This window comes from Prosopis cineraria, unplaced genomic scaffold, assembly GCF_029017545.1.
Source record: "Prosopis cineraria cultivar Desert tree isolate PC_DT_omini unplaced genomic scaffold, ASM2901754v1 PC1, whole genome shotgun sequence".
In the NCBI taxonomy this organism is placed as follows: Eukaryota; Viridiplantae; Streptophyta; class Magnoliopsida; order Fabales; family Fabaceae; genus Prosopis; species Prosopis cineraria.
The window spans coordinates 52,560,002-52,681,897 of NW_026555332.1; the positions used below are offsets into that span (position 1 = coordinate 52,560,002).

The 121,896-nt window shown below is 35.1% G+C and overlaps 11 protein-coding genes and 2 pseudogenes across 14 annotated transcripts; 10 read left to right on the forward strand and 3 right to left on the reverse strand.

Annotated features, from left to right (window-relative positions):
• Nucleotides 1-2,596, reverse strand: part of LOC129302370 (protein RRP6-like 2) — an 11,876-nt pseudogene extending 9,280 nt beyond the window's left edge.
• A 10,839-nt stretch (nucleotides 2,597-13,435) lies between these two features.
• On the forward strand, nucleotides 13,436-16,951 carry LOC129284471 (co-chaperone protein p23-2-like). 2 transcript variants are annotated; one of them, XM_054919967.1, is made up of 6 exons: nucleotides 13,436-13,584; nucleotides 13,975-14,158; nucleotides 14,941-15,100; nucleotides 16,056-16,084; nucleotides 16,183-16,228; nucleotides 16,524-16,951. In XM_054919967.1, exons 1-6 carry the CDS (start codon nucleotides 13,580-13,582, stop codon nucleotides 16,553-16,555), a joined length of 456 nt encoding a protein of 151 aa, XP_054775942.1. In that variant the 5' UTR covers nucleotides 13,436-13,579; the 3' UTR covers nucleotides 16,556-16,951. The 2 variants fall into 2 exon arrangements, with proteins under 2 accessions (XP_054775942.1, XP_054775950.1); XM_054919975.1 differs by lacking the exons at nucleotides 16,183-16,228; nucleotides 16,524-16,951 and having other exon boundaries at nucleotides 15,934-16,073.
• A 5,507-nt stretch (nucleotides 16,952-22,458) lies between these two features.
• On the reverse strand, nucleotides 22,459-27,557 carry LOC129293267 (uncharacterized). The gene is made up of 10 exons (XM_054931139.1): nucleotides 27,448-27,557; nucleotides 26,914-27,145; nucleotides 26,551-26,655; nucleotides 26,147-26,316; nucleotides 25,641-25,774; nucleotides 25,335-25,512; nucleotides 24,197-24,761; nucleotides 23,719-23,831; nucleotides 23,339-23,582; nucleotides 22,459-23,212 (listed from the first exon to the last, which is right to left on the reverse strand). The coding sequence occupies exons 1-10, from the start codon at nucleotides 27,528-27,530 to the stop codon at nucleotides 22,988-22,990; spliced, it is 2,049 nt and encodes a 682-aa protein (XP_054787114.1). The 5' UTR covers nucleotides 27,531-27,557; the 3' UTR covers nucleotides 22,459-22,987.
• A 986-nt stretch (nucleotides 27,558-28,543) lies between these two features.
• LOC129305323 (FH protein interacting protein FIP2) lies at nucleotides 28,544-34,232 on the forward strand. Its single transcript, XM_054945380.1, has 11 exons — nucleotides 28,544-28,745; nucleotides 29,213-29,322; nucleotides 29,577-29,711; nucleotides 30,003-30,158; nucleotides 30,473-30,556; nucleotides 30,976-31,022; nucleotides 31,120-31,193; nucleotides 31,938-31,996; nucleotides 32,488-32,547; nucleotides 32,737-32,817; nucleotides 33,866-34,232. The coding sequence occupies exons 1-11, from the start codon at nucleotides 28,697-28,699 to the stop codon at nucleotides 33,917-33,919; spliced, it is 909 nt and encodes a 302-aa protein (XP_054801355.1). The 5' UTR covers nucleotides 28,544-28,696; the 3' UTR covers nucleotides 33,920-34,232.
• Nucleotides 34,233-38,375: 4,143 nt separating this feature from the next.
• LOC129292698 (protein SRC1-like) lies at nucleotides 38,376-39,312 on the forward strand. The gene is made up of 2 exons (XM_054930305.1): nucleotides 38,376-38,831; nucleotides 39,069-39,312. Exon 1 carries the CDS (start codon nucleotides 38,457-38,459, stop codon nucleotides 38,790-38,792), a length of 336 nt encoding a protein of 111 aa, XP_054786280.1. The 5' UTR covers nucleotides 38,376-38,456; the 3' UTR covers nucleotides 38,793-38,831; nucleotides 39,069-39,312.
• Nucleotides 39,313-47,156: 7,844 nt separating this feature from the next.
• LOC129309515 (protein VAPYRIN-like) lies at nucleotides 47,157-49,150 on the forward strand. Its single transcript, XM_054951122.1, has one exon. It carries the CDS (start codon nucleotides 47,358-47,360, stop codon nucleotides 48,951-48,953), a length of 1,596 nt encoding a protein of 531 aa, XP_054807097.1. The 5' UTR covers nucleotides 47,157-47,357; the 3' UTR covers nucleotides 48,954-49,150.
• An 18,766-nt stretch (nucleotides 49,151-67,916) lies between these two features.
• On the forward strand, nucleotides 67,917-73,023 carry LOC129317770 (5-methyltetrahydropteroyltriglutamate--homocysteine methyltransferase). The gene is made up of 12 exons (XM_054962145.1): nucleotides 67,917-68,072; nucleotides 69,061-69,414; nucleotides 69,523-69,610; nucleotides 69,970-70,097; nucleotides 70,187-70,578; nucleotides 70,663-70,826; nucleotides 71,078-71,158; nucleotides 71,252-71,418; nucleotides 71,525-71,630; nucleotides 71,725-71,975; nucleotides 72,092-72,293; nucleotides 72,392-73,023. Exons 2-12 carry the CDS (start codon nucleotides 69,065-69,067, stop codon nucleotides 72,758-72,760), a joined length of 2,298 nt encoding a protein of 765 aa, XP_054818120.1. The 5' UTR covers nucleotides 67,917-68,072; nucleotides 69,061-69,064; the 3' UTR covers nucleotides 72,761-73,023.
• A 1,794-nt stretch (nucleotides 73,024-74,817) lies between these two features.
• LOC129317776 (blue copper protein 1a-like) lies at nucleotides 74,818-75,845 on the forward strand. Its single transcript, XM_054962154.1, has 2 exons — nucleotides 74,818-75,215; nucleotides 75,325-75,845. Exons 1-2 carry the CDS (start codon nucleotides 75,050-75,052, stop codon nucleotides 75,687-75,689), a joined length of 531 nt encoding a protein of 176 aa, XP_054818129.1. The 5' UTR covers nucleotides 74,818-75,049; the 3' UTR covers nucleotides 75,690-75,845.
• A 1,510-nt stretch (nucleotides 75,846-77,355) lies between these two features.
• Nucleotides 77,356-78,143, forward strand: LOC129304699 (blue copper protein 1a-like). The gene is made up of 2 exons (XM_054944456.1): nucleotides 77,356-77,566; nucleotides 77,656-78,143. The coding sequence occupies exons 1-2, from the start codon at nucleotides 77,401-77,403 to the stop codon at nucleotides 78,030-78,032; spliced, it is 543 nt and encodes a 180-aa protein (XP_054800431.1). The 5' UTR covers nucleotides 77,356-77,400; the 3' UTR covers nucleotides 78,033-78,143.
• Nucleotides 78,144-85,827: 7,684 nt separating this feature from the next.
• On the forward strand, nucleotides 85,828-87,197 carry LOC129302390 (blue copper protein 1a-like). The gene is made up of 3 exons (XM_054941241.1): nucleotides 85,828-85,847; nucleotides 86,422-86,630; nucleotides 86,727-87,197. The coding sequence occupies exons 1-3, from the start codon at nucleotides 85,828-85,830 to the stop codon at nucleotides 87,167-87,169; spliced, it is 672 nt and encodes a 223-aa protein (XP_054797216.1). The 3' UTR covers nucleotides 87,170-87,197.
• A 1,047-nt stretch (nucleotides 87,198-88,244) lies between these two features.
• Nucleotides 88,245-90,080, reverse strand: LOC129287906 (uncharacterized). Its single transcript, XM_054924190.1, is given in 5 exon segments — nucleotides 88,245-88,682; nucleotides 88,684-88,718; nucleotides 88,813-88,902; nucleotides 89,027-89,245; nucleotides 89,364-90,080. Coding segments are annotated over 5 exon segments (1,056 nt in total). The 5' UTR covers nucleotides 89,853-90,080; the 3' UTR covers nucleotides 88,245-88,459.
• Nucleotides 90,081-93,677: 3,597 nt separating this feature from the next.
• LOC129314941 (binding partner of ACD11 1) lies at nucleotides 93,678-103,371 on the forward strand. Of its 3 annotated transcripts, XM_054958438.1 has the most exons (9): nucleotides 93,678-93,917; nucleotides 94,029-94,132; nucleotides 94,600-94,675; nucleotides 95,428-95,499; nucleotides 100,883-100,948; nucleotides 101,259-101,337; nucleotides 101,455-101,599; nucleotides 102,562-102,685; nucleotides 102,879-103,371. In XM_054958438.1, exons 1-9 carry the CDS (start codon nucleotides 93,912-93,914, stop codon nucleotides 102,897-102,899), a joined length of 693 nt encoding a protein of 230 aa, XP_054814413.1. In that variant the 5' UTR covers nucleotides 93,678-93,911; the 3' UTR covers nucleotides 102,900-103,371. The 3 variants fall into 3 exon arrangements, with proteins under 3 accessions (XP_054814413.1, XP_054814406.1, XP_054814399.1); XM_054958424.1 differs by having other exon boundaries at nucleotides 93,680-93,917; nucleotides 101,259-101,599; XM_054958431.1 differs by lacking the exon at nucleotides 95,428-95,499 and having other exon boundaries at nucleotides 101,259-101,599.
• A 5,520-nt stretch (nucleotides 103,372-108,891) lies between these two features.
• On the forward strand, nucleotides 108,892-117,712 carry LOC129288362 (uncharacterized; annotated as a pseudogene).
• Nucleotides 117,713-121,896: the final 4,184 nt, after the last annotated feature.

The window sequence follows — 121,896 nt, forward strand, 5'->3', positions numbered from 1 at the left end:
CAAACTAGCAAATAATTATACTAAATTTATAGATATAAAATTAGTTGAATCTTGCTGATTGAAGAAAATTGTGATTTTTTAAATTGTTTTAGTCATTAATAAAACTAAACTTGAAAATGCATATATCAAATTTGTCAATAATATGAAATTAATTATAGAATAGTAACAAAGTCATCTCACACATAAATTTAATATCAGGAAGGTTTCTAGGACCTCATTATCATTATCACATTTTGCAAGATAGAATTATTATTTTTCTATTTTAGAGGGATTTATTTGTCATTTTGTCCTGAATATATTGGTAGTGTATATATTTAATTATTATAAAATTAATATTAATTTAAATAAAATAGTATAATTCTAAATATTTTTAGTAATATATTTTTTAAATTCCAATAAAAAATCATTTTTAAGTATACTTTTTTCTCCAAATTTTTTAAGTAACTTTAAAACTTGTTAATACAAAAATTTTAAATCTATAGTGGTCTAATGGATGAAACTATGGAGAACTTCATTGTAGAATTGGGGATAAGACTTTATTTCACATCAATCTCAAAACAATTATGAAATTACACTACATGACTAAGGCAATAAATTGATATTATGCTTTGTAAATGATCAAAATGCCCTTTAATTCTTTTAATTCTTAAACGTTGTTAAGCTTTAACGTGCCCAATTCTCATCCTAACCTGGATAAGCTCAACAATGGAACATATCATTCGCCATTGAGAATCACCTCTCTCTTTTTCCACTTCCTAGCCTTCCAAGACGTTAATCTTTTGAATCAGTTTTGAAATGAAGCCTTCCGTTTTTTCCTACTTGCCACCACTAGTATTCTTATGAGTTTGCTGAATCGGCCAACATTCTTCACATTTTATGAGAATGTCTTCCATGGTTTTTCTACCCATGTTGTTGTCGACACTGGCAGAAATGCGAACGGCGAGTACGAATTGCTTGAGTTGTGCTCAGAAGGACACTGTCCTTAAGAATTATTCCGGTACACCTTTTGACGACCCCAAGATTAAATAAGCACTTCCTTAGCGGAACGAGAGAACAGAACAACAGAGACTAAAAGTAAACACAGACGAATAGATAGAGGAAGGAGAGAACCCCAAAAACTCGAGAGGCTTATTTCGCTCTATCTGCACCTATGACTATATATAACCTGAAGGTGGAGACATGAATGTTGGGGGGTTACCACCGAATTAAAGGCTCGATTACACTGTCATAAAAATCATTTAAACACTTGTCAGGAAATGTTGGGGTTACGCAAACATAAAATGCATTTAACCTCTTGTCTAGAAATGTTGGGAAGACAAAATGTTTAGAAAATTAATTTGGTTAATGATCAAAAAACATTCTTGGTTTGATTTCAAACTTTAGATAGCTAAAAATTGAGTTTCTCTGACAAGCCAAAAATAATTATTTATTTTGTAAAAATAATCCTGTAAAAGGAACCCATTACCTCTTGAACTCGCGTGCGGGGGGGCGAATCGGCTGATTTAAACTGCGATTGCCCTGAGTTGGCCTGTCTCATGTGCGCGAGGCCACTTCTCCTCCAAGCCCATTTTACTAGCCCACTTCATTCCTTAGTGTATATACACTAGGAGAGTCTTTCTTTTAGTCAATGTAGGACTTTGACACACACACACACACTTTTGACACATATACAACAATCCCCCACATGTGTCAAAAGGATCTATGTTCGTCTAATTTATTCACACGGAGGATAATCACTTTGAATTTGGTGTCTGTCGACTTGAACCAAACCTAAACTAATAAAACTTAGCACATAGAAAAGTCAGTGTAACTTCGTTATTAAACCAATAGATCTTGAGCGTGTGTTAGAGGTCTTATTAATCAGATTATACCCCCACAGTCTCTGCTATTAATGACGATTTTGCATGTTATCGGCCATGCACACACCTAGTTTTAACAAATGCTCTAGAGATTTCACCACGATCTCATAGGAGTGGCCCCACTCCATATTTATATAGGTGTTTTTATCAAGTGTATTTGCAATGAATACACCATCCGTGAGGACTATGAAAACATTAAAAGCTTTCTATCACGTTTCGTCATTTTTCACAAGGTTAAAGAGGTCCGGAATGCTCCAAAACCCTCTAGAAGGCTCCCAGCTAACCTTAAGAGTGCTAGAGAGTGCAAGAACATTCTAGAGAAGCCTACACAACTCTAGCCTCAATATTTTAATATTGTCTCTAGATTCCTCCATTTAAGTATCTAGATATTTGTTAAGAGAATTCTAGAGAATCAATTGTAACCGTAGGATAGATTTAATCTCCACCGTCCATTAAGGAGGTGGGAACATTCTAGATCCAAGGGGAGGCTTATAAATACCTCACCCCTCCTCGTTTGTAAATCATCCTTGAGTTCTCAAAGCTATAGAACTCTCACATTCTCCAAACTCTCTCTACTCTCCTTTGCCTTCAAGCTTTCCCTTTCCTTTACTTAGCCAAGCATCCTCCTTTCATACGAGTTAGGCTTACTTAGCAACTTCCAGTGAAGGTTGTCTAAGTGCTGCACGGGTTGAAAGACTAGCCCCGTAACAGTTGGTATCAGAGCTCGGTTCTACCATTGTGCTTAAAGGAAGGTATTGTACGATGGCAGCTGAGGAAGGAAACGTCATTGGCACGGAAGCACAGGAGCAAGCTCATGCACAACAGGAGCAAGCTCACCCCAGGTCCAAGCGAGAGTGAGGCCGGAGCAGGGCACCCGCAGGTGAGTCCCTTGAACCTCGTGTTGTTAGCTTGGAATCTAACATGGAGGAAGTGAGAACTACTATAAGGGGACTCAACGATTAACTCAACAATCTCATCCAAGAGAATGCTGAGATAACGCGGGCTGCCAAGTTAATGATTGTAGACCTTAACGATGATTTAGGGGAAGACATTCATTCCCTCAGACGTGATCTCACCGATCTCTGCAAATATGTAAGAGATGAGGTGCGAGATCTACGCTCTCAAATGGATGAGATTCATCATGAATGGGAATCTCATCACTGTGTGAGCAGCCCTATTAGTGGCAGTACTTCAAATGCCACTTCTCAGGGTCTGAAAGTGCCCAAGCCGGCCATGTACAATGGGGCTCGTAGTGCCACAATTGTGGAGAACTTTCTCTTTGGCCTAGAATAGTACTTCGAGGCCATGGAAGTCTCTAATGACTCGATCAGAATCAACAATGCTTCAACTTTTCTCCGAGATGTAGCCCAACTATGGTGGCGCAGAAAGCATGCTGAGCGAGAGAAAGGCACCTGCACTCTCAACACATGGGAGCTGTTCAAGTCAGAACTCCGCAAGTACTTTGTTCCCCACAATACTGAGACAGAGGCTTGAGGTAAGCTTCGTAGATTGAGACAAACTAGTAGTATTCCTGACTACATCAAAGAGTTTACTACCATCATGCTCGAGATCGAGGACCTGTCCGACAAGGAGGCTCTTTTCTGCTTCATGGACGGACTTAAAGACTGGGCGAGAGTAGAACTCGATAGACGCAAAGTGTAAATTCTAGATGAGGCAATTGCTGCTGCTGAGTGCATAATTGACTACTCCACCAAGTCCAAAAAGCCTAATCCTGGTAACAGTGGAGGAGACAAAGGAGGACAAAAGAAGAACTCTGATCGTAAGGATGGTGGTAGATTCTTTGGTGGGAGTTCTAGACAGGATAAACCACTCTCAATCAAGCGTGATGCCTCAAAGCCACCGAGGCCATGCTTCATGTGCGATGGTCCACACTGGACTCGTGACTGCCCCAACCGCAAGGCTATGAATGCCTTGGTTACTGAGATGAAGGATAACCGGGACAAGGAGCAACAGATCGACCTTGGTTCCCTCCAACATTTGAATTCCTTGACTGGACTCTTTTCTCCATCTAAGAAGGAAGAGAAGGGTCTACTTTATACTGATCTTGCTATTCAAGGCAAGTTCGCCTCTGCCATGCTCGACACAGGAGCATCCCACAACTTCATAGAGGCTGAAGAAGCCAAGAGATTAGGTATCCAACTCAACAAAGGAGAAGGCACCATCAAGGCAGTGAACTCCCCAGCCAAACAAGTCCTTGGGATTGCCAAGGATGTGAAGGTGAAGATCGGGGATTGGCAAGGTACGTTAGACTTTACTATTATCCCTATGGATGATTTCAAAGTTGTATTGGGACTTGCTTTCTTTTGCAAAGCACATGCCTTCCCTATTCCCGAAGCCAAGTCTACGGTGGTCATTGACTCCAACATGATCCGAGTAATCCCCTTGAAATGCTTGGAGAAATCCAACCCTATGATTTCTGCCTTGCAATTCAAGAGGGGTCTCAAGAACTCAGAAGGGTATATTGCTACTGTACGTTCATTGGCCGAGGAAGAGGATGGCCCAACCATGCCACAGGAAACCTTACCACCTTGCATCCAAGAGGTGCTACAGGAGTACAAGCACGTCATGCCTGATGAGTTGCCCAAAAAACTACCCCCCAGAAGAGAGGTAGACTATCAGATCGAGTTGGAGCCTGGTGCCAAACCATCTGCCTTGGCACCTTATCGCATGTCACTTCTAAAACTTGCAGAGTTAAGGAGACAATTGCAAGATCTCCTTGATTCAGGATATATTCAACCATCTAAGGCTCCATATGGTGCTCCAGTCCTTTTCCAGAAGAAGAAGGATGGATCGTTGCGAATGTGCATCGACTACAGGGCCTTGAACAAGATTACTATCAAGAATAAGTACCCGATACCTTTGATCGCCAACTTGTTCGATCAGCTTGGAAAAGCCAGGTACTTCTCTAAGCTTGATCTCTGATCCGGGTACTATCAAGTACGCATCGCCGCAGGTGATGAACTGAAGACAACCTGCGTGACGAGATATGGAGCATTTAAGTTCCTTGTCATGCCCTTTGGACTGACGAACGCCCCGGCAACATTCTGCACACTCATGAACAAGTTATTCCACCCTTACTTAGACCAGTTCGTGGTGGTATACTTGGATGACATTGTGGTGTACAGCAAGACTCTTGAAGAGCATGCTCAACACTTGAAGAAAGTCTTCCAGGTACTCTCTGATCACAAACTCTATATTAAGTTGGAAAAATGCTCTTTTGCCAAACAAGAGGTGGACTTCTTGGGCCATAAGATTAAGGATGGGGAGCTCATGATGGACCCAACTAAGGTGCAAGCCATTCAAGAATGGCAACCGCCTACCAAGGTCCCAGAGTTAAGATCATTTCTTGGTCTGGTAAACTACTATCGACGGTTCATAAAGGGATATTCAAAAATCATTGCTCCATTGACAGATTTACTCAAGAAGAACAAATCTTGGCATTGGTCACAAGATTGCCAGGATGCCTTCAACAAGCTGAAGCAGATGGTCGCGCAAGAGCCTGTTATGTCCTTGCCCAACTACTCCAAGCCATTTGAGGTACACACCGATACCTCAGACTTTGCAATAGGCGGCGTGTTAATGCAAGAAAGACACCCTATTGCGTACGAGAGCCGCAAGCTCAATGACACAGAGAGGCGCTACACGATGCAAGAGAAAGAGATGTCTGCCATCATCCATTGTCTACGGACCTGGCATCATTACTTACTTGGGAGCAAGTTCACTATTATGACAGACAATGTTGCTACGAGCTACTTCCAAACACAAAAGAAGCTCAGCCCGAAGCAAGCTCGCTGGCAAGATTTTCTTGCTGAGTTTGATTATCGATTGGAGTACAAGCCAGGCAAAGCAAACGTGGTGGCGGATGCCTTAAGCAGGAAAGCCGAGTTAGCCACTCTTTCAGCAAGCATGCCCCAGAATGACTTCCTTGAACGAATCAAGGAAGGTATGTCTCAGGACTCATCCGCAAGCGACTTAGTAAAGCTTGCTATCGAAGGCAAGACTCGAAGATTTTGGGTGAATGATGGAATACTCTATACCATTGGGAACCGAGTCTATGTGCCGAAATGGGGCAACCTTCGAAGGGATGTCCTAAAAGAGTGCCATGATTCCATGTGGGCCGGACATCCAGGTATGACCAGAACACTTGCTCTCATACAAAATCATTTCTATTGGCCACATATGCAAGATGATGTCGAAGCATATGTGAGAACTTGCTTAGTGTGCCAGCAAGATAAGGTTGAACAATAACATCCTGCTGGTCTACTCGAACCTTTGCCGGTGGCTGAGAGACCATGGGAGAGTGTCTCCATGGACTTCATAGTTGCTCTCCCTAAGTCTGAAGGATGTAGGAGTATCATGGCGGTGGTTGATAGATTCAGCAAATATACCACCTTTATACCAGCCCCAGCAGATTGCAAGGTCGATGAAGCGGCACGCTTATTTTTCAAGCATGTCGTAAAGCTATGGGGGATCCCTCGCAACATCATCAGTGATCGAGATCCCCGATTCACCAGGAAATTCTGGAGAGAACTTTTTAAGCTCTTGGGGACAGACTTGAATTTCTCAACAAGCTTTCATCACCAGAGCGACGGACAAACAGAGCTGATCAATGCTTTGTTAGAGCTCTACCTTCGGCACTATGTGAGCGCACATCAACGAGATTGGGCTAAGTTGCTTGATGTGGCCCAATTCTCTTACAACTTGCAGCGAAGCGAGTCGACAGGTAAGAGCCCTTTTGAGATAGTTACCGGACAACAACCTCTAACCCCCAACGCACTTGCCACACCATACAAGGGAGACAATCCAACTGCCTATAAGTTTACCAAGGAATGGCAAGAAGAAGCCGACATTACTCGTGCATGCCTAGATAAAGCTTCCCGAAAAATGAAGAAGTGGGCAGACAAGAAGCGACGCCCCATTGAGTTTCAAGTAGGTGACTTGGTCATGACCAAGTTATTGCCGAATCAATTCAAGTCACTACGCAAAGTCCACAAAGGCTTGGTCAGGAGATATGAAGGCCCTTTCCCTATCATCAAACGTGTGGGAAAGGTTACGTACCAGGTACAACTCCCTCCTAAGCTTAAGATTCATCCTGTCGTCCATGTTAGTCTCTTGAAGAAATATTACAGAGATGAAGAAGATCCATCTTGAGGTATCTCTAAGAGAGCACCGACAGCGATCGTCACTGAGTACAACAAGGAGATAGAAGAAATCCTTGCCGACAGGGTGATCAGAAAGAGAGGAGTTCCCAACTATACTGAGTACTTAATCAAGTGGAAGGGTCAACCAGACTTTAAAGCTAGTTGGGAACGTGAAGACCTCCTGTGGCAGTTCACTGACCAAATCGAACGCTACAAGGAGGAAGGCGCGACGAGGGCGTCGCGAAATCAAGTGGGGGAGAATGTCACGTTTTGTCATTTTTTACAAGGTTAAAGAGGTCCGGAATGCTCCAAAACCCTCCAGAAGGCTCCCAGCTAACCTTAAGAGTGCTAGAGAGTGCAAGAACATTCTAGAGAAGCCTACACAACTCTAGCCTCAATATTTTAATATTGTCTCTAGATTCCTCCATTTAAATATCTAGATATTTGTTAAGAGAATTCTAGAGAATTAATTGTAACCGTAGGATAGATTTAATCTCCACCGTCCATTAAGGAGGTGGGAACATTCTAGATCCAAGGGGAGGCTTATAAATACCTCACCCCTCCTCGTTTGTAAATCATCCTTGAGTTCTCAAAGCTATAGAACTCTCACATTCTCCAAACTCTCTCTACTCTCCTTTGCCTTCAAGCTTTCCCTTTCCTTTACTTAGCCAAGCATCCTCCTTTCATACGAGTTAGGCTTACTTAGCAACTTCTAGTGAAGGTTGTCTAAGCGCCGCACGGGTTGAAAGACTAGCCCCGTGACATTTCGCTCAGCCTCCATTCAATGCATTCTAGCACTTTCTCAAGCCATAGGAAGAGATAAAATTCAGTGCTAGCAGAACTAACAAGTGACTTGTTCTTACCTATTGAACCTTCTTCATAAGATCTCTAATCACAAAGGTTGGGTTGCCATCACCGTTAATTTCAAACAAGCTTAAGTCCTATTCCCCTCGATGTTTCAATAATAAATTTCTTCCCTAAGGGTTTAGTTAATGGATCCACCAGATTTAACTTTGATCTCACATAATTGATTGAGATGACCCCATCTTTGAGCAGCTGCCTCATAATACTATGTTTCATTTGAATATGTCTACTTTTGCCATTGAATGTCTTATTTTTAGCATTGTTATTGCAGACTGGCTATCATAATGTAAAGACACTAATGGTGTGGGCTTTTCACCTATTTGAATACTTGCTAAGAAGTTTTTCAACCACTCAGCCTCAGTCCCAGCCAGCTCCATGGCAATGAACTCAGAATCCCTTGAGGATTTTGTGTTGATTGTCTGTTTTGCAGACTTTTAGGTTATTGCACCACCACCAAGAGTGAATATATAACCACTAGTAGATTTTGTCTCTTCTAAATTCGAAATCCAGTTAGCATCACTGTATCCTTCCAATACAATGGGAAATCTACTATACAATATACTATAATTCATGGTACCTCTTAAATATCTCAAGACTCTCACCAGAGCTTTCCAATATTTATTGCCTGGACAGTGGGTATATCTACTCAATCTGCCTACAACATAAGCTATATCAGGCCTTGTAAAGTTCATCAAATGCAACAGATTCTCAATAATTTGTGCATACTTAGATTGAGCAACTGGGTCACCCTTGTGCTTTTTTAATTGCACACTCGAATCATAAGGAGTACTCAGAGGAGCATCTTTAAGATGTTCAAACTTTCTAAGAATTTTCTCAACATAATGTTCTTGGGAAAGCAAGATTCCATTTTCATTCCTTATGATTTTTACACCCAAGATTACCTTGACTTCACCCATATCTTTCATGTCAAAATTTGAAGAAAGAAAATTTTTTATTTCATTAACAACACACATACTAGAGCAAAAAATTAGTATATCATCAACATATAAGCATATAATCATACCATCATTATTCACAAGCTTTGTATAAACACACCTTTCTACTTCAACAGTAGAAAATTCACTAGTTGTCAAAACTTGATCAAGTTTCTCATGCCATTGCTTAGGCGCTTGTTTTAAGCCATACAAAGACTTTACAAGTTTACAAACTTTATTTTCTTGCCCAGGAATCACACATCCCTCAAGCTATAACATGTAAATTTCTTCTTCCAAATCATCATTTAAAAAAGCAGTTTTAACATCCATTTGGTGAACAAAAAGTTTGTAAATTGAAGCCAAAACAATAAGAACTCTTATAGAAGAGATTCCAGTCACAGGAGAAAATGTGTCTAAATAATTTATATTTTTTTTTTGAGTAAAACCCTTAGCCACAAGCCTTACTTTATACTTATCAATTGAACTGTCTGAAAAATATTTGTTCTTAAAAATCTATTTACACCTAATAGCCTTAGCTCCTTGGGGAAAATCTGATAAAACCCAAGTTTTATTTTTCCTTAAAGAATCAATTTCAATTTATATTACTTCTTTCTAAAATTTGGCATCAGAAGAAAAAATAGCTTCATAGAAATTTTACGGTTCATCTTGTACTAAATAAGTGTAAAAATCATCTCCAAAACTTGTTTCTTTCCTTTGCCTTTTACTTCTTCTTAAAACCAAATCCTCATTTAAATTTTGTTCAAACTCTGAATTCTCAACAGGTTTAGAAACATGCTTAATTTTCAAGGGAAAATGTGTTCAAAAAATTTAGCATACTTAGTCTCTATAATTGTGTTTTGGTCTAAAACATCACTTTTTAAAACTAAAAAATGATACACTGCACTTTGTTCAGCATACCTAATAAACATACAATTAGAAGTTTTAGAGCCAATTTTTTTCTTTTTAGGATCAGGCAATAAAAATTTTGCAAGACACCCCCACACTTTCAAATATTTTAAGTTTGGGGTAAACCCTTTCCATAACTCATAAGATGTTTTCTTTGTTTTCTTATGAGGTATCCTATTTTATAAAAAACATGTAGACAAAATAGCTTCATCTCACAAGTTATTAGGTGCAGAAGAACTCACAAGCAAAGAATTCATTGTTTCTTTTAATATTCTATTTTTTCTTTCTGCAACACCATTAGACTCGGGAGAATAAGGAGGTGTTATCTCATGTATAATTCCTTCTTTTTCACAAAAATCATTTAACAAAATATATTCTCCACCTCTATTTGATCTAACCCTTTTAATTCTTTTGTTTAACTGATTCTCAACCTTTGCTTTATATAAAAGAAATTTTTCAAAAGCCTCATCTTTATTTCTTAACAAGTATACTTTAGTATATCTTGAAAAATTATCAATAAAAGTGATATAATATTTTTTACCACCTCTAGTCATGATTTGTTTTAAATCACCTAAATCTGTATAAATTAAAGATAGTAATTCAGATTCTCTTTGACTAGAAAAGTGAGATTTTTTACTTTGTTTAGTTTCTGCACATACTTCACATTTTCCAAAATCATTGTTTTTAATTTCAGAAAGTAGTCCAAGTTGTTGCATCCTATTTATATAACCTTTACTAGCGTGACCTAGTCTAACATGCCACAAATCAAATGAATCAACCATATAAATAGGCATATATTCAGAAGATTCAGTCTTATTCATTTCATCAACATTTAAAACAAACAGTCCCTGATTACAATACCCTTTGCCTACAAACACATTATTTTTTGTCATTACAATCTTGTCAGATTCAAATGACACTTTAACCCCAGCTTTCCCTAAAAAAGCAACTGGCACTAAGTTAGCTCTAACTTCAGGCACATGCAGAACATCGTTTAGAGCTAGAGTCTTTCCTAATGTGAGCTTTAAGACCACTTTTCCTTTTCCTTAAACTTTAGCAGTTCGGGAATCAGCAAGGTAAACATGGTCTTCCCCTTCCTTTACAAGATTATAGGCGGTAAACATCTCTTGGCTAGCATATATGTGCCTGGTAGCCCTGGAGTCTCCCACCTATTTCTTCACATCAAAAATCAAGAGAGCTTGTGACACCACTGTAGCAATGATGTCATCATCACTGTCACCATCTCGTTGTACTAAATTTACATTTGGCTTTCGAGGCTTATCACGATTTGCTCTCTTCCTACACTGTGCTGCATAGTGTTCTGGTTTACCACAGGCAAAACAGTCTCCTTTCTTTTTGAAAGAGGGGTTAGAAGCATTGGGTTTGTAATCAGATTTTCTATTTTTCTTGTCTTTAGTTTTAGAATCACACCTCTTGTTGTAAGGCTTTATCTCCACCGGGTTGGCTTTGGATATCATTTCTCTGGTTCGAGCTGCACATATTGTATTACGGTTGGTGTCTTCAATGATGATGTGAGTGATCAAATCAGTCAAGGATAGCTGCTTCTGTTTGTGTTTCAGTTGCTGTTTGTAGTCAGACTATGATTCTGGCAGCTTCTCAATTAGCATCCCAGCAACGAACTTGTCTGAAAGGTTGATGTTTTTAGCACAAAGCTCCTCCAGCAGCTTATGATATTTGTTGATTTGCTCCTTTACATCCTTGTTCTTGGTCATCTCCTATTTGTAGTAGTTGCCCGCAACGAACTTTTGTTTGCCGGCATCCTCAGCAATGTACTTTGTCACCAAGGACTCCCATATCTTACAAGCTTCCTTATAGACACAGTAGACATCGAACAAATCATTAGATAAAGTGCTAATGATAGTGTGTCAGCATACCTTGTTTGCATGAGTCCATGTAACTCTCTGGGCTTGATCAGTATCAGCAGGAGGCTCGGATTGAGCAAGAGCAGCAGCCACACCATGCATGTCAAGAACAGTGAAGACTCATTCCTACTAGCGTTTGAAGTTTCGGTCGTCAAAGACTTTTATCTTCGATATGTCTAGGAACGACCTCGGTAGGGGAACGACAACAGTGGCAGGGACATACTAACCTTCAACTGAACCACTGTGCACACCTTCAGGAGTGACATTTTCAGTACTATTCGTCGCCATTGGGCTGAATAGTTCTTAAAATTGTTGGCGACATCGGCAGAAATGCAAACGATGAGTACGAATTACTTGAGTTGTGCCCGAAAGGACACTGTCCTTAAGGACTATTCCGGCACGCCTTCCGATGACCGACAGTTCCCCAAGATTAAACAAGCACTTCCTCAGCAGAACGAGGGAATAGAACAATAGAGACTCAAAGTAAACAAAAACTTATAGACAGAGGGAGGAGAGAACCCCGAAAACTCAAGAGGCTTATTTCGCTCTATCAGCACCCATGGCTATATATAGCCTGAAGGTGGAGACATGAACGTTGGGGGGTTACCACCGGATTAAAGGCTTGGTTACACTGTCATAAAAATCGTTTAAATACTTGTCTGGAAACATTGGGATTGTGCAAACGTAAAATGCATTTAACCTCTTGTCTGGAAACGTTGGGAAAATAAAACGTTTAGAAAATTCATTTGGTTAATGATCAAAAAACGTTCTTGGTTTGATTTTAAACTTTAGATAGCCAAAAATTGAGTTTCTCCGGCAAGCCAAAAATAATTATTTATTTTGTAAAAATAATCCAGTAAAAGGAACCCATTACCTCTTGAACTCGCTCGCAGGGGGGCGAATCGACTGATTTCAACTGCGATTGCCCTGAGTTGGCCTGTTTTATGTGCGCGAGGCCACTTCTTCACTAAGCCCATTTTACTAGCCCACTTCATTTCTTAGTATATATACATCAAGAGAGTCTTTCTTTTAATCAATGTGGTACTTTAACACACATACAACACATGTTACGCAGGATCAAAGTTTCTTCCATTGCCAACCACCCCTTTATACTCTCAGTCTTTGAGAATTGTCGCCATCCACTTGACACCGCTCACTTCTTGTAGTTCCCCGACCCTCAAACCCAACAAGGTCTCTGGTAAGAATTTGACCATAATTTTGATGTTATCATCTATATCCACAACATAAGAACTTGGCTGAAGTGCCATAACTTCTCTAGTTTGAATTCGAGCAAAGTTATGGGACACTGGAAAGGGCTTTGCAAGGTTGGAGTTAAATTCATGACAAGAAATTGCAACAAGTTCACGACATTTCTCCAAAGGTAGCAAAGTTGGTGCAAGCTCTTTAAGCTCCATGGACCGAGACAATGACAACCCTGAATTTTGGCCGCTAAAATGTGTCGATGGTCATGAAACCCACATGGCTTCTACGGTAGCAGTAAAGAATAAGAAATTATAGGAAATAGAGAAAGGGAGAAAGGCAACCATTGATTGATTTTTTTAAAAAAAATTATTTGAATGGCATTTTGATTATTTTTCATATAAAACATAATTTTAATTTAATCTTTTGATTATGGAGTGTAATTTCAAAATTGATTGGGGACTGAGTTGAAATCAAGTCCCATGCCTAATCCTATAAACAAATTCTCTCATGGAACTTGGGGAAAAAAAAAAAAAAAACTCAACGCATGATAGTATGACACTATATTTGTTGATGTTCCCCTGTCTCTTTTCATTTTATTTTATTTTATCGTATTATTCGTCAAATCCTTCCATGCTCCAAAAGAAAGCATCCAAAATGTTGCTCGGCGGAGGTGGCTTTCACTTTCAGTGGATCTCCTTCCTATACTCTTCGCTTGGCTCATCGTCTCTGGATTCTCTCGCCGTTGTTCTTTCCCAATCCACTACCTAATGAGGTATTGCTTCTTTTACACTATTTTCGTCTATATCCTTTCTCAACGGAGTTTTGCTTTGCTTCGGACTGTGCACCAGCCCCGGCTTAAAGCTTTTCTAGCCCCCCCCTTTTGGGGGGGCGGGGGTGGGAGTATTTGTGAAATTTCTTGACGGGCATTCGAGGGTTCATGAGTATCCTGTTTGCCGAAACTCATTTGGGCTGAAATGCAGCAAATCTTGGCTCATTCTTCCTGCCCGATCAAATCAAGACTCCTTTTCTCCTTTTCTTGTAGAATCACATTTTACAGCCCCACTTGTTTGTAAAAGGATTGAGTGTTATGAGCCCTTTTTATTTATTTATTTATTTTTTTCAAGTTCGGCGTTTGATAATTTTTTTCCTCCTGTGTAAGCAGTCGTCAACCTGAAGTTCTCTGGGCTCAGCGTTCTGATAAGGTTTATCTTACTGTTGCTCTACCTGATGCCAATGATGTTTCCGTTAAGTGTGAGCCTCAGGGTTTATTTAGCTTCTCTGCTAATGGAGTTCAAGGTGAATCCTACAAATTCAGCTTAGAACTTTATGGACCAATCGTAGCTGAGGTGAGCTGTTAACTTGCACTCTAGTATTAATCACTGGCTACACATCTGCAAAAAAGAAAAAAAAAATTACTGGATGCATTAGTATACCGCGTGTAATTCTGTGCGTTTTTCACGTGGACTCCTTTTTTATGGTTACGTGATGATAACTACTGCAACACCGATAACTAGATTAGAATCTCGAGGTTTGGAGTTGGCTACATGCATTACTAATCACAACTATTTGAGACCTCCATATGGATTTTCTTTTTCCATTCATTTGGCGTTACAGACACTTTCACCCTTGGATCGATGTAACTGCAGCTCTCCTCCTTTTTCATTTTCAACTTTTGGATATTTTTCTACTCTTTCAATCCGGAAACTTTGTTCATGTTGGGGTTCCTAGGCCAAGGGTGATTCTTCCTGATCTTATCCCTGTTCCATTACACAACCTCTGAGTGAATAACACAACTGTTCACTAAATCAGCACAAGTTAACCTAATTCTTACTGACACTATGAGGCACGAACAAGCCCTTGCCGATTTGCCACCTCTCATTTTCCTCTCTCCATAAGTTAGTTCTCTGCCTTATGGGGTTGTTGCTCTTGTTGCTGTCACCTTATCTTTCTGTAGTGTGTAATGTCCATAGCTCTAATAACCGTTGCTATACCTATTTACTATCAAGTCTTCATTGCTCTCACAAGTAAATACTCTGTTGTTCTGTCCTGTTTTTTAAAATTTCGTTTACCATGCCAATTTTTTTTAAGGTTGAAAGGTTGTGTCTTTAAATTTTTAACTGTTGTATAGGGTTGTAAAACTAAATCTGGCTTGAGAAACATACTGTGCTCAATTCAAAAGGAACAGAAAGGATGGTGGAAAAGGCTGCTAAAGTCTGAAGAGAAACCTGCACCATACCTGAAGGTTGATTGGAACAGATGGTGCGACGAAGATGATGAAGAATCAGCTTGTAAGTTTTTTTAACTATTCTTTGATGCCTGATTTTTATTGATGAGCATCTCCAAAAATTTTCATGGACGTGAACTCGACAATCCATACATATACAATGAGTAATTTATGTATATATAGTGAGTTATGCTAGTTGTGCAGCTTTAAGGTGGAAAACAAGAAATATTGAGTACGAGCCACTAAATCTATACAGGTCATACATGCTTAGCGAGTAATGCCAGTTGCACTACTCTCAGGTGGATAACCAGAATTATTGACCACCTGCAACTTAATCTATCGTGTAACTGGCTTAGTAACTTCAAATTGGAGTGCTTTAAGATTATGGGCCATCTTACACATACTATCCGTCGTTCTTCTGCTTGGTAATTTACAGTTACACATTGCTTTGGAAAGGGATAACTATGCATCTTTTGTCTCTCTTTTGCTAATGAAAAGACTGTGTATATGGAATGGTTCTGGCAGCATGGAAGTAGGTTTCCGCAAATGCATCTACTGGGGAAGAGATTGTTTGCTGTTTTTCATTTGCAATTATTGAGCTTGTTTGAGGCCCCAAACCCTATGGGTTTGCATTAAACTGTAGTTAACTGACTTAACTCTCTTGTTGAATTTAACTTTTGAAAAAAATGGTATGTGACTGAAGAAAATGGTCTGTGACTGTAATTGAGTCTATGTTAATGGTTTATGAGATTAGAAATTATTACAAGAACTGGAAACTGTTTGCTCAAATGCTGATTTTGTGCATTATCGATTATTAGGCCATCCTTGGCTTGATAGATCTCTAAAATTAGATTATCAGGATCCTTACCCTTGTAAATTATCTTCAATTTCATGAAGGTTGCACTACCATGTTCTGAAATTCTTATCTGGGAGTTGACAACAAAAAATACTAGAATGACTTCTCTTTGGGAGTATTTTAATTTTAGTGCTCTGATTGAGCTTTGTGTGGATTTATGCAGCTGACGAGGAATCTGATGATGATGCACGGGTGAGTTGATTCCTTCTACTCGTCACACATAATTTAAAACTTTTCACTTTGACTCACTTTCTGGTTTCTAATATTGTCAAACGCATTTTTCTTTACAGTTTGTGGGACAAGATGATGGGAGCAGTGACGAGGAAGGGATGTTGTGTGAGTGACCCTCTTGTTTCCCTGGTTTAGAATTTGTTTTACATTGTTTAGTGGAAGCATATTTGTCACACAAATTTTTTTCTTATTATGTCAAAAAACGCATACTATAGAACTGTAAGATCTGTTGGTGGTTCCTATTTTTGGCACTAACTTATCATGCGAACACGAGCAATCTGCTGAATTATATTGTGTTAGCATAGGCGTCTCCCATTTTCTTATTCATACAATTGGAATTGAGGTCTGCAGCACTCATTCATCCTCCCTTAAACCTGACATACATTATTATTATTTGCAGATCTCCCTGATTTGGAAAAGGCAAGAGGATAGGAACCCCTGTGATAGATTTTATGGAATTGCTACCTTAGATTGGACTCGGGTATCATGGGGGAAAGAAGCTTTTGGGAGATGGGTATTATGGAATTGCTGCTTAGATTGGACACACTACGGTAGCCTACTCGGTAGGTATCCACTGTGATAGATTTTATCTTGTACATAGAATCTGGTAGGTGGTTAGACATCGTTGGTGTGCGAGGGCTTGGTACAATTCTGGCATCTGGTCATGATTTCTTTTATTTTGCGGATTATATGCTCATGTGAGTCTCCTAATCATTTCAACAATTTACTTCGTTGTGATCTGTCCTAGACTTTTGACCTTTTTGGTTCCTTTTTCCGCTGGTGTCATTGATGCATTAAAAAAAGAGAAAGAAAACAAGATTTCTTCTATTCCAGAGACCAGAGTTGAGCTTCTAGGAGCTGAATTATGGCCCCATATTTTGGGAGTCACAATAGGCGACACATGTCCTGGTTAATCCATTTTCTAATTTATGAGACACGAAGGCCAATATAGAAAAAATAATCTTAATCCTACGGTAAAAAATCCTGATTACAAGGCCATTTTATGTTAGATCTGAGGAGGAAAGTATGCTAATGTGCGAGTGTTTTTTCCCCCTCCCAAAATCATATATTCTTTACACTTCTTTTTTTTTTTTTTAAGAGAAAAATAGAGACGCAAAGTTGTATTTTGCTTTCTTGCAGGCCCGAATGTTTTAGGTCTTTTTCCGGTGCGCCCATTGACATTGAGAGAGATCAGATATGCCTTGAATTCCGAGATTCGTGTTATAACACGTGTAGCTAGGCCGAAAGTGCGTGTGTCAAAATTCAGGGTTTGTTTCTTTTACCCAAGAAAAAAATCAGGATTTGTATGCGGTATTTTTCTTTAAAAAAAACAAAGAAAGAAAGAAAGGAGAGAAGAAAAAGATTCATAAATACTGCAGACTAAGCAATGCATGTCTTGTGTTTGTGGGATTAAGCTACTGAATCGATCATTGAAATGATTAAGTCAATAAGTTATGAGTTAGTAGTTTAATTAGGGGTAAATTTGGAAGACAATTCGGTTATGATTAAAATAATACAATTAAATAAAAATACATCAATTATAAAAGTATTTAACTAAATTTAAGATCAATCTCTAATATTAGGTACAAATATAATAATAATTATAAAAATATAACCACTCAAAAGTTGAATAATAATAAAATACAACATTTTAAATATTTTTTTTTACAATTACAACCCTTCAATAAATAAAAATTTTAAAATTAATAATCACCAACACTAAGATAATTATTAACTTTATTTAAATCTCTAGGCACTAAGACATTAGGAGTTGAATGAGAAAAATTAGAACCATTAGCAATAATATCAAGCAAAGATGAGGCTTTGAAACATTCATATATTCATCACCTACAACAAACAATAATTAATACTAATGAATATGTAAAAAAATTGATGGTATTATAATGTTATATACTTGTATTAGAAACTTGATAGTAGATTTAATCCTTCATAATTCGTCTAAAGAATTGATAAAGCATTCATAGTTTCATCCACTAGGGATTTAGGACTCAGAGGACCCTCTATTCTTCAAAGGCCAAGATTCAAAGACTGAATTCATTTTTTGAATTATTTTTTTAGTTTTTTTAATTTTAGAGTTAAGTTAAAAAAAATTAAAATCCCCCAAATTTTTTAAGTTTAAAAAAAAATTAGCTTTTTTGGAGAGTTTTGGCAAAAAAAGGGGATAAATGAGAAAAAATATCCACAAAGTAATTAGATTGTTAACTTTGACTTAATGCCATTAATTTTGATTGTTAAATGCTAACTGTACATGCCACGTGTTAATCTTTACTGACGTAGACTAAAAAGGGGTAAAAATATTCACGGGCACCCAATATCTTAAAGTGACGAAAAGGGTAAAAATACCCATAACGTTACATGAATGAGTGTAAAAGTAATTAGACTATTAACTTTGACTTAACGCCATTAATTTTGATTGTTAAATGCTAACTGTACATGCCACGTGTTAATCTTTACTGATGTAGACTAAAAAGGGGTAAAAATATTCACAAAGTCGTTGGTCAAGAGCAAAAATATTCATAACATTATTAGAGTTGGTGCATAAGTGACCAATACATCTAATTACTTAAATGTTGACCGTTTAGTTGACACCTAAATAGAAATTGATTATTTTTTCACTAATGTAGACAAAATATTTTAAGATGAATTTTTGCGGATGTTGATCGATCATTGTATAAGTACCTATAATGTTACTTTAATAGGTGCAATAGTGATCAATTTTGTCAAAATTAATGTCATATGGTTTATTTCTATCACAATGTATCTTGCCCCCTTCCTTTCTCCCTCTCGACTTATTTTTCTTGTTTGCAAAACTTGAAATTTAACATAGTGAGATAGGTTGTTCAAAATCGAAGATTGAGATTGAGCACATCTAGTTTAAGAATATTGTCACAACCTTAAGCAATTACATTCACGATAGATTCAAAATTTTTAAATAATTTTTGTCACTGTTGCTGTAACATCCCAATTTAAATTTTAATAGTTAATTTGGGTTAATAAAAATTTTAAAAAAAATTTAGAGGTAAGCAAATTAGTAGGAGATGATTATTAAATCTAACTTAGGATATAATTCTAAATTAAAATTAAAAAAATTAATTAAAAAAATAATAAAAAATATTATTAAATTATTACTATAATTAAAAAAAGAAAAGGTATTAAAAAAAGGGAAGAATAAGAAGAACAAGTTTGCTTTCGGTGGCCGCGTAATGATTACATATAAAACAATAAAAAAAGAAAGAAGAGAGAGGAAAGAAGAAATAATAAAAAAATGTGGGACCCACTGAATTTTTATAAAAACTCACCTATTTCCTTCTTTTCTTCATTCTTCTCTGTGCGCGAGCTGAGGTCGAGAGAGCGTCTAGTTTCGCCGATGCGGGAGATCTGAGTTTTTAAGGTAAGAGTTTTTAATAAGATATTTAGGGTGTGATTTTAAACTTTTTAAGACTAAATAAGTGTTCTAAAAAATTTTTTTAGTCATCTTTCTTTGGTTTCTGATTTTATGGTGGTAGAAAATTTAGGATTTGAAAGAGGGATGAATTTATGTTGAATAAATATAATTTTTGAGGTTGTTAGTAGTATAATAAATGTTCTAGAGTATAAATTTATTGATGATCTTTGAATTTGTGGCTTATGGATCAAATTCTAAACTAGATTTAAAAATATATGTTGATTTATTGAGGTTTAGATGATTATTTGGGATGAGAAATGAATTATTATGGCTATAGGATTATAATTCTAAGCTAGAGACTCAATTTTTAATTTTTAAATATTTTAGGTGCAAATTTTTAAAATAAAAAAGAAAATGTTGATAATAGAAATTAGTTTAAAATTTGATTTTTAGATTATTAATGTTTATTGATGAGTAAAAGAGGAGTTAAAAATTTTACTTAATAGTATTAACTCTAAATTTGTATTAAGATTGAGATTAAAAATTACATTATATTTTTTAATTCTATTATTAGAATTATTTTATTAGTTTCAATAATTGAAACTAATATTTACAAATAATATGTTATTTGTAGATTGTGTTATTGGTGAAGATTGTGGTGGGAGAGAAATTGTAAGGAATAATTTATTGAAAAAGCCACGAGGTAACCATGCTTTTAATTTGTGATTAGTGTTACTTCATGTTAATTGGGTGATTATTGAGAAAATTATGAATTTTTTAATATTGTATATTGTGCAATATTATTATGAATTTGTTTGGTTATTGTGGGAGGTGTTAGGAGACTTGCTATTGTTGTATTTTTGTGCCGCGTGGTACGTCCCTATTGGAGCTCAATAGGTGGCTTATAAAGGCTCGTGCTAATCTATCTTTGGCCGGGTAATTTAGCACCGAGTGAGGGCTACGGCTCAAGGTTAATGGAGGGATATAAGGATGGTTGTTTGTGTGTATTGTAATATTTCTTATATTTGTTGGAATTATATTATTTTTAATTCTCACTTAATAAGTACACACTTAACTGTTGATATATACTATCATAAATTGGTATTGGTTACTGGGACTTTTAAGTCTCATTATGTGGTTAACAATTTTCAAGAGAAGAGCCACGAGTGACACGTTACGGCTTCGTTTGGTTCGGGGGGAGGGGAGGGGAAATTTTTAAAATTTTCCCTCCCCTCCCCTCCAAAGCCTCCCCTCCAAATTAGGGGGGAGCTCCCCTCCCCTCCCTTCCCCCTCCTCCTCCTCCTCCCCTTCCTTTCCCTTCCCTCCTCTTCCCTCACCTCCCCTCCCCTCCCCTTCCCTCCCCTCGAACCAAACAGACCCGTAGAGGAGTCCCAGAGGCTTAGTGGCATAGATCCACTGTCTCTTTTGGATATTTGATTTATGATTTATAATATTTTATATTGCCAATATTAGAGCTTTTTGTTTATTGACAATTATATGAATATATAAATGTAATTATGCCTTTCAAATTATTTATATTTTTGGTACACTTTGGATGACTGTAATTTTAATATTTGATTTACTTTGGATTTGTTAAAATGGCATGATTATGAGGCCAAATAACTGGCTTGTTTTGAAAATTGACTAAATTATTTATTTTACTTGTTAGAAGTATAAGGATGGACAAATGTGATTTAGTTTACTTGTTGAAAGTATAAGGATGGATAAATGTGATTTAGCCTAATGGCATGTGGGAGGTAAAAATTTATCTAAAATATTATATTGTGTGAGTTGAAGCCAATTATAAAATATTTTATATTAAAATTATTGATATAAAAAAATATGTTGGGTGGCTGTAACCCAACTATGGTTGAGTTAAATTATTTAAAAAAAATTGGTGTGTTATAGTTGCAAAGAAACAAGCAATTTAATTTGATATTCAGTCAAAATGACATTTTCTCACATGATGTTCATACAACAATCGATTAACTTTCAGAGAATTTCATCTAAAAATATTTTTTATCAACATCAGTGAAAAAATAGTTAATTCTTGTTTAAGTGTCATTGAAGAATTGGATGAATTGATCACTTTTGCATTAACTTTGATAACAGTATGGGTATTTTTTCTCCTGGCCTATGATTTTATGGATATTTTTGCCTTTTTTAATCTACGTTAGCAAAGACTGACATGTGACATATATAGTCAGCATTTAACGATCAAAGTTAACAGTATTATGTTAAAGTTAAAAGTCTAGTTACTTTTGTAACCATCCATGTAACGTTATGGGTATTTTTGCCATTTTCATCACTTTAAGATAATGGATATCCGTGGCTGATTACTTTTTAAGTATTTTTGCTACTTTACCAAAAAAAAAAATGACCTAGCAACTTGTTGGGTTACCGAGGGGGTTATTGTTAGACTGGATTAACTAAAAACCTGGACCGATGGAGAGGCCGATTAATTGGTCAACCCGACTGATCCGATTTGGGTTTCCATTTCATATGTGGGATAGGTAATAAAACTTAATTTTTCAAATTTCTCTATTATCGATTTAATGGTTTAAATTATCACGTTAATTTATTGAATTTTAAAATATAAATCAACTCTCAAATTAATCTAACATAATATAAATAAATTCTCAAATTAATCTAATATATTCTCACATTTATGTATAATTTTAATTTCTTTTCACTATTTTTACCTCACAAGGGAAAGGATCATCAAAGAGAAAGGAAGAGGAAGGAGTTGTGGAATTTTATGTTCTTGGACATCAGCTTTGTGTGCATGCAGGATAAATACTGGTATGCATCAAGTTGACGCGCTCGGTCAATAAAAATAACTTTTATCATATTATTAAAAATAAATATGAATTAATTCTATTACAAATAATGATAAAAAAATGCAAAAAAATAAGATAAAAAGGACACTTTATTCTTAAAATAAAATTATTAAAAATAATTATACATTTATATATTTTTATTGGACAAAACATATATAACACGACAATAAATGTAAAACTTTTTCACAGCAGAGAATGCCTATCAAAGTGAACAGGTTCTGATGATGGAGATAACAGTGAGGAAGCTAGAACGGTATTTGACTGTTGCTACACCATACGTCTTCCTTGTTCGGTATATCAAAGTCTCTTCTCCCTCTGGTAAGGACGTGGAGAACACAGTGTATTTCTTAGCTGAATTTAGCCTTGTTCACCATGCGGCCGTGATATTGTATTGCCCCTCTCTTATTGCTGCTTCTGCTGTATATGCGGCTCGCTCTGCCCTAATAAGTTTCACACGTTACACATCTTGCATCGGAAGCCTTTAATCTTCAATCATTCCAAAATATATCTAACATTTTATGGGACAGTAGAAACGTGAATTTTTACATGAATTCTTCAATGTCTTCCGTTAGGTACACTTTACATGATATGCTGGATATAGGGCAATCTCACAAACAGCTAATAATTAGCAGTGTCAGGATTCTTGGCGTCTACAAGGCGAACAGGGATGACTGGAATTGAATCCCACCATTCCTTGAGTCGTCTGTTCCCTGTTCCCGAAGGCTTGCCTCCTTTTGATGCTATGAAGCTTTGCAATATAATTCCCATAATCACCAGCTTCAACGGAACTATTGCCAGTAATATTGCCAAACCCGCCAATGCCACCATCACTGTATTTGAATGCTGCCCCAGTAACAACAATTATCACCATCAATAACAGAAAGCATTCCCTCGCAATGAAATTTTAAACCCATAATTAAACTGAATTACCGTATGGAAGTGCTGAGTGTGGCAAGTTACAGGGAATACCTTATGAGCCTTAGAAATAAATATTGACCATATCTTTAATATGGTTACATTTGCTATCTGCATCACCTCACGAGCAGTGTTCAATCCCTGTTGGGCAGACACGATGCTCTCCATCGTAGACTGTTCAGAGGCTGTACTAATTACTAACTCGTCGCACTTTTCATTCAATCTTTTGTGTCTTGCCTCCATCATTTTCGTTATTACCCATATCAGAAAAATTGCCAATGCCTTGCCAATCCATTCCCTGTGTTATATAAGTGATGTTAAGTAGCTTCTCGTCTAGCTAGGCCGACACTTGACATTTTAGAGTCTCACACACAATATGACAAATATGTAAGCTAAAAGATTACAAGGGAAAAAACGGAAAGAAAAGAACTTACATATAGGTGAATATCAGGGATGCAGCAAGCACAGTAAGAGTAACCATTGGTTTTTGCCATGTGAAGATATCTTGAAACCAAGGGACTACACGTTGAAGTGGCTTTAGTAGCTCCTATAAATAAATTCCAAGTCAATCATGATTAAGTCTCAATTCCAAACACAAGTCATGTTTTATCTCCACCTTAGAAAGCCTATAATTTCTCATCGGCAAACAGGAGGGGTTAAAGCATCTTAAAACGCTTGCTCGACATAACGTGAGTTTAAACTACAATCCTTGTCATCTCTAATGTTGACCTTAACCCCTGCCCTCATTTGAAGTGAACAGAGAATCCGACTCCCTAACTTTCCTGGGAAAATAATTTTAAACAAAATTATAATGATCCATATTTTCTGACACAGTCAACTACAGTTTGCAAGCGATATATATCATGAATTGAGTTAAAAATATGATTCTTCTTACACGAGTTAAATGCTTACCATAAGAACCATAACGCTGTCAGTGATTCCTTCCTCTTTTAACTCTTCAGTGGTGGCTTTAGCAATGAGAGTTTCCTTTTCTTCCTCCATAGCTTGTTTAATAGCTGTCTCCAGCGAGAAGGCACTTTCTTCTGGACCGTTAACACTTTTACATGCTTGTATAGCCTCTTTAACTTCCAGTTCTGCACCAGAAATGATGGGCCTAGAAATGTCCATACTTCTAAGGATTGAACTCGCACTGCATGGGTGTGCACTATTACCCTTCTTGAGGCTCTCAGCAAGTTCGTCTAGCACATAATCTCCCTTTGGTATCTCATCATATAAAGAAAATATTAAGAACTTTGTTGGAGCAGGAGGTGAAACTCTTAGCATTTCTCTTGCAGCATGGAGCCTTATAATCCCTAGAATTGTCCTGGCATGCATCTCCCATGATCGTACGGGGCATTCTATTTTGTATTTTGATAAAAATTGATGTAGCAACATAATTTCCTTTGTCAGCGCAAGCCAATGATCCCTTCTTGTGGAACTTGTCACTTCTGGAAACTCCAGGACAATGCCCTCTGATCTACAAAATTCAGAAGAAAAAAAACCTGGTAATTCGTATCAGCTCGTGTGATTATTTTCTACGCCAATAAAGAGATGCGAACGTGTTATACATACATATATATATATATAAGAGGTGGGAACAAATATTGCATCAAAATAAAATGTCCCCACCCTTGAAGCCATAAGAGAGAAAAAATTACACTCAGTAAGCTATAAAGCGATATATAGAGAGCCAAAGGTTCCAAATTTCAGAATCATTAAAGATCATGTTGATACATAATGGGGGCATAATTCGACAACTTTGTAGTGCTTCTAAAACCAAGATCATTTAAAAGATTGTGACGACAGAGGTCTAGCATTAGAGAGTGAATGAGAAAACTGAAGAGTTTCCACCAAAATTACACACAGGTTTTTCTGAAATTCAATAGTGTAAATGAAAGTCAAATATTCAATATGCATAGTTTTTCTTCTGTGGAACTTTTATATACACGTTGAACAAAATAACTCCAAAATCGTGATGGTGATGGATTAATGGCAACAAGTCAATAACTGCTAGAATCCTTATAAGGCCTTTGTTTAGGGATCTACTTACAGCTCAGGTGAATCATAGATTATAGCCTTGTCAAAAAGCGGAGCTCCCCAGGGCCCTGTAGCAGCCGGTTTCAGGGTGTGCTCCGTGTCCCCAGAAAGGTCTATTTTTAGAGCATCTTCATATTTAATCACTCCTGAGGCCTCAAAGTAAAGAGCATAGTTGCTCAGTGTAAGCCTACCTGGAAAGAAAGAATGAATGAGTAAGAGAGGTGGAAAAAAGCAGCATTACACCCTTGAATAATTAAAAATACCGGCGACGTTCCAACATGTCATAAACTTGACTAGTCAGACTGATCAAATTACAGACCTGCCCAACTTGTTGCTCCAATGTGTCGAACTACTCTCTGAGAGTTTGCTGTTCCCTCCACGTGTAATATAAATTCGTCATCAGCCATCTCTATGCCATTTGGTGTTGCTTGCTTTTGCAGATGTCTTATGCACCTGTAGAAACATTAATTAAAAAGGATGGGAAGTTGATGATATGAATCTGAAACACTTCCCAATACTATGAATTTTTGTTAAGGCATAAAACAGTTGGAGGTCCGCCGAAGCGTTTCTAAATTGCACTTATCCCACATGAATTCTTTTTAGAATAGGTAAGCCTAATTTGCTTTCTCCACTAAAGATGATGATGATTCTCTAAATTTCATTTTAACCTATCCTATTCCCCTAAAAAAGAAAAGAAAAGAAAAGAAAAATCATGCATTCCAGAATAGCATGTCCCTGCTGAGAATGGAGGGGCTTCCTGGCATTATGTACTTTTAAACCATTAAAAAGCGTGAGAAAAATTATATTTGGAATCAGATGTATTACTTGTCCATTTCTTTTAAGAAGAAGTCGTATGCGGGAAAATGTAGTCGGTGGCCTGTTGGTGCTGTTAAAGTTTCAAAAGTAAACCTTCCATTTGCAACATCTGCTATTAATGGAAGCAAAGATGCCAGCCACACAAATGCATCTTCTCCAACGTTGGGCTCATTACTCACCTGCCAAAAATCATGCATGAAATGCATTACACAAAATGTATGAATTAAGTAGCCAGTAACCAGGAATAATAACTCCAATATTTTTTTTTTAGAAAAAAATCCTATGTTTACCAGATTGTCAAAGTGGAGTGATTATTAAATGCAAAGAAAATACTGCAGCCTGCATTAAATATTAAACAATGTGCAAAATCTCAAAGATTTCGAAGCCTAGATAACGAGGGGCAAAGTTCTTACAAGGAGAGGCATGATGTCTGAGTAAAACAGAGGGATTTCATCTCGTTCTTCATGGATAACATTAAGAGGCATCTTCCTCTCTTCTTTCTCCTTTGCAACAGACTCCTGTAGACCTCAAAAAGTAAATTAAATAAATAAACTGTAGCATGTGTATTTGGTCATTTCAAATCAAGATTGAACTTTGGAAAATATGAGTTCTTGTTTCTAGCAATTAATATGATTGAAGATAAACTCCTCCTGTCCCCCAAAAGATTTTCAGATCTCAGAGGCATATAAATGTCCCAGTCACAGATATAAATACAAGTTTACTCTGCCACAAAGATACAATTTAGAAAGACACAGGAATAATTGTGTTACGCGGACCGTGTGCTCGTCTTCATCGTAGTAGCTTGGCCTCTCCCAAGCAAGCATCAAGTCATATGTGAACCTGCTAAAAGACCCATCACTAATCTTTTCCTGTATGTCGTTGCACATGTCACTAATAAGCGCCCTCTCGCTGCAAAATTCCACTAATTTCTGGCAATAATTTCCCGGTTCAGCTTTCCATCCGGCTTCAAACTCTCCGACTACTTTCTCTAAAGGAGTGCCCAGTTTCCTGACAAAATCCAGATTATTCGTTCACAATTTGTTAAAAATTAAATACGTTCGTGCTTTAATCGAGTTTCTATAGCGACCATAAGAGAAGGCAAGTATTCGTATATTACTTTATTTGATTTCGCTCTGTTTTTTTGTGATTCTGGTGGATGATAGTGAAGTATATCATAAACAATGGGAAAAGAATATATATATAAATTTAAAATAAAAGAAGAAGCTGTATTTTCTAAATGTCTCCATATGATTACGTAGCCATTTTCATAGCAAATGTGGGAAGTGAGAGGGAGAGAGAGAGAGTAATACTGGGAGCATCTTCGGACGACGTCCTCAGCAATGGAGGACAGGTACTTAAGCTTCGTCGTTTCCATCACCGTCGAGGTTTCCATAACTGCTCTGAGCTCTCTCTATCTGGGGCGTGGGGAGGAACCGAAAACCCAAAAAACGTCGTTTAATAGGAGAGAGTCTGAAACGTGTAGGGGTTTAATGTCTTCCACGTCGGAACGGTAAGGAGGCACCATGCAACACTTGGTTCTTGCCCCTCGTTTCCTGCATGATTAGCCATGTGGATGATCCGTCTTCTAATGCTTTGGGCCATGGGCCGACAACCACTTGGGCCCATCGTAACTAACAGCATCGACCATTTTTTGTTTTTGAGCAAAAAGGGCATAGACCATTTACCAGACTTTTATACAGAGACATACTTATACTTAATATCCGATTATATCTTCAATAAAATTATTTATAATAAAAAAATATTCATGAGTAACTAAAAAGAAAAAAAGTTACATGAGTATGCTTAAAACAGTGTTTTCTCCTATAAGATACATGTAAGCCATGAAAAAAAGTTACATGAGTATATATAATATAATTATGCTTTTTTAATTAATTAAAGAATTAAAGAAAGTATGGCGATTTTTTTTAGGCCAGCAAAGAAAATATGGTGATTATAAACCGTTAGCTGTGCGGAACGCTGGTTTTTATTTTGAGACATGGCATCGTTGTTTGATTTTCGAGACGGCTGTAATTGAATTTAAGTAATTATTGTCCACTACTAATCTGATAACTTTTTTATAAAACTAAATTGATGAGTGATAACTACAAGGTAGTGAATTCAAAGAAAACATGTTACCCATTTATACTCAAATTCTTTGTACTCTTTGTACATGTGATCAATTTTCTGGGCCCTTTTTTAAATTTAGAAGCTGTACATATTGCAAAGATATTGGATAACCAATGTGATTTGAACTAATAAAGTCTCATTTTTTATCAATTAAATATTTTCGCACTTTTTTAGCTTAAAAAAAAAATTACGCTTTTTCGAGGATTGATTCCATCAAGGTGCAAATAAATAATGCAAGTCTCATTGATATGGAACGAGAATGTGTGTGTGAAACCAAAATTCGGAGGGAATATTATTTATATTTATACCTGTTGAAATTTGAGGTAAATAGTTCTTCCCTATAAACTTCTGAAATGCGCCTGTTAGTTGCCTAGCGGAGTCATCAACCTCCTTCTCTTGGCCTTGCTTTCTTTCCCTCCCCGATTCGGCAAAATGGAGAACTCCGAATCTGACGTTCCTTCTCTGGTTTGGCTCAATATAGGTATTTTTTTTCTCTTTCATCTTCGTCATCTCAGTATCAGATTCGTTAAGGGTGACCGTATCAGTAAATAATGTTAATTCACAAGTAATTTGTTTGGTTACTGAGAAAACTGGTGGAAATGCTCAAATCCGATCATGCATTCTGTATCTTTCTGGGACTGTTGTTATTGTTGAAAAGGGAATAAGCATACTTGGGCTTAGGATAGTTGATGGCGCCATTCTTGGTTATAGTGAATCTGTAGCCCTTAGATGTCTTTTCCATTTACAGTACGATATCATGCTTGTTCCTGCACTTTCGAGTCACACAATGCTGAACTCTTCCCGACCTCCCCCTACCCCCGGAAAATATATATATACACTGACAGTTTGTATAATTATTGAGACTTGGAGCGTGATATGTTGGATCTCAAGTCCTTGACAAGCAAGAAATTGAGCTGAATTTTGTTTGTTCTTTGTTTCACATGTCAGGAGGGAAGAAATATTGCACCACAGTCAATACTTTGACAGAGCGGGAGCCTGATTCAATGCTGGCTGCTATGTTCAGTGGTCGCCATACTTTGTGCCAAGACCCTGAGAAGGTAAGAGTCTTCTCGTAATCTCGTTACTCTTATTTTGCATTGGTATGTTTCTTGCATATATTACAAAATTAAATCCTGCTACATTTGTTGAACTCGATGACTGATTGACCTTCCTATCACTGTTTTACCCTATATTTAGACGCATGTTTGTTGGTGGCTATGCGGTATGTTTGGTCATAGAATTGTTGAGTTATATACGTTTGCTCGATTAGACAACTCAGTTTAATTTTTTGGTTCACGATGGGTTATCACAGGGATATGTCTTTATTGATAGGGATGGAAAACACTTTCGGCACATCCTCAATTGGTTGAGAGATGGTGCGGTGCCTGTACTAAAGGATTCTGAATATACAGAATTGTTGCGGGAGGCAGAATACTATCAGCTACTTGTAAGTTATACTCCTTTTAATTGTTCTAAATTGCTATCAGATGCTTTTAAAGTTGTCTTCTACTTTCTTAGATTAACTTCTGCTGGGTTTTGTTACTACTAGCATTCTCAATGTTTTCTTAAATCGAGTTTAATGAGAAAATGTTAATGCCATTCCACTTATAAGGCATATCACAACTAGAAAATATACCATTGTTTTTGTCCTTTTGCCCCACTTCTTTCATGTGGTTTTTACTTTTTGGCTTCCCTCACTTTCCTATGCTGTAAACTGTAAGTAGTTGCAAATGTTCAGGGGCTAATAGATGGAATAAATGCTGTCATTAATAAGAGGAAGGAAGATGATGAATTACATACAGAGTTGACACGGACTGATATCATCAAGTGTATACAATCAGAGAGAGTCAGGTTTCGGGGGGTAAATCTCTCTGGCCTTGACCTATCTAAACTGGTAATTTCTCGAGCTTTGTTATCTAAGCAGTATCTTAATTTGATTAAAAAAGAAAATTTTTGCTTTGGAGAAACTTTTGCATATTACATTAGGCACGAAATAGGTGTAAAATGTTGATGATAAACAATTGTATTTTAGTTGCTATCTGGGGAGATAAAATTTTGGCAATAAGTCCATAACCACTGCCAGGATATTTTAACATAAGATCTGACAATAATTTAAGCCATGTTGACTTGAACCCCAGCATGATGAAATATGATAAATAGCATTTTTCCTGACATCATCCCCTGATAGTCTTGATTATGAATTTTCAGGATTTATCAAATGTGGATTTCAGCTATGCTTGTCTTAAAAATGTCTTCTTTTCACGTGCAAACCTTCAATCTGCAAAATTCCGGGTAAGTATAGTTCTAAAAATACCTAGTGCTTGGACATTAATCTGGAAAGATGATCAAGATGGATACATGCCTATGTGGCGGCCTAGGATTGAGATCTGGAGCTTCGACTGAATCTAAACTGGGATGTTTTTAAGTTCAGGTTTCCAAGAGTTTCAGTATGACTATAACAACTTTATCGTCTAACCCAAGGACATCTGGCTACCCTTTGTTGCAAAAGGAACAAAAATATGTAAAATGTAGTATTTGGAAACAAATTTATTTGCTAATTTGAACTTTTGATTTCCTACTTTTTAAAACATGAATTCCACATGCTTGTCTTGTTCAAGTTGGTAAAGATGTACAGTTAGTTGGTATTATCCACTGAATCATCTGCAATTAATTAATTTACAAGTATTCCTGAAACCCACCTTATTTGACAGGATGTTGATGCCGAGTCCTCCATCTTTCACAATGCAACTTTGCGTGAGTAAGTCACTCATAAAAATATACTTATTCCCCCTTTGTACTGTTGCATCACGCTCGCAGGCCTCTTACTTACTTATTTCATCTTTTGCCTAGGGAAGATGTGAATTTATCGGGGCAAATCTTCGTGGAGCTTTGTTAGCTGGTGCTTTCCTTCAGAGTGCAAATCTACAAGGCACCTTATCTTTCTGCTTGTCTTCTTTAATTCATTTTAATTTTAAGAAACCAATTGATAATTTTTACTCCTTAATTGTACGCCATTACTCTGATGGTTCCATCATACATGAGTTGTTGCCACATAATTCGTTGTTTGGACTGTTCATAACCAGCTGTTAAAATTACCCATATAAGGACAAAATATTTGGTGCATTTGGTTTTCAGTGGCTTATTATCAACCTTTTTGCATTACCAACATTACATCTGATAATTCTTCTTTTCCTTTATTTCATTTGAGGATATACACGCCCTTTCAAAAATGCTGGCTGAACTAATATGTCTCTTTTCTTCTCAACTGATGAATGAGCCAGAGAGGGGGATGTTTTCCTTTGTGAACAAGAATAGAAAGTGAGAATCATGCATGATAATTTAATAAATGGCATTTGGAATGCTGAACTTAATTAAAAGATGATAAAAGTATTCATTATTGCTTGAGTCACATGGTTTTCTGCATGCATAGTTCCTTGTGTTTATGTGAACAAATAGAAAACAGATCTAGTGCATACCCAAGTCCAAATTATGAGGCTTCTTTCTATACTTTAGGCCTCCAGCATAGTATTATAATCTGTCTTCCTTTTTTGTTTTGATGTTTGTCTCACTGATACAATATGAGAAACACAATATATTGCCTTGATTGTTTCAGTTTAATAAACATTGTTCTTGGAGACAAAGTTCATTTGTGTGATACTTTGCAATTCTGCAGATGCTTGTCTAGTAGATTGTAGCTTCTGTGGAGCTGACCTGCGTTCTGCACATCTACAGGTTTGCCACCAAACATGACACTTGCACTTGTATAATTAATTTGCAGCTTCGAGACATTGAGAGTAGCATGGATGGGTTCTGGTCTCAAAACCCAATAGGCGTTGTGATGTGCCAGTAAAAGGGATGGGGTGTCCTCTATAGTCATAGCAGGTTTTTATGCATCATAAATAAATTAGTATTAGAACTTAGACATAAGAATACATTATTGTATATGTTTCCCTTTTTTGGCAGTGAAATGAAATGGGAGTTTTCTTTATTTATTTAAGGCAGTTTCTGTTTGGTCCCCGTGTTTTACTTCCTTCAGGATTTGACCACTGGGTTGTTTCTGTACTCACGCCTTCCCTGTATTTCATGGATAATGATAGCGATAATAACTCAAGGGAGCCATAAGATATGGGGTGAAGCTGTACTCATCCCTGTCAGTTGATCTATCGCGTCTTGAAAAATGGTCTTTTATGATCCGTTAATTTGTACCTTTATGATCATCTCAGAATGCAGATCTTACTAACGCCAATCTAGAGGGAGCTGTCCTGGAAGGAGCTAATTTAAAGGTAAAAGATTTTGAGAATTGATGTTTCTTTGCTTTACGACATATTTGGAAGCATGCAACTGTGGTTATTTTTAGTTGGTTTAGGTTTAATTGGTCGAATGCCAAGGTTTTGCAAGATTTTTTCTTTCGGCCCCCACCCTGGCTTTTAAATTAGTTTGCTTAAAATTTGAAGTGCATCCTTGTGTCTCAGGGTGCAAAGTTGAATAATGCAAATTTGAAGGGCGCAAACCTTCAACGAGCTTATCTACGTCATGTTGACCTTCGAGACACAGTAAGTAGATTAGTTGATGACTTTTCAATTTGCTTTGAGAATTCTTTTCCCTTTGTTTTCAGTGATAGCTAGGTCTTCTTCTTCTTCTTGTTTTTTTCCCCTTGGAATAGCTGGTTAACATTTGGTATATAGTTAAGATGGGATTGTTATGGTACTGAAAACTTTGAAAATTCTGATGGCCACAAGAAATGGTTTGGATCTTGGCATATAAATTTCTTTCTCAAACAGTAATTTATCCTTGCAATTTTTTTTTTTTAAAGTTCTATGTTGCCATTGTTTGTCTATGGCATGAATGAGATCTTACAAATGATTTCTGTAGTGCTTTTTCATAAGGTGCAGGTGCTTGTGTCTCGATCAAACTGCTTCTTCAATTTTGCCACTAGTTAAGTATTAATTAATAATGATGATGATGATGCCACCAACTAAAGGCTGCCAATGCAGTTTGAAACTGTTGAGTTTGGTTCTGTTGAATATTTAATCTTATCCAGAATCAACCATATTTAGTTGTTTTCCTTTTGGTTAAGAGAAAAAAATGACAACTTATGGGGTGAAAAATTGGTCAATGAAATCGTGTTCTGCTGCAGCATGCTCCACTTATTGTTAGTTTGTAATTAGTGCAAACACGAGAATCCTGTATCGTCAAATGCAATAAACTGTTGTAAATTGCAGCATGAAAGATTGGTTCATAATTTATACTTCAAGTAGGGATCCTAAACAACATGAAATTCGGATTATCAAAGAAAAAAGTAATTAGTCATTTAGATCATTGCTGCAGAATGGAGAAATGAGCCCAAAAGTTACTATTCAGATGGAGGTTAATATGTTGGAATATATTTGAAGTTTTCTTCTTCAAATTGTTGATATTCTGGTTGTCTGTTTCTGATTCTTTTCTTTTTTTTTTTTTTTTTTGGTGCCATTTAAAATACTGGTGTATATATGCCAACAGAAGGATAAAAAGACTGAGAGTAGAAAAGACTGAGAATGATTTCGCCGTTCCAAGCATCATAACCTAACATATAAGTATTCATTTTTATAACGTTTTTGCCAGCAATTGGAAGGTGCAAAGCTTGATGGTGCCAATTTGCTCGGAGCAATCAGATAACACTTGGCCTGAAGCTGAGTAAAGTTTGGAAGTTGAGCCAAGGATTTACCATGTCATTGTTACATTTTATGCCCGAACCATCTTGTCTTTATCCTCCCTTTATCTTCCAACGCAAAACGCTGTACTCCTATGTCAATAAAGAATGGCTATTGATATTGATTGTTAACTACCGTTATAATCTATACTAGCGTATGGCATGTTGGTGCTTGATTGTACTGGTAATTTTCTTTTGGGAAATCATGTAAGATTTGTACCTGTTGTCAAAGCTTATTGATATTTGCATAAAATGTAATAAATGTCGTTTTTCTTTTTTCTTGTCGGGACCGAATGTAAGTTATACATATAGTTTGATTTGGAGTTGAAACTCACGTCATCTTGATGAGTGTCGATTCCCTTTCGCATTCTTGCTCGGATTGTGCATGAAATTTTATTTTGTGATGAAGGTAAAAGTTGACATGTCATGATCGGACAAAAGATCACTTGGTATTTGATATCATCTTGTACAATGCAGGACGATGAGTTAACGAACATCAAATTTAGACAATCATTCTAAGTGGGAGCAAATGATCGAGAATGTGTGTTGAGAGGTAACGCAGGAACTTGCTGGAAAAATGTGTTAAACTGGAAGAGCACGAAACTTTGGCATTTGGGGAGCGCAATTGGCTATAATACAATTCATGTTCTTAATTTCTAAACATAGATATTATTTTTTTTCATTCATAAAATATTGGACAAAGGGAAAAAAATACTCATCAAGTGAATGACCAAGAGCATCTAATAACTTAAAGGAAAAAAAAAGAGCAAAAATAATCATAATATTATTTAAGTTTGTGCAAGAATGACTAAACCATTAATTTGCTCAAACTCCCTTAATTGCTATTGTTAAATGTTGAGTGTAATTGGCTCGTGTCAATTGTGATTTCTCTGATTTGTTGATGTGAGCTAAAAAAGAAGGAAAAAATATTAATAAAGTCATCAACTAGAAATACTCATTAGTTCAAAGTCAAACAAAAAGAGTAGAATTACCTATAATATTACTTTAATAGATGCAACAATGATCCACCCATCAAATTTCTTAAATATTAACTATTTAGTTGATACTTAAATAAAAGTTGACTATTTTTTTTTTACTAATGTGAACAAAAAAAAAATTTCTTAGGTGAAATTCTTTAAAGGCAAATCGGCCATCGTATGATAATCAGTCTTCACTTGAGGCTTTGGTTTTGATGGTTAAGACGTCATAGGAGGGCAATTTGCCTTTTTTCATCATCTCCTTAGTCCTACTTCTACTATGCCTTTATTTATACAATTAAGAAATTAAAATGAAATTTTATACAAACTTAAAGGACTAAATGTGGTAGTGAGTATAATAGAAGTGGGACCAATGAGAAGAAAGGCAGATTCCTTCGCAGAATTCCACATAAAATTTGAGCAAGTTAATAGTTGATTATTTTTGCATTCATTTGAATTAATTATGGATTTTTTATCTTTTATTTCTCACTTTAAACTGATAAATACTTGTGGCCCACCACTTATTTTTGGTCCTTTATTTTAAAATATTTATTTATTTTATTTTATTAGTCTCGCCATGCGCTCATCACTCATCAGGCAAGGAACAAGGTCAAAAAAGAGAAAACAAAAGAAACCAAGGCGAAAGGGAAGGTGCGGTGCTTCTTGGTATCACATGTCGGCAAGTTTATCTCCGTCCACGCGTCGCTCACACGAGCCACGAAGATTTTTCTTTCTTTTATTAATAGTATAATACAATCTTCTTGAGACGGGAACAGGATCCGAGACAGTGCAGGTAGGGAAGTGGGGTTGAAATGGGTTGAGATTCCGTAGCAAGTGTTTGGTTGAATGTAAAATTTGGGCATTTCATTCGAACTTTTCATCTCAGCAGCATCAGGACTTAGGAGCGAGCATTCCTGCCTCAAACACGATCCCAAATGCCGATGGGATGAGATGAGCCATCATCATTCCTGTAATGACTAGATTAAAAGACGAAACTACCCATATATCTCTAAATGACAGCAAAACCCTTAGGGTCTGTTTGGTTCGAGGGGAGGGAAGGGGAGGGGAGGGGAGGGGAGGTGAGGGGAGAGGAGGGAAGGGAAGGGGAGGGGGAGGAGGGGGAAGGGAGGGGAGGGGAGCTCCCCCCAATTTGGAGGGAAGGCTTTGGAGGGGAGGGGAGGGAAAATTTTAAAAATTTCCCCTCCCCTCCTCCTAACCAAATGAGGGGAGGGAAGAGGAGCCCCTCCCCTCCCCTCCCCCCGAACCAAACGGAGCCTTAGGCACTTTTTGGTACAGGGAATTGAATTTTAAGGGATGGACAATGAAAGTGGGATTGAAAGTTGGAGTGAGTTTTTTTTTAATACAATAACACAAAAAACATGTATAAAAGTTGAACAAAATCAGGCCATATCAAAATCCATAAGGGATTTGTATCTTGAAGGCGAATGATTATGAATAATAAGATCAAGATTTTTTTGAGAGGCTTGGTGAGCAAGAATGTCCGCATATCTATTTGCTTCCCTAAACGTGTGTTCGAAGGTAATGATTCAATCTTTCATAATTAATTTCCTAACTTTGTTGATAATATCAGAGAGAGGATGATTATCAAAGAAATTATGTTGGATCAGCGAGAGTGTTTTTGCATAATTAAAGTATATGTTGATTTTATTGATCGAGCATGAGTTGGAATAAGCTTTAAAATCATGTTTGATATATGATGGGATTAAATAAAATTCAAATCAAACCAAAAAGTTAAATTAAAAGACACAATTATCCTTATCTTCTTCCTTTCCTCCCTCCATTCTCCCTTGCCTGTCCCTTTGAGCTTTACATATCTCATTCGCTTCTTCTTCCTCCTTCAATTTCCCTCTTTCAACACTATTTTTTCTCATGCAAGCATGAGCTGTATGATTTTAATGCCTCCCCACATGAAATGAAATAACTTGTGTGATTATTTTAATGCCTCTAGAATAATATTTGGAACAAGAAAAGCAAATGAGATCCATGGTGAACAATCCATTGTTGTAATGCCTTTGGAATAATCCATCCATGATTTTAATGCCTCTCATCCTTTGACTTTAATTTTTCAACTGAAATTTGAATCTATTTTACTAGTCACTAAATCTAAAATAAGAAAAGCCGATTTCTATGTCAATCTCACTGTCTCTACCTTTCTTCTTGCTCGTGTCAAGGTTAACTGTTATCGCAGGTCTACATCATTCATTGCTTGTTCAATGTTGCTTTCTTCAAAGTTGTCTTTGAAATGGGAGGAAATTGTTGTCAAAATCAGCATGGTAAACATGCGATGAGGTGAAGAAGAAGGAAATAGAGTCAAATTCAATGAAGAAGGAAATAGAGTCAAATTCAATATATTTTTAGGAGGACATTTTGGTCATGAAAATTTTAATCTCAAAATTAATTTTGCAATACTATAGGAGCGGTGAGTTTCAGCATTCCCACCTAATTGAGATTGAGTAATTATAAGTACTAGTAAATGCTTCATGCCAAATATGTTAAAAGTAATATTACTCTAATCTAATCTCAGTCCTTGCCCACTAATATTACATACCAAACATGGCATTTTATCTTCCACCAAGATTTTGACCCTTTGCACCTGATGGCGTGGGTAGAGTAAAAGTAATATTTCTCTAATCTAATCTCAATCCTTGCCCACTAATATTACATACCAAACATGGCATTTTATCTTCCACCAAGATTTTGACCCTTTGCACCTGATGGCGTGGGTAAGTAAATAAGAAATATTCTTATAATATTTTTAGAGACATTAAATAAGAGACAAATTTATTAAAGTTTTTACATATTTATTATTTTTTAATATATTTACAATAACAAATGTTATAACACCAAGGGTAACTAAAATTGTAAAAAATGCAAGTCTCATCCTCTATTTGACGTAAATTAATACACCATATTTCTTGTTATGAAGAGAGAAAGTTTTTTTAATCTCATTTATTAATTATATCATCAAATTTTTATAATAAATTTTTATTTTTATCCTTTATTAAATATTGAAGAGAGAGCATATAATCTTAAATTATATATATATATTTAATAAAAATAAATTTATTAATTTATTAATTTTTCTATACAAAGTTAATAAAATATAAAAAAATTTAATATCTGCAAAATATGTTAAAAATAATTTATAAATAAAATTAAAAAATAATTTATAAAGTTAAAAAAATATCTTTTATTTTAGGTTAACATCTGAGGAAAAAAAAGTTTCTTATCTCACAACCCAATCAAATCTTATGAGCTGTTGCAATCTGGACCCCATCACCATAGCTCTTGCTTGTAATAGATATCCTTCCCATATTTGTAATTGTGATTTTCCTTTACATGATGCCGCGTACACCCTTCCTTCACACGTCTTGAGGGTTACTTTCGTAATTCCATTTTCCTCCTCGTCCTTCCCCTCTCGTCCTTCCCTCCTCTGCCTATAAGTACAGTCGATTCCTAGCGATTCACTTACATCCGTACCTGAAAAGAAGGAGAAGGAGAAACAATGTCCGGAATCATCCACAAGATTGAGGAGACCTTTGGAGGTCACAAGAAGGACGAGCACAAGGGCGAACACCAAGGCGAACACAAGGGTGAGGGCGATCACCACCACGGGCACGGCGAACACAAGGGTGAGGGCGATCACCACCACGGGCACGGCGACCACAAGGGGGAGGGCGAGCACCATGGCGGAGAACACAAGGAGGGCCTTGTGGACAAGATCAAGGACAAGATCCATGGCGATCATGACCATGAAAAGGGGGAGAAGAAGAAGAAGAAGGACAAGAAGAAGCACGAACATGGCCACGACCATGACAGCAGCAGCAGCGACAGCGATTAGATCGCCTTCTTCTATTCCTACTACACCGTCTTTGTTAAGGTAGTCCGATCACTCTGTTCTCTGGTTGCTTGTTAGATCTAGATTTTTCGATGTTAAGGCAGGTCGCCTATTTCTGTTCATTAACTGCTTGCTTCTATTTCCCCATCTTAGAATTTGGGGATCTGAGAATTCTAAATTTGGCCCGTAATTATCTGCTTTACCCTCTCCTTTTTTGGGGGGGGGGGATTTCAAAAAGATATACTAACATTTGGTTTCTTTTTCCTCTCGCCGGTGCAGGTCTGCGTAACTGAACTGGCTTGGGTTTGTCTTACTTTTGTTTCTTTGGAATGTACTGGATTTAAGTCTGGCTTCGGTTGTATTATTGAAAAAAAAAAAAACACACACACACACACAGGCAGAGGGATGTGTTTGAGTATATGTTTCTAGTTACTGATATAGTTGTGTGAGATGCTGAATGTAAACCCTACTGCCTTGGTGTTGATGTGGATGACACAATAAATAAACATTATGGTTTATGTTATGTTTGTTCTTATATCTCCGTAGAGCATTTCTGGTGGATATCACTTGGTTAAATCGATGAATTAGATAGATGTAAGCTTTGAAAGGATCATGGGATAATGGGTATGAGCAATGAAAGGAGGATTAAATTTTCTTATTTGTCGGAATAAATTTGAGAAGAACCATCCATTTGGTAAAATAGTTCACTTCAATTTTTAACAAGCAGATACAACTTAGGCCCATCTTTATTCTTCTTCTTGTGAACTCACTGGAAAAGTTCCAACCGTAATGTGAGAGGAAAACCACGCAAGCTCTTTCCTTTCTGCCGCCTCAGAAAAAGTCAATTGTTGAATCGATCGCTGAGGAGTTAGCTGCTGCATCATTCATCAGTGACCGACTCTGCATGTTCCTTGCTCAGGTGCTTCTCTTCTCTGTACAGTGTTTGCCCTTCAGGAAACTTATTATTATTAAAAATTAAAAGCCATCTTTCATAATTAAAACTCTTAATATACAATATTATCAATTATCGGGGGGGGGGGGGGGATGGGGATCAGCAGGGCTCCCAAATTTTTTAATTTTTTTTTAGTTTCATATAAATGTTGTGTACTTGTGGCTTCCCAAGATTTATGAAAGCGAAGTGTACATATATATATATATATATGTATGTTTTAAATCTCAGTTCTTACTCTTAAATCTTGGCTCGGCCATCAAACTGTTAATTTTGAATCCCTACTGTCTAACCGCACACATGGACTTCTTTTTTGTTTTCCTGACCTTGAGAATATCGAAAGTATCTCAATTAATTAAATTAAATAATTAGCATTTTAATAAACGTTCTTGTAGATTCCATTGCTGTAGAGAAATAAACAGTCTCTTGAGGAGGTCGGTAGGTTTCCAAGCTACTAATTCCCTTAGCTTTCGAAAATTACAGAGAAAATATGGAAGAGTGTGGAAGACGTAAGATGTGTAGTTGTTAAAATTAAGGTCATCTACGTTTTTGTGTGTGTGTGACTGATTAATTAATTAATTTGAACTTTTTCAAATCATCTTGACCCAACAAGATAAAGAAAATAATTGATAATTAAGGGGTTGTAGGTTAAGCATTTGTTTTTTTTTTTTTTTTTTACCAGCAAGGTTAGGCATTTGTTCAAATGGGTTCACTTTTAAGATTCACTTATCACAACCCACGTAAAATTATGATTCACTTATCACACAACCCAGGTAAAATTATGAAGTGTCAATTTGTTATGGGATAAATAATTAATCAATACAAATTCACAATGTATAAATATTTTAAAAATGTTCCGACAGAGAATTCATGATCCACCTAGCATTCTGCTCAACACTGGTTGTGGTTGGTCATGCCGTTTAATTGGGTAATTGGGTAATTGCAAGGTTGCAAACGGTAAGGAGGAACATGCACCAAGCCAGTTCTGGAATATGAACCAAAACGTGAATAACTTCCAGAAAAACGACAAGGATCATTCATACTACGAATCTATGACATAAAACTAGAACCGACGTCGTGTTATTCGCAGGGTGTAAACTGTAAAGCAAATTGTGGCTTAATATTCTGCCGCCAGCGTATAGCCGGAGCCCGGAGATTCTTAACTCTGGAGCTCAGTGTCATAACCTCTATTTAAAAAGAAAAGAAACCATGAGGTTACAGTATTTTTAAATGCTTTTAAAGATGTCCAAGACAATGTAAAGATTTTCGTGAGAGAATTCTAGAATATCCAAGAAAGATCCAGTATATTTTAGAATGTTTTAAAAGTATCTAAAACAATTTAGAATTATTTAAAGAAGTCTAGAAAGATCTAAAAATTTATAGAATATTCTAGAAACTTATGAAAAAAGAACATGAATATATCTAAAATATTTTAAGATATTTTAAGATGTTCTAGAATATTTTACATATTTTAAAAGTTTGTCTTTAAAAATACTCTTATAAATATTTAGATATTTATTGTAAATATTTTTATAAAACACTCTAGATAATGAATGTAAAATATAAAATTAAATTGATCTCTATTGTTCATTAAAGAAGTGAGAAAACTTTAAATAAAGATGAAGTATATAAATACCTCCTCATGCCTCATTTGTAAGAAACAACAAAAGCAAGCAAAGTTTCAAGTTTTCTCATCTAAACTCTCTTCCCTCTTGTATTTAAGTTTCTTAATTTCTTTTCTTACATTCTGAAGATTCAGCTGATTTAGTTAGAATTAAAAGATTAATCACGCTAAAGCCGACGTGATTTAAGGACAGAAAAGTGCCAAGGTCATAACATCAGTGACCGGGTGCAATGGAATTCCAGGCATCAGAAAACGGGAAACACAGTATAGTCGATGGGGCGATCGGTTTTCTTTGTTATTTTTCATGCCCAGTGAAAATAAAATTTTAAACGCACATAATGATATATCATTCAAATTTTTGTTCGGAACGGGAAGATGATTTTGTCTGGACCTGAGCAAGCGGCCCTGTGCTGGGTGCTTCTTTTTTTTTCATGTTGCAACCAAATATGTCAGTGGCGCCATTAGAAAAATAAGGAAAAATTATCAAGGAGGATGCTAGAGAAAATTTATATCAATCAAGTTTGCTTATTAAAATTTAAATGAATACTTTTTAATTTGGATAGTGTTTTATCAATAAAAATTCATTCAAGTTTTAACATCTCATTCTAAATTAATAACAGTTTATTCAAGTTTTTTTCATTCAAATTTTGACAATAACTAATTTTTTATTAATATAAATTTACTCTGGCATGTCCTTCATCACTAATTTCCCTTAAAAATACATCAATAAACTATAATCGGACGCAAATAAAACACAACGTCGTTGCCTGAAAAAAAAAATGGGAAAATTGATCATTTAATCCCTATAGTTTTGATCCAATTGTAACTCAATCCTTAAACTTTAATTCTTTATAACTTAGTCTTTGAAATTTTGATTCGATTATAAATTAGCCTCTAAATTTTTCCTCTTATAATTTAATTGCCGAAGTTTCAATATCTTAAATATTGATCCTTATATTTTAAAAAATAAAATTAAAAATATTTTAAAATTTTAATATTTATAAATATTGAAAAATTTTAGTAATTTAAAATACTAGTAATAAATTTTAAAATATTTTTAATTTTTATAATTTTATTTTTTAAAATATAGAAACCAATATTTAAAAGGTTAAAACTTCAGGGACTAATTTACAGCTGAGTTAAAATTTTAAAGACTAAATTATAATGAGTTAAAATTCAGAGACTGGGTTACAGCTGATTTAAAATTATAAGAATTAAATAATTAATTTTTTCAAAAACGTATTGTATGGAAGCTGGAGCAGTTTGTGAAAGCATGTGGACTATGGTTTGATTGGAAATTTTTTATTTTGGTGACTGAAGAAGGGCCCAGTGTGCAATTGTACAAAACATTGGGCCCAACTACGTCTTGATTAACAGAGACCTCCGGGCTTGGGTTTGAGCCTCACTATGCCACCTTAGTGTTTACAGTTGTCTTCGGTTTATTAGCATTTGCAATTTACACTTCACATCGCTGCTTAGACCCAAAACAGAAGGCCCACCTCTGTAATTTCCTCACAAATAAAGGAGGGAAATTGATTTTACCCCTGAAGGTTTTAAAAGTATGTCATGTATTAAGTATTTCATGATCTTTCTAATATTATTTTTTAATAAGACTAAAAATATTGTACTTAATAGTTTACAAGGGGTGGTTTGAAAACATTAAAAGGAATTGAATAGGGTGACAAAACTAAAATATCCACATTATTTATAGGTTATAGCTTAGGTGGATGCGGAAGGTGGAAGATACGGTTGGTTTTCGGTTTCTCTCATGTTTCTCCGCCTTCATAGTTCATACCTTCAAAAGTCAAAAGACTGCTCCTTTTATTTTTAAATATAAGTAAAACTTTTATATGGTTTTTTTAATAAGCAGAACAATATTTTTTTTTAGTAGCATTAATGACATCTTGTTTTAGTTGTCCTTAAATTAGGGGAAAAAATAATGATTCATCACAGGGTTATTTTAGTTCAATTTTTTAATTTCAATATTTAATTAATTAATTTTCTTAAATTATATTAATTAATTAAATTTTGCTTACACTTTAAAAGCCAGGGATTTATTTGAAAATGAGGGCGGTTTGTTTCCACCCTCCCAATGGACTCTGCATAAATCAAAGCTCATGGCAGCAGCAAAAACGCCAATAGCTAAACCAGCGGAAAAGCCCACATGGCCCCCAGTTTAGATGCTGCCTCTTTGACGAGAAAAGCACGGTTGGATTGAAGTACGGGTATTTCTCCCAAACATGATTTTATTTTATTTTCTTGGCCAAACCAAACATGATTTTATTGGAATATTAAAATCTTGCCTTATCAGAATCCACTTCTTTCCCCTGTTTCCTGAAAGCAGAACAACAGGCCACAGCTGCCAGAAACTCTTTCAAATCAGCGGCTTCTTCTTTTTCTTCATCACGAGTCATCATCCCAATCCTTTCACTTTTTCACTCCATTTATCTGTGTTTCTTCTATAAAAATGTCAATCCGTTTTCATGAGCTTCCCCAACGGAATCTTATTTCAACATAATCTGGATGCTAGAATTTGTATGGCTTCACTGATACTGCTATTCTCGGAACTTGTTGGGAATCGCGAGTGGGATTCCGCAGCTCTCATAGCTTCCTATTTTTCCTCTCCTCGCTGTTCCTCAACATCTCCTCCTCCGTCTGCTTCGACTGGGTCGTCTGCTTCCGTCCAATCCTTCAAAAACCAGAACCACGCCACTGAGGAGGTCGTCATGGATCGAAATCCTTTGGAGTCCAGGGTCTGTGTTGATTTTGTCTGGCCTTGATCTTTGATTACTCTTGTCTTGTTGTTGCAAAATTATATGCTTTTTTTTGTATTCATGTATATACTGTTAGTGATTAATCTCGATCACTTCCAACTTCCTGAATATGATGGATCCCAGATTTGCTCCTCTTACCACTTCCGTGTTCAAGTTTGCTGAGAGGATGCGACCGTTCTTAATTGTAATAAATAGAACCCACCAAGTTCAATTTGTAATGAGAATATTCATGGATTTGTAATTAGGACTTGGTTGAACTCCTTTCCGATCATATCAAGTCATTAATTCCTCTTTTTTATTTTTTCTCTGAAATTTAGTAAAAAAAAAATTATAATTGATTTTTAAATGAATTAAATTTTCAAATAAATCCTAACATTGTAATAAAATTAAGGCAAACTGGGGTTTAGGTAATATTTGGAGTTTTTTTTTTTAAATGAAATCGGATGGTTACAAGTTTAATACATTATTTGAAAGAATTTTTTTAAAAAAAAGAGTAAAATGATTTGGGGTGGTCTTTTAAATTATCTTTTACCATATTAAATTCATTGAGAGCCAATGACAAAATGAAATGATATAAATAATATTATTATAAAATTATTCTCATCCTTTTCATCCTCCCTCATTCTTTCACCCCAATTTAATGTAAAATTGAAAAATATAATTATATTTAGTTCAAATCTGTTAATTTTATAATTATTTTTAAATAATGATTAAATAAAATCATTTACTTTTTAATAAAAATTTTAAATAATGAAATATTTCGTTCTATTTTATTGCATTAATTATTGTTGCTTTCCATTTGGGTTTGGTTGAAAGCGATTTATTTGTCCTCGTCTGGGAGAGGGAGCATACAATGACCTCAAAATATTCTTATTCGACTCCTCAACAAGAAACAATAGTTTTCTCATTTTGCCCGTTGAACTATGATCTTGCTCGGTAAAGTATGCAAAGACAAATGACATAATTGGCCAAAATAAAAACTACTGCATAGTATTATTGGCCTCACAACAATATGAAAAGGACATTGCACATAGAAACAGAGTGTGACTCTGTTGGTAAATGGTAAACATAACGTACCTAGAAATATAATGAAGACGATTTGTGGAACGGTAATTCATTGGTAACACCTTCACATACCATACGCTTTTAATTGATACGCCATGGAAACCTGCACAAATTTTTGCTCCGTTGACTTCATTCATTGATAAATATTCAGTTGTCGAGTGGAATGCCATCAACTTCTGGGCATTTCAAGAGTGCAAATATGACTTGCGACTCTTGAGGGGTTTGATCTGTCTCAACCCTTTCCGAAAGATGAAAGGGGAGTTCCATGCTTGCCTCTTGCTAGCGGAGTTGGGATCAATACCTTCAATAATTCTTAACAGAATATTAATATTGCCTCCAAAATTTAAGATAATGGTTCTCTGAATTTATGTTTCAATTAAATATGCAGTTGTATTTCAGATTACAATGCATTATAGAGACCTTTTAACAATAAATGTGGACAGAGTTAAGCGTGCGCGTATAATATTCTAAGCTTGCAAAACCCAAATCATGTCATAGAACAGCAATCAACATAGATTTTTCAACTTTACAGAGTTCTTGTGCATCTCGATCTCCCATTTGAAACGTGAAGTATGACCCTTCTTTCTATCGTGTTGTTAATGTAAAAGTATATTATATTCTATGTACTATATGACAATAATAGCTATACATATTAAATTGGTGGATTGGATTTGAAGAACAGGCAAGAAATTCGTTGGGTGTCTCGTCCCATGCCACAGGATTGAAATGGAATTTTTAAGGGATCCTCGTGTTTCTCAGCATCGCGAGCAGACGTTCTATCACTCTGCCAAAGAGTTGCTTTTCAAAGTCACTTCAGACAATTTCCATCAACCGATAACCTCTTGTTCTCCATTTAAGACAAATCGAATCCCTCACATTGTACCACAACTTTTTTGCTATACTCTGTAGTTTAACTCCTCAGTGCTTGCAAGTAGAAGTTAAAAACTAAAATAAATGGAACTAAACATTTGTGATATCTTTTCAGGAGAATTTTAATTATAACCACCTACTTCAATCAATTTCCATTAGAACTAACAAAAACAATAGTGGTGACTCCTAAGTTCTGGAATGTTATTATATGCTTCACATTAACAAAGCTCACGAGATAAATAAGATTTATAAAATTTATAAGTTTAAAGAACTTTTTACTTAACATATTAATCTTTTAGGATGAGCTATTTTTTTGTTTTGTATCTTTATTACAATTGAATTATTATTGTCTATACCGATCTTTGATATACAACATCTCTGGTATGTGCAGTTAATCACACAGGGACGAAGAATAACGTTATTGGTGGGTGACTAAGACACGCACAATGAAATCCCCTGTATACTTTTGAAGAACCTGCATAGAAGGCAATTGAACCGATCAGAGTTTACAAGTGAAGGAATGTGCAGAGCAGTGCCAAATGCCAAAGTGAAATTTTGATTTTCTGGCTGGTCGGTCTAAGTCTAACCCTTACAAAGTAACAGACAAAAGCAACTTCAAAATAATCTTATTACCATATACTGTCACTATAGTTGGCCTGGTAAAAGAATGTACCGGCAAGCCTTTCTGCATTGCTCACTCAGACTTGGTATATGCTTATATAAAATGATAATGTTTCGTGTTGCTCCTAACAGAATGTTTTCCCAAATGGCCAAACCCGTACATTTTTGTGCTATTTCACACTCAAGCTATGAAGACACAAATAGAAAAGAGCATCTTAGCTGCACATAGATTTTTTATACATGGGAATGGCCCCATTAGCCTATATTATACTATGATCGAAAACAATGTTCCATTAAAAGTCAAACGAGCATCGAACAGCAAGTTTGGCGTTTTAGGGGTAAAATATTATAAACCTTTAGACAACAGTGAAAGTGATGTGTAGCTACTGGTGACACCAAGATTGGGTTCTGAACCTTTAAACTAAACTGTATTTTTGGAGTAATACAGTTCAGACGCTGAATAGAACAAGTCACATAGTTTTTTACACCACCACTTGGCACGCTCTTACGTACAGCCGGCACCTCTCGCTTCGTTAAAAATTTTTCCGTCCAAGCATTGTCCTTCTCAGTATTCTCTTCCTACAACTTAACTTAGCCATTTCATGGCTTTTGCTTCCGAACCATAATCGAAGAGCTGACTCTGAAGCGCAGAATTGATCAGAGATATGGACAGACTCATAAGATTAGATCCATCAAACATCGTTCCCGTCAGGGTCGAAGCGGGGCAGAAATGCGTTGGCCATATCACGTTACGCAACGTGATGTACACCATGCCAGTGGCCTTCAGGCTTCAGCCACTGATCAAGACTCGTTACACAGTGAAGCCTCAGTCTGGAATTATATCTCCTTTGGCCACACTCACGGTGGAGATCATCTATCACCTCCCACCAGGAGCTAGTCTCCCTCACTCGTATCCTCATTCCGATGATTCTTTCCTTCTGCACAGTGTGGTTGTTCCTGGTGCGGCAATTAAAGAGCCATCCTCTATGTTTGATTCTGTTCCGAGCGACTGGTTCACCACTAAGAAGAAGCAGGTCTTCATAGACAGTGGCATCAAGATCATGTTTGTGGGTTCGCCGATCTTAGCTCAACTCGTTGCAGATGGTTCCATGGATGACATCAGAGAGGCGCTGGAACGAAGTAACCCGTCATGGAAGGCTGAGAACTCAATGGACTCGCAAGGTCAGACGTTGCTTCACTTGGCCATTTCACGGAGCAGACCGGACCTTGTTCAATTACTCCTCGAATTCAAGCCCGATATCGAAGCTCCAAATCGTGCTGGTTCAACCCCACTTGAGGCTGCATCTTCCTCCGGAGAATCCTTAATTGTTGAGCTTCTATTAGCCCACAAGGCCAACACAGAACGATCAGAATCATCCGTTTGGGGGCCACTTCATCACGCAGCTAAAGGAGGACACTTGGAGGTCCTAAGGCTTCTTTTACTGAAAGGGGCTAAAGTAGATTCTCAAGCAAAAGATGGTAGCACGGCCTTGCACCTCGCAGTTGAAGAACGAAGACGAGATTGCGCTAGACTTCTGTTGGCTAACGGTGCCAGAACCGACGTTCGCAACACCAGAGAAGGCGACACGCCTTTGCACATAGCCGCATTCACGGGCGACGAGAACATGGTGAAGCTATTGCTGCAAAAGGGTGCGAATAAGGATGTGAGAAATGGGTTGGGGAAAACCGCATACGACGTCGCCGCCGAGAATGGATATAACCGCCTCTTCGACGCGCTTAAATTGGGAGACGAACTCTGCGTGGCGGCTAGAAAAGGGGAGGTGAGGACTATACAGAGGCTGATCGAGAACGGAGCGTCCATTAATGGAAGGGACCAGCACGGCTGGACCGCGCTTCACAGAGCCGCCTTCAAAGGGGGAACTGATGCGGTTCGGGCTCTGCTAGAGAAAGGGGTGGATGTGGATGCTAAAGACGAGGATGGGTACACGGCGTTGCATTGCGCCGCGGAGTCGGGTCATGCCGATGTGACGGAGCTGCTGGTGAAGAAGGGAGGAGATGTGGAAGCGAGGACCAATAAGGGCGTGACCGCGTTGCAAATAGCAGAGTCGCTGCACTATGTGGGGATCACGAGGATACTCGTCAGCGGCGGGGCTAGTAGGGAGAACAACTGTCAGATTCCAGCACCGCCGGCGAATATTCCGTTTGGGAAACAAATGGACGGTGGGGAGAAGAAGAAGATCATCAGAAACAGAGGGCTTCGGGGTAGCTTCGATCGCTCGGCGGCTCTAGCTGTGATGTAGTGGCCAGTATCAGTATGGCTGGTTCTCTCTCACATTTTTTGGATTCCCCGTTTCGTGGTTGATTTTGGAATCATAGCTTGTGGATGGTATTGTAGATTCATGATACATGTTCTTTCTACGCTGCTTACAATACATAAAAAGTTGTTTCAAGTTCATTGACAATGTTCACTGAGATTCAAGAAGGCGAATTGCATGTAGATGATGAGCCAGTTCTTAACATGAAAACTTTTGGCCTTTACTCTCAAAATTACGTTCAAACACTTCCAAATAGAATTTTGCTAAATATAAATTGAAGTCTAGACAAGCGCGTCATCTACTGTTCTGAATTCTGGTCGATGAAACCCCTTCAAATTCCTTTTCAAGGGGGAAAAACTGAACACCCTATTTTTTTTTTTTTTCCCGTTTCGAGTGTCGTTTTGCAAGAGTCTCAAATGTATTGCTTGTCACAGGAGCTGCCTCAAAATTCTCAAAAAAGATAAAGAAAATAAAAGTTGCAAATAGTATCTTGAAAGACGGAATTAAGTATCTTGAAAAACTTGACATGTGGATGCGCGCAGGTGATACATTGCCCATATATATTACTGAAAAGGTACTAATTTGGAAACGCATCTGGTTCTCCCCCTCAAGTAAACAGTTTTAACCAGCACCACAGCAACAAGCATGGTTCCAAAACATGAAAGTAGTAAAAAAAAAAAAAAAACCCACTCTAAAATATGAATATTTTTTTTACAGTAATTCACATATTAATAAAGCTATTATTTTTATCAAAATATACATTGTTTTCTTTTTTTTTTCCTTATTCTAATTAATGATAATAAGAAGAAGTTCATAAATTCACAGATCAAATAATTTAGGTTAACAAATAAAGGAATAAAATGAGGAAAAAAATTGTGAATACTAAATTAATTATATTTTAAACAAAGATTAATTAAAAGAAGAGCAGTATAAGCATATGGATGTGGTCACTTATTCCACTACTCTCATGCTAATGACAAAACCTCGTGGAATTGAATTTCCTTAGGGTTGTATAGTAGTAACAAACTAGCAATGTTTTAAGATGTTTATTAGAGAGTAATACATCATATATATAGATAGATGTTTAGTAATTGTTTGTTGGCAAAAGATGTTTAGTAATGATTTAGTAATGAATGGAAAGGCCAATGTAATTGTCACATGGGGAACATGGTGGTGGCTTTTGTATTAAACTAATATTATTGAATCCTTGTTGGGCATGGGCTCTCCATTTGTGGGCTTAACGGCCTTTCATGCGTAGAACCCAAAAGACAACAATAGATGCATTTTATTGTTTGCTTGTAAGGAACCCAGACACTTGGAAATCAAGCTCCAATGGCGGATGGTGGCGGGTCGTTAGTTAACTTGCAATGAGACCAAATGGTTGAAATAGTAAAGCGTCAGCATCAATGGTTGGTATGTTGGATTACACCGACCCATCACCAACCCCGAAAAGCAGGTTTTAGTCAATGTGCCCTGGCGATGGGCGATGGCTTCAAGTCACTATACTTGCAATCTTCACCTACTCACTCCTCTATTTTTTCCCCTTCCGGCCACCATCTTCACCAACTCACTATACATACATACATACATACATACATATATAATAATTACCTAGAAGTCCCAGCCACGTATAAATATTAAAGTTTGACTTGTAAATAAATTAAAAAAATAATTACTCTCTTTATTTAGGATTAGATTGTAATTTTCTCTCCCTGTGTATATATATATATGGGGTATGTGTGAAATGGAACGCCGTCTTGTTTTTGAAATGGAGACCTAAAATAATATTGAGTCATGTTGTTGAATATTTTAAATATATATTTTTATGTGTAGTCAAGAAGTGGATAAAAAGTATGAAATAAAACGATGATCTGACAATGTGATTATAAGAAGGAGGTAGATATAAGTAATGGTCACGCAAGCAAGACACATTGGATTGGAGGATTTTATGGCAGTTGAAAATATTTGTTTGTCACAACGGTACCGGATGCTCAACGCAGGCAGGCCGTGGCTGTGCACGTCAGCAATTGATGCTGTGTGATGGAGAGAGGACCATAAAAATTCATCATTCCAGTCTTAACTATAGAAGCAAGTTGGGTGATTAATTTTGGTTTTAAAGGTTAGGTCAAAGTTTGTGAATCAGAATTTCTGACTGCGAAGAAAGGGGACGGACATAATTGTAATATAAATATTAAATAAACAACAGCGAAAATAACCGTGTTCTGATTCTCATCTGAATATCAAAGGTTATGCGCAAGAATTGTGGGAATTGATTCCAAACTGAACTCTGACGCACGACTTATGGAATAGAAATTTAATTTAATCCCAGGTGTATGGAATTTTCACTTATTTGTTTGAAATATGTCATTTAAAAAGGGGGGAAAACTCATGCTAGACATGCTTCATGGTCGTCTCCAGGAGAGTTTTAAAATATTACTCCCTTTATTTAAAAATATAAAATATTTTTAATCGAATCTTACTTTTTAATAAAGTAATTATTTACTTTTAAATTAATCCTATATTTTTATATTTATTTCTATTAAACACTCAATAATAAATATAAAATCACTGTCAATAGAGATATTTAAAAAAAATAATAATTACATTTTAAAAGATTAAAAATATTTTACATTTTTAAACGTTTAACTCTTTAAAAAATATTTTATATTTTTAAATAAAGGAAGTATGAATCTTGCAGTCTCGAAGTGAATGCTCAGTTTCTGCTGTAACCGGGCAAAAATAATTTAACTGAGGCACGATACCATTTAAAGATAACAGAAGGATTAAAAAGGAGCATGTACACATCACTAAAAAAAATCTTAGATACTACTGCTACAGTTCCTCAAGTTTTATACATAAATCATCTGTAGAAAAAATTTTGTGATATTAAATATAAGTCACTTCATAAAAGCTTGGGTAATAATAATTGTTTTATTTTAAATTTGTTCTTCTTCGCAATTTTGAACGAGAAGATAAAGAATACTTGTTTTTAAATTTATTATATTTACCAGGAGTGAAAATGATAATTAAAGTGGCTTTAAGACATTTAATTTTAATGATATAAATAATTTGTACTGTTTTAAATTTCCACGAGTATCAGCTACGACTTGTTTCTAATGACACGTTCTGATAAAATAAAATTTCATATCACATTTTCAATTTGCCCCCTATTAGTAAATGTTGCGATATTGAATGAGGTGCCAAAATAAAAGAAAAATGAAAAATGAGGGAAAAACATGACTATTAGTCTATATTTTTACCGTGCTTTGTTATTAGTCATCGTAGCTTTTTTTTTTTTACTCCAAGTCCATACAATCTTTTCTATGTATAATGTTAATCCCTTTATTTTTTCAATGTCTTAGTAGGACGACAATGCAGCACTAACAATATTGAATTATATATCATATCATCAACCTTATTTCACTTTACGTCAAACAAATTGTCATTTTCGGGTTCCTTCACAACACCAGCAAACTCTATTCTATTGTCTTTGATCTTGAAGTGTTTGATTGTTATTATTGTTAACGTTGATTTTAGATTCATTTCGTCATTACATGCCTATTTGGATTTGCGTGTATAATCAATTATTGAAACTCAAACCATAGTTTGGGTTAAAAATGCCCAAACACCTCCAAATGGCCATAACCAATTAATTGAAGTATGAACTGGAAAGAGTGGCTTCTCCAATTCAATTTTCCCGTTGCAGCATTTTTTATTTGAGAGAAATTTCTAGCTGCCCAAATATACCAACATGTCCTTAAACCACGTGTCAGGTATATAATTTAAATTAATTGATTTTAACCAAACATAGCCAACATTTATGATCCCCTGGACACTTGATCGGCGCCATAGTATGAACAAATTTATATAATTTAAATTCCTATACATATTAAATAATATATTTCATTTGTCAAAAAGAGTTCAAAAAATTTAATAATATTATACACTACTTTATTAATATTTACATTTTTATGAGCAATATTCTTTATGATAATTTGTATATTTAAAATTAATTTTATCTAAATCATCTAAACATTTTTAATCTTATCACAATCAATTTCAAAAAATAATATTTAAACAAAGTCAATATTGTAACGTAATTAATCACATTAGTTAATTTTTTTACAGTCAATTATATCTAATTAAAATACAAACACACCTATCTATAGTGTTGGGCATATTCTCTGTTTTCTCTAGTCGGTCTCTCTTCCTTGATACTCCCTCCGTCCTAAATTATAGGACTTTTAAAGTAGTTTATTCGTTCAAAAATATAAAATATTTTGGGTAGATTAAGGTTTCATAAAATGCTCAAATTTTAATATTATCCTTTCTCTCTTTATAATTAATTTTTGTTCCTTCTCTTTTTAATATATTAGATGATGAATATTTTTAAAAGTTTATATTTTTATTTTGAAAAGATAAGGTTGTTAAGCATACTTAATGAGGTTGATTGGTATGTAAGATTTTGTCTATAAATATCTTATAATTTGAGATGAAAGTAGCATTTTATACATGTCATGTCTCTTTCTTTCTTCCTTTAATATTTAACACAAGATTTAAGACAGTTAATTATAAGTCAGACTATTTATGGCGCTATTAATGCCATGTCATAATCTCTTCGAACATGTTTAAAAATAAAAGTATCAACACTGCGGACAAGAGATACAGGGACTTGAAGGGAGGGGGGGAGGGGAATCCAATAACAAAACATGATAAATTTGTAAAAATATAAGAAATACACACACACACTCAGTTATGAAACGTGTTCACTTGCATCAAGGAGTTCTCGCGGAAGCGCGAGTGTTAAAGAGGATAAAATAAGCGAATGCGGTGACCAGCTCACCATTGGCACCGCCACTTGTAATAGGGCGGTGATCTCCAGGTCCATAAACCAGTCAACCCACCGACGCCTCCACTCGAGGACTTGAAGAATTACTTGCTGGATGAGATTTTTTGTCTTTATTTTATTTTATTTTAATTTCAAACAGGTAAAAGCTTACAACGTAGATCTAGACTGTTAGACATTTCCAATCACATTTTACATACCAAAAATGGTTATTGTCTTTTATTAAAAAAATGATAAGTAATTTTTTTTTTTAATTCTCGACCCTTTCTTATGAAGAGTGTGAATAAATATTTAGTTATATCATGTTTTTTCATGCTACATTAAATAATACAAGGATAAATTCAAACAAGATATTTTTTGAAAAAAAATTACGAGTTGTTCTAACAAAATAATTTTGACAAGTATTAAATGTTTTAATTCTAAATTCAGGTTATTATAGACATTTTACTAAAAATATTAATGTCAAAAAGATTATAAAAAACTTAAAATGAATTATCATATTTTGCCGAATTTTGCGATCATTCATATATTTTAATAGTTTTTTCTATCATTTCCTTTTTAAAAATAAGTTCATGGATCTTTCATTATTCGCCTGGGGAAACGCGAAAATCGGTCCTCTTGATTGGTTATTCATATAACATTCGTGACAACTTTACTGCTTTGTGTGTGTGTTTATAGGCATTATAAAGTTCGAAGAATAATTATGTACTATTAAAAATGACTAATACACAGAGACTGAAAAAATATATATTTACTTTATTTAAAAATATAAAATATTTTTAATTAAATTTTATCTTTCAATAGAATATTTATTTATTTTTAAACTAATATATCTTTTTATATTTTCTCTTATTTAATAATATATTTTATCTTAAAATAAATATAAATTAATTTATTAATTAGAAGCACTAAAAAAAATCACTACACTTTAAAATAATAAAAATAATTTATATTTTTAAACATTTAATCTGTTAAAAAAAATTATTTAAGGGAGTACATGTAAAAAAAAGAGAGAGAAAAAAGGCGTTGAATGTAACCTCAATTGCGGGCTGCATTCAATGGAAGTTGGAATGGGGTGCGTGGCAGACGCACGGCCATCAATATGGTGCTGGGACCTGCTCGCAAAACCCAAAAAAAAAAAAAACAATAGTATTTAGAATTAAAATATTTTATTTATAGTTAAAAAATTTAAATTTATAATCATTTATATAAATATTTGTAACTTATCAATTTTTAGAGGATACATGAGCATGTACAAGCAGAACAAAAGAAAAGCTCGGCCAAAAAAATAAAAAGAACAAAAGAAAAGCAGGGAAAAAAAGGGCATCCTGCAAAAATAGAAAAGAAGGAAGTTGGAATGAAGGCGCGTGACCGGCGCGGCGCCTTCAATTCAGTAACAGACCTCTGGGGAAACAGAGAAGGAAGTAAAGTAATTCATAACGGTTAGTTTATAAGCAAAATTTTAAAAAAACATTATTATCACCATTTCATAATAATACATGACATAGCTTATAAATTTTACTCGATTGGAAGTATAGAATATTAGAAAATTTTATGGTTGTTTTTTTGACTACATCCTAATTCATTTATAATAAAATATTATGTTAAAATTTCAATTGTCACTAACCAAACACTTATGTAGATTATTTAACAAAATACTTATGTTTCACCCAACTTTGTCACTTGTTGTTTGAATCATAGGGCCATGATCCCCCTTGACTTTTTATTTTTTTTCAAATAAAATATCAGAGTATATTTTCAGTCTCTCTAAATTATTATGTACACTGTTTATCTCAATTATATATAACTTTTATTGTTGCAAGTGAATAAGTAGTTGGTATATATTTATTATTTCAAAGTTTGAACATTTGTAAATGTTGTGTATATATTTATTCTTTGTCGGCACAATACTGATTACAAAATATTTTTGCATTTTAAATTGCCAGTCCGATGGAAACTAATAAAATTCAGACAAGTGACAAAGTGAGTGCATTACAATGGTTTGGAGACACCAAATGATTTTTAATTTCATATGAAGTTTTTTTATTCAAGCACGATGCAACTATTTCGGTTCTTGAAGATGCAGCTGCGACTTGTTTATTCTTATCGTGGTGATGCACACATGCTCAAAAGGTAATGATATCATTTGATTTTATTTTTATTTCGTAATTGATAAAGAAATTATAAGGATTACTAGTGAGCTTTATCAAGTGTTGCAACAAATTAAAATATGAAGACACCTTGAATGATTTGTGTTTAATATCTATCACAAAATTATTTATGCAAAAGACAAGAGATTATACTTAAGAATGCTTTCTGTAAAAAGTTACTTTTTTTTTTGTAATAGTCACGTTTTTAAAATTTCACATATAAATGTTTTTATTTTATACCCTCAAAATTCCTGGCCACGCACTTGCTTGAAGTAGTTACCTCTTACCAGTGACTCATATGACAGTCTAGAGGAAGTAAGTAATAAACAATGATCCAATCAATTGCAAACAGTAACTTCAATTGTAATTTGAGAGTCACGTTAAGAATTAAAAATGTCCTGATTTTAATTGAAAATCTTAAATTCATATTCGTTTGAGTTTGTACTTGTAATTTATTTTTTTGAAAAAATCCCCAAGAACCTAATTATCTTTATTTTTTTTTCCTGTTAGAACTTAACTGCCCTTGCAGAAATGAATGAAGGGGGCTGGGGGAAGTGGTGAAACTATATAGGGTTCTGATTCTAAATACTCCAAAACATAAAAATAGTGCACTTAAAACGTCTCTGTACCGTAAAAAATAAATAGAAATGACAAGATAATAAATTTTTATAATTTGTAAATAATGTGAATGAAAATTCAGATTTCATATCAGTACATATAAAAACGTGTTTGCGGTAAAATTCATACGAAGTCACGTTATTTATCGAAAAAATGTCTAATTACTCAATAAAAGAGCGATGTGCGATGGTCCAGCATACTACTGTAAAATGCAAGCCTAGACACGCTCAATTTAGATGCGAATGCATAATGCAGACAATAGATCCTTTAATACTTCAGACTGTTGCTTCACGAATTTTGGGCCTGTTTATTTAAAATTTAAAAAATAAATAATTTTTAGGTCGTTTAGAAATTTTATAAAAAGAGATTTATTTTGTAAAGATTTTATAAAAAGCAGACATTATTTTATATTTGGTTACAATAATAAAAAAAGTAATCATTAATTAGTTATTTTTAAATTTCATGATATCTTCATTGATTTTTATAAACATTATTTATTATTATATTATTTTAAAATTTTATGATATTATTTACTGCATTAGATTATTTTTAGAAGGAACTCAAAGTAACTTATTAAAATAATCAGATATCTATTTTTTAAAATTTTGATTATTTTTAAAAATTTAAAAAAATATCATAAAAGCTTACAAAATAATTTTTTTACAAAAAATGAGTAATTTTTTTTCAAATAAACTAAAATAAAAGAGCCCTTTGTTCTCTTAAATTAAACACACCTCTCGCAGTTGCAAGCGAGCGCATTGTAAAAGGCGTCACCTACTGACTCCATCGTCTCCGTTGCAAAAATCAATTGGCAAGTGATTCTTCCAATCTTTCTTTTTCCATGAGACCATGACCTCCGCCTTTATCAAAGAAGACAGCTCAAAAATACGCCACGGTCTCGTTCAGGCATCGACCCAACATGGACACCTCGACTTCAATGGATCGTTTTTTTTTAAATACTTTATTAAAATTATAAGTAAAGGTATAGCACGTAACAATTTTTAAAATATGATTTGCATTTTAAAATGGAGAGAGTGGCTTATTTTTTCTATTTTATATTTTTATTGGGTTAGTGAGTACAAGATTCTTCAAATAACAAAAGATTACTCCATGCATTTAACACTATAAACACTATTTTCAAAGTATTGTAATTTTAACCTTTAGAGATTAACAGATCTAACGAATCAACTTGTAAGAACTTAAATAAAACAAAATAAATTATATGTGCCTAATGTAAAATTAAGAGAAATTATAAAGATATGCATATTAATTTGTTCATTTTTAAATCTTGAAATATTTTCATTCAAGATTTGGTTTACTAATTACTCCCTCTGTTTAAAAATATAAGACATTTTTTAAGGAGTTTGGTGTAACAGCCCTCCTAGGTCACCACTGCCTCTCCAGGGTCTTTTTCCAGGCGTTGGACAACACACATGTCACCACATGATTGCCGGCTTTCCCACTGGTGGTACAGTGGTTATTCCTCACCCCACCCTCACGGGGTCTTTTGGAACCTCCCCAGACTCGAACCTCCAACCTCTACCACCTTAACGAAGTTGAGGTGAAGTCTGGTACCATTGAGTCAACGTGGTTCAATGGTACCAGGTTCAGCCTCAACTTTGTTATGTAGGAGAGGTTGGAGGATCGAACCTGGGGAGGCTCTCCGCAAGGGGAATAATCCGCACACTACTGCGGGGAAGCCTTTGTCTCCTGATGCTCACCGTAAGGGATGGGGTCGCCCTGTTGTGGGGCCTGGGGGGAGAGTGTCCAGCGCCGCAAAAGACCTCTGGTAGGCGGGGTGAGCGGAGGGCTGTTACATAAAAGGCGCCTTTTATATAACAGCCCTCCTGAGTCACCACATGATTGCCGGCTTTCCCACTGGTGGTACAGTGGTTATTCCTCACCCCACCCTCACGGGGGTCTTTTGGAACCTCCCAGACTCGAACCTGGCTCAATGGTACCAGACTTCGCCTCAACTTCGTTAAGGTGGTAGAGGTTGGAGGTTCGAGTCTGGGGAGGTTCCAAAAGACCCCCGTGAGGGTGGGGTGAGGAATACGCTCAGTACCACCTGGGCTAAAGCCGGCATTACCTTGTGAGAGGGAAGTGTCCAGCGCCTGGGAAAAGACCCTGGAGAGGCAGTGGTGACCCAGGAGGGCTGTTATATTTGGTGTTAAAAAATGTAAGGCATTTTTAATCTTTCGAGGAGTAATCATTGCTTTTTTTAAAAAAGTGTCCCTATTAATTATGTTTATTATATGGTGTTTAATAGAGGTAAATATGAAAAGATAAGGTTAGTTTGAAAGTAGGTAATTACTTTATTGAGGAGTAAAATTTAATTAAAAATACCTTACATTTTTAAATGGAGGGAATAATATTTTCATTATTAGTTGGTTAGTTCATTACTGCGGTTTTATTCATCATGTTTTTTTTAGTGGATTATTAATGTTATTTTATGCACTCCCTTAGGATGGGAGGAAGTACCATGCTTCAAAATTTGAAGCGTGTGAGACGAGCATATTTGAGATTAAGACACGCCAGACAAATATGAGATGTTTATGATTAAAAATATTGCTCATTTTTAATTTAAGTAAGAGGACAAAAATGTCATGGAACTTTTACTCCAAGACATCGTACAAAGTCGAGACTCAATCCAACTTACAACTAAAAAAATCAGCATCTCAGACTAGTACAACAACAAGGCAAGACTTAAGAAGAAGCAATGAACTAGAATGGAGAACCCTTTCTCGATCTCTCGTCTAGGACTTGACATAGGACCCATGAAAACTCAAAATCATCCCAATGTGACCATCAAAGTAGGCCCAAGGATTTGGAAGCCATGAATTGTAGAGAAGCTTGATTAGTAATGGTGATGGTGGCAAGAGGAACTTTGTTGAGGTGAAGATCTGTGTGGTTCAACCCCATTCTACATTTGTTCCTTCACAAGGAGCCCTCCATCTTCAACATCACCGGCACAAATAGTTCATTCATCGTGGTTCAATCCCATTCCCTATTTCTCACTTCCTGAATCTCAATCAAGCAAAATTGTCACTCTTTCATCATGGCTCATTGTTGCACAAGAGGATGAAGCTCCGGCTCAAGGGTGGGTAGTGAAATAGCAGAGAGAGGAGGGGAAGAGGAAGAGTGATTCAGAAGAGTGGCTCAACATATGACAATGTAAAGTTGGTCAAAATATCATATTTAACGGCCAATTATGAGTCTAGCTTAATGATAAGACAACATTGTATCATTTTTTAAAGTTATGAGACTATATTATTCTTAAAGAAAACTTAAGATATCAGACGTCTCTGGAGAAAAAGTTTTAAAATATTTTTGCCCTTCTACTTTTTTTATTCTAAAGGTAAAAATTAGATGACTAATTTATAAAAAATTAATTAGACTAATTATTTATAAAAATATGTGTTGATTTTCTGAAATATATATTTTAATTACTTACAATATGAAAATTTTTATATCAATAAAAACTTATTTTAATACGTGCAGCGAATAGATAGCTTGAGAACTTTGGCAGGAAAAAAAAGAGGGAGATAGGTTGAGAAAAATTATAAATTTGGTAGACACGAATTTAAGTTACTGCATCAGGACCCTCAGCTAGCTGTTACATCTGTGACAAGATGAGAGAGCAGAGGATTCACTGCATAATTTATCTCATGAAGCTGGCTTGCTGATTGAAAAAGACGAGGAATAATAATTAAAAGGAAGAATTTCAACACAGGACCCTTGACCAATTTTTTTTACATGCAAAGCCTTTAAATTTTTAAAATTTTACTGTTATACAAGGATACTGATTTGATAATAAACTTTTTGAGAAGAAGTGACAAAATTACCCCTCTTTTAAATTAACATTAGAACTTCCCAACTTCACTGATTTATCTACTCACCGAATGTTGTCAATTATCCTACCTAACTTATTTTTATTTCAGGCGTTTAAATCATATTAACATAACATGTTGATTATTATATTATATACTGTTCATTTATTCACGAATTATTGTTTATTATTTTACGTCACTTGTTCATTATTAGACTTTTACTTGATTGCATTTTGAGAAAATAAATAAATAAAGTAAAGTAATTAACAACATTTAGTGAGTAAATGAATAAGTAAAGTAGAGAAGTTTATAAATTAATGAGAGATAATTTTATCATTTCTCTTAAAAATTTATCATCAAATCAATACTTCTATATTACAGTGAAATTCTAAAATTTTAAATATTTTAAATGTAATTAAATATAATAAAAGAGTTTTTATTGAAATTATTTCAAATTAAAAAGCCTCAATGGCCTTGGGCCTAGCTCAAGTTAGTCTTTTTCCTTCAGGAATTGCAAACAAAAAGGGTGGGGGGAGGGAGAGATAGAGAGTGGATGATCTTTCTAATAATCTTTTTTCAAGTTAAGTATGCACGTTTTTTAAACCAAATTGATGGATGCAATTAGTCATTGATAAAAATCTATTTAATATTCCTTTACGTTTCAAATAAGATTGTCTTAAAAAAATGCTTATGAACAATAAAAAGGGTAATCCTTCCATTAAAAACATAAATCATTTTTTTAAGATTTAATACTTAAAAATGTAAGGTATTTTATTATTTCAGATACAAATAAGATATTTTTTAAAATTTTAAGTGAAATACTTTATTAAAAAAGTGTAAACATAGAAACATGATATTAACTTAAAAATAATTAATTAATTTATTGACAGTGAAATTTAGCAAAAGAATTTATATTTTTAAATAAAGGGTGGTGATTGATTATCTAGACAGTAAACTTGCTAATTAAAAAGCATGATTCTTTCATGTAGTGGTTGACTTAATGCTCGTGTGATTCCGAAGAAAGATTAACCCTGTACCAATATAGGAGGCCACATTGAAAAACAAAATATATCGTACTTCCTTTATTTTAAATTATAAAATATTTTTAAATAAAATCTTATATATTAATAAATTTTATTAAAAATATTTAACAATCTTATGTTTTTAAAATAAAATTAAAAATTTTTAAAAATATCTATCATTTAATATATTAAAAAGAGAATTGATGAAAATTAAGTATAACGAGATAAAAGGGTAATATTAAAATTAATGCATTTAATAAAATCTTAATCCATTATCCTATATTTTAAGATGAAAAAATTCCTTCAAAAATATCATATAATTTGAGACGGAGGGGATAACATACACACAATTCTTATATTTCGATTGTGATCTAATATTGTATTATTATTTTTTACATAACAGGTTTAGGTGAGTTAGCTAGGTTTCAAGGCTCACAAGTAGAGCTAACAATTCGAGCAAAGTCCAACTAATTAGCCTAAACTCATCCAAAAAAAATGTAAGATTAGGCTTAGAAAAGAGATAATTTTTTTACGTTGGCGTGAATACTTGAATAAATTTTTAAAAAATATATAAAATATAATAAATATTAATTAATTATTTAAGTTCTAAGTCATTTTATATTAAAATATTATATATTTGAGTCCTATACATTATTTAAACATAAAAAATAATTTACATTTTTTACAAAATAAAACAATTAATTTTAAAGTAAAAAAATTAATCAAAAATACTTTTAAAAATAAAATTCTAACATTTGAATTAAACTTGGCTATTCAAACTTTCAGAGAATCTGACCTTTTCAAGCCAGACCCAAATAGGCTCTACTAGTCTGAATTTTCAGCTCTAATCACAAGAATTAAGTTCTAAGTCATTTTATATTAAAATATCATATATTTGAGTCATATACATCATTTAAGTATTAAAAAATAATTTACATTTTTTACAAAATAAAATAAATAATTTTAAAGTGAAAAAATTAATTGAAAATAATTTTAAAAATAAAATTATGATATTTGAACTGAACTTGGCTATTCGGACTTTTAAAGAGTCCGACCTTTTTGGGCTAGGCCCTACTAACTCGAATTTTCAATCTTGGTTACAAAAATTAAGGCATGCCCTCATATTTTAAAAAGCATTTACAAATATACTTATAAATTATCCATTAACAAAATTGTCACATCATCATTGAAATAGTAAATAGATTCTTTGATTTTATTTATACGTTATGTGGAACAATCTTGTCAATACTTATATAATAAAAGTATAAAAAATAATTATAAATAAAAATTTAAAACTAACCCTTAAATCAAACAAAAACTCTAATAAGTCAACATAATATTATGTTGTTGTATTTCTCTCTCATACCAGATTAATGTGGGAATAATTACCCCTTTTGTAGTGAAGAAGTTGCTTTAACTTTTTCTCACGTTTTATCATTTATGGCAAGGATTGAAAAGAAATGGTGGGATGAATTTTAGAAAAGTTGACAAAATAAAGATATAGAATTTTCAGTTTTTCACCGTAAAAAAAATGAAAATGCTCTTTCAATACTCCGACCAATAAAAACTATAGTGGGAACAACAGTAACATTTTCTTAGATTTAAATCATACAAATTGTAAATGGCCATTGTGTAATTATTAATATCATTAGTTAAATTATCAATGCACAATATTTGAGATTTAAAAGTATTTTATAAAATTTATGAGACTTTTTGATAAAATTTTTTTTTCCCTGGTACTCCTGCAATATTAAATATTACGTTACCATTTATTTTCTTACGGCCGGGTAGCCAGAGAATATATACATATATATATATATATATATATATAAACATAAACGAAAACTAATCTTGCTCCCTGTGGTCATAAAGAACAATCATGCCTGATTACCCGATGCACCAGGGGCAGGCAGCAGTATAATTTCCATTGCTCGAGTCAACCTGCCCACAAATTACGCACGACAGTGAAATTACTTGGTCAGCATTCAACTATCCATTATATATTTCATTGAATAAGCCATGAATCAAATGTACATTAGTCATGTTTTGTTGACAGATTAATCCCTGAAAATGCACGTACACGTTTAACTTGAATGTCAAATAATATGAAATAACTTTTATATACGATGTCCTTTTCTCTACTTCAGATTTGGAATTATATTTAATCCACAGCGAACGTTAAATGCCAGCAAAAACTAACTATATTATCAATCGTTAATGGTTACAAATCTTGTCCCTTTTATACCTGATCATAAAAAACCTTCCCTAATTTTTTCAAGCATTCAGTACTCTTTTGTTCGAGCACCATACTCAGGAGATTTTTTAGACTCGTAACCCATGTGTGGCCCAAAAAAAAAATAAAAATAGAGAGATTGTAACCAGTGTGTGATCATAGTAGTGTGATATTTTTTATAACAAAAGGCAAATAAAACAGCGTTAATAAAATACAAATAGGCTAAGATATATTTTTAATCATTTAACTTTTTATAAGATTTTAATTCAAATCTTTAATTTTTTAAAATATATTTTTAATTATTTAATCTTAATATCATTAGTTTTGATAATTATTTTTTGTGCCAATTATTGTTATCTTAAAAAAATTAAATTTAATATGTTAATGTTTAAAAATATTTTTTCAATCTTTAAATGTTTAACATAAAAATTTGTTAGAGTTAAGGAACTAAAAAAATCACTTTATAAAAATAAAAGACTAAAGTAAAATACTGTATAAAATTAAATAATTAAATATATATTTTGACCAAATAAATATTATAGAGGCTTTGAATTTTACCAATATTTTTCAGGATATTTTATCTTTTAAGAAGTAAAGTCAGGATTTAATAACGATCGATGTCAAACTTAATATATATATATATATATATATTTATATATTACAAAGCTTTTATAAATGTTAAAAATATATAGTATCTATATAACATTTAAAAAAAATATGAGAGCTGTAAACTATGCTGGTCTCCCTCTACCCCTATTTTTTATTGTAATATTGCGTGAGTAGATTTTAGATGTTTAAGTTCAATTTTTTTAAAAAATTGTTTATGGGATTAATTTCCACATAAATGGATCCACATCCAAGTTTAGAAATCCATTTGAGATACACTGCAGAGAAGCCGCTTGAGACCTTTAACATCCTATTCTCATACGTTTTATATGTTTAATGTAATTTTTATTTTTTATTATTAACAAGTATTTTTTTATTAAGAAAATTACATTTGAAATATAATTAAATATTAAATATAAATACCTCTCTCAATAAAATTTAAATCTTAATTCATCAAGGACTAACATCTTTCATTAAACCTAACCAATCAGCCCCTATCAGTTAATATAAATTTTATTTGATCAAGTCAAGTTAGAATAAGCAAAGTTAAAGTATTAGTACTTAATAATATTAACCATCAATTTTTTATATAATAAACAATATATAAAAAATTTAGTATATTTTAATTAAATTGGATACATACATTTAAAATATCTAAAGTAAAGTATATAATATTTTTTATCTTTCAAAAATATTAATTTCTTTCTAGAAAGGAATTAATTTTTTTGCGATTTCCTTTTTCGCGACAATTTATTTTTATAGTTTATGTAAAGCATAAAACAAAGAAAGGAAAAATACCGTGAAAGTTACTGTTCGTGGCCCTCACGCGTCACACGATCAGCGCACAGTAAACGGTACTATGTAATTATGTGATGTCATGCGCAGAGAATCACCCCCCTAAAAAAAAAACCAAAAAATAAAAAGCCCACCAACCTCCGCCCCTCGCCGTCATTAAAAGAGGATGTGAAGGGTAGTATGGGCAATTCAGGAAGACATATGGGAAATTGCAAATCCCACAGACCCACACGCATCGTGCTTACTGGTGGAGAGGCGGCCCGCCACCAACTCCCTCAACCAACCCCGTCTCTCTCCCCCCGTCTCTCCGCACACTCCCGTTCACATGGATAATTCTTTTTTAAAAAAAAACAAGCCGTTCACATAATTCATTGGTGACGACAATAATGAATAATTTCATTATTTGATTATTCATTTTGTTCCTTTTATTAATCTTGGACGAGGTTAATAGTTAACGGAGCACCAAAATTATTTGAAATACTCTATGATTCTTTCCGTGGCGCGAGGGAGGCATCTGGTTGGTCTCTGTATGGGAAAACGACCGAACATTTTGAAGTGATTTCTGTTTCGGCCTTCCAAACCATAGCCCGTGGATGATCATGATGGGCCACCCGTCGGTGTCGTAAAGCAAAACGAAACGTCGTTTCCTCTGCCTCTGGCTTTATACCTGGCAGCCTCGCACAGGCACATCGGGATATTGTTTCTCTCTCAGCAGCCACCTGTATGAATAAGGAGTAGAGCAGGAGATGGACTGATTCAGGAAACGTGATATTTTCTTTTTTCTTTTTACATACATATATTTAATATAATTTTATTTGTAAAATATTAGAGAAAAAAAAATATAATGAAGAGTGTATAGAAAAATATAGTGAGGAGGGAATGATAATATTAAAACAATTGTAATTAATAATATTTTATTTTTATCAAAATATTTTATATTTTAAGATATTAAATTATTTTTAAAAGCGCCTTGCAAATTGCAGCGACGATAATATCCATTTTTTGTATGACTTTCCCATGTTCTTTTTACTTAAACAATTATTGAGAGGAAAAAATATTGGCCACGAACATTTTTAATGTTGTCTGTGCAAATAGTTATGAATGCCATGTTGGGTTTTTCTTCTAAAATTGGACGGATCTTGCCAGCAAGAGAAACATCATTGCACTTTTTGCAAAAACTTTTGATTTATGTTGTTGTCGAAAACGAAGTAATGTTCGGACATTAATAGCAATGCTTTCTTTGAAAGCCGATGAATACCAAAGAATCAGGATCATTAAGATTTTAGGAAATAAATAAAACTTGTGAAACAATATATTTGAATTAGAAACAGATGATATAGTGAACGAGAAAATACATGCAAGGATTTTTCAATTCATTTTTAAAATTTTCAAGATGTTTCGGTGGACCCTCGTTTTTTATTGGGAGTCTAGTAGTAGTCCCCATGTACATTCAAAGGGTGATAGCAGGAAGAGAAGGGCACATCGCCCTTCTATTTACTATTTATTTTTCTATTTTTATTTCACCAAAAACATTTGAAGGCAAATTAAGGAAGCCACTCGAGTTAAAATGAATGATTCAGCGAGGTGACATGCGAGGAGGAATTTGTCTTCATTTTTTTTTAAGCTTATATAAAATACATATTCAAGCCCGCCGTATGTTTTTAACATTTTTGCCGACTCATGTGTCCCATAGGATCTCCAGTGGCTTTAAAAACTACAATCACGCCCGTAGAAATGAAACTCCCGAATACTGCCATTTTTTTTTTTTGGGAATGAAACTGAAACATGCAATACACCAAATAGTACCATTTTCCAATCCACCAAAATCTCCCATGCCGTCGGAAAAAAAAAAAAAAAATCCCGCCCGGTGCTGCATAAAGTAAGCTCATTATTAATAATTAATTGAAAGCATTTTTTTCATTTTTCTTATTAATAAAAATTTAAAAATTAAAATTGGATTAACATAAATTTATTATAACAATATAATAGGTATATGCTTTACTTAAAGAATTTTACATTTCTTCATAAAAATTCATGTTAAAAACTCATATTCCCTTTGTTAAAAAATGTAAGGCATTTTTTGAAGAATTTGATATTAAAAAATATAAAACATTTTTAATCTTTCGAGATGTAATTATTGACTGTTTTTTCAAAAGTGCCCTAATTGATAATGACTTTATATTTATTATAGATTGTTTAATAGGAGTAAATATGAAAAGATAGGGTTAATTAGAAAGTAGGTAACTACTTTATTAGGGTGAGATTCGGTTAAAAATACCTTATATTTTTTAATAGAGGAAGCATATTGATTACAAGCAAGGGTTTTTGTTTTATTTTAATCTTAATTAAAAAAACGAATGTTTCAATAGCTAATTTGAGTCAGAAGTTAATTTAGATCTATTTGAAATTTGAAAAAATGTAACTTTAAATTTCTGCTTTTTAATCAAATTTTGCTATAAATTCTCAAATTTTTTTTAATGTTATAGGTTCTACAATTTTATTTTTCAATATTCTGAAAGACCTACAATATTAAAAAAATAAAAGGATAGACTGCACTTCATTCCTTTCTAATGTTAGGAACGCAGCCTTGGGCTAAAAAGGGAAAGGGCAATAAAACTTTTTACAATTTTTTCCAGCATATACGCTGGAAAATAATGGGAGATAAAAACCTCCTGTGACCCCCTGCTGCCTCACCACCCTTGAAGGGTGGCTCTGAACTGATTTAGAACATAGAAAAAATATAAAGACTTATAATAAAATTTCAATAAAATACGGGGACTTAAAATTATAATTTACCTTAGAATTTAAATATCTCTCAAAAAATAAGCGTGGAATTATTAATGAAAAACGAAAATGGTAATAGAACTGATCTCAGATCTAACTTTTGCCCGAACTGGCTATAAATAATCCCAAGGCCGCCCCTGGTTGTTCGCGCTGAGCTCTCTGCTTCTATCTATCGCTGCCTCATCTCAGAAGCGAGAACTAGTCTCCATTTACCCGAAAGGTATGAGATCCTTACCCCCCTTCATCTCAATTTCTGTGGCGAGTTTCATTCTGATTCTCTTTCACAGTCCATTCTAAATCTTCTCCACCGTGTGGCACGTTCTTAAATTTGATGAAGACCTGCTGAATCATTGATTCTTGATTCCCTGTACCTTGCACATTTCTACCATTACATACCTCAACTGTTTTCTTTCCACCGAGATCTATTGCTAATTTAGTAGATTCCGTCAACTTTTACTTGCATACTTAAAGACTCTGCTGTTTTACTGATGTATGCATCGTTTTTCTTATTTGAATTCACATTCTTTCCACCTGAGCCGTGCGATAGCTGTTGGTAATCTGTCTTGCAAATTAGATCTCAGATCTGTTCCTTTTAGTCAGCCTGATGTCTAGATCTAACATGGTTTCGCTCTTCATAGTGGATCTGTCTATTCATCCTTCGGTTTCGTTAATATACTTGGAACATCATGATGATGGCGCTGCAATTAAATGTTAGATAAGATCATTTTCGATTTACTGATTTAAGATTCTTCTCAACTCCAAATGGGCCCTGTTTAAATATGAATTAGCTACTGCGTACTATGCTCTGCTCCATGCTATCCTGTTCATTTTTAATTCATTGCATTTACTTTCACCATGATTTTGTTTGATAAACTTCTCATTTCGTCCCCTTCCAAACGTTATCTGTTTACGTACCTAAGCTTCATTTCAGATGTCTTTTGCTTGGTTTCCATATCTCATGACTAGACAACTTCCAAATGATATATTTTCTTGCGAGTTCATAGTAGTAACTGTAATTCTTACCTTATGCTTTCCAAGTTATATTATATATATCCTTAAACTTCATTGCGTGATGATTTTATTACTCTTTCTTTTCTCCTTTTGTTTTAAATGGTGTTAAAATCCGTTAAGCAACCAGTGATTCTTCCGTTATGAGCTTTTGAATCTCGTCAACTGAGTTTCATGTGCAATTTGACCTGATGTACCAGAACAATGGCATCCCATATTGTCGGATATCCTCGCATGGGCCCCAAGAGAGAGCTCAAGTTTGCTCTGGAGTCATTCTGGGATGGGAAGAGCAGCGCTGAAGATTTGAAAAAGGTGGCCGCTGATCTCAGGGCATCAATCTGGAAGCAGATGGCTGATGCTGGGATCAAGTACATCCCCAGCAACACATTTTCTTTCTATGATCAGGTGCTCGATGCTACTGCCCTGCTTGGTGCTGTTCCACCTAGATATGGATGGACTGGTGGGGAGATTGGATTTGATACCTACTTCTCCATGGCCAGAGGTAATGCATCAGTACCTGCAATGGAGATGACCAAATGGTTCGACACCAACTAGTAAGTGATGGCTCATACTACGTTCTACATTGTATTTCAATCTTCAACTAAACTATTATTTGATAGCTGTCAGCTAAGAACTAATCTATTGTAAATGAATTGGTGCAGTCACTTTATTGTCCCTGAATTGGGACCTGACGTAAACTTCTCTTATGCTTCTCACAAAGCTGTGGACGAGTACAAGGAAGCCAAAGCTGTATGTCTTTCTATTATCTAGTGTCTGACATTAATTTTTACTTTGAAATCAGAGGTTAGGTGCTGTGAGCCTATTTGAGTTCCAAGAAGCATGGTATGAGAGTATATCAGGTATCTGGTTCAGGCTCGTGGAATCTTAGTTGAAGGGATCTTAAGTGCTGGCTAACTTGATAGAAATAATTGTGCTAGTTTGCTCCTACCTATATCTTTCTTATGATGGTAGGTCAATCAAGAGTTTGACAGAGAAGTGTTTTGTTGATGCTCTTGTGTCAGCAGTGTTTGGGTCATTATGATAAGATCTTTACTTCATGCATTCATATATATTATCCTTGTTGTTGAATATTTGATTTCTTCTTGTAGCTTGGAGTAGATACGGTTCCAGTCCTGATTGGTCCCGTCTCATACTTGTTGCTCTCCAAACCTGCAAAGGGTGTTGAGAAAACCTTTTCTCTTCTCTCTCTCCTTCCAAAAATCCTTGCTATTTACAAGTAAGAACCTTGAACTGTATAAAGCGATTAATTTCTTGCCCCAGATGATCAAACCCTTGGATTTCTCTAACTTATAATAATGAACTCAGGGAAGTTATAGCTGATCTTAAGGCCGCTGGTGCTTCATGGATCCAGTTTGATGAACCAACCCTTGTTTTGGACCTTGATCCCCACAAGCTCCAAGCATTTTCTGAAGCATACTCGGAACTTGAATCTTCTTTATCTGGATTGAATGTCCTGATTGAAACCTACTTTGCTGATATCCCTGCCGATGCTTACAAGACCCTCACTTCTCTCAAGGGTGTCACAGCTTATGGATTAGATCTTGTCCGTGGAACTCAGACCCTTAATTTGATCAAGGCTGGGTTCCCCAGCGGAAAGTACCTCTTTGCTGGAGTGGTTGATGGAAGGAACATCTGGGCTAATGATCTTGCTGCTTCTCTAAGTTTACTACATGATCTTGAGGGCATTGTTGGCAAAGGTTATTATTAAATGTATTCATGGAATAAGATGGCGTATGTCCAATATCGTATCCTGATATATCTTTTCCCTGAATCTTATGCAGACAAACTTGTTGTGTCCACCTCCTGCTCGCTTCTTCACACTGCTGTTGATCTTGTAAATGAGACCAAGCTTGATGATGAGATCAAGTCATGGCTAGCCTTTGCTGCCCAGAAAATTGTTGAAGTTAATGCATTGGCCAAGGCACTGTCTGGTGGAAAAGATGAGGTAGCTTCAATTCTTTCAGTTTTAGTATGAACTTGATAAAAACTAGATATTAAGTTCCTCCTTGTCTTTGCTTGAGTATGAAGTTGGAAATGTTGTTAGAGTTTTATTGTCAAATGACATTATCACTCGACTGGAAATGTGATGATGAAAATTCTTCTTAGGAGCTTTGATTTAGATCTTAGTATTGTGTTATTCCTGTTTGTTTCGTTATCCCATTTCCTGAATAACTCTTCTTCTGATTCCATTTTCAGGCCTTCTTCTCTGCTAATGCAGCAGCTCTGGCTTCAAGGAAGTCCTCTCCAAGAGTGACCAATGAGGCCGTTCAGAAGGCTGTGAGTTTTCCTTTTTGCCCCAGCTGGGTTCATCTGGTTTCATTGGAAGTAATTAGTCTGCTCCTTCTAACGACTCTTTACTTGCCTTGTCAGGTTGCTTCATTGAAGGGTTCTGAACACCGCCGTGCCACTAATGTTAGTGCCAGGCTGGATGCTCAACAAAAGAAGCTTAACCTTCCAATCCTCCCAACCACTACTATTGGCTCCTTCCCTCAGACTGTAGAGCTGAGGAGGGTACGCCGAGAATACAAGGCTAACAAGTGAGAAGCCATTTCATTTAATCTCTGGCCTTTGAGGGGGGTGGCCCTGCCCTGCTTTCTTCATCACATGTCTGTCATTTAATTATCCTAATTTTTATTTCTTCAGGATCTCCGAGGAAGAGTATGTTAAGTTCATTAGAGAAGAAATCCGCAAAGTTGTTGAACTTCAAGAAGAGCTTGATATTGATGTCCTGGTACATGGGGAACCAGAGGTTAGCTCTTACTTTCACATATTGACAAGAAATCAATGCACCAAGTGAAGATAAAGTGATTCACTTCCCCTAATTCAAATGCCTTTGAATGCAGAGAAACGATATGGTTGAGTACTTTGGCGAGCAGTTGGCTGGCTTTGCCTTCACTGTTAATGGGTGGGTGCAGTCTTACGGATCTCGTTGCGTGAAGCCACCAATCATCTATGGTGATGTGAGCCGCCCAAAAGCTATGACCGTGGTCTGGTCATCTATGGCTCAGAGCATGACCAAGCGCCCAATGAAGGGAATGCTTACTGGTCCTGTCACCATTCTGAACTGGTCCTTTGTTAGAAACGACCAGCCCAGGTACAAACGCGAGACCTGTTATAAGATGTTGTGGGGAAATGAAAAAGAAAAAGACTTGTCATCTTGTAATTAATTTATAGTTAGATGGCTGACATGATACGTAAATTTATTTGCAGATCTGAGACTACCTATCAGATTGCCTTGGCTATTAAGGAGGAAGTAGAAGATCTTGAGAAGGCCGGCATCAGCGTGATCCAAATTGACGAGGCTGCTTTGAGAGAGGGATTGCCTCTGAGGAAGTCGGAGCAAGCTCACTACTTGGACTGGGCTGTCCACTCCTTCAGGATCACCAACGTTGGTGTGAAGGACACTACTCAGGTATTTTGCCGATCAGATATAAACGAGTTACAATCTGTTTCCTCTTCACATCTTCATCTTGTAAGCTGCATGATTCTAATGTGAACAATGGAACGCAGATCCACACCCACATGTGCTACTCCCACTTCAACGACATCATCCACTCAATTATTGACATGGATGCTGATGTGATCACCATTGAGAACTCTCGTTCCGATGAGAAGCTTCTCTCAGTGTTCCGCGAAGGAGTGAAATACGGTGCCGGAATTGGCCCTGGTGTGTATGACATTCACTCTCCCAGGATTCCACCAACGGAGGAAATTGCGGATAGGATCAACAAGATGCTCGCAGTGCTGGAGAAGAACATCTTGTGGGTCAACCCTGATTGTGGGCTCAAGACTCGCAAGTACGCTGAGGTGAAGCCAGCCCTTACCAACATGGTTGTTGCCGCCAAAGTCATCCGCAATGAACTCGCCTCTGCCAAGTGAATGGCATAAAGAGAGCAGAATGTCCCTAGGTACACCGGTTCTGCTTCATCTAAAGAAAAAGAAAAGGAGTACAAGAAGTAAAGAACGGGGGAAATTTATACGTGTTGTTGCAATAACCGTGTGATGAATATTTAGGTGTTTAGTATGCGCTTCTTCGCCTCCGGGTTCGTGTTCTCGAAATATTTTATATTTTTTGTTGCTTGGCCAATGGCCTCAATTCTTATTGAATTGCAATTTACCAGTTTCGCGGTAATAACCGCGTATATCTTGACTCGTCTAAAAACTAAATATATTGATATTAAAAAAGCTAATTATATTACTAGCCAAAAAATAAAAATGATAGAACAATGATGCCTGCTGAAACTGTTATCTCGTAAGACAACACGTTTAACAGCCTTTTTGAAAACGAAACATTTTAAATCTCAAAAACATGGACTTTAGATCACTTACTTATTCCACGAGGAATTTTCCGAGTCCTGACAATCGTTACCTCTAGACTTGGCCCCTATTGCGACTTGGGAGAAGCCATTTCATTATTTATATAAGCCGAATGGGAAGGAGTGTAAGGATGATGGATCAAAGGTAAAATAAAATAAATTAGCAGCGTCGGTCTATGAACTAATGTTTGTTCGTTAATGTGTAAATGAGGTTAGCAGATACCACAGGCTTCTTCTCCAGTTCTCCTCGTGGCCGAGTGCCAGGAAATGATGATGTTTGAGACTTGCTTTCCTCCTTAAATGCATCAGCATACTAATCATCCGATATCATGTTAGTCTCTGTTTGAACGTCACACTCCTGTGCTTTACAATGTGAGAGAACCATCCAAATCCTATTTTTAAACTACTTCGCCAGTAAAATGTGTATGGTCTAGGTTTACCGTTCTCTTTGCAAGCCGTTTCACTATTATTATGCTATATGTCCTGGGGGATAATCTATTAAACCATTATTATGCACAGCGGCATAATCGAGTGAGCTATACATGTTTTCCATATAAATTATATGTCTTGTTTGAATTATAAAAAAAATATTACTTGTTATAAATTTAATGTTATGAAAAAAAAACCTACCGACGCTAAAATATTTATGTAGGATTTCCTGTAGACAAGTGAAGGGAAATCTGTTTTCCCATGGATAACTAAATTCAAAGGAAATCTAAATCCCCAAAGGAACTTCGACTCAAAACCTACCAGGCAAAACAATCTCGGGTTGATTTAGGAAAAAGAGTCCCTCAAGTAAGTATGAACATACAGTTCATATAGGTTGCAAAGAATATGGGTTAGATTGTGTTTGATTTATTTTTATGTATAAGAAAAATTTTAAATTCAACCCAACTCTTGTAAATTGGTAGGTTAGATGAGCCAACTCATCAATCCATTTATTTATTTTTTGCATGATTTTTTTAAAATTACACCTAAACCAGAAATTCTAACATGATATTCTAAGCAACTAAAAACAACATCTACATTATAAAAGTATGAGATTGATCGATTCTATAATGATCATTTCTATTCTGTTTGTCTTCTGGGGCTTTGGTGTTAAAACTATTTTTTGTTTTTTGTTTTTTAAAAATAATATAGGTTAAAATAGGTTAACCCTAACTCATTAAGGTACACATTTAATTTACAGATTATCTAGTTCAGACAAAAAATATTTATTTTTATATGAGTCATTCTTTTTTTTTAAATCAACCCGACATTTATGACAAATTATTTAAATCAATTCGATATCTATATAAGACGATCCATATTATCCGCTCTATTCTTGAGCAAATAAATAAGCAAATCCCTTTTTCTCCGATAGGACATTCCTGCGATACAATTATTCAGTCCCATTGAATACCCTCTCCAGCACCACAAAGGAAACAAACGAACTATTTTAGACCTCAGCAAATAAAGAGTTCCTCTTGATTATTCAAGATTTTAGTATTCTGCTCTATCGGAATGCACCAACGTACCAACTATCAACTAAGGGAGAGAAGAATCCCATTTTTTTAAATCACAGAAGGAAAATGCAATCTTAAGTTCTTTAACATTTTTTACCATTTATTTTACCTCAAATCAAACTCCATTGCCGTCTTTAATCTTCATTGGCACAAGGCTAAAGATTCACTAGATCTTGAATAATTCTGATCCGGCCGAGCCGTCCTTAGTCGTCTGTGTCACAATCACATGTGCCTCCACAGCAACACTTTCTTTCCCCTAGAATTCCTATAAATCTGATCAAATTCTCAACACTGCAAACTCAAACACTGATAACGCAATCGAATTACATAGAAAAATATCATCAAGCATGGCTCTTTCTCGTGCCCTCATCGTAGCTCTCCTTACTGCTACCATCTTTCCAACCATTTCCATGGCAACAGACTTCATAGTTGGAGACGGAAAGGGTTGGACAGTGGGGTTCGATTACCAAACCTGGGCTGCAAACAAGGTCTTCCACGTCGGGGACAAACTCAGTAAGTTCGTCAATTCACAATCTCTGTTTTTGCCAAGTACGTTTGCTTCTACACGCGAAGATGGAATAGAAACTGAGTTTTTATTTTTACCTCTGCGCAAATATTGCAGTATTCGAGTATTCTACTGGAGAGCACAATGTGTTCAAAGTGAACGGAACAGACTTCAGGAACTGCACTGTTCCTGCAGCATCTCAGGGATTAACTTCAGGAGAGGATGTGATTGTGCTGGAAACTCCAGGAAGAAAGTGGTACTTATGTGGGGTTGGTGATCACTGTCAAAATGGGCAAAAGCTTTTCGTGAATGTTTTGCCTTCTGAAACACAGGCTCCATCTCCTTCACCTTTGTCATCTGTGTTGCCTGTGACTGTGCCTCGATCTCCATCTCCAGCTCCATGGTCTTCTCCTTCTTCTTCGCCTGTACTTTCCAAATATAGATGGGTTCCTAGGAAGCTAATTGCAATGTTTCAACCCTGATTAATTACTTGGGGCTGTTTTAGCATGTTTCTTGGAGGAAGGTCCTTCTCTGGCCAGCTGCTAGTGCATTAATAATACTCTAATAATACCTTCTGTTTTGTAATTTCAAGAGTTGATTTGGTTTCATGGTAATACGAGTTGCGACATATACCATTAATTCTTACTGTATTTTGATGGATTTTTCCCCACGGATGTATTAAGAAAGTTGATGCCTCTTCCTCTGTTATTGTGATAAAATCTGAGTTCATTTACTTTTGTTGCATTTTAAGAGCGTAAGGGGAAAAAAAGGATTAGTTTAGGCGGCCTTCTCCCAGTAAAGAAAATTGTAGTCTGTCAAACTAAAAACAGGGCTATAATTAGTTCATTTGATGGATGTGTTAAAAAACATCCGTTAAACTAAAAACATAATTTTCCAACAAAAACAAGTACTATTAGCTTAATGTTTTTTGAAGGACCTATACATATCAAGCTTAAATAAAATTATTTTTGAATCTTATACAAATTTACTGAAAGATGATTTGGATCTATATCAAATTAAAATTCGATGGTATAAATCAAAGAGAGGTTTTTCTTTTATGGCAATGGAAAGTACAGGTAATAATATGATCGCCAGCTTTAAGCAATAACATGTACTACTTGTAATCGAGTTTTTCACATAGGCCTGCAACATCCCATTGCGGACATCTTAACCGAATAAGTAAATGTAACTTTACAGATAAGAGCGCGCGCACATTACTGTAATTGAATATAAACTAAAATAATGACTGTTAGCATATCAGGTTAAGTGCACTGAGTGTATTGTGGGCCTAAAGCCCAGGCCCGATAGCGTAGTGGAAATCATGCTCAGTTAATATCAGTTGTAAACTTGTAATTAATGCACACCACCAACAAAAATTACCCTAGTGGGTCAGAATTTGATCAATAATCCATAAAATCTTAAGTTTAAAGTTCACCGGTAATACGAAGAGTTTGTTAGTAATTTATAAGTACCTTATTAAGTGCTTATTGAGAGAGCATGCTTCAATCCCGTTGAGCTTCTGAAACTCAATTTTAATAAACTTTTTTCTACCCAAAAAAAAAAAATCTATTGATTGAGTATTTGGATAAATTTTGAATGAAGTTTCTCAATCCTTTTTGATTGAATCGAAGCCTTGTAATGAGCAATGACAGCAATTTTATTTTTTCTTTCTTTTTTTTTTTTTAAGAAAAACTATGTGCCCAATCCTTGTTGATATAAAATTTTTAGATGGATCAACTAGCAAGAAGTTGATCAAGCTTAACTAGAAATGTGATATTTAAATTTTGATTGTACGTAGTTGTGATGAATTCTTGACGGGAGACATGCTTTAAAGAAATACCCTCAAATTACCCACTGGATTGATCTAAGTTAGAGACTTGAGATGCCAAGTTCAAAATAATATTAAACCGTTTTCCCTAAGCCAATCAAACCTGGTACCCCAAACCGTGTTTATATAAGAAACGTTTGCATTAAGCCTACTTAAGATTCGACGGTCGGAAGCATTCTTATTCGGCAAAGCCGTCCTTGGTCGTCCGCGTCACCATCAAGATCACTCTCGAAAGCAACACTCGCACTCAGCCTCTTGAAAGCTATAAATTTGATCACACTCTCAATAAACTCTCATAACTCCCAAAGAACAACCGATCATAGAGCTAATTAATTGATCAATCAAGTAGCCATAGTTACAGAAGCATGCCTCTCCCTCGTGCTCTCATCCTTGTTGTTCTCGCTACTACCTTCTTCTCAGCCACCTCCTTGGCTAAAGAATTCACCGTCGGAGATGACCATGGCTGGACAATCCACTTCGATTACCAGGCCTGGGCTTCAGACAAGGTCTTCCACGTAGGAGACAAACTCAGTAAGCTCCTCGTTACCAGTACTTGATAATCTTCTTTGTTCTATTTACTTAATCACCGATCTCTCGATGTGAGCAATATTATATTGCAGTATTCAAGTACCCCGCTGGAAAGCACAATGTGTTCAAAGTGAACGGAACAGACTTCAGGAACTGCACGGTCCCTCCAGCATCTCAGGGATTAACTTCAGGAGACGATGTGATTGTGTTGGAAAGTCCAGGCAGGAAATGGTACTTGTGTGGGGTTGCAGCTCACTGCGAGAATGGCCAAAAGCTCTTCATAAATGTGTTGCCTTCTCAAACACAAGCTCCATCTCCGTCACCGGTATCATCTGTGTTGCCCATAACAGTTCCTCCGTCTCCTTCTCCGTCTCCACAGTCGTCGTCTTTATCATCTGCTTCTTCTTCACCTTTAAGTGCCAAATATCGATGGCTGCCCAGGAAGTTAATTGCACTGTTCCAACACTAATCCCCACAGTACATTAATTCCACGCATGTCTGTGGGTTGACAAAATGGCTATTCATCGTTATATGTGTTTCTATGTTCTTTTCCGAAGTTATTGACGAATGTAATCTCTTTTTATTCACTGTGTTATTCAATAAAAATGCTAGTATTCAATTGATAATCTGCTCTGATACGAATCTCAGCGATCGTTACTTTGAATTCTGTATCGGAAATGGTGTGCGGAATTCCTTTGTGATTTGTTGTTTCAAGAAGCGTCTCTCCGACGAAAATGCTTCTTATCATATCAAATTGTTTGACGGTTAAAATGTTAGCATCTGTGTAAGTACGTATAAATTTTTCCCTCTAGCACCAATCTATTTGCTACTTGGGGTTGAATCTGTGATCAGCTAATCAATAAATTTTTCTGATTAAGCGTTAACAACGCACCGTGTTTAGTCAATGAATTCGCAGAATTGAAAGTAATACAAGAAATCTTTGTTAGGTGATGACTAAAGAGCTTGGTTAATTCTTAAATTAGTCTGTACTATAAAAAAATATCTTTTAAAATGTGTTTTTTGAAGTGCTCTTTTAAAAAGCGCTTCTAATAATAGAGGCGAAACCTACCAAAACGCTTAATTAAAAGAGCGCTATTGTATGACAATATTTAGAAGTACTCGTTATCAATAGTGTTTCGAAATTAAATATCAAAATGTAAAAAAAAAAAAAATCTTATCCTTGAAAGTGCTCTTTGAAAGAGCGCTCCTGAATAGTAAACATTTAGGAGCGCTCTTTCAACGAGGGCTCCTAAATGTTATATTAAAAAATAAAAAAAACTAATGAATATTTCATAGTACTTCAAAATAATAATACTATTTAAAAAATTAAAAAAAAATGAACTTTAGGAGCGCTCACCGCTCACTGTGTGAGTGCTCCTAAAATTCAACTATTTCAAAACTAAGCACTCTAAAATGGTTAATGTGAATAATTTTAGAGCGCTCAACATCCGAGTGCTCCTAAATCTTGAGCTTTCGGAGTGCTTAACATTTGAGCTCTCTGAAAGCTTAAAAAAAATTTTAACTTCTTTGCATTGCAGTATACCAAATATAAGGAGGTTAACCTATTGACTTTTCACTTTCAATTTTTGCTCTCATAGTCTCAAGTAACACACAACCTGCTCTCACAGTCCCGATTTGTCGATTGTCATTCACCACCTCACGTCGTTTGTTGCTTTGCGCTATTCACCAATCTGAACATTGAATCTCATGCCTACCCATCGCCAAATTGCAGATCAAAGATAAGATTCACTGCTCGCCAATAAGCTTCATTGCTCACCGCTGCACCAGACCCCTTCCGTCACTGTTGCTTAAGCTGCTCGCCGCCTCGCTGATAAGCTTACACTACTGCCACCTCTCGTTCCTCTTAGTCTCATTGCGTTTGGCCTCATTATATCAAGTCTCTAGTTAAGTTAGAGAAGTCAGATTTGGCATTTCTCAAGTTGTGGTACTCGGATCTGTGTATGATGACTAATGTTACTATACACTCCAGACCATTTCCTGCTGATCATTTAAAGATGATTATAACTATTTCAATAGAAAATGATGCTAAGTTGTTAGTGCAAATAGGAGATGAGGATATATTCATCATTTTTTATGTCGTTAGAACTCATGTGACTTGACCTACAAAACTCATTAAGTTACAGGTATAATAATTAATGGTTCTTTAAAATCATTCATATTTTCTTTCGACCTTACCAATATATTTTACATCTCGTAGTCCTCAAAATCTAAAGAAGATAGAGTTTTATGTAAAGCACTGGCTAGCCCGAATAAGCCGAAAAAAAATTAGGGCCGAGCTTAATATTTTAAAAAAAAACTGATACTTCGAGCCTATTCGGGCTACTCGAATAAGCCCGAATACCCGTTTTGTCATTATTTTTTTTTTAAATGGAGCCAGCTGCCTGCTACACAGGAAGACACGCTGGCACCAAGAATTAGGAAATAAGTGAGCGAGCGAGGTGAGGGTTGAGGTTTGGAGTCCGCTGACTGGTTGAGATTGAATCAGATTACCAAAAATTTGAGAGTGAGAGGCGAGATGGCGAGACTCGAGAGATAAGAAAACCCTAAAGAATCTTCACTCTTCATATTGAAGTTTCAAACCATCGAGCCATCGATTGATCAAAGTCGGAGCACGTTCTGAATCTTCAGATCCAGTAAGCATCTTCACTGAATCATTATCTTACTTCTCCAGTTCTCCTCACGTTACTAAACTACCTGAATCACTACTTGCTAACAGACCCATCGGCAGAAGGCAATCATTGGCATTCCTATTCCTCATTGGACTTCGTCGGCCTACTCGCGTAGTCTCACTCTCAATCTCTCTTAGACTACACAATCGCTCGTAATCTCTCATTGTCTCACACTCAAGCTTCATCCAGACTCCGGACTAGAAAGATTAAAACCCACTGGCAAAACGAGCTTCGTCCAGACCAAAACCCCCTAGCATAACAAGCTCCGTCAAATTGTCCAAACCAAAACAGCAAAACCCACTAGCAAGGTTTTCTTCCTCTTCTTCTTTCTTTTTCTCTCATGCGTACTATTATGCTCTGTTTTGATCTGAGTCTGCCTCTGAGTTGTTTAAAGTTCCTGTTCTTGCTGTTCTTGCTTAAGGTTGTTTTTTAGCTAGCTTTTCCTTTGAGTTTGCCTCTGGTTGTGTTTGGTTAAGTTTATTTTTAAGCTATCTGAGACTACCTTTGTGGCTTTGCATGAATTTTAATGGTTGTGTTGTTATGTGAAATTGAATATTTTAAGCTATTTGAGATTGCCTCTGGTTGTGTTAACTTTTAATGAAGGCATAAATGCATAGTATGTTAAATTAATGTTTAATTTTCAATTTTATGCAGTGAAACATGTCTTTTAGCCAAAGGAAGAAAAATAATGAAAATGTGTGTGGTAGTTCTAGTAGTAAGGTAGATGATAATGTGCGTGGCAAGGGTAAAGTAGTTGATATTTTTCCCTCTCAAAAAATTAATGAGAAAAAATTACTTGCCTCTGCAATTAAATTAGCTACCTCAGCAAGTAAGTGCCTCTGCAAATAAGAAGTCTGTTGGTTCTGGTAATTCTAGTAAAAGAACAAGTTCTGAGAAAGAAGTGAAGCCACCTGTTGCTAAAAAAATCAAAAACCTGTACATCTGATGTTTGAAAGTCATTTTCTAGAATTATAGTTGATGGGAAAGTAAAAGCCATCTGTAATGGTTGTAATAAAGACCTAGCAGGATCTGGGGCTTATGGCACATCTCATTTAGTATGACATGTTAAAAATTGTCCCCAACTTACTAAGTATCATGATATTAGAGTGATGATGATAGACAAAGAAGGAAAATTGAGGTCTAGGAAGCTTAATGATAAGCATGTGCGAGAGGTTTTATCTATGATGATAATTGAACATGATTTGCCTTATTTCATGGTTGAATATAAATGGTTCAAGTATTATTCTTTTACGTTGAATCCTAGTATAAAGTGCATTACTCGAAAAACAGTTGTGTCTGATGTTACAAAAGTCTATTAAGGACATAAAGAGGTATTGAAGCAAAGATTGTTGAAAAGTGTTGGTAGAATTTGTTTAACATCTGATTGTTGGACTGCTATAACCTCTGAAGGTTATTTATGCTTGACTGCTCATTTTGTTAATGAAAATTAGAGATTGAATAGTAAAATACTTTCTTTTTGTAAGATGGAGCCTCCACATTCCGAAAAAGAATTAGCTAAAAAAGTTTATGATTGTTTGATTGATTGGGGGATTACTAAGAAAGTATTTTCTATCACTTTAGATAATGCCTCTGTAAATGATAATATGCAAGAAATTTTGAAACAAAGGTTAGCTTTGCAAGATAATAGGTTGATTTGTAATGGAGAATTTTTTCATCAAAGGTGTTATGCCCATATCTTAAATTTAATAATTCAAGAGGGCTTAAAAGTGACAAGTGCTACTCTAAACAAGATTAGAGATAGCATTAAGTATGTCAAACAATCAGAGGTAAGGGTAATTGCTTTTAAAAAATGTGTTGAACAGGTTGGTCGCATTGATAGTTCAATTGGCTTAAGGATGGATGTGCCTAGTAGATGGAATTCTACTTTTGCAATGCTTGAGAGTGGATTACAATATCATCGAGCTTTTACTAGCTTTGCATGTGTTGATAATAATTTTACTCATTGCCCAACATATGAAGAGTGGAGGAGAGGAGAAGAGATGTGTAATTTCTTGAGGCCATTTAATGTGATGACAAGGTTGATGTCTGGGACATCTTATCCCACTTCGAACTTGTATTTCGCTCGAGTATCAAAGATTCAGATCTTGTTAGGTGATAATATGGTAAATGGTGATCCCGTGATGCAAGAAATGGCCCAAAGATTGAAAAAAATTTGACAAGTATTAGAATGATTATAGTACTATCCTTGCAATTGCAGCTGTGCTTGATCTACGAATGAAGATTTAAATGATACAGTACATGTATGCAAGGATTGATCCTATAAATTGCCCTGCCAAGATTGGGAGCATTCAAAGCAAGTTGAGATATATTTTTAATCAATACAAAGAGATGGATGCTCTTTCCTCATATCTTAGATCAAGTTCAACAATTCTAATACAAGCAAATCAAGCTCAATCCTCTACGACTTCTAGTGTTTCAGCTTCAACCATGAGTAGCAATATTCTAGGAGTTTTAGGTGTAAGTTTAATTTCATGTTATTATTAAATATATTGTTTTATTTTAATTTATTAGTTGGTATTTTATTAAATTTTTACATGTTGTAGGATTGGATTAATTATACAAGCATGGATGTTATATCTATTGGAAAGTCTGAGCTTGAATTTTATTTGGATGAGGCAATACTTCAACCCCAGGCATATCAAGATTTAGATGTTCTCAATTGATGGAACACTAATGAGGGTAGATTTTCTATCCTTTCAAAGATGGCAGCCAATATCCTTAGCGTTCCTATCACTACAATGGCAAGTGAATCGGCTTTTAGCATTGGCTCACGTGTTCTCACCAAATATCAGAGCAGTCTTCTTCCTTCTAATTTTCAAGCTCTTATTTGCACTCGTAATTGGTTAAGTGGTTTTCAATATGATGGTAATATAAATTTAAAATATATGATTATTTTGTTATATAATTATTAAGTAAAATTCGATTTCATTCAATTATAATTGAAAAAAATTTTCATTGTTGTCTTGTTGCAGATAGTGAAGAGAAAGAAAGGATTGAGGGAGAAGAGGTAGTGGAAGAGGAAGAGGGGGAGGGGGAGGAGGAGGGAGAGGAAGAGGAGGAATCACTTGGACCAAATCTAAATATGGATTTGTCTGCCATTAAGAGTGCAAATGTAGTTTTGGATTATGATGAGGAACAGGAAGAGCCACAAGATTTGGATTTAGCTTGACTTTTATTTGTATTGTTGATTATTGTTATGTTTTAACTATAATGTCATGTTGAATGTGTTGTTATTTTGTTGGATTATTTATTTTGGATGTTAAACTTGTATGATGATCTTGCTCTTGCTTTGTTAGTTTAGATGGTTAAAAAAAATAGTATCAATGAATGCATATTGAATTATTATTTTGATGCAATTAAGTGAGGAAAAAATCATCAACATTGCCCCAAAGAAAAAATTATATCAAACGGGTATTCGAGCTAGCCTGAAACCCGAAATAATTTAGGCCGGGCTTGTTAATTCGAGCTTATAAGAATAGCAGTATATTCAGGTTTAGGCTTATTCGGGTCAGGCCTATTGGAGCTTGGCCCGAATAGGCCCGGCCCGCCCGAATTTTCGACTCTAGTTTTATGGTATAAAACCAGATACATTGATTCTCTGCACAAATACATAAAAAATATAAAACATTATTCATGCATTGTAAAGAGTGTATATTATTTTTGAAGTATTGAAGAGAGAGTTTATCAAATTAAATTTCATGCATACACACATACAGGACCATATTTAGTTTTTCAACTTTTTTCAAGAAATTAAGTAGTTTATTTAAAATAAATAGTCTTCCACATGAACAGAATCAATGGCTATTCTGTTAAAAAATAAAAGATAAGTATAGCTGTTATTAAAAAAAAAAATTAAGGGTTGAATTCTAAAGGGGCTTATTAGGATTAAGCCATGTCTCTAGACTTAAAAGAATATTTAGATATGTACTTATATTATTCATCAATGAGATTTTTACATCAATGGTGAAATTTAAATTCATAATCCTATAAATTATGAAATAAATTCTTATTAATTGAACTAATTTTTATTAACAAAGAATAGGTATTTAGTAGAAATACAGTGCTAGACAGGGATTTAAATAGTTTGGAGATATGTGAATTTCTATGAAGTTTTATTGTTTTAGTATTTTTTATCATTTTATTACTTGTTTATAAAATATGAAATATCTCCTCCCTTTCTTTTAAAGGTAAATTACTAAATTTCATGGAAATTCAAATACGCAGGGCAAACTCATGGAAAAGGCACGCTTAATACTCAATTGTTGTTCAATATCATAAAGAGAAGCAGGCTTTGGATTTTGCAGGCTGCACTGGAGGTGCCTAGTGCGAATAGCCCGATTCGTTGATGCTCGGCCCGGTAGGCCTATTTTAATTGTTCTCACGGATTTCAGTGTCTACAAGCTTTAATTTCTATGGGAATTTTTTTTTAAATAGTTTTACTATTTCCAAGTTTGAGTTTGTTATTCCTCTTTCGAGGTGCAAAAAATTCCACGAAATTGGAACAAAATTAGATTCTAATTAACGTTTAAAAGAGTAAATTCATCCTAAATTATAAGTTCAAAAATCTGAGGCATCTTAAACTATATTTTAGTACAATGTTTCTTTTAACATTTTAACATGATGCAATGTTACTTCTGCCAGTAACAAATATTAATTTTAATCGTTAATTGATAAAATAATTGCAAAAAAATAACTTAAAAGTTTCTAGATCATTTTTTTCATAATTTCTTGGGTTATTGTCAGAAATTTTTAATTTCTTTTTTGTATTTTTATTATTTTCTGTAAATGTTGATATCATTTTATATAATGTTGCAGTCAAGTAATTATTAAAGTCAATTTTTATTAACAATGGGAGTACTATTATACTATTTTTAAAAATTAAAAAATAACATTATATCAAAATTAAGTTTAAGGTTTTAGATACTTTTAAACATATACTATAGTAAAATATTTATAGAAGAAGTTGGTTGATACAGAGGTCTATTTTGGAAAGAACAAGAGCTTGTTTGGTCTTTATTTTTAAAAATATTTTTTATTTTTTAAAAAAAAACTTGTTCAAAGGAGTGTTTTTGAACTTAATTATTTCTAGAATTGTTGTCATTTTTGTTTAAGAAAAATAGAAACATTTTAAACTTGTTTCATTTCATTTTATTTTTGTTTCGAAATATATTACATTTGATTGTTAAAAATTACAATTATCTTAACCAAATAATTATCACAAATCACCAGTATTAACTGTTGGTGATCATTATTATAGATCAATTTTTTAATTCTAAAATTATTTTTAAATTACAACCAAACCTATTTTTTTATTTTGTTTTAAAAAACATTTTGAAAAACTGCATTGAAAAACAATATTTAAAAATGGAAAATAGAATAGAACAAAATATGTCCTTGGAATGCAGCTTCGCTAGTCTTATCTTTCATCTTCTACATGGCAAGTAGCGTTGACTATTGACTTGAAGCAATAACGTTTTATCTTTACCATCTCAACAAGAAGCTAAAAGCTACTCCCCAACAAGTTCCCGAAACATAATCATAATGAGAGCCTGGATGTCATCCGCGGATGTATTGTAATTGATGTGTTAAGATTTCATTTTAAAAGTTGAGATATATATAATGATGAATTAAAAATAGAAGAAGATTGAAATTCATTTTAGCAGCATCAACATTCAGCATATTCTTCCAATCGAGACGTATCATATTCTCACTCACTCGATGATTTTTTCGCCTTAACCGACGATTACTAAACTCATATCATAATCTTAAAAGAAACACATCGTACATGGGCGCTTGCAAGGGAGGGAATTAGACAGAGCAGAGGAAAAGGGCAGGCCCTGAAGGAATATTATTCGGTTCCCTCGTCTCCTTAGTTCAATTCCCTTGTTTTATTCCTCTTCTTCTCTTTCTGTTGCTTCTATATGCAGCGGCATTTACCCTAACTTAATGAAATTATTCGATTCTTTCCACACTCTCTTTGTTTTATCTTGACCCCTTCAATTCACTCTTATTACGTGTATATCAATGTTATAGATTATAATATTAGTAATTATCGTAAGAAGCCGACCTTCGGCGGGACAGTTATGGAATGAAATCCACTATATATATATATATATATATTACCCCAACCCAAATCAAATAATGTAGCTGTGACCCAACATTTGATCCTCATACTTGCTGCTCAAATGGCTTCTTTTTCTGCTGCTGGTGTTTCCTTGCTGGCCATTTCCCTGGGTTTGCTTTTCTCAGTCGTGATGGCTACCGACACGTTGTAGGCGACAACAAGGGCTGTAACGCCAACTTCAACTACTCCGAGTGGGCCAAGGATAAAATTTTTGTCGTTGGCCGCAAGCTCGGTATGGATATTTTTACTTTTCTTGCTACTGTGGCTGTGTGAATGAAACAGAGTTGAAACTAACTTGTGGGATTGAAATGGGACTCTGTTGTGGCAGTGTTCAATTATAACAACACGAAGCACAATGTGTTCAAAGTGAACGGGACAGAGTTCCAGGACTGCGCAATCCCAGATGCAAACCAAGGACTCAGCTCAGGACATCACGTGATTCCACTTGCCACGCCTGGCAACAAGTGGTATGTTTGTGGTTTTCCGAATCACTGTCGTGATCTTGGCATGAAGCTTGCCCTCAACGCCATGCCTTCTTCCTCTGCCTCTCTGCTTTTCGTCGCGGCCATGCTTGCCACTGCCACCAGCTTCGTCGGACGCTATCCTTCACACTTTAATGAATCCCACCTTCTTCATCCCTTCATTTTTCAACAGAATAATACGAGCGCCACTGTGCGCTTCTCTTTCTTATTATTCAGTGTGTGTGTTTGTTCTTTTCTTTTTTCAAGCATAGTTCCTCTTGGTTGTTCTTATTATTTGACTGTTGGTTGATATACATACATACATAGTTATTTCTTTATATGTTTATTTCTTATTTCATGCTTCTATTCATACGTATGAAAAGAAAATACAGAGAACTACTGTGCTTCGGACAGAGGAAAAATCAGAGGGTTAACTAACCTGTGTTCGCCTGTCGATGTATTTTCTCAAAATTATTTGGCTTTTATAATTAATAAACCAAGATAAAGAGAATTTGGATCATGTGTGATTGGAGGGGGCAAAAGAGTGAACGGAAAATGAGTGGATCTTTGTATGTACCATTATTTCCATTGGAAACATTATTTGCCACTTACAGACATCACGTGAAGACTACGTGAAGACTCATGGAACAAAGACTTGTCCGTGACCACTTAGTGGGAATCATCAAGTCACGACATTATGAAATTTGAAGGAAGATGTCTAGATTTTTCACAGCTTCATCAATCCTTGAATATCCCACTTCTTAGGGTCAGTACAAGTCTCAAAAATAAGCATCGATCTGTAACCAAAATCCCTTAATCCTGTTGGAATAATTAGCTTCCTACTCAATTAGTTCTGATTTACGTTTTCTTTCTGATCTCATTGGTCACCCAATATTAAATGGGTTTCTTTGAATGTACTTCCTACTTTCCTGTGCTCTTTAGGGGCTTGCTTGCCATTTGGATCTCATGTTTTCTTCTAATAGCTTCTGACGCAGTGAAGCAATAACATCATATTCATATCCCTATTGCATTAGTTGAATCAGAGTGTGCTCTCCAATATAAAAAGTCTTGCGGTACGTGGAAAGAGACAATCAGAGCGTGAGAACAAACAAAGAAGTGAATATTTTAGCATGATTACGTACTGACCAACTCTCTACATTTCGGGCCATTCATTCGTTGCCTTTTTCTTCTTTGCAGCCAACAATAAATAAAAACAAAATTAGTTTCATCATGTTTGAAACAGTGACACCGGGACTACATGTTCTATTTATTGCTTTGTGGTCCGGTGGCGTGTTGTAAGTTCAGACCTGTAACCAATATTCTTGTCAGCCTTCAGGCTTTTTTACCTCATGATGAAAACACTAGCCGATATGGCTTCGACATGCTGACAGAAAGATACAGGAAAAGAAGTTCCTTTCCAGTTCCTTTATTTCTTTGTTTTCAGCACTACAAGGGTCACTTTTTGGACTATCACATTGTGGTATAGAGGTACATACGCCATTGCTGTGAAGCTACACATGTTTCCAGTTCAGTTTCAGTTCATTTTATTGCAAGCACGAGGAGATCATATGTGGAAGCTAATCTTTTCTGCGCTGTTTCGTCAACTTGCTTTGCTGGTATGGAATGTAGAAGTAGACGGGGCTGATTGAGTAGAAGGATTGGTTCTTGTGGCCAGAGCAACCAGAAAGTCTCTGAAGTCTCCGGATGGAATGCTTTGATAAATTACATCACCAAGTTCCTTCCCATACTTTTGCTTGAAAACCCTTTTGATCTCGTCCATGTCTATCTCAGCCCTGCAAATTAGTGTTCGTGCCAAAGTTCCCGTCAATCGTTGCCCCTTTGGTGCTGTTGTACAGTGCCTGCAAAAATAAATCCATTCTAGCTTCTTTTCGCTGAGCTTTAACATGATCAATTTCTCACTATCAAGCTAATCAAATGGGATTTTGGGACTACCTTTGCATAGTAGTTTACTGGATTGCAAATGCATTTCACAACCAGAATAAGAGCCTTTTCAAATTCCTGATTGTTTCCCCTTCTGAGTGACTGAAACACAAAGTGGATAGATGTAGCGCGAGGCAAAAAAAAAAAAAAAATCAGATCCAACATGTGATAAAAATATGATGAAGGGGGAGTGAGATTAATTGTTAATGGCATGTTTGTCAATTACCTTTGTGTAGTCATGCCCATATATGTGCTTATAACTAAAAAATGTCAGCTTCAACTGAGGAATGCTCCTCTTGCTGAGAATTTCTAGCACCACTGCTTCATCTATTGCTCCTGAGCCTCCCTCTCCAGTTTCATAGAGCCTCCTGGCGTCACACTTGGATATATGCTGACTAGCGTCAGCTTGGTGAGCTTCGTGTGATGCAGCCAATGCCACAAGAATCTGCTTTTAACCAGACCTATATCTTTAATTCTACAAACACCTTACGAGCTCCAAAACCACAAGGCACGGATTGAGTAATGCGCACTAGAAAAAAAGAAAGGAAGATAAAAGAACTCGCCTTTTGAAAAGGATGAGGAGGGTCCAAATTGATAATGTCTTGGTCCAAGTGCCTTCTGAATCTTTTGTGGTAAGCTTGTTTGATCAAAAGAATATGACTTGATTTCCGACCCACGAAGATCTCCACCAGAGCTTTGAAATTGGTGTCGTCTTGCTGGAGGGCTTCTCTGGCTAAAGTAGCATCCCTGTCATGTGGGTTAAGCATCCACAGGGACAAAGCAGAGCAGTTCACGGACAAAACCTCCGCTTCATGACTTCGAAGATGACTTATCAAGTCTTCGCCATACACTGCCTCGTAGGTCTTTCTGAGTTGTTGTCTTTGAGATTGAGTCAGCCGAGAAAGATAAGGAATCAAGTGACACAAGCTTCCTAAGGAATCATGGATAGTCTTGCAATCAAGCTCCAGATTGAGATTAGCCATTGGCAGAACATTAGTTGCCGTAAGTGGAAAACAGGGGAGTGGTTCAACCAGTTCGCTACGCAGAGTCATAATAAATATCAAAAGAAAGACACAGAATCCATTACTTGAGGGTTAAGTCAGGAACGGTAACTCCCCTTCCCCCTTTTTTGGACGTTTGATTGATGGAAGGAGGACTCGGAGTAGTATACCGTAATTATTATAACATTAATAAGTCCATAAATATTCATCAAGACAAGGGATATTGCATTGATTCGATTTTATGCGAATGGAAGTAATTGTCAAGGGTGATGAGACTTCTAGGGTTGGAAAAAGAAAAAGGCAAAGAGGACAGGAAGATTCTTAGAATTTGAGAGAGAAAGAAGAGGGCGTGCTTTAGTGTGTGGGTGTCATGTGCAATTGCTTTGGTCGCCGACGATGGTTCATTGGTGTCCAAGTAGACGCTGATTCTGCTGATTACCCTTTTTCAGCTGCTTTTTTCATTTGTTTTTTTCATTTCCTTTTCTTTCTCTCGTTTCTCAGTCCCTTTTGACAGCTAACTAAAAAACAATAACAGTTCGTATTATTTTATTAGAATAATGAATAAAGCTTGTCGGGTCCCCACGGGAACATGTGGCGCGTTCTGTTCCCGTTCCAACTTCTTCGTTCGTCCTTGACTTGATTAGAAATGAATAAAATGATTTGCACTTTGTTCAACTATTAGATGGAGTTGAACGATCTTATATTTGGATCTTAAGCTCAAATTTTAAATTATGCAATTGTGTTAAATTAAAATGTCAAACCTTTCTTAATGTATGTCTAAGGTTGTATTAATTATAACAATTCCATACAATAAAAATTCGGATTAATTAACATGGGTAGTAATAGAACTCATAAGTTTTTTACGATCCCAGGCCATAAAATAAAAGAAGTGTGATGAGTTAATTAACGTTTCAAGAATTAACTTGCATTGAGAAATGGTGTGTAGGATGTGAGTTGTAGCTTAGATTAATTGGATCAACCTTGCTTGTGAAAATTGTTCAGTGGTTCATAAAATTGATTAATACGAATCTCAATTAAATTATAATTTAGGCATCAAGAGAATTAGGGTTTTAAAACAATTAAATTTTTCTCGGAGAGAGAGGAGTAACCTGTGGCATTTAGTCAACTCAACTCAACGTGATCCTTAAAGACTAGCCGGCCCCACAACTTGTCCTTTTTTGATTTGCTCGTTCTTCCCCCCTAGCTTGATTCTTCTTTACTCTCGCCGGCCAGTGTTTACAAGGCAAATTGACCCGAATACATGTTTATATTCATTGCTATAGTCTTTTTATTTTTGCCAAATATCCATAACTATAATCAATCCATGCGTTTCACGAACCACGGATGATAACTGCATCTTAACTCAATGTATAAGCATATATTAAATTTTTTTTATTAAATAATACTTAAAAATAATATACTTTATTAAAATAATTTAAATTATTTAGTTAGATATTTCTTAAACTTATATATACACGGTATATCTTATAATTTTTAGATACGAGACTTTTACATTTTTGTCATAAATCATAACAATAAAAAAACAAATATGAATTGAAAATCATATATAATTGACACTATCTGTTATAGCATTTGTAAGAGATATCTTCAAGCTACACTTTCTAAAACTATATTCTTATTGTTTATTGAGAGAAGCAGGAATTAAAAACTGCTTGAAAGGTTTCATAAACAACTGTTTAAAAGGAAGTTATCTCACTAGATACGTAGCGCTTTCCAAATATACAATTGTCAGAAATAAATAAGACATTAATTATAATAGATTTTTATTTTTTATCTATAGTATTTGGGTCATGTTTGCTGTTTATAAACATCCCCACCCTCTATCAAAACACGAGGCATGATTTAGAAGGACAATGTTATCCATTCGATGAAACAATTGACAAAATATCCCTTAAACTAGTTCGTGGAGTATTCTTAACGATGATTCGTTTGAGTTGTATGAAGTGTGAAGAATGAAAATGTCCAAAAATTACAATGCTGCCATATTGTTTTTTTCTTTTTGTTAAAAAAGGGCCGTTTCCAAATGTAGTTGGGCCACTCCCTTCACATGACCATTCAAAAATACTTGAGCCCAAATAGACATACGGGCAATTACTTGTAATGGGATAAGTTAAAATCTTTCTTTCTTTCTTTTTTTTTTTTTTAAGTAGATGTTGTGGAGGACTCAGGTGCAAATGTAGATTGGGCTTTGGGCCTTTTCAAGTTTCATCAGGTCCAATTTAAGACTGCCACGTCAAATCAAGCGGTCCTCTTCAACGTATTTCCAGGCTCTAGCGCCCCTTTATTTTATTTGGAGCAACGTTCTAGGTAAAAAAAAAAACCACAGTTCTCGGTGGATTGATTGGTCCTGCTTTTGAATTTCAATTTAACAAGGGAGATGCATTTTTAAAAAAAATAAAATAAAAGGTGGTTTCAAATTTGTAATTTAAATATTTTCAGAGAGAGAAAAGGTAATTTACTATAACTTTTATACTTGAATGGCCATTGTTTATTCAACTACAAAATGTGCATCATATTAGAATGTCGTTGAAATAAAGTGATTCAAGTAAGCGGAGTCCTCAAATCTCCACGCGAAGTAGTCGGGAACTATGTTAACGTTTGCACTTGTTCAGATTATTGCTTTACTTAATTAAATGGAGCGAGCAACAAGTAATGGTTTGTCTTGACAGGACGCATTTTGAGATATCCGCAAAGGCAGAAACTTAGTGAAGGAGAAAATTTAAAATTGAAGACATCATATTGAAAACATTTTTAAAAAAAATTCATACTTTAAAATACTTGAAAGTAAAAGATCTAACATTTTTTCATCGTAAAAAATAAAATTCATTAGAAAAATTTAGTTTATAAACTTGAATTAAATGTTTAAATTCAATGTCTGATGGTTTTTTTTTTTTAAAGAAAAGATGAATGAATGTACTAATGTGAATTTTCCAAATAGAAACTTTACGGAGACAGTAAACGAGGCGAAGTCATGCGCATGGTCAACATGATGTGAGTTGGTGCACAGCTGGAGGAACCACCAATGATGGCAATTCGTAGACAATACACTTGTTCCAGTAAAGTTACTTCACCTGTTTTTTTTTTTTTTTAATAGCTGGCCTTAAAAAAAAAAATAGCAACTGTTTACTATTGTTCATCTTTAAAATTTTTATAAACTATTATTATTATTCACTTTTTAAGTCCATTCAGAAAAGCAAGGGAAGATCCGAGTATTTTTGACCAAAGAAAAGAATCGGCATGTCTTCTGACTCACTCTTTTTGCTGCTTTCCCTTTCTAACCTCGCTTTTTTATCGTTATTCCTAATACAGGATTCGGACGATTATGTCCAAACAAGAATTCGTGGATTCCATGATCGGCGTGATCTGTCCCGTCGCTGTCTTCATTTGCATTCCTGTCTCCATTTAATAATGTCGATTATTTGTATTTTCTGTATCACGTCAATTCTTTACATGGTGGGTGCGTCCCATTCTCATATTTATTACCAATCTGTTAGCAATCTTCATGCCCTTTTAGAATCATTTTGACCCAATCCTGAAAAAAAATTCCTCCCCTCGTTCTGCATTTCTTGTTTGTAACTTTGTATACATTTTTTTAAAAAAACCTGCTCTACACAATAAATAATTTTCTTTTAGAATTATAAATTATAAAATATACAAAATTCCTGGTTCTTTAAGTCATTAAACATGTGACGGTTGCTTTGGCCATTGGCGAATGGAAGATTTTTAATTGGTGAAGCCGGGAATTGTGAAGAAGGTTGCGGGCATTTATGGAACTTCATGCGGACTAATTCTCATCATTCAGGCTGGCATGAGAGCCACATTATAATTACATTCCTTCCAACCTCACACTACAACACTCATACGTCTCCTTCCCCCCCCCCCCTCCTTCCCTCTCACTGTGTTCTCAGCTCTGCTTCAACGCGACTCCTATCTGTTCGGTGACGGTTGCTGCCCGAGCTGTTTCTTATCTTCTTTCTATCTCTGCTGGCACCCTCGGCCACGGAACCTGTCCAACTCTACATTCAAAATCATAATAGTAATTGTTTTTCCGGGGCGAATTGCATCTACTGCTGCTGACAGGTCATCGCAATGCAGGTCAGTATTTGCCGAATTCGAGGCTCCACTCTATCATGCTGTCACGCTTTTAGTTCGATTTTATTGTCATAATTAGAAGCTCAATCGGTTTTCTCTCTCTGTGTTTTCCAGACAAGGTCGGTTCAAGTAAAGAATGTTTCAGATCTAGCTACTGAGAGAGAGATTCACGAATTTTTCTCATTTTCTGGAGAAATCGAGCACATTGAGATCCAAAGGTGGGTATTTTACGCACCGGAATGTTCGATTTCTACTTCTTTTCTTTCTGTTATTCGAATTCAAGTCTGGTCATTTTGATATACCTGCCTCTGGTTGGACGCTGAGAAAATGGGGGAGAACAAAAGACAGTCTGTCAATCACGGGTACTTTTACTTTACATCTAACGAATTAAACTGGAAAAAAAAATGCTAAGTGAGCCGCGGCTAACTATTGTAAAGTGCGCCGCCACTGCCCCCCAGTTTGTCTCTCTAGTCTCTACTTTCCTTTTTGGTATTCCACCCCAACGGGAGCTTAGAAAACGTGATCAAAGACTAAGTAAAGCTCGGATATTTTCTATGTGAATTTGTGTCAGAGAGTGGGATAAGCTCTACATTTGTTTCAGTCTTTGCATCTCTTTCTCTTCTCCGTGCATATGACAAGGAACCATATTAATTATTATGACTATGGTGTTGTCTGTTGGTTTCAGTGATTCCGGGAAATTAAAGACAGCATACGTGACATTTAAAGACCCAAAGGCGCTTGAGATTGCGTTGTTGTTATCGGTAATGTCTCTTTCCTTTATGCATATTCGTGTAGTTGCGTCAAACCTTAAAGTCTACCTTCTAACTTGACAGAATCCGGAAGAAATGGCTTCAATTAATTTCCAACGTACATGTATGTCAAAATTGAAAGTGCTTCGGTGCATTCTTGAAGAAGGTTTATTGCACACGGAATGAATGTTTTTACTTTTAGACTTTACTTTTGCATCAAACTCCATGTGCTCTTTCTAAGATATCATCGGCATTTTGAAGTGATATTCAGTTATGGAGCTTGAATTAAGGTTCTCATTTCTCAAGCCAATAATAACGCTTCCTGCCCTCTTTTTTTCTGCATTTGCACAACCAAGCGCAGTGGCATTCCTGATGAATGACGTATACTGGATTCGTGTTCAAATTTGATGAACTTGAGCTTTAGAAGAGATGAACATTTCCCCCTTACTTCCTTTCATTCCTTCTTCTTCTTCTTGGTTTTTTTTTTTTTGCCCCCGGGGGGGGATTGGTGTGTTATGCGGAAAACAGAACTCTTTTAGAATGTTGAAGTTTCACTGTTTTTGTTCAGAGACTTAGCTCCTGAATATAGAATGTTGAAGTATTTTAAACATATCTGTTTGAGTTTTCTGTCAAAAACATTTAGAGTCACATGCCTTTGTTCTTTTGACATGATAATGTTTTAATTTTCATATGAAATTGGGAGTTCCTATGCTTTTGCACTTATGTGACCTGAGAAAGTGAAAGTTCTGTTATATATTTTGCAGGGTGCAACTATAGTAGATCAGATCGTGAGTATAACTCCAGCTGAGAATTACATACCGAAACAAGAGATGCAGGTGAACATATTAAGACCTTGCTGTGGATGCAATATTTATGTGTGTGATAAGATTCTGGATAGAATTCAGACTTATTCAAGAAGGAAGAAGCAAAAGATAAATTAGGATTAATTTCATTTAATTTAGTATTTTGTTTAGTTTTTAGATATTTCTTCAGATTTTATTTAGTTATTTTTATTCGGTACTTTAGATATTAGGAAATTTTATTTAGTTATCTAGTTATCTAGATTTTATTCATTATCTTAAATAGTTATCTAGATTTTATTTTAGATTGTATTTAGCATTATAAATGTGACTAGCAACCTTGAAACTAGCATATGATGGGATTAATAAAACAGTCTTTCAAACCCTTTGGAGATTCTCCCAAGCGTGGCTATTGAGAAAAATATAGAATGAGATTTTTGTTCTATATCATTTTAATAGATTTATTCTTATTATTTCTTCTGGTTATTCTGAGCTCCTATCAATTTGGCATCAGAGCCATGGTTACTACTCGTACGGGTCAAGAAACAAACCATCCTGACAATTCATCCAATCATTCCTTAGAAAATCAAGACTCGATTGTTTCAGATCTAGCTGCCATAGCCTCAAGACTCGAAACTCTTGATTTATTAAAAGATAAAATAAACTTGAAGCCTCTGTACTCAACAAAGGCAAAAATGCCTGAGAGGGCTCCCGCAAGCGTTATTATGAAGAAGAAAGTGAAGAAGAGAAAGAAAATCATTGACGTAGCAGATTTCGTCGCACAAAAATTGAATTTCCAAAATTCAGTAGAGGTGATCCACGAGGTTGGTTCTTGAAGGCTGGAAAATACTTCAAATATTATGGCACACCTGAAGAGGATAAAGTAGACGTAGCTTCGTTGTCTCTGGAAGGTGACACCCTTGACTTGTTTGCTTGGATCAGCCATGAACGGACGCTTCATTACTGGGATGAACTAGTGGCAGCTTTTCAGGAGAATTTTGGCCCCCCTGAGTGCCAAAACCCTGACAAATTCTTGTGCAGCATCAAACAAGAAGGAAGCGTATAGGGATACAGAGCAAAATTTGCTAAATGATCATTGCGAGTCAAGAATTGGTTGGAGCACTGCCTACTCGGTGTTTTTCTGAACGGACTGAAGGATGACTTGCGCTTAGATGTACGTATTCACAAACCCAGGAGTGTTTATTGAGCTATGAGTGTTGCACTGGAGTTTGAAGGGAAGCTTCTCTCTCATGGGTCCAAGCCGAATGTTCTACAAACCCAGAATCAATATAATTCTTCCTTTGCCTTCGCACGAGAATAGACGACTCAGGCCCAGAAAGCTTCGACGGCGTCTTCGAACTCATATAGAAGCCCAGCAATGTCTTATTCATTCAACACTGTATCGTCGAGCTTGGCCAGACCAATGTCCATGGATGCCAAGCACTTACGCAGGAGGGAGAAGGGCCTTTGCTTCCGCTGTGGGGACTAATTTCGGCCTAGGCATCGATGCAAGAGTTCATTCCCCTTAATGGAGGTCACAGAAGAGGGCGAGGAGATTATTCCTCCACTCGAAGACATTGCATTCGAAGAAATAAAACCACATAGAGCTGAAATTTCATTAAATGCCATCCTGGGCAGTAACTCTGGGTCAGCAATGAAACTTAGTGGAAGATTGGGCTCTCAACAGGTGTTATTGTTATTGGGTTGTAGGTCCACACACAATTTTATCTGTGATGCATTAATCCAGGGACTTCATCTACCTACCCAATTTATTTCTACTTTTGGAGTTCAAATCGGTGACAGTAGTATTGTGCGTTGCAACCGAACTTGCAAAAATGTGGAAGTAGAACTGATAGGTCTAACCATTAAGGAAGATTTTTTCCCCTTCACTTTGGTGGGGTTGATCTGGTTCTTGGTATTAAGTGGCTAGCATCTCTTAACACAGTGTAAGCCAATTGGAATCAACTCTTTATGATTTTTTGGATAAATGGTAAGACATATAAGCTGCAAGGAGTCCCTAATGCTACTAGAGGTGCCCAACTTAACTCAATGCAACAAATTGAAGCTTCCGCTGACTCTAAACCTCTCCAATATTTCAACCTAAAACCTTTAATTGTAGCATTCCCATCTGTTTTTGAAGAACCCACAAACTTGCCACTATTTAGAAATCACTCACATACCATTATCCTACTACCAAGGGCCAATCCTCCTAATTTACGACCGTTCAGGTATCCTCATTATCAAAAAATTCAGACAAAGAAGCAAGTTGAAAAATTACTAAAAAAAGGGTTCATTCAACCTAGTTCCAGCCTATTTGCCAACCCAGTCTTGGTGGTCGCAAAAAAGGATGGTTCATGGCATTTTTGTGTAGATTATCGAAAATTAAATAGCATCACAATTCTAGACAAATATCCAATTCCTAATATTGATGAGTTATTAGATGAGCTACACGGGGCGATTTATTTCTCCAAATTGGATCTACGATTTGGATACCACCAAATTAGGATGTCACCTGATGATATTTACAAAACGGCATTTCGAACCCACTCTGGGCACTATGAATTCACAGTCATGCCTTTCGGGTTAACTAATGCTCTAGCCCTTTTTCAAGCGGCTATGAACGATTTATTTCGTCCCTATTTGCGAAAATTTGTATTGGTATTTTTTAATGATATTTTGATCTATAGTTCCTCCTTCCAATAGCACTAAGATCACTTGCACACTGTCTTGCAAACACTACAGGGAAATGTGTTCTGTGTCAATTTAAAAAAATGCTTTATAGGGAGGCTAAGAGTTCCTTTTTTTAGGACACAAATTTTTGCCTAGGGAGTAGAGGTGGAAGCTGAAAAGGTGAAGGCAGTACATGAATGGCCTATTCCAAAAAATGTAAAGGAGTTACGTGGTTTTTTAAGCCTTGTTGGATATTACCAATGTTTTGTGAAGAATTTCGAGATTATTGCGTGACCCCTTACTGAGTTGACTAAGAAGGATGCCTTCTTATGGTCTGAACCAGCTCATAAGGCCTTTAATCGCTTGAAACTTGCATTGATGATGGCACCTGTTTTACACTTGCCTAATTTTGAAAAGAAATTTACAGTTGAATGCGATGCATCCACCAAAGGGATTGGGGCTATACTATTGCAAAACAACCATCCTATTGCTTACTTCAGTGAAGGGTTTTCTTTCTCTCACTGGTTCAAGTCCACTTACGATCGTGAACTCCTTGTGTTAGTGCTTGCAGTACAAAAATGGTGTCATTACCACCTCGGGAGGCATTTCTTTGTTAGAATAGATCACGCCAGTCTTCAATATTTACTACAACAACGTATCACAACCAACACTCAACAAAGATTGATCATCAAGCTTTTACCATTTAATTTTACTATTATCTACAAAACAGGAGTGGAAAATAAGGGGGCTGATGTGTTATACGACTGCAATATGCAGATTTTTTTCAGTTAGCAGTCCCCTTTGTGCCCGAGCTACATGACCTCCCCTCTAAATTGGCCTTAGATCCATTTACTAATGCAATAAGGCAGGATTTGCAAAATGATCCAACATCTCGTCTTAGATTCCACCTGGTTAATCAAAAACTTTTCTATGATCACCAAGTGTTATTCCTTATTCATCACAGTTACGACCAAAGTTACTAGCAGAAGCTCATTCTACTACTATTGGAGGACACGGTGGTTTTCTTAAAACAGTTAAACGTCTCTCGGAGAATTTTTATTGCCCGGCAATGAAAGTAGATGTGAAAGCATATGTGCGACATTGTGCCACTTGTCAGCAAAATAAGTATCAAACTCTGACGCTAGCAGACTTCTTCAACCCTTACCTGTACCTTCTTAGATTTGGGAGGACATCTCAATTGATTTTATCACAGGTCTTCCAAAGTCTGGTGGGTGTGAAGTTATTTTGGTAGTGGTGGATCGTTTAAGTAAGTATGCCCATTTTCTTGCTTTTTCACATCCTTATACTACCAAGAAGGTTGCCACAATCTTCTGTGAGGAAATTATCTACCTGCATGGGGTACCTCGCTCGATTGTCTCTGACAGGACCCTATCTTCATGAGTTCGTTTTGGCAAGAGTTATTTCGATTAAGCTAGATCTAGTTGAAGATGAGTATTGCTTACCATCCTTCAAACAGACGGTCAAACAGAAGTGGTCAACTGCAGTCTTGAAGCCTATTTGCGATGTTTTGTGCACGAGCAATCCAAGTCTTGGCACAAGTTCCTTTGTTGGGCAGAATACTCATACAACACAGGTCATCATACGTAAACCAACTATTCACCTTTCAAGCTAGTATACGGGAGAGATCCTTCTCCCTTACTTCCTTATGTGAAAGGAGAAACACCAATAGCTGACTTGGAAGATCAACTTGAGACTAGAGATGCAATGATCCAACTTTTGAAGGATGATCCGCGTAAGGCTCAAGACTAAATGAAGGCTTATGTTGACAAGCATCGAAGGGAAGTTGAGTATGCTATGGGCGATGTGTGGTTGCGAGTACAGCCTTTTCGCCAACAGTCCCTTCCCAAGGAAAAGTTTGAAAAATTATCACCGCACTTCTTTGGGCCCTACAAGATTCTTCGAAGAATTGGCAAAGTAGCTTATGAATTGGAGCTGCCAGCAGATGCTTGTGTTCACCCTATTTTCCATGTATCTCTCTTGCGCCTGGCTCATGGGATGGATCCACCACTTGCACCAGCTGCCTTACCATTATCAGCTGATTTTGAGTTACATGTACGACCTCATCGAGTCTTAGATCATAGATGGACTCATTATCATTCACTTGAACTATTGGTGGAATGGCACACGTGACCTGTGGAAGAAGCGAGCTGGGAGGACTACGACTTATTGCATGCTCAATTTCCTTCTTTTCAACTTGAGGACAAGTTGAGTTTTCAAGAGGAGGTAATGATAAGATTCCAAATAGAATTCAGACTTATTCAAGAAGGAAAAAGCAAAAGATAAATTAGGATTGATTTCATTTAATTTAGTATTTTATTTAGTTTTTAGATATTTCTTCAGATTTTATTTAGTTATTTAATTCTTTAGATTCAGATTTTATCTAGTTAGATTTTATTCAATATTTTAGATATTAGGAAATTGTATTTAGTTATCTAGTTATCTAGATTTTATTCATTATCTTAAATAGTTATTAGATTTTATTTTAGATTGTATTTAGCATTATAAATATGACTAGCAACCTTGAAGCTAGCATATGATGAGATTAATAAAACAGTCTTTCAAACTTTTTGGAGATTCTCCCGAGCGTGGCTATTGAGAAAAATATAGAACGAGATTCTTGTTCTATATCATCTTAATAGATTTATTCTTATTATTTCTTCCGGTTATTCTGAGCTCCTATCAGTGTGCTCATCTGGAATTCTGATCTGATCAAGTGCAATTTATGCAGGAAGTAATGGTGGTGGAAAATGCTACAAATGTTGCTCCTGTTGAAAATGTTACACCAAATGTTGAGGTAAAACTGAAAATTCAAAGTCTAATATGCTTTCCTTGCCTGATGTGTTCCTTGAAAAGTTTTGTTGAATTATATGTATAACATATTGCATTTACCTTGTGATCATTTAGTAAAAAGTGTCTATATCAATAAACATTTAATTATATATCACTAGTGTTGTAACTACTGTGTAAGTTTTGTATTATATGCTTATAAGCTTTTGAAGCACCTGAAGTTTATCTTGGAAGTCAGGCAATTGTTAGTATTGGGTAACATTGCATTCTTTTCTGGAGTGAGCTAATGGTCTGTTGTGCAAAATCTCTTTCTGCAGGAGAAAACAAGTCCCACTAGCAGTGGAAGAATATATGTTAGTAGAGCACAAGATGTAGTTACAAGTATGCTCGCTAAAGGTTCGGCAATTAGACAAGATGCCTTGAATAAAGCTAAAGCATTTGATGAAAAGCATCAGTTTACTGCCAACGCATCTGCTAAGGTTGCTTCTTTTGACAAGAGGGTTGGTCTTACAGAGAAATTGACAGTTGGCATTTCTGCGGTTAATGAGAAGGTGAAGTATGTTGATCAGAGGCTTCATGTTTCAGATAAAACTATGGCCGCAATATTAGCAGCTGAGAGGAAGTTAAATGATACTGGATCAGCGGTCAAAACTAGCAGGTTCAAAATGATGTTTCACACAATATACAAATACAATGTTGTCTCATTAATTGTTATGAAAGTTATTTTGCCCTAAATTCTGTTCCTGATGATGACCTGCATAAAATGTTTTTTCACATAAATTAGCCTCTTAAGAAGAGCCAGTTGTCTTTTATTACTTTGGCATAATAAGCTCCCCTTCCTGCAAGGAATTATGAATAAGGGAAGGGGAGAAATAGTGGATATTTGGGCAAATATCTAGGAAACATAATCTGGAGTTTTCTATTAGGATCCTAAGGATTTGATTACTTGAGTATAAAGCTGATGAGGTGATGAGCTATTAAAAGGGGAAAAAGAAGTTCCGGGGAAGGGGAGCTTTCAGTCGTGACAGCATCAAGCCTAGGTTTCATTGATTGATGCATTCTGCGGCTAATAAGAAGGTTGCATTTCACAATGTCATTGAAGATTCTCACTGATTCAATGGGGGCTTTTTTTGGTTAGAATATCTACTTTTCCTTTAAAAGATTGTGTTTCTCTGTTACTGGGGACAATGACAGGCTAGTTCTAGTTCTCTTGATGGATGATTTGGTGAAACCAAGTAGCTTTCATGGTTTATTAATCAATATAATGAAATTGCACCTTGTGAGTTGATCTTCATTTTCTAGCTTAAAATTTGTTTATTCCTTGTCGCTTGGAGACATGATGACTAATGCTAAATAATGGTCTCTGTTGCGGTTGCTGCACCTGTTCTTAAACTTTTTGTAGTGCTTGTTCAATCCTCCTCCCTATAAGAAAATACAGTTTAATAAAACGGAAAAGAAATTTAGACAATCTTGTTGTTCCTGCCTGGGTGGAACAAAGGTAGGAGAGTAGCAAAATATGCATGAATATTGTGGCTTATTTTGATTTCAAGTAGTGTGTTTTTCAAAATGCTGATAACAAACCATATGCCTGTCCATGACTAACCTTTTGGTTCTCCACAGATATGTGACTGCTGGAACGACATGGTTAAATGGTGCTTTTGGTAAGGTGGCAAGGGCTGGACAGCTTGCCGGTACGAAGACTAGAGAAAAGTTCCATTTGGCTGTGTCTAACTTGACAGCGAAGGTGAGTTCTGCTCTTACAATATGGGCCTCTCTGCTGTTGTGTTGTCTTTGAACTCTTTGTATGGAAACACAACACACAAACACGGATGAGGAAAAAAGGGAAAAATTCTAAAATACATGTAGCTGTGCTTGTGCATCGATTGTTACACAATAAATTGGTATAATCTTATTTCGTCCTTCAAACTTCAATGCAGGAGCCATCAGTTGCTGCATAAACTAGAATTTGGTATTCATAGGTCACATCAAGAGATATCTTTAAATCATGATATTTTTTTGGAACATGTTGGTCTGTCAAGCGGTTTGGCATTTGAAACGGAGACACTGAGGTGCAAAACAGAACAGGAGGAGAGATGGGAAGGCATTGGTTTCTGTGTTTGTCCTCCTAATATCCTTCAGCAGTTTGTTTCATGTGACAAGTGTTATGATTCATTTTTATCCCATGCTTTATTCTGATGTCACTGTGGTTTGTCGATGTTGCTTCTTTGTAATTTCAGCAGTGGTAATTCTGGTTTTCGTGTGGGAAGGAAATTATAGATGCAATGTGAGTGCTTCTCTTCACCTTAAAAAATTAGCTGAGCATGTGATGTGTGATCTCTTCATCTTGTCCTGTCACCAATGCTTTGTAAAAATTGTGGGAGAAATTATCTCCATGATCTCTTTTGAAATAAAAAAAGTATTCCATGGAAAGGATGGGACAACCCAACATTTTGAGGACCGTGGAATTTAACAGCACGGTTTAAGCTTTCAGCGTTTTCCATGAATGCAATACCTGAGAGTGAACCATAATTTCGCATGTATACATGCCCCTGTTTCATTTTAAAGGGATGTATAATAATTCTAGGATACATTTAATGACCTATAAATAATAGAGTTGCCGATTATACTTTTCCAACGTTTCAAATACTTTGAGGGGATAATAAAACTTTTAATTCTTTAAATTTATTTTGATTGTCGATTTGACCCTTTAAATTTAATTTTTGTTGATTTAATCTTTTATGTTTTATTAAATTATCATATAAGTCTTTTTAAGTTTTAAAATATAAATTAACTTGTAAAATAATTTAATGTGTGATGTAGATGGATGACTTAATTTGTAAATGTAGTTAAATGAAGATAAATTAACCTTCAAATTAGTTTAATTTTTATCAAAATAATTGATTACATGAGCGTAACAAATTTTAACAATGTATTTTTTTGTTTAAACAAGAACGGTCAAATTAATAATTAAAGTAAATTTAAGGAATTAAATTGTTAAAAATTAAATTTAAGGAATTAAATTGATAATTTATAAATTTAAATAACTGAAAGTTGTATCATCCCTATTTTGAAGAGCTTCATTTAGGCTTGTTAGATAAAAATGAGTAGCAAGCAAAGTACTCTCTTCCAAATGAAAGTAATTATTGATGAAAATTTTCAATGATAAATTTCATAAACTTGGATGATTATATATTATAAAAAAAAAAGTTAAATTATACAAAGCTCTCCTAAGATTTGAATTATGCATAAGTAATTTTCATGATCTTTGAAACTTTAATGAATCCTCTTAAACTTCCAAATCTATATAAACTAGTAAACTACCTGTGCGATGCACGAGTCTTATATTACAATTTTTGTGAACAATTATTAATCTTGTAGGAAGAAGTTTCTCAAGAGAATAACTTATAATAAACACTTTCGATCTCTATATCTTCTTATATGCAATGGGATTATATAATTATTGCTATGAATATTAAATATGCATGTTAGACTAAAGCAAATGATAAAAAATTAAATGCATATTGTGTAAATAGAGATGGGAAGAAAATTAACAAAAATTTATAATTATTTAAATCAAATTGCCAAAGATTTTCTTATAAGTGACATTAGAAATTTTATTTGCGGAGCGACCACTCTCATCAAGAATCAATTTTTAAATCCTTAATTCTTGCTTTAAACACGAGAAACAATAGTATATAATTGATTGTGGAGTGAAAATAGGATGAGGCAAGTATAAACCAAAACATAACACATACTTTAGCTTTAACTCTTATTAATGATCATGGCAAAAATTAACATAATGAGAAACTGCCCTCTTATAGTAAATAATAACACGGAATTAGATGGACGTACACACATCAACATGGAATATATATAATTTTGTCCTTGTATTTGATCTGTAGACATTTATTTGGCCTTAATAACACATTTTTCAATTCTTGTAATCATGAGACATGTACCATTACACAACCTTATAAATATATCAATGTTCCACATTAAAATAATTAAAGCACCCATTTTAAGCCTTAGTCCATAATTCAAGAGGGCCTAGCATTGAAATTTAATTTAGAAAATTATAGAGTACATGCCATCGAGTAAATATATGTCTCCATCATCTTTCACAACACTATCAAAGCTCAAGTACACAATTTTCTCACCAAAAAGTAGGGACAATATGTACTTGTTTACTTCTTTAATTTTAGTCAACAAAGGAGTTAATATAGCCATATATCTAAAATTTAAAGATTTATAGATATTGTTAAGGATAATTCAAGAAAGTTGAATTAATAATAGACTTTATTGGGTTATTCAAACCTTCAAATAACAAATTCAGTTGGGATTTTAATATCCATAGATCTTTCATTACTTTTAATAGTAATCTAATCACCAGTTGATAATCTATTAAGCAAAATATTAAGAAACACTAATAGATGCCCCAGTATTTATTGTTAGAATTCATATGTTTCTTATTAGTGTAAAGAGTTGATAATTATCTCATATGTACGAAGAGTTAATGGTGGCAAGAAGAAAATCATCTCTTGACCTACCTGGAATAGTATGAAAGATTTGTTTAAAATCTCAACTAAATACAATAACTTTTCCTTCAAAAGAAAATATCATCAATTAATGGGTTGTTTGACTTTAGAATATTTTTTAAATATATGTCAAGAGTTTTGATACAAACTCGTGTGCCATTAGAGCCTTACTTGTATTAACAACTTTAGTATAGTAATTGACAATTTTAGTTTAAGTATTAATAACACAGTCATAACTTCAATATAGTCATCCAATAACAAATATATTTATCATATTAACAATTTTACCTTTGTTTTTGACAATTTTAATTTAGATTTTAACAACTACATTGTCTATTATTTTATAGATAGTTAGAAATATAATCACTAACAAAATTACTCCATTTCACAATATTATTTGTCATTTACTTATTTTAATAAATTTATTTACCATTTTCCAAAAAAATATATACATATATGCATGTTGTACTTATATTTTAAATTTTCTAGCTTCGTCACTGACAAGACTGAGTTAGTTATCAACTCGGTTCCCAAACTTTATGCACTAAGATTGGGACCAACCAATTTGATATAAAATATAGGTTTGGCCTTCTTTTGAAAACATGATCATCATCAAATAAATTTAAAATAACAAAAAAATTTTATATACTATCTCTGTCTAAAATTATTTTCTCTTGAAAAATAATATTTTTAAATTATAAAAACTCAATGATTATATATTATTTTAGAAAACGAATTAAAATTTTGAATTAAAATAATATATTAATTTTTAATATTTTTTATGATAATAACTAAGTAATTTATATTAGGTATGACACATGAAGAAAGGTAATCTTATAAATTCAACTAATATTAATAAAATTATAAATAACACTCTCCAACAGCTTTTCTTCATTTGATTATTAATGTCTTAAACAAACCATTGCACAATGAATATGATAATGATATTAAATGTTATTAAATATTTTTTAATTGCTCACAAGTATTTTTTTTTTATTTGAGGCAATCTTATTCGTTGTATGGTTAGGCAATAAAATTAGATATCTCTCCCAGTTGAGATTTTAAATATAATACAACTATGATTATCTAATAATGAATCTATTATTTTTTTTTTTACAAAATAAAAATTAATAGAAGAAGAAACGTTAAGGTAGATTTGATGTAAACAAGTGAAAGACTAAATAAACATTGGCAATGTAAGTAAATGATGGGATTGAATGATAATTAAGAATTTAGGATACACCTATCTACACAATAAGCTCATGAATGATAGAATTAATTCAAGCTTGAATCGTAAAATGAAATTATAGCCAAACTCATGTTTATTAATTTATAATTGGTATAGTATCTACGCTGGATGAAATTTTGAATTTAAATTGCCAATTTAATTTAATTATTGAATATGCTTAGAATTTGAACCTAAAGACGTTTTCCTAAATAATAACATAATTCTTTTTTTCTTATTTTATTCCTTAGACATTAGAATAAAAGGTCAAAATCACCCCTACTGATTAAACATTGAAGAATGAACCTAACATGATTACAGGAGTGAGTGGAATGTAGAATTGTAAAGTGTGATATTACCTTGGTCTAGTAATTTATAATTGAATAAGGTTGAATTGAGTGAAAAAAATGAAAGGAAGATTTTTTTAAATCATGATTATATATATTAAATATTAATTTTTATAATGACAGATATCTAAAGTGATCCCAAATTAATTTGAATTCAAAAATTAATTATCACTTACCACATCATCATATATGTAAATCCTAAACGAATTTAATATTTTTAAACCATGTAATACTAAATACTTATATCAAACCATTGAAATTAATATTTTAAATGTAAATAATTGATAATATATGTTTCCTTATTTATAAAAATATTTATTTTATTATTTTTAAACTCATAATTGCATATTAAATATTTAGATTGATTGATGTTAATTTGACTTCAAATAAAAAGATATCTATATTTTATTATATGATACAAATTTTTTGAAATCATGAAAATAAACCTAAATACTCAAACACAAATTATTTTTTCAAAATATTTAAATATATATATATATATATATTAATTTGAATTTGAATTTAAATAGATAAATACACAGACACAATCATATGAACCTTGATTTTATGCAAATCTTTAGGATAGATGAAAATTTTAAAAATGATGATGACAAATGGAAATTTTAAACAGAGTTATTTTTTCTAAATTTTATAATAGATAGATATTAATTTAAATTCAAATACGATCATATTTAAATTTTAAAATAGGTAAAAATGAATTTTTATATACATATAAAAATTAATAATTTATCCTGTATCTAACTCCAAATCTAAATAATATATTTTATAGACATTAAGAAATAATAAATCATTCAAAACCTAACTTTAAACTTGACTCTGAAGCACGGAATTATAAAAAAGGTATCCTGAAGTACAGAATTATAATAAACTTAAAAATAAACACATGGCATTCTCTTATAGCTTTTAACCATACTTTTTATATATAATGATAACCTTAGCCATTATTTTTATACCTTTTTAAACTTTATTTTTGTGTGCATTTAAGCCTCTAAAACTTTGATTACTATATGGATAACTCCCCTAATTTTTAAATTATGTGTAAATAATTAATGTATAAAATTAATCATATAGAATTATTTGTATAAATATAAGAGTTGAGAGGATTCATTGTATAGTTTTAAAAGTTAAGAAAATAATGTGTACATGATCTAAAGTTCAATGGAGTTCGGAGTAATGTGTAATTTAGCCTAAAAAAACTAAGAGCTTGACTGGATTTGTCTTCACGTTTTGTTTTCTTAAAAGCTATTTTGAAAACCAATTTTTAAAATTTACTTTTAAAAACAAAACAAAATGAAAATATATTTGGTTGTGTTAATTTCAAAATTATCTTAAAATTAAAAGAATGATTAATAATGACAATCATTGGATAATGATTTATAATAGTAATCTGTCAATCTAATTATATTTTTTAATAGTTAAATATAACATATTTTAAAAATAAGAAAAATAAAATAAAAATAATTTTAAGGAAAAAAATGGTGTTCACCTTTTACTGCTGCACTGCACTGATGATGCCTCAAAATCTCAATCTCAAATACTAGTAAAGCCTTTGGCCAAAAAAAAAAAAAAAAGTAGAGCAGCCGCAATCGGATTGTGATCGTGTCAACGAAACGCGGGCAAATTGGTCTTTACGTTACTGTGCTTTGTTGAAGAAGTGAGAACATTTAATATTTTCCATTTTCATTTTTTTCTTCTTCAAATCTTGTCAGCATGAGTCAGCCTAAAGAAGAGCCACATGTCATCCACGTACGTACTAATGTTGTGATGAACGTCACAAAGATCTTGACTTAAGCGAGAACTCGCGCGCTCCGTGGTCTTTTTGGCCCAAACAAAAGTCTTGAATCCCGAAAGTGTCCTCCGCTGTCCGATTCCCGTCTCGTAAACTCTCTCAAGGCTCACCCCACTCTTTTTGGCGTTTGCTCTTGGGAGAGACTCTCGGTTTTGATACTCTTCTTTGCGCGAAGCTCCACCCATAACTTCTCTGCTTAAAAACGAGGAGACGCTTCATTATTTGGAAAGTTGTGGATTTGTCTATTAACAAAGGGTATGACTTGGTTCCTGATTTTGGTTTTTATGTTTCCGTAAATTAATTCAATTAATTTCTCGGATTTATTTTTATTTTTGGTTTTCTATGAACAAAATATTCTGCGTAAGGTCGGTGATCCGGGCAATGTTTCAACTGGATAGGTATTACATTGTTGTTTCTGTTTCTAAGCTTTTAGTCGCTGACTTGCTGTATTTTACCTTCATTCTTCTTTCTGCAATAGGGTGTCAAATTTAGTCGGGTTCGAATCGGTTCACTGAATTTTGGTCTGGTTTCGATATATGTTGCTTGCTCCATCATTTTCAATGATTATACTCCTCATTTTGTGTCAAGTTTGCATTTTTACCTGACCACGTGCAACTGGCAACGACTGGCGTTTCAAATACTGTTTTTCTTTCGACGCAGTTTTTATTTTGTTGATTTAAATCATTTTGTAGTTCTTGTGGCAAATAATATAATGTGTCGGGTTGAAAATGATGAGCGAGTTTCCTGATGCATAGATCAGGTAAGTGACTGCGGATAGATAAGGGATGAGAATTTAATTTTTGGTGCTTTTATCTTGCCTTTCGAATGATAATCTATTAGCAACTGGGAACTCAATTTGCATCTCAAACTTTCCTAAAGATTTGCTTCAATGTTGCATTTTCATTTCAATGGTTATCATTAATTTGGCCGTTGTTTGCATTAGTTATTTGAATTCTTGAGCGGTTGAACCTATAGATCTTGTGTTGCCGAATAAAAGCAGAGTTAGGTGTTTTTACTGGATTTAGTTCAATTTCTTTTTGTGATCATAGTCAGAGAAGTGCATCATCATTTGATGGGACATTATGATCTTACTATCATACTATGAAGTTATACTGTTGAGCACTGCATAACTTTTATCATCATTTTGTTTTGAGACCCTTTTATTTCTGCTGAAAGAACGTGACTTCAATTTTAAGACTTTCTTGATTTGTGATTTGTTTGATCCAGGCAACTTGAATGCCAGATACTAGATGGACTTGGAGGAATCTAATTGCTGTTGCATGTTTATCTTTTGCTCCCTTCTAAATGTTATGAGTTGCCCTCAAGGATTAACGTACTGACTGAAGTATTCCAACATCATGTTGCTTCTTATTGTAGATCTCTCTGCTGCCTATGAACTGTTTGGTAGTTGTCAATGGTTGCTTCAACTTGTTTGTGCATGCAATAAGCATGGGATCGATGATGATGTTGATGGAGGGCTACTGAAGTGAAAGCTTTTATAACTGGATAGCTTACTTGTTCTTTTGATTGCTATAATAGAAAACCGTTTTGATGGGCAATGGCTGATGGACTGCAGGGCTTGATTATTTATTTATTTATTTTTTTTGAAGTATTGGGGATAAGGCTTGTTGATGTTGTATTTGGGAGCAATCTGTTGGAGAAAACAATTATAGAGAATCTAGCTCCTGGCATAATCATATAGTTGATTTGAGGCATATAACTGCTAAGTTGTTGGATTGAGCTCTCAGACCTTACATTAAATATTTTGCAAGATAAGTCATATATACTTAGGGTGCAATTCTGCAAGGATGGAAATAACTATTTCTCCACAAGCATTGCGGACACCTGGTCGCAGCATTTTATCTGCTAGTTTGCTGAAAGATGTGTGGCTTGTTGTGCGAGAAGGATCTCTAAATGATGTAGAGGCAGCCTTGGCATTATTAAAGAAGAATGGAATAAATATCAATTCGAGGAACATATTTGGGCTGACGCCTCTTCATTGCCACTTGGAGGAACCACATCCCCATTGTCAGAGGCTTCTTGCAGCTGGTGCAGACCCTGATGCTCGAGTATGAAAAATTTTTCTTTTGTGAATGTCAGTGTTACAAATATACACCTATCCCTTTCTCGAAGTTCATTTTATTTTAGACAGGGGGTTGGCTGGTTTCTTAGAGTTAGGATATTTGTTGACATTCTCTTCCTGTTTAATTACATGGTTAAAGGAAACCTTTGCTATTTGCTATGGCGATTACTGTACTGATTTAAAAGTCTGTGTTCAGTAATTATTATGTTTTCTTTTCAGTGTTGGGTTGTATCGCGTTGCAGGGATATCTTCTTCTTCTGTTTTAATATCTGTTCTCGAATCAAATTAATATAGTTTAAAGCTACCTGATATCTGATAGAGTTCATACTTGATGACATATGCATATGTATATGTTTGTGCGTTATAAACTTTAATGTAGGGTAAAAGTTTGCACTATGCTTCTCAATTTTTACTAAAATGTCCTAGTCAAATTTAATGCTAAAGTAAATTTTATGAACTGCAAGCTGCAATGACAGCGAAAAAAAATTGCCGTCATGAATTCACCAACAAACTTATAATAAAATGTCCTTGTGTGTGTGTTGTTTGTGATCTTGTTATGGAAATTATTTATTACAATGAGGATGAACTAACGGTTAATAATGCCTTTAGAAACCAAGTGACACAATTTGGTCTATTACTTATTCTTACAGTAGTCATGCAATGGGCTTCCATTATTCAAGGTCAAATTGTCTCAGTCAGTTCTCCCCTATCTTTATTTTCTTGCTGAATGCTTATGCTAGGAATATAATGTTACAGATGAAACCTACTGGTCTGAAAATGGTTCCAATTGTGTGAAATCTAACTAAAATAGCTTCAATAGTCCGACATTTGCGCATGGTCCGTAAAATGAAAATCTTTATTTATAGTGTTATTTTGAAGATTATTCAGATTTTAGGACTATTTGAAGTCTCACGAAACCAAGAAATGTCCGATTCCAAGATTTTCCTTAGTGGCCATTTGGATTTCTTCTGGCGTTTGTGTCTCAATAGTGCTGAAACTTGTTTCGTTTTCAGGATGGAGAATCAGGATGGAGTAGCCTTCACAGGGCTTTGCATTTCGGACATCTTGCTGTGGCAGGCATCCTTCTTCAGCATGGTGCCTCCATTACAATGGAGGACTATAAATCTCGAGTGCCTGTAGATCTCTTATCTGGCCCTGTATTTCAGGCCTTTAGAAATGAATGTGATTCAGGTATGAATAGCTGTGCTTTGACTACTTTGTAGTTTGTAATGATTGAGTCAGTTGTTACCAATGCAAAGTAGTGATAGAGGCTGAGAAATTGCAATATGATATTTTGGGTGCAGTGGCTACTGAGGTCTTTAGTTGGGGAAGTGGCACAAACTATCAGCTTGGAACTGGAAATGCGCACCTTCAAAAGTTACCATGTAAAGTTGATTCGCTTGATGGTTCCTACATAAAGATGATTTCTGCTGCAAAATTCCACAGTGTGGCTGTCACAGCTAATGGAGAAGTATATACCTGGGGATTTGGAAGGGGGGGCCGTCTAGGTCACCCAGATTTTGACATCCACAGGTAAACATTCTATTCCAATGAAGGCTGATGGGCATGGTTTTAGTTAGTTTTGGTGTTACCATTATCTTATAGATTTTAGAATTGCATTTTTTTTATGCTGTCAATATTAAACCCAGAGTAGCACATATTACTTAATCTCCCGCCTTTTGGGTGTGAGCAAGGAGTATTCTCTGCAGCATCAGAGATTAATCTCCCTCAAGTTATGGAGAGTGCCACTTCCTCTTTTAAGCATTAGAGTTTCTGCTAGATGCAGAAAATCAGAAATAGATTTCCTTTTTACCTAGCACTGATACTTGGTAGAATAGTTTTTATGAAAAAGGAGTAATGGACACTTAATCAGAAATAGATTTTTTTTCTTTTTAAATCTTTTCATCTGTTTATGCTTTGGACTGTTGTCAATAAGATTTGATGTTGTTGTTATACTCCTTGCAGTGGTCAAGCTGCAGTCATCACTCCCCGGCAGGTGACTTCTGGTCTGGGTGCTCGCCAAGTGAAGGCAATTGCAGCTGCTAAGCATCATACTGTTGTTGCTACAGAAGGTGGTGAAGTGTTCACCTGGGGATCCAATAGAGGTAAAGTATGATTATTTTATGTCTAGTTGTGACTGTCAATTTTATCATGCAACATCTTGTCTGTCATCATGACCTTCCATGCCTTTTATTAAAGTATATTCATGATTCTCCGTGTCTATTTGCAGTGTTTTATTAGGGCAAAGAATTAGGTTGTTCTTTTTAATGTTTTGTCCTTTAGAATGAAGACACACGTGAATGACAGAAAAAAGGTTACACTTGCATAGTGTCATTACGTCTTTTCAGAGTTATTATGTCATTATGTATTGGTTTCATTCATTTTGCAGAGGGACAGCTTGGCTACCCTTCTGTTGATACGCAACCCACACCCCGTAGAGTGACTTCTCTAAGGTCCAAAATTGTTGCTGTCGCTGCAGCAAACAAGCATACTGCTGTAGTTTCTGATTTAGGTGAAGTTTTTACCTGGGGTTGCAATAGAGAGGGTCAGCTTGGTTATGGCACCTCAAACTCAGCATCTAATTACACCCCTCGTGTAGTTGAATACTTGAAGGGAAAGACTTTGATTGGAGTTTCTGCTGCAAAGTATCACACAGTTGTATTAGGACTGATGGAGAGGTAACTATTTGCTGACCACCGACTTGCTTTTCCTTGATAACTATGATATACTGATTAATAACCTTTTTTTTCTAAGTAGAGGCCAAAATGTTAATAATTACAACGGACTCAAATGCCATTCTCCCTATAGTTATTGTAGGCCACCCTCATCAACTTACTTGACAGGTATATACTTGGGGTCATCGCCTTGTTACTCCAAGACGTGTAGTCATTGCTAGGAACTTGAAGAAAAGTGGAAGCACTCCTTTGAAGTTTCACTGCATGGAACGATCTTAAATGCCTACAGGTGTATTTATGTCTTAACTTGAATTTAAGTGATACCCTTATAGGCACGGTTGATTGGAAGACAGATTTGTATTATTTTTATAACAATCAATTGAAATTGGTGTGCAGCTATATGCTATGTCTGGAAGAAATATGGTGAGTATATCTGCTGGAAGTACTGGACTGCAGCTGTTTCAACCACTGGTGATGTTTTTTTGTGGGATGGGGAAGAAAGGCAAGGAAAAGCCACCTGTTGTGACTCGGTTGCATGGTATAAAGAGGGCTTCTTCAGTTTCAGTTGGTGAAACACATTTGTTACTATTGTGGCTTCGCTCTATCATCCCAACTATCTTCTTAATGTGAAGGAGACCTCCTGGAGCTGAAGTGAATCATAGGGATGGATATGGAAGAGATTGCAGAGGATAGTTTATTTGAGGATTTGGAATCCATAATATGACTCACTGTATACAAAAAGATAAGTTTGGGAAGAGGATTGTACCTAATCTAAAAAGCCTTTGTGAAAAGGTTGCAGCAGAGTGTCTAGTGGAGCATCGAAATGCCATTCAGTTACGTGAGATTGGCCTGATTATCTCTAGGAGCCAATGATTTGAAGAAATATTGTGAGGTACCTTCTTCACTGCTGGCCCACAAGATTTTTGAAATGTATTTTGTCTAATTAGAAGTCTGAGGAAAATGATAGTTTAATAAAGTAGTATCTGTGAGTTTTGCTTTTTGTTCAACTTGATCATGGAATAAGTTGATTATTTTTTAATGTATTAAAATGCCGCATATGGACCAGTCAAAATAACAGCCATCCACGATATCTTTTGAGAGAATAATTTTTCCAGTGAAAATTATGCTGGACTTTGAAATGGTACTATTTTAAATTTCATCCTTTAAAAAAAATTGTATGGTCCTGAAATATTTATTTGTTAAAAACTTACCATAACAGAAGTTGATTACACGTGAAGAAATGCTTTGACATGGCAAACATTAATGATAAAGATAGTTGATGTCAGCAGCATGACGCATCACATATTTTTTTGAGACGATGAGCAACTTTTGGAATGATTACATCATCGTTTTTCATCTGGAATTAGACCAGAATGAAAAATCACCATCTTTGAATATTGTGAATAGAAATTCAAGGACAAGATTGAATATGCAATTTTTGAGGACCTAAGGTGTAAATTAGTACAAATTTTAGCGGTAAACTTAATATTTTTTGGGCTTTTCAGATCATGTAATGCTACATCTTGCATGTATCATTGAGATTCAAATGGCTTTTGCTGTTATACTTGATTGATTCGTCCTATATTGTAAGGTGATCTGGTTATGCTGAAGCTATTAAATACTGATTTCAGGAGATTGTCATTCGCAACCTTGATTATATCTTCACAGTTTCATCACATTCTGTGGAAAGTGCTTCACTAGATATTATGGCTAACCTTGAGACATTGTTAGACCAGAGATCATCTGAACAATGGAGTCACCGTCGACTACCTACTGTAACTGCTCCTCTTCCTCCCATCATAAACAGTGAAGAAGATGATAGTGACATGGAGTTTTCACAGGACTCGTGACAAACCAATAAAATTGAAGTTGGAAAGGGATCAAAGACTGGATTCGTTCTCCTGCCCAAGGAGGATCCCAATCAAGAAAACGCAAAGTAGTTCGCTCTAAGGAAGAAGTTTGCAGTGCAGATTGAGGTGCTTGAAGCTATGCAATCTGAGGGTCGCGCCACTTGATGGCCAAGCAGATCGCAAAGCTTCAGTCGAAGTCAGCTCTGGAGAGGGTCACTACTTGAGACCTAGGTGTTCCTATTGAAACATCACAGAATAAAGAGTTGTCTTTCTGCCCTTTCAGAAGGTAAAGGTAATAAAAAAAGGTAATCTATCAAGAAAACAGAGAAACTGCACGTCAAGCGTGGTGCAGGCTGAAGTGGAATCTATTTAGCTGGAACGAGTGATATCAGAACCTGCAAGGACATGTTGGACATTAAAATCTGGAGGCGTCGAGATAAAGGCTTCTGAGATCGCAAAGCTTCAGTCTAAAGTCAGCTCTGGAGAGGTCACTTGCAGACCTAGGTGTTCCTATTGAAACACACAGAATAAAGAGTTGTCTTCTGCCCTTTCAGAAGGTAAAGGTAATAAAAAAGGTAAAACTATCAAGAAACACAGAAAAGAACAGCACGTCAAGCGTGGTGCAGGCTGAAGTGGAATCTATTTATGCTGGAACAGAAGTGATATCAGAACCTGCAAAGGACATGTTGGACGTTAAAATCATGGAGGCTTCTGAGATAAAGGTTTTCAGCTTCATTTTTCTTGATAGTGTCAGCGTGAATTAGTTGCATAGTTCCTTTCATATGTTACGTTGCTTAAAATCTTATTGGATAGGTGGAAGATTCAACTGGTGAACAAACTACATCCGACAAAGGTGCAATGGATTCCACCCTTGTGGTTCAGAAGAAAGACAGTTTTAGAGTTGCCAAACAAGTGTCAGTCACTGAAAGTTTCTAAAAGAAGAGCAAGAAAGGCGGGCTTTCTATGTTTTTGAGCGGTGCCCTTGATGATGCCCCAAAAGAGGTGGCCTCCCCTCCACTAATGCCGATAAATGAGGGTCCTGCATGGGTGGGGCCAAGTTTTTAAAGGGTTTCTGCTTCTCTTCGTGAAATTCAGGTTGAGCAGAGCAAAATTGAGGAAAGCAAGCCAAGTAAGTGCAAACACCAGGAGCAAGACCTTTCAGAAAGTGGCAGTGGGAGTAGGGGGAAAATACCGTTAAGTTCTTTTCTTCCTTCCAGCCCAATACCTTTTGCGTCAACTCAAAGTTCCCAGGTATCTGATGGAGAAAGAAGTGTCCCCTCTTGGGCTGCTTCCAGACCCACCCTCACCTAACCTCACGGCTCGGCCATCTTTAAGGGACATTCAAATGCAGCAGGTTTGTGAATTCATGTCCCCTCCCATTTGTTTATGTCCATGCTTGTCTTGCATTTTCTGTGTAATGTTTGCTGTGAACCAGTGAGGAAGATTCCTTTATACTTGTCTGTTTACATATCTAAGAGTATCATGGCCTTTTGCTGTCCCTTCTGTCCTAGGTCACATTCCATTGAACTGAGGATTTTTCTCTTCTAAACAGGGGAAAATTCACGAGAGTTTGTCCCATAGTCCAAAGGCCAGAACAACTGGATTTGCAGTTGCTACTGGTCAGGGATCGCCATCTGAAGCTACTGGGATGAACCGCTGGTTCAAGCCGGAGGTGGAAAATGTATCCTCAATTCGATCTATTCAGATTGAGGAAAAGGCAATTAAGGATCTCAAGCGCTTCTACAGCAGCGTTAAGGTTGTCAAAAACAGGTCTGGAGGGCTGAGCCAAGGTTATTTCATTTATTTGTTAAAGCAGCAAGGCATGATCTTCTCTGTTCTCTCTTTTAATCTGCAACCCCTTCCATGTTCCCTTCTCTAAAGCTCTCTTTCGGTCATAGTCCAATGACTGCAAATTAACCTGTACATGTAGTTGCGCTGTATATCTTTCTTTCTTGTTTCCCCCTTTCAAATCCAGTTAGTTTTTAGTTTCTTAGCATACTTAGGTCATAACAATCTAACATCAACGGTACTATAATGACCAAGCTCACTACTTTGTACTCGGTTCTTACCGCCCCCGAAGTTGGGAGACTAGCACAATATGATACCGTTCCTGTGGGGATTACTCTTTTCATTTGAATTCAATAGCTTCGACAATAATCTGAGCCTTTGTTTTTTAAACAGATCTTTCATTAGATAAGAGCACTTTTCATCTTTATAATAAGATATGGCAGACGAGTTAATGCTTAGTTTCCGAACGAACCCAAGTTGAAAGGGTTCTTGTGTATTTCCTTTGTCCTTAATACTCTTTTCGTTTTTATTTGTGGGAAAAATTAATTTTACTTTTTACTTATTTTTTTATATAAACAAAATCATCTATTTCAATATTTATTACAATATTTTGTAAATCACCCTCATAATTTACATTAACAAAAAATAATTATATATATTTATATTTATTAATATAGAGTATTTTAGTTTAATTTTTTTATTTTCATGCCTAATTATTTCAGTTAATCAATTTTCTTAACATGTAATACAATTTTTTATTATATATATAGAAACGGAAAGAGATGTCCTAATTTGTAGCTATCTCGTATCCCAACCCCAATGTAAGCCCATATAGATTTTTAGGATATAGATTAATGCTTATTTTCAAAATACCATATTAATAGAAAATTTAAATTACCTATCCCACCCTCGCATTTAATCAATGTAAGAATGCAAAGAAGAAATTAACTTTTACATAACATGTGCGTTTTAATATCTCCGTTTTTGTGGCATATCTTCTTGATTTTGTGTTTTTTTTTAAGTAGAATTTATATTAAAAGCGGAGCAAGTATCTTCACCCATTTTTGAATAAATATCTTTTGAAAAAAAAAAAAAAACTTGAGTCACCTCACCTCACATGTATTGCAATAGCCCAATCAGAAGTGACAGATAATTTCATATCAAACCGAATCACACACAGGATAGGTACGTAGGCTTGACTGCAAAGTCGAAATTAGTGTATACATATTGATGTTGTGGTTTAAACACGCATTTAAAAAGGGCAATAGATATAGATTGGCTTGCTAAGATGCACACCAAGTTCATAACTGCATATTTTAGAGATGGCTTCTAGGGAGGTTTTATCTTCGCTGTGTTGGGATTCTGTGAATAAATATTACGTGGGCTTAACCCTGTTTTCTACCGCAAAAAAGTACAATCCTGATTGGCAAGAAAACCCAAGAACAAAACTACTCGTAAATAAATAAAATAAAAAGTTACAGAAGTAAATTCAATGAATAAACATTTATGAACGAGCAGTTATTGGCCAATTTATGTTCATGTCAGTCTGCGTGTGATACAGTGAAAGAGAGCGAGTGTCCCTACGCGGCTACGCCAGTAACCCACTGTTTGAATTTTTTTTTTACTGTTTAAGAATACACGGTCAGCCGCTGAATAAGTACTTCCCTAACTAAAAATTATTGATATTATCCATTATAAGAAAGACCCACTCCTTTGGCTAAACCTAATTTTTATAGGTAGTAATATTTAAAACATTTAACAGTAATAATATCTTATTTTTTTTAATTCAATAGTGGAAAAAGGATTTTATCCATCTACAAAGTCATTTATTTTATTATATGTGCCAAAAAATCAATAACAAAGACAAGATATTAAAAGAAGAGACTCCATTTATATATATTTTTGGCCTGGCGGATCCCAAACAGGAGTTGAAGGTTTTATAGCTGCAATTCTCCACGGACATGACCTGTCATGAAGCAAGTGGACATCAGTCATATTTGCCCCCTCTTCCTTTACAATGGCTTTGTTTAAAATATTTTATTTTTATTATATTATTAACAAACGATATTACGATACAATTATCCTACATACTTAATAAAGTTAATAGCAGCAATGCATTATTCATCTCATATGCGTGGAAAGCATACATGTGAGTCGTGAGAAGAGATGAGAAGAAAAGCAAAGAGAAAGGTTGATGGGAAATGATGTGGGGGCAATATTTGTGACTACGTGCAGAAAGATAATCGTCGACAAAAGTTAAGGTCATTTTTTTGATGTGATTACACCAAACAACAACATATATTTGAAGAAACACTATCACATATCTTTCGGTTCACTCGCCTATTATCTCTACTGGATTGTTTTTGTGTTCTCTGTCCTTGCTGATGCGTCCAAAATTATAAAGCAGATGAAAATAAGATCGAGAAAGCACTATCTATCCTGGAGATACTGTTTATGGTTTGGGGAAATTAATATAGTATAATTAGCAGGCCTATATAGTAATAATTGACAACTTTAATATAGCTAATTGATAGTTTTAATAAAAATAAGAGATTTTAAGGTAATTTTATAATTTCATGAGACCTTTTTATATTTAAATTTCTCGTGTGAAAGCTGGGAGTAATTTTGTCTTTATTATGTGGAAGGAACAACGGATGTGTTCTCTGTATAAATTTGAATTATGAAACGCAAAACATAGATAGTGGTGAGAGTAAACGTTAACTCGTCAGGCTGTTGTCTCAGTATGTCAAGATTAAATAATTTGACAGTGGCCGCACATGTATGAGAAATAATTAAAGGATTGAGAGTGATATTTAATGACATGGTTGTCTGTGGTTTTATAATTATAATTATAAAATTATTGTTCCCATACCTCGGCCTCTTGCGCGCGCGCGTAAGCATTAATTTCAGAGAAAACCTTAAATGTGGGAATGAAACTATGGAATGACGAGAGGCCCCTTTTTTATTATCTTGCTTGGTAGAAGAGTAGGGCGGGGCAATAAAAGTTGAACAATCATTTTTTTTTAGACATTTTTTAGAAGGATTCTTTGTTCTTTTATTCTTCATACATGGAGAGCTATTTATTATCATTTTTTAATTTTATCCCTATTATAAAATTAATTTTATGGCTTATTGTATACTATATATCTCTCTTCGTAATTTTAATAAGAGTGAAATTGAAAAAAAAAAAAATCACTTCAAAACATACTTAATGAATTAACTATCATATAGTTTCTCTATTCTGAAGAAATAATTGACAGGATCTTAAAGAAATAGTAAAGAGTATACATATTTTTAAAAGTAGGTGATAGCATGTTTTCAATTATTAGTGAAGATAAAGAAATGCACTTATTTGCTTTAACACTCCAACTCAAACTCAAACAAGATTTTATTTATATATGATCCTCGTGGCCTGGTGAGTTGTTTTTTCACAAAGATACAAAAAATCCTCAATCACTTCGTCTTCTTCTTTGTTTTTTTTTTTTGGCCAAATCACTTCTTCGTCTTCTTGAATGAACACAACCACACAGGTATGGACAAAGCCACATAGAGAAAAAGAATTTAAACAAAGAAAACTAAAAGCTATGTTACGCTGAAGCAATATTCTTCTTCTTTCTCTTATCAACATTTAATGAATTACTACACCCAAACTGGGGATTTAAAAATAAATGAATGAATGAAATGACAATCGTCTCTCCGTATTCATATGATGGGCCATGTTGAATCTAACTAGTTAGCGCATAGATGTGTTTGTGCCGCATGCTGCCCAGTGCTTCAATGGCTCAACAACCCACTATATGGAATTATAAGTACATTATTGTTATTTTCATTGGCGTAAACTAGTACTATTACCGGCAAACATTACAATATAATCAATGACCATGAGTTTCAATTTATTTTTTAAAAAATACATGTATATTGAATTAATGCCAAATAAATCATAAAACCCGCGCACATTTAATTAATAGAACCGAAATATTTTCAAATTGTGACATCACAACATAATTCGCGATGATTTTATAAACAGAATCCTGAATTCCTAATGACTGTTTGTGTAATTGCAATAAAAAAATAAATATAAGAAGGACAAAAAAACAAAGAAGGTTATGTTATAATATGTTAACTTTTCATATATAACTATAACAATAACAAATCTTTATTAAAATATTTTAAAAATTAAAAACAAAAGGCTTGCGTGAAGTTTAATTAGTGTAGTAAATAAAAAAAAATGAAATCACCTGTATTAATTAGTTAGGTGCTTGAATGAGGTGTTTTGAAAAGGCAAGAGGGATGCAAGTGCACAGAAATAAGAGTTGTGAGGGAGCATAAAGAAGAGGGGCATGTGATGATGTGTATGGAATGTGTGGTTGTGTGCATATGGGAATGGGAGAGTGACAGTACCATGTACTAAAAGGCAAGAATTGTGTGCATATGGGAATGGGAGAGTGACAGTACCATGTACTAAAAGGCAAGAATAGCAGCTCACACCCTTTCCTTCAAGATGGAGATTACTCCATTCCCCCATATTTATCCATTGTTACTCTAATTTCTCATTATCATTAAAATAAAGAAAAAGAGGGACTTGTGTGGAGGCCCATGCTTGCTTTCCCTTCTCCAGGAGCCCCTCCTCGTTATTTCAGTG

What these genes read in the sequence shown, in the direction of transcription:
- LOC129284471 (XM_054919967.1), top strand. An exon ending in AATCTGATGATGATGCACGG is followed by an intron (nt 16,085 to 16,182) that starts GTGAGTTGATTC and finishes TTTTCTTTACAG; the next exon opens with TTTGTGGGACAAGATGATGG. An exon ending in TGACGAGGAAGGGATGTTGT is followed by an intron (nt 16,229 to 16,523) that starts GTGAGTGACCCT and finishes TATTATTTGCAG; the next exon opens with ATCTCCCTGATTTGGAAAAG.
- LOC129293267 (XM_054931139.1), bottom strand. Translation starts at nt 27,530, where the DNA reads ATGGAAACCTCGACGGTGATGGAAACGACGAAGCTTAAGTACCTGTCC. An exon ending in ACGATGAAGACGAGCACACG is followed by an intron (nt 26,656 to 26,913) that starts GTCCGCGTAACA and finishes TGAGGTCTACAG; the next exon opens with GAGTCTGTTGCAAAGGAGAA. An exon ending in ACAGCGTTATGGTTCTTATG is followed by an intron (nt 23,832 to 24,196) that starts GTAAGCATTTAA and finishes ATTTATTTATAG; the next exon opens with GAGCTACTAAAGCCACTTCA.
- LOC129305323 (XM_054945380.1), top strand. Translation starts at nt 28,697, where the DNA reads ATGGAGAACTCCGAATCTGACGTTCCTTCTCTGGTTTGGCTCAATATA. An exon ending in TGCGTTCTGCACATCTACAG is followed by an intron (nt 31,997 to 32,487) that starts GTTTGCCACCAA and finishes TGATCATCTCAG; the next exon opens with AATGCAGATCTTACTAACGC. An exon ending in ATGTTGACCTTCGAGACACA is followed by an intron (nt 32,818 to 33,865) that starts GTAAGTAGATTA and finishes CGTTTTTGCCAG; the next exon opens with CAATTGGAAGGTGCAAAGCT.
- LOC129292698 (XM_054930305.1), top strand. Translation starts at nt 38,457, where the DNA reads ATGTCCGGAATCATCCACAAGATTGAGGAGACCTTTGGAGGTCACAAG.
- LOC129309515 (XM_054951122.1), top strand. Translation starts at nt 47,358, where the DNA reads ATGGACAGACTCATAAGATTAGATCCATCAAACATCGTTCCCGTCAGG.
- LOC129317770 (XM_054962145.1), top strand. Translation starts at nt 69,065, where the DNA reads ATGGCATCCCATATTGTCGGATATCCTCGCATGGGCCCCAAGAGAGAG. An exon ending in CGAGAATACAAGGCTAACAA is followed by an intron (nt 71,419 to 71,524) that starts GTGAGAAGCCAT and finishes TTATTTCTTCAG; the next exon opens with GATCTCCGAGGAAGAGTATG. An exon ending in GTGTGAAGGACACTACTCAG is followed by an intron (nt 72,294 to 72,391) that starts GTATTTTGCCGA and finishes AATGGAACGCAG; the next exon opens with ATCCACACCCACATGTGCTA.
- LOC129317776 (XM_054962154.1), top strand. Translation starts at nt 75,050, where the DNA reads ATGGCTCTTTCTCGTGCCCTCATCGTAGCTCTCCTTACTGCTACCATC. An exon ending in CCACGTCGGGGACAAACTCA is followed by an intron (nt 75,216 to 75,324) that starts GTAAGTTCGTCA and finishes CAAATATTGCAG; the next exon opens with TATTCGAGTATTCTACTGGA.
- LOC129304699 (XM_054944456.1), top strand. Translation starts at nt 77,401, where the DNA reads ATGCCTCTCCCTCGTGCTCTCATCCTTGTTGTTCTCGCTACTACCTTC. An exon ending in CCACGTAGGAGACAAACTCA is followed by an intron (nt 77,567 to 77,655) that starts GTAAGCTCCTCG and finishes ATTATATTGCAG; the next exon opens with TATTCAAGTACCCCGCTGGA.
- LOC129302390 (XM_054941241.1), top strand. Translation starts at nt 85,828, where the DNA reads ATGTCATCCGCGGATGTATT. An exon ending in ATGTCATCCGCGGATGTATT is followed by an intron (nt 85,848 to 86,421) that starts GTAATTGATGTG and finishes CAAATAATGTAG; the next exon opens with CTGTGACCCAACATTTGATC. An exon ending in TGTCGTTGGCCGCAAGCTCG is followed by an intron (nt 86,631 to 86,726) that starts GTATGGATATTT and finishes CTGTTGTGGCAG; the next exon opens with TGTTCAATTATAACAACACG.
- LOC129314941 (XM_054958424.1), top strand. An exon ending in TACCGAAACAAGAGATGCAG is followed by an intron (nt 95,500 to 100,882) that starts GTGAACATATTA and finishes CAATTTATGCAG; the next exon opens with GAAGTAATGGTGGTGGAAAA. An exon ending in ATGTTACACCAAATGTTGAG is followed by an intron (nt 100,949 to 101,258) that starts GTAAAACTGAAA and finishes CTCTTTCTGCAG; the next exon opens with GAGAAAACAAGTCCCACTAG.